At 40.9% G+C, this 142,352-nt stretch overlaps 11 protein-coding genes across 13 annotated transcripts; 6 read left to right on the forward strand and 5 right to left on the reverse strand.

Annotated features, from left to right (window-relative positions):
• Positions 1-3,464: 3,464 nt before the first annotated feature.
• slc25a43 (solute carrier family 25 member 43) lies at positions 3,465-9,562 on the forward strand. The gene is given in 6 exon segments (XM_087178068.1): positions 3,465-3,930; positions 5,686-5,927; positions 6,170-6,342; positions 8,107-8,119; positions 8,122-8,240; positions 8,786-9,562. Coding segments are annotated over 6 exon segments (1,032 nt in total). The 5' UTR covers positions 3,465-3,658; the 3' UTR covers positions 8,999-9,562.
• A 1,464-nt stretch (positions 9,563-11,026) lies between these two features.
• slc25a5 (solute carrier family 25 member 5) lies at positions 11,027-13,334 on the forward strand. Its single transcript, XM_023421669.2, has 4 exons — positions 11,027-11,212; positions 12,055-12,541; positions 12,654-12,794; positions 12,922-13,334. The coding sequence occupies exons 1-4, from the start codon at positions 11,102-11,104 to the stop codon at positions 13,077-13,079; spliced, it is 897 nt and encodes a 298-aa protein (XP_023277437.1). The 5' UTR covers positions 11,027-11,101; the 3' UTR covers positions 13,080-13,334.
• A 4,677-nt stretch (positions 13,335-18,011) lies between these two features.
• Positions 18,012-31,594, forward strand: LOC111666362 (uncharacterized). Its single transcript, XM_023421678.2, is given in 17 exon segments — positions 18,012-18,342; positions 18,859-18,955; positions 20,334-20,547; positions 20,884-21,026; positions 22,025-22,199; positions 22,327-22,382; positions 23,292-23,482; positions 23,579-23,698; positions 23,837-23,962; positions 25,708-25,806; positions 25,896-26,054; positions 28,480-29,122; positions 30,305-30,368; positions 30,464-30,581; positions 30,584-30,659; positions 30,757-30,845; positions 30,936-31,594. Coding segments are annotated over 17 exon segments (2,658 nt in total). The 5' UTR covers positions 18,012-18,153; the 3' UTR covers positions 31,035-31,594.
• A 2,531-nt stretch (positions 31,595-34,125) lies between these two features.
• mrpl11 (mitochondrial ribosomal protein L11) lies at positions 34,126-75,166 on the forward strand. The gene is made up of 6 exons (XM_023421671.2): positions 34,126-34,234; positions 46,632-46,818; positions 66,524-66,619; positions 71,799-71,892; positions 72,421-72,580; positions 74,923-75,166. Exons 2-6 carry the CDS (start codon positions 46,696-46,698, stop codon positions 75,035-75,037), a joined length of 588 nt encoding a protein of 195 aa, XP_023277439.1. The 5' UTR covers positions 34,126-34,234; positions 46,632-46,695; the 3' UTR covers positions 75,038-75,166.
• On the reverse strand, positions 53,544-59,896 carry tmem265 (transmembrane protein 265). The gene is made up of 2 exons (XM_023421670.2): positions 59,686-59,896; positions 53,544-56,673 (listed from the first exon to the last, which is right to left on the reverse strand). Exon 2 carries the CDS (start codon positions 56,669-56,671, stop codon positions 55,607-55,609), a length of 1,065 nt encoding a protein of 354 aa, XP_023277438.1. The 5' UTR covers positions 56,672-56,673; positions 59,686-59,896; the 3' UTR covers positions 53,544-55,606.
• Positions 75,167-77,485: 2,319 nt separating the features above from the next.
• Positions 77,486-83,473, reverse strand: npas4a (neuronal PAS domain protein 4a). The gene is made up of 8 exons (XM_023421641.2): positions 82,959-83,473; positions 82,361-82,524; positions 82,164-82,266; positions 81,750-82,059; positions 81,505-81,614; positions 81,211-81,346; positions 79,319-81,102; positions 77,486-79,199 (listed from the first exon to the last, which is right to left on the reverse strand). The coding sequence occupies exons 1-8, from the start codon at positions 83,131-83,133 to the stop codon at positions 79,171-79,173; spliced, it is 2,811 nt and encodes a 936-aa protein (XP_023277409.1). The 5' UTR covers positions 83,134-83,473; the 3' UTR covers positions 77,486-79,170.
• Positions 83,474-103,630: 20,157 nt separating this feature from the next.
• On the reverse strand, positions 103,631-113,629 carry efemp2a (EGF-like fibulin extracellular matrix protein 2a). The gene is made up of 11 exons (XM_023421679.2): positions 113,428-113,629; positions 109,559-109,831; positions 108,902-108,950; positions 108,562-108,750; positions 107,913-108,035; positions 107,648-107,764; positions 106,846-106,965; positions 106,640-106,759; positions 106,371-106,497; positions 105,479-105,674; positions 103,631-104,601 (listed from the first exon to the last, which is right to left on the reverse strand). The coding sequence occupies exons 2-11, from the start codon at positions 109,658-109,660 to the stop codon at positions 104,440-104,442; spliced, it is 1,305 nt and encodes a 434-aa protein (XP_023277447.1). The 5' UTR covers positions 109,661-109,831; positions 113,428-113,629; the 3' UTR covers positions 103,631-104,439.
• Positions 113,630-115,147: 1,518 nt separating this feature from the next.
• Positions 115,148-119,521, reverse strand: fibpa (fibroblast growth factor (acidic) intracellular binding protein a). The gene is made up of 11 exons (XM_023421633.2): positions 119,167-119,521; positions 118,972-119,056; positions 118,435-118,633; positions 118,032-118,158; positions 117,644-117,744; positions 117,289-117,422; positions 116,625-116,733; positions 116,432-116,495; positions 116,230-116,316; positions 115,977-116,074; positions 115,148-115,439 (listed from the first exon to the last, which is right to left on the reverse strand). The coding sequence occupies exons 2-11, from the start codon at positions 119,054-119,056 to the stop codon at positions 115,370-115,372; spliced, it is 1,074 nt and encodes a 357-aa protein (XP_023277401.1). The 5' UTR covers positions 119,167-119,521; the 3' UTR covers positions 115,148-115,369.
• A 2,496-nt stretch (positions 119,522-122,017) lies between these two features.
• ccdc85b (coiled-coil domain containing 85B) lies at positions 122,018-124,787 on the forward strand. The gene has a single exon (XM_023421626.2). The coding sequence runs from the start codon at positions 122,893-122,895 to the stop codon at positions 123,496-123,498; it is 606 nt and encodes a 201-aa protein (XP_023277394.1). The 5' UTR covers positions 122,018-122,892; the 3' UTR covers positions 123,499-124,787.
• A 1,019-nt stretch (positions 124,788-125,806) lies between these two features.
• On the reverse strand, positions 125,807-129,473 carry fosl1a (FOS like 1, AP-1 transcription factor subunit a). The gene is made up of 4 exons (XM_023421640.2): positions 129,044-129,473; positions 128,423-128,680; positions 127,234-127,341; positions 125,807-127,116 (listed from the first exon to the last, which is right to left on the reverse strand). The coding sequence occupies exons 1-4, from the start codon at positions 129,152-129,154 to the stop codon at positions 126,559-126,561; spliced, it is 1,035 nt and encodes a 344-aa protein (XP_023277408.1). The 5' UTR covers positions 129,155-129,473; the 3' UTR covers positions 125,807-126,558.
• A 4,029-nt stretch (positions 129,474-133,502) lies between these two features.
• On the forward strand, positions 133,503-140,131 carry yif1a (Yip1 interacting factor homolog A (S. cerevisiae)). Of its 3 annotated transcripts, none has more exons than XM_023421701.2 (9): positions 133,503-133,594; positions 133,963-134,013; positions 135,043-135,290; positions 136,176-136,280; positions 137,991-138,069; positions 138,159-138,216; positions 138,316-138,471; positions 138,746-138,839; positions 139,388-140,131. In XM_023421701.2, the coding sequence occupies exons 2-9, from the start codon at positions 133,983-133,985 to the stop codon at positions 139,544-139,546; spliced, it is 930 nt and encodes a 309-aa protein (XP_023277469.1). In that variant the 5' UTR covers positions 133,503-133,594; positions 133,963-133,982; the 3' UTR covers positions 139,547-140,131. The 3 variants fall into 3 exon arrangements, with proteins under 3 accessions (XP_023277469.1, XP_087034192.1, XP_087034193.1); XM_087178066.1 differs by having other exon boundaries at positions 133,569-133,590; XM_087178067.1 differs by lacking the exons at positions 133,503-133,594; positions 133,963-134,013 and adding an exon at positions 134,082-134,832.
• Positions 140,132-142,352: the final 2,221 nt, after the last annotated feature.

The raw sequence follows: 142,352 nt of genomic DNA on the forward strand, positions 1-142,352 counted from the left end.
ACGGATCAGTACTTTTATAATTATTACACAAATGAATTCCTTAAGGCTACACATTTATTGCTGCTTGCTTTACATTATACAATGTATTTTAACACATTTACTGGGCTGCAGGGCTGAGATAACAGTGGCTTCAATGTCTGTAATAAAGACTGTTCCCAGTAATGAGGTGCAAAATTGCATTTACTATTCCTAACAAACCCTGACAACCTTTCACAGTTTAACACATCATAGAAACCATTAATCCAAAATGAGGCTTCTATGCATAACAAGTCTCCCATTCCTGTTAAGTGAGCCGGGGAGTGCGGCAGTTTGGCCTGAGCCTTGTTGGGAGAGGTGTCGAAATGGTGTCACAGTGAATTGTAGGCCTACATATGCCTGATTTTTCTCACCAATACACCTCCGACCCTTTAAAAAAAAAAAAAAAAAAAAAAAGACACTCACATACAGACAGACTCTGGTGTCACCCACCCAGGCCTTGCTCCCCATCCCCCATCCCCCATCCCATCCCTTCCCTTTCTTCCCTTTTCCCCTCCCCTGCCAACACAAGCCTGTGATGTGACTGTCTCGAGATAATGAGGTGAGAATTTTATTGCAGCAGTGTGTACGCCTGGCACCAGTCTGTGAGGCAGAAACTCAAGCCTCCGTGCAGCCTCTCTGGTATCGGGCGCCCTCTGTTGACCACTGTGAGCTCGCACCAGCCACACAGAGTGCTCTCTCTCGAGTCCTGCAGCAATGCACTTCAAAGTGGGAGATCAAGGGTTGACTTGCGCATGACATCCAGAGAATGACAATGCCTCAGCCAGCCTACACCTACCGCTACGTGCCAGTCCCTGAGACACAAAGGCATGCAGGCTGCTCCCGCACTACTTTTGCTTCATGGAGGAAGCGCTCATTCAGGAGGGGGATATACATACAGGAAGAAGGCAGTGCTCTATCTGTATTCTATAGCAGCCGTGTGAGGGGCAGAGGAATGACAACAAGGAGACAGAGTGGCAGCAGATTCTTGGTGGTGTCCTGCTTGATTGCTGAAGCATTAATTGATAAGATGCAGCATGAGTCCACGTCACACCACTTATCTTTGAAGAAACCCATCCCATTATCTTGTGTATTACAAACTACACACATATGACAGTGAGATCAAAGAATTTTCAAAGTGGGCTCTTTTATCATTCTGGGGAGACAATTTATTCCTACTGTGACATTCTTCTGTTAAATGACTCTAGCTCGCCTTGCCAGCCTTATCGCCTTGGCTCTCAAAACTGTATTCATTTGCTTTATTCAAATACCCCTGAACCATAAACTAGTAGCTTGATACCCCAAATAGCTAATATGAAATACAACTTCAGTGTCCACACATTTCACAGAGCAGTAATTAGCTCTGCACTTGTTTTACCATCACTGCAATTACCTCCTCTGCATCAAAATTTGAGCTTGACTTTTGAAAAGAAAAAAGAAGCTAGAATCCCAAATAAGTTAGTATCCTATTCACACACACACAAACACATACACACACAGACACACCCTTTTCCACCCCCGGTAGGCAGCTAGAGGGGGAGTGAGGGGAACGTCTTGTGATCAGGCTGTCATTTCCTCTGGTTGGCTCTGTTATTCCAGAAAGCCTTTGTGGAGGAGCCAAGTGGTCCAGCCGCAGACAGAAGGTGGGCTCATCGCATGCATCTGAGGTTGTCAGCCCGGCAGGGGAGGGAGGCGCTCCTGGCAGGCCAAGACAAGGAGAAAACAAACATGGTGCACGAAACAAGACAGTGACAACAGATCCCCGCTGATAAATACAGTTATACAGTGAATCAAGCCTGATTTATCCTCTCCACAGGATGAATGAGAAATAATTTAGCTGATTGGTGCAAGAATGTGTCATAATTTCACTGCATATGACACCAGGACTTTGCATAGAAAATCAATTAAACATAAGTAAAATAGCTGTCAGTCAGCCAGCATTGAATGACTAGACTAGATTGGTAGTACACATGCATACTGAAGTGACTAATATACACATGATACTTTGTCGTGTAGCATAAATATATTGTCATTTTATCCATGAATGTCATGGAAACAGTTTTCACTTTTAAGAGAACATCCAGTTTAAATAAAGGTCAGCTTTTAAAGTTATTATTATTTTAATTAAAGAGAGAAAAAACTTTAAGGTTTTCATTGTGCATGAAACAAATACAAGTAAATGCAGCCTCCAAACTATCATAAACATAACAATCTTACTTTTACATGAGTGGGATATGCGGGGACTTATAGTTACTACTTCTTTCACCGCAGCACCATCAAATAAAGCCAATAAGTGGGACTACGGCGCCACCTATGGAGACAATGAAGCCCCACTAATCCCTGAAATACTTCCAGTACCAAAGTGGGACCTCAGGTTAAGGAGTCAGCTGACAATAAGGAATGGTTTAATTCAGCTACTACAACCAGTTCACTGTTTATTATTTACTGAAAAGCACATATGGCTGACTGCACTGACCACAAGTTTCACTTCCTCCCAGTTCCACCTCCTGTTGTGACCTTCACAATTTATTTATATGATGCTGATAGTCTCACTATTACTATGGCGTGCTCCCATGGCCACCAGATTTCCTGATTATACACTGAAGCAAGAAGTACAATATTTTTCTTAAAATGAGAAAATGGAAACACTGAAGTACTAGTGCTACAAATTTCTATTTTACTTGATGTTACAGCTTGTAAAATGCTTTTTGTAGCAGCAAAGAGTCTTTTACTCTTGATGCAGAAATTTTCATTAATTCTTATTGTTGATAACTTCAAGTATCTGAGATGTTTACACACTGTTTTGCACACACAGCATGTTTAAGATCTACCTACGGATGTTCAGGTCACAGGACTGTGAGGGCCATTTCAAAATATTCAGACTGTGTCTCCTGAAGTTGGTCATGGTTGACTTTGAGGTCTTCTGATCATTGTCGCTGAGAACAGCCTCTTTTCAGTGTCACTTTCTTGAATGACTGCAAGACATTGTCATCCAGAATTTGCTGATTTTACGAGAATTCATTCTTCCCTCTGTCTGTGCAATGTCTCCTGCGCCACTGGCTGCCACACAACCCCAAAGAAAAATATCTCCATCCAGCTTAACAGTTGGCAAAGAGAACTAAATTAGTCAGGTTCCCTTTTGCACATGCCACGATTACCATTTAATTCCTTTTTGTTTTATGTTGATGTAATCAAAAGTAACACTGCATTAACATTTGAGGAAAGGCTTTTATATTATGATATGTACTTTGTGTGCAACACTTTTACTTGTATGGGAGTATTTTTATATTGTAGCATGTCTACTTTTACTGAAAGAAAAGCTTTCACCAATGTTTATAAATCTGAAGACACGACTGGGCAAAGGACAGTGCACTGGACTGTGTCACAGAAGATTTGAAGGCTTCTCAAAGAGCGTCCTCTAGTGTTGCTGGGACGTCCCCTTCAGCTCAGCTCACCCCCGGCACTGCTCCATGTGACGTGGTTTGTCACATAACACCGCTGGCGAGGACAGGAGAAGGATACCGCTTCGCTTTCTATATTTAGATGTCTAATCTGTGTAAACAAACAAACCTTTCCTGTCCCTCGAAGAAATTTGAAAATAATCGCAGGAAAGCGCAGATCTCCGGCTGAAGGCTGAACAGTGATGGCCTCAGTTCAAAAGGACAACAGACTCACCGGTTCTCAAAGCTTTATGTGCGTCGGTTTCGCCGGGTTTTTCAGTAAAACTGTCACGTCGCCTCTGGAGGTGGTAAAAATTAAAAGTCAGGTGGGCACCTTTCACTGTAAGAGGGGTTTCTGTCAAAGTTTCCTCCTCATCTACCAGAATGAGGGACTTCGAGGATTTTGGAAAGGAAATCTCGCCTCTTGTCTCCGGTTGTTCCCCTACACCGCGGTTCATCTCACAACGTACAAAAAGTGAGTCAAGCTGAATCTAAATTTGGTATAAATTGTTCTTGTCTCATGTTGTATCTGCTTAATAACATGTCGTGTGGCTCGTATTTATGTTAAATTAGCTTGTTAGCCAGCTTGGTCAGCTGACTTAGCAAGTTTGTGTTGGTGTAAAGGAGTCGATAACACATGTGACATTCAGTAACTGAAAGTATGTACACACACGACAACTGTTTATTGTTCATCGCGATAAAATAACAGAAATGGTTAATTTAAATAGTTTGTTTATTTTCATTCGTGCTGCCAAATGTATACTTCCTGTTTTACCGTACGAGGCGCACCTCATCATTTCAGCCAATCACAAGGCTGGATTTGCTCAGTCGATTTTTAAGAATGAAAGGATTCATCGTGCCCTGAGTTTTGTCTCACAGGTAGTCTGTGTTGAATGTTGTTGTCTACCACCAACTATTGCTCCAGCTAACTGGAGCAGGAATAATTAAGGGATTAATCAATCATTTAATTGAAAAAAATCAATTGATAATTAGAAAAAGTAATAGTTGTAGGTGTAGGTGCAGCCCTGCAGCTAATCATTATTTTCATTACCATATGAACTGACTGTCATTTACTATGACTTATACGATTAAGAAAAGCCGCAGTAATGGAATTTAGCGTTAGTTGCAGGTCGCACATATGTCCATACATGAATTAGTTATGGTTGATTACTGGAGTATGACAGAACTGGGAAAGAGGACTGTTGTACTCGTCATGAGCGGAAGTGCTACCTGCGAGGCTGAACTCAGGGCTCACGACTACTCATGTTTTCTGTTGGGTTACTACAGGATAAAACAAACCGCAGAGCCGACAGCATGGCTGATAAGTAAACGTGCAGGGCAATGAAGAGCCGCAGCCATGACAACAGTAATGCAGCCTGGAGTCATAAATACAGTATTTCCTGTCTGTGGACTGTAGTGAAGCTGTCACAGTCAGTACCATCTCATGCTTCAGGACACGTTTGCATGTAAACACCACCCAACCCTGACTGGGCAAACCCCTGTCCTGTGCTGTACATGGTGCTCCAGGAAAGGAATCCCCTTCCTGCATGCCTTTGTCACACATGTTATTCATTTCCTATTTTGAGAAGTATACTGTTTCATGAATCATGGCCTTTAAAGTACATCATAGTAACAGTAAAGGTGAATCAAACGGACCTGTTTTCAGTCTAATAATAGTGTTTATTTATACATATAAAGCAATAAACCCCAAAAGAGAAAAGATGGGCATGATTCAAGAAACGTTGATAAACAAGGTTCTTATTATAAAATACACTGAACTAGTGTTGCAACTAACATTTTTTTCGGTTTTAAACTAAATATTAATATTTTAATTAATTTTTTTCGCAAATAATATTAATTCTGACCGAGGGCTGCAACTACCAGTTATTTTCATTATCAATTATCTAACAATTATTTTCTCAATTAATCATTTTGTCAATAAAGTGTCAGAAAATAGTGAGGAATTTCATTAGAATGTCTAACTTTTAATCTGTCATCAGATTTGCTGATGATAAATTTTCATCATTCAATTGGACTAATTGATTCCTACATGAAACCAATAGATGAACCTGCAGAGAGGGGTTCTCATTTCAAGACAGTCAGGTGCACAGTGGGGTTAGAGACCATAGATTTAAACTTACACCAATGCTAAATGAGAAAAGCATTGACTGTCTGATAAGTGCATACCCTTCTTCTAAGTGTTATTAATTTTGTCCTCCTCTGTGTGCAGGATAGTCCACCTTCATATGGATGAGCTGGGCTTCATCTCTCAGTGGAGGGCCATATTTGCTGGTGGACTGGCTGGCATTGCTGCTGCTCTGACCACGTACCCACTGGAGGTGGTGGAGACCAGGCTCATCGCTCAGAACTGCAGACAACCCACGTACATCGGCGTAGTTCACACTCTCTCAAAGATCTACAGGAGTGAAGGGCTTCTAGCTCTCTATAGGGGCTTCTCCCTCACTGTCTTAGGTGTGCATGCATATTCATACAAAGTCATTCATATTCTATGGGCAGTAAACCTGAATGCTTTTAGCTCTGCACTCAGTGCAATTGGCAATCATGTAGTTTTAGTGATCTAGTGACCAAAATATTTAATATCCACCCCTTATTAAAGGCATTTCTGTTCATCCTTAGAATTTACCTCATTTTCTGTACACATTCATGCATGATATGTTTTTCTGCAATTTACACTACATTTCCTTTGTCATCAGGTGCATTTCCCTTCTCTGTGGGATGCTATGCAGTCTACATGAACTTGGACAAGCTCTGGCAGGAGCCTCCATTTCGCTTCACTCCCCTACAGAACTTCATAAGTGGCTGTCTTGCAGCAGGAGTGTCTCAAACCCTCTCGTACCCTTTTGAAACAGTAAAAAGGAAGATGCAGGTTAGTCACCAGAACACTTTTGCATGTGACCTTTGGTTTTCAGGAGAAGTGAAACAGACCCATTAAAAGAAAACAAAAATAGACAAATACAAGTGACAAGTGTCAGTATTTAAAATAGGACATCATCAAAATGTGATAGAGTTGCGTCCCGAGGTAGTCAACTAATATTCATTAGACTCTTAATTAACTTATTTGGCAATTAGTTGTTGTTTTTTTGAAAAATTAAGACAAAAAATATTCATTGGCAAGTTCTCTCTTCTTGACTGCAGTCAACTGCACAGACATAGTGCTGGAAATAATTTGATAGATATTTCAATCAAATCAACTAGTTCTCCTCAAACTTGTCTATTAGAACTCATTATGAATTATTTTTCATTATTCTTAGATGCAATAATTAAGTAACAACTAACCTCAACAAGGCTGCAGTGTAGCGTGTCATGTGTATTGGTTGTATTACCACCGTTAGTCCATAAGGGGGCAGTGGGGGTTTCTAAATGCAGGCTGGCCTGACTTGGTCACTCAACATTTCTGAACATGGAAAGTTGTCATTCTTAAATCACGACAGTATTAGTAGGAGGTTTTTCAACTTTCCCTTCAAAATGAGTCAGTTTGTGGAACGTTAATGTCAGGACATTTTCTGAATGTGTTTTAAAACACCACAGTGATTTGAAAACATGTCTGTCTGCACCATGTTCCCTCTAAGTCAAGTCTGAGATGCCTTCGCCATGTTAGAAAGGACACATGGGGAACAATGGCGCTGCAAAGGGCAGAATACTACATCCGGTTTTATCAGCCTATTATTAGCTACCACAAGGTTCAACAGCAGCTGGGAATGTGAATGTGTCCTGGGTCTGCAGAAGCTATAGATAAGTTCTCTAAAGATAGCCAGTAACTATCAGACAGCGGGCAAGTTGTGTGTGTCTAGTTTATCAAACCATCACAAGCATGTCACCTTACAATAAAGAATAATGTTACTGAATCATTTAATTTTAGGGATTCAGCTCTTGTCTTGTCTCCTTAAAAGCCCAGAGTTAAACATTAAAAGTCAGTGAGAGAATAGATGATAAGAAGACAGCTGAAGATGTTTGCTGAAGCTTAGGGTAATGATTTGAGCTGAGTATTGTTTAACTCATCAGCTAGTTTGATGTTTCCCCTACAAATTAAACTGTTTGAACAGTCTAATACAATCATGGTTGCATGTTCACTTTGGGAACCTTGAAACTTTTAAAGATGCATTCCCCTGTCACATGACAGTCAGCCTGTAGAGTTGTCAGTGTGGTTAACAACCAAGCACAGGACACAGTGTGACTGCGGCAGACAGGAAGAGTCTTGTGAACTTTTGTACACTTTAATATACGAAGATAACACATGCACAGTTGTTCACTGAAGTTTTAACAGCACTTATCGGCTGTTATTTTTTCGTTTTATCCTTTTCTTGTCCTTGCACACTGTTTGCTTTATTATCTTAACAGATTAAGATATTTTAAATTTATCCAGTTGGTTCTGGTCGGTTGCTACTAAAAGTTGAAATGATAAGTTGATTAAATCAGCAGATGCTCTCCCCACAGAAAGACAGGCACACACCAGGTGACAGGTATCTGATCACGGACTCTACAGTAAACAGTGACAGGAAGGTCACTTCTCATTTACTGCACTGCTTTAAAGTCATGCTTCACCTGACCTTTCTCTTTATTACTTTATAGATACATTGTGACACTTTTCTGATTTATTGCTTTTCATTTTCACTTTCATTCCTTCTCTCAGGCGCAGAGTGCCCGTCTCCCCATTTTGGTGGAGTTGACGTCCATTTCAGTGGGATGATTGACTGTTTCATACAGGTTGTCAGAAACAAAGGCATCCTCTCATTGTGGACAGGCCTCACTGCCAACACAATAAAGGTACAGTTTCACTTCTATATTAGTAATAATTTTTTATTACCCTCCATCAATTATATGATCAAACTACCGGTCGACTTTATCCTGTGATACATACAGCTAATAGGAACTGAAATAACTGCACACGCTTATGAACATGAGTGTCTTTATGACGTATGAAGGATTGTAGCCTCTACAAAAGGGTAAGTGAGGACGGGGGTGGGGCATGGAAAGCAATGTTCAGTGTGTAAGTCACAGCAGAAATGTCACGAGCAAGGTGAGCAAGTCTGTCTCCCGAACGGCATGCTCCACTCTCCTATTTCAGCAGCAATGTCATGATAGCTGTGAGTTGTTTTACAAATGGAAAGCCTTGTCAGGAGCAGTTTTATTTACTTTTTAATTTTTTCAACCAAAATATCAATCAGAATACAGAAAAAAATCTTGATAAACATTAAAGGTTTTATTAATGCCTACACCAGACCACAGCCTTCTCTATGGTCAGAGTGTTTAATCACATGATTGAGGTCACTGATCTCTATCTCACAACTTCTCTCGTCACTTCTTCGCAGATTGTGCCCTGCTTCGGCCTTCTTTTTACCTGCTTTGAGATGTGTAAGCAAGTTTGCCTTTACCGCAACGGGTACATCATCTCGCCTCTGAGCTACAAGCTCGCGCCGGGGGTCGACCAGAGCCTCGGGCCGTACGAGCTGCAAGAGGTGAAGCGCTACTTGAAAAACAGGAACTTTGGCTCAGGGGAGTCGTCTTTTGGAAACCGTTGGTGAAACTTCACATGAGAAGATATGTTGTGAGAACTACTGACTGCTGACCACACTTGACCATCAAGGCTTTTGTCTGTAATAATTACATAACATTGTGTTTCAGGTTTCATCTTCATAAAAGCAAATAACATGCATTTACGTTACAGTATGTCCTGTCGGCAACGGTCTACCTCTTTCAGAACATTGTTATCCGTCATTTTATCTGGCAGTATTATTTGTCAATGAATTCTTCACTTACCCACTATGTTTTTAACTTAATATTATGTGCCTTGTGAGTTAATTATTTATTTTAGGGCTTATTTCAGTTATGGTCCCATCAACTTCAAATAGTGCCATAGTTTATTCACATAGGTTACAAATGCTCCTCTACTCTGTAAATTAATATTTGAGCATTATGACCATATGCTATGTCGTATAATAGGGCAGCTTGTGTGATAGATTATATTTTTACTGTACAATGAATGATAAATTTTGATACGTGTTTGTAGTTTATGGACAATCATGTACAAGTGCTAACATGGATTGTGACAGAAGAAATGTGCTTAGAACATTAAAATTTTTCACTGACACAGTTTTCATTCTTATGTTTTTTTTATATTCATGAAAGGCCTGATTATATAGATTACACATTAATGACAAAGTTATACCTAAACTCCAGACAGATAAAACTACCTGCTCATTGCTGCGTTTCACTTTCCACTGTCAAGGTTCAGCGTGACGAGTGTTATTTATCTATTTTTGTCTTTTACTTAGGTGAACTTTGCCCTGTAGTAAAAATACTAATGGTGTAACCTGTTTTCAGGGGTGGAGAGTAACTAACCACATTTACTGAAGCACTGTACTTAAGGACAGACTTCGTTGTTCCCTAGAGGAAACTCACAGGCTACCCAGCAGTTTATAAGTAATAAAATTACCCCACATTTATCAGCTGTAACGTTAAAGTCATGACACATTAATATCAATAATCATAATCCTAATGAAATAATACACATTATTCTGAAATGGGCCTTTCTGCATAATGAATACTGTTACTTTTGGAACTTTAAGTATATTTTGATGCTAATACTTTTACTTAAGTCAGATGAATGAATGTAGGAGTTTTACTCGTAACTTGAGTATTTCTACACCATGGTATTGATATTTCTACTTGCATAACAAAACTGAAAATATCTTCCACAACAGCTTGTTTCAAATAAACATTTTTATGCTAACTGACAATTAATGATAACAGGCAACAGGCCCTCTGGTAAGATTTAGATCAGGCTGACTTTGTATTTAGTTAATAAGGTTGGATCAGTCTTCTTCTTATTGTTTAGAAAATATAAACATACAGGCAAATAGGAGGATCAGCAAAGCAGTGTAGTGTCAGTATCACAGTTACAAAAATAATTAAATAATTACAGTTAAAGCAGTGAAAATTAGTAATAATGAGAAAAGTTAGAGGAACATATATAGGAGGTAAAATTCAGCAGTTTTATGGATTTCATATCTTTAAGTAGTTTAATAGAAGTGAGTGAGGTGTCTATTTGAGATAGAAAGCAAAGATCATCCCAAAATTTCAAAGGCTTGATCAGTCAGCTGATTGAATCACGTACTCCTGCTGCTCCATACTGTGGGAAACTGAGTGACAGCTACAAGACATTAACAGATGGGATGACCTTTCCCCGCCATAGCCTGTAGGCCTCAACTGCCTCAAACTGACCTCTGACACGACCTTGAGCCAATAAATCTGCCCTGAAACTTAATTTGACCGCATAATTTTACCTCTTGAGTTCTGCCGAGGTGTGACTGAATCTGAATATCTAAACAACTTTGAGGGAGATAGTTCAACTTTTCTTCTTGTTGAACAGATTTAAGGGGCTGGTCCTGCTTTGACTAACTTGAGCGATGAGGGAGAGAGCACCAAATCTGAATCAAAGGGCACCCATTAGCTCCGCCCACTGCCCCCCGGCATCTGACCAATGAGAAATGGGAGTCGAAGTTCACGTTTTTTCTCGCGTTCAGCCTTCTTAAATCCCCTCACTTCTAGATTGGATTCGGCCATTTCAACTCTACCGGCAAACCCCACCAACGGAGTAACTGGACGGCGGCTGATAACATCCGAAGATGAGTGAAACAGCTATTTCCTTCGCCAAGGACTTCTTGGCTGGTGGTATTGCCGCTGCCATCTCCAAAACAGCTGTAGCCCCCATCGAAAGAGTCAAACTTCTCCTCCAGGTGAGTGTTCATATAAAACACAGTTTCTAGCACCTGGCATCTAATGACACTTTAATCAACTGCAGCTGTTAATTAGAGGCTGCCTGCTTGTGTCTGCAACGCAAAACTGGTGTTGTCAGCTTGCAGCATTGTCTTGCAGAAGTTTCTAGTCATTTCTATTGCATGCAGGGCGAGTTTAACAAGATGTCCCGGCGAGGGAACTAATGTAAAGATGCTGCGTTGTTAAAAGTAGGAGCTTGCGTCTAAAAATAGTAAGTCAGAGCAGCTCTGGTGGAGTTTGGTGCAGACACACATATGAGGAATGAGGCGTATCAGACCTGTTACGTAATACGCCGGCCAGCAGGCTGCAGTGCTCCCAAGCAATAATACAGTCTCTTCCAAGAGGCAGACACCACCATCGACTGTGTCTATGGTGTTCAGTGGTGCTCATCTTCACTGGCAGGTATTAAGTTTGGCTTGTCAACAAACAGCCAAGGTCACAGCAAGGGTTGCGCCATGGGTGTCTGCTGCTGCAGTGGGCCTGGGCTCAGCAGCAGCACCAGCAGGAGGAGGAGGAGGAGGAGGAGGAGGAGGAGGTGGGGCTGTGAATTGTTGAATGGATGCCGAATCAAAAGTTGTACTCTGGCACATGGCTGCAAATGTGTCTGTCAGATAGACACATGAGAACCATGGGAATTTGCCCTCACCGATTTATACTAGTTGTAAGGTTGACAGGTGAAAGGTAAATGCACATTGATGTTTGTAACAATGCTGAAATAGGTTTTTGTCAAACTTGATCTGCTCTCCACTGCCTTAATCATTTTTGTCTCTAATGCTCTGCAGTATCTCTGGTTTGTTTACAGGTACAACATGCCAGCAAACAGATTTCAGTTGACAAGCAGTACAAGGGCATCATGGACTGCGTCGTCCGTATCCCCAAAGAGCAGGGCTTCCTCTCATTTTGGAGAGGGAATCTGGCCAACGTCATCCGCTACTTCCCCACTCAGGCCCTCAACTTTGCTTTCAAGGACAAGTACAAGAAGATTTTCCTTGACGGCGTGGACAAGCGTAAACAGTTCTGGAGATACTTCGCAGGTAACTTGGCGTCTGGTGGTGCTGCCGGAGCCACGTCTCTCTGTTTCGTCTACCCCCTTGACTTCGCCAGAACACGTCTGGCCGCTGATGTCGGTAAAGGCGGACAAGAGCGCGAGTTCAAAGGCCTGGGTGACTGCCTGGTGAAGATCTCCAAGTCCGATGGCATCAAGGGTCTGTACCAGGGCTTCAGTGTTTCAGTACAAGGCATTATCATCTACAGAGCTGCTTACTTTGGCGTCTACGACACTGCAAAGGGTAAGTTTTCATCATCAAACATCGCAAAGCTTGATGTCTCTGTTCTCGGTGCATGTCCGTGGCCTTTTTGTGACTTTTTAGATAATCTTACTGATTGACACTTCTCTTACAGGCATGCTTCCAGACCCCAAGAACACACACATTGTTGTCAGCTGGATGATTGCTCAGTCTGTGACTGCAGTCGCTGGTCTCGTGTCCTACCCCTTCGACACTGTCCGTCGTCGTATGATGATGCAGTCTGGACGCAAAGGAGGTAATAAACACAACATTTGAAAGTATAACTTTGATTTTGCAACTCTGTCACTAGAATAAAGGTGTGATGTTTTTTTTTTTGTTTTTTTTTTAAATTGTAATTTATTTATTTATTTATTTTTCCTCAGCTGACATCATGTACAGCGGCACCCTGGACTGCTGGAGGAAGATCGCACGTGATGAGGGCAGCAAGGCCTTCTTCAAGGGAGCCTGGTCTAATGTGCTCAGAGGCATGGGCGGCGCCTTTGTGCTTGTCTTATATGATGAGCTTAAGAAAGTCATCTAAGTTGTTTTGTATGTCCACTGTTCATGTTGTGAAGTTTAACTGTAACATATCTTGTACATTTGGAAGGACTTAAATGCAGCGCTATATTTATAGGGACCAACTAGTATTTTCTACTAGTTGTACCGGGGGAATCATTTATGCACTCTTCTCTTGGCCCATGCTTTTTTTCTTTTGTTCTGCCCCTCACCAGAATGTCATTCCCTCAACACAGGAACCTTGCAGAAAAAGAGAAATAAAGGCAACCTACTGAGCGAATCTCCTGCCTTGGTTTTGAAATGTAATGCCATGTGTGAAGGGTAACACTACAGACGGAGTGTTGACTGAGTGTCCTAGCAGCTCACGTCCTCAGTCGTGTTGCTTCAGGAAAGCATTTGGCAGCCTCTTGTGCGATATGTAAGCTTAGAGCTGCAGGTTGTATTTGGATGCAAACCAGAATCAGCTGAGAAAGTAAACTTGCTGACAACATTTCAACCAAGACACGCTTGCAGAAAAGTGATATGCAAAAAGTCAGGAGCTGTACTAGTCTACATATTTACATATTGATATTTCAGCACAATATTTGCACAACTCTCCTGTAAAGAAACAACTGGGATCACCTGTAGCGAGGTGGATTATTCCAATCTTCTAAATATACTTTTATCTCCTGCCAAGCCTCCTGACTCTAGCTGGTGTGATTGAGAACTTTAACCTTGAGCTGTTTGACCATTTACCAGTATAACACACCTGTTCCACTTATTTACTATCATGTTCAAGTGAGCTGTAGATCTGTTAAAGTGTGTAAAAACATAATTCCATATTCTGACAGTTCATGACGGCAAAGAAGCAAAAGAAAGTGTTATGTTGACAGGTTCATATTTAGGTTTTAGGCCCTTTTTAAATGTGTATTTTAAGAGCTGTCATAAATTGAATTCCTCCTGACATTTGATCTTACCGGCTGTAAAGGAGGACGTGTTTGTAGCCGACACAGGACAGGACATGGTGTACTTCTCGGGCCTCTTAAACCACGGTGTGTACCAACCTCTCTGAAATATCCAATTGTAATCTTTGTCCTCATGCTAACTGTCCACATGTGGGACAGTTGTAGTAAATGTTTAAGTTGTGTCAGAACAACTCGCCGCACGAAGCAGATTCTGTTTGACGTGGTAAGTGTCTACATTAGTGTCCATTTAAACTCTATGGGACTCATAATGCTGATATTTCAGCAATATACTGTCACTTTGTATTATGAACTGCACGCCGGTCACAGGGCCACTTGGCAGCTTTAATCAGTTTTCAGCCATTTTCATTGACCAATTAAAGAGCTGCCGCCCCCCTGGGACCCTTATCTCTCCATTTCAGGATATGAAAAAAAAAATAAGACAAGTGTTTCAATTAAGAGGCTGTTGGACATATGTGGTCTGAAATTCTCATTAGCAATGACTTGGAAAATTTTCTCTGTAACCCAGGTTACAGACTAATGATTGTACAGTGAAGTTCTCTGTTAAAAGCTCCAGGCTTTCTAACATCACAGAAATCCTCCATGAGTATTCAGTCACTGCAGCTGTAATTACTCTCATTGAAAGTGAGACCACATGATTGGAGTCTGAGAATAAGTTATATTAGGGTTTAAAATATCAGTCCAGCTTTGAACCATTATGATGCTCTCAAAGTTCATCAGAAGTTTAATTCTGTCACTGGAGATGTTTCTCTGTAGTTTTTTTTTTCCCCCACTTTTGGATCATATGAAATACCCTCAAACCAAATCATTAATGTGTCAGTGCTGGTACAAATTTAGCTGTGTGTTGCTAAATGTATTTAGAATTCCAGCTACTGCTCTTCCATTTATTTTAATAAGAGCAAAATGCCAGAAAAAATGAATCATCTACAGATAAAGTGCATGTCTGAAGCTGTAATATTGTAGTGAGATTAATGTGGTCATTGTGAACTTAAAGAACACACTGTTTGGTAAGTGGCATGTAGACACAATCACTATGCCTTGGACACTTAACCCAGACTGATCTTTAATGGAGGACATAGCCTCATTTTAGCAACACTATCAGATTACATGATTTACTCAGCTGGACACAGTCTAATCTTCCTCTCAGTGATTCAGAAAGTCTCGGACGTAACCCCTGACCCAGGGAAATCGGTTTTAATGGTGTTTTGACCACTCCACCCCCAAAAGCCCCCCTCAACAGGTAGCACATAGTTAATCCTTCATTTAGCGGGCCTCTCCACAGCTGCCCCATTACAATGTTAACAGGGATTAGTGAATCAGAAGCAACAGGGATCACAGCCATTTACACACTGTCTGTCTGTGTGGCTGTAGATACGCCGTGCCTACTTGAGGTCACATGATCAAGAAGTCAGACAAGTGCAGTCGACACGTTCTCAGTGTCAAACTGCATTTACTTTGCCTGTAGGAAGCCATGATTCTAAATGTATGCTTGACTTCAATGATATTTCTCAGTATTTACAGATAACAGCTTCTTGAAACCTGAATTTTATGCAGTTCAAGTGTCTGTATGATCTTTCTTCACTAGTTTGAAATGTATAAATAAGTCTGCTCAAGTTTCCACATGGAAAATTATGGATAACTGCAGACCAAAACAAAAAGTCTGATGCACACTGACTGAAAAGGACAGATTGAGGTCAGGGAAAGTTTAAGTCCTCATGGTGTAAAGCATTCAAGTTATTTTTAGTAAACGTTTCAGTGCTTCTGCTGTGCAAGTGTTTCCCCAACATTAAATTTCAAGTAGAAACACCTGCTGTCGCTCTGTTGTGTTTGAGGCTGAGGTGCTGCGGCCCAGTGATGGAGGAAGAACTTAGATCCTTTAATAAGTAAAAGTTGCACCACCACACTGTAAAAATACTCAGTAACAAGTAAAAGTCCTGTATTGAAAATATCACTTAGAAGTACATCAGTATTAGTAAAATGTACTTTCAGTCAATATTAAAGTCTAATACTATGTACGTAGCACTTCACCCGTTTAGTAGTTTACTCGTTTAGTTGGCTGTGGTGGCGCTGGTCTCAATTTAATTTTATACACTGCTGGGTAAAACAATACATCATAATTTATAGGCTCATATGTTTCATATGTGCGCCAGTGTTCTCTTGTATGATTGTGCTTTTGTGTCAAAGCACTTTGTAAACCCTTGTTTTTAAAGGTGCTATATAAATAAAGGAATTATTATTAATTATTATTATCATATGTAAAATGTCATTTGTCGAGTAACTATAACTGTTAAAATAATGTGGTCAAGTAAAACATGTACATGTGCTTAGTTACATCCCACCGCAGCTGTGGGCTACTCTTTAAAGGCACTTGATAGTCAGTGTGAGTACCCACATGCAGGTCCAGGATCACTGAAGCTAGCCTTCACACTGGGTGACTAAAAGCCTTCTGTCAGACAGGCTGTTGCGTAACTTCAGCTGTTAGACTGAATTACGTCATGGCTCCATCAGGTCGTGACCTCAGGGCTTTGGGGAAAAACACATGATTAGATCTGCTATCTATTACTCTGTCTATACATTAATAAACTCTTAAAATGTTCTTCTATATATATACTACCACATTATAGTGTTTTATAAACCAAGAGTTAAGTCTTAATATACAGCTTAATATATAGCTAAATGTTAAACAGTGAACTTCAAGTAAAGTGTTACCAATAAATAAATGATGCAGTTAAAGGCAACAGAATTTTTAAAGCGATAACATCTTCTTGGAAATGTTTGTTTCACGCTGCTCAGAGTATCTGCTGATTGTATCACAGCTTTATTACTTTAATATAGAGCATGGATCTTTTAATATCTGTATAAGGAGAATTTGCCCACTGAAGGCTTGTCTCTAGTTTGAAGGTTGTCTCCTCAGGCATGAATATAATCAAATTTATTTTGCAGCTTGTTTACTGCATTCCTACTGTGTGAATTCATCATTTTCCAGATGTACATTTTTTTGACAAATGTTTGCAATGGCCTTTTCTTATGTTGAATTCACACTCAAGAGTAAATAATAGGCCTATTCATCATATCTGTCTCCTGTGTTTTGATTGCTAGTGCAACATCCATTATATCCAGATCAAACCCTACATCACATTGTGTTACTTGTGAACATTTAAAGCTGTTTCTTCTCCAGTTCTGTTTTGTATTAGTTGTCGAGCAGTGTTAGCGCCACCTTGTGGCATCTGCCTCTCTTCAGTTATTTCAAACATGACAGTGTTAATAAGATTTAAAGCCAATGCATATTTTCCAGATTAGCCTAAGCAAGTGGTAACCCATTTCTGCTGTCACATACTGCTGTATTTTCATTACTATTACATCATAATCGGAGATTGTATAATCTAGAAAGTAGAGAACAGCCCAGTGCCAAAACAATTTCTCATTTAAAATGATTTAATATGATACACTAAATCTAGTATTTATTTATGTGCTGGTTTATTTATTATTTGATCTTAATTATTTGTCTTTTGGATAGATATGATGACGGTTATGGTTGATTAAATCTGACAGGGTAATCTGGAGGGAAACTTTTTACTCCACTCAACTATTTACTTTTCAGAGTAAGATTTTACACAAGAAATCATTGTGATGAGATTATAAAATACAACACTTTGCTAAAGATTAAACCAGTGGTTTTGGCTCTTGCCCCCATTGGAAAAAGAAGGGCCAGTTGGAGGCCACTTGCTTTGAGATATTTACCAAAGTGAGACATTTCTCCAATGAGCTTCATTTTACTTTTTTTCTTTAACTTAGCCTAAATATAGTTTTAAAGGCAGGATAGATAGATAGATAGATAGATAGATAGATAGATAGATAGATAGATAGATACTCACTCCTTGCTGTCAGATAAACCTGTAACCTACAGATGGCGTCCTGTTATAATCAACAGCAGGCACGCGGCTTTGCCCGCAGCCAATCACAGCTCTGCTTTCACCAGTTTGATAAACTTCGTTGTTTTCCTCTTCTCTGCTGAACGGCGTCCCCTTTCTCTCGCTGCTAAAGATGTGGCTGAACAAACTAACTCAGGTCATATGCAACACACACCGACGTGAAGTGCGAGAAAGAAGCGAAAGGAAGGTGTTGTAAGAAAAGAAGATGTATCTATGGCGCTTCTCCATCGCCATAATCCTCGCCTTGGTGTGGTATTTTTCAGACAGCGGCCGCGCAGTCACACAGTACTTTTTATGTTTCCTCTTCTGTTTTACAACTCAACTATCACTCGCAAACAGTGGACGAGAGAGCAGCACTCAAACCGATGAAGAAACCAAGGAACATCCTCTCGAGGTAAGAATGATCTGTAGGCTCTGTTTCATTTTGCTTTGCACATTGTGTTTTATTGCAGAAAAGAGTTGCTTTTACGAGCAGTGTCGCATGATCGACACGGGTTTGTGTTTTAAATTAAAGATGTTAAAAAAAATGTAATGCATTTGTACATCATCGTCAGTCTTTCTCCCCTATATATGTAAATAAGTGAGATAAGTCTGTGAATATTATAATATTGTCAGTGTGTTAGTAATGTCTGAAGTCCTTATCAAAGTGGAAGTCATTAATCTCTTTGCCATGTTTACAAGCCAAGCTACACAAATACTTGAGTTGTGAGATTAGTAAAACTAGACAAATATTGAAGTATTTTCACTCGTGGCCTGAGGTGCTTTTTATCCCCCCTTCTTTACAGACCTGGAAAAACTTGTTTTCACTCATCACATGGCCCAGTGTGACCTAAACTTCAGCATTAATCTATGTTACACATTTGACCATAAGAGCGAACCTGGAGATGATCCATTGCTTTCTGTTTTGTAGGAAACTGTTGAGGAAGACCTGTTGGATGGAGAAAGCAGTGAGCAGGCAGAACCACTGGAGTGTCAGTATCCACACGTGAAGAGGTCTCTGCAGCAAGGTGAGGCTTGTTTCTACAAGAAGACGGTGCGATTTTAAGGGGCGTCGACACATTTGTCATTGCAGGTTAGAAACACTTTGTTCAAGAGTGAGGTGCATGTTAAACGTCAAGGTTGTGCACTTGACTTAAGACTGTCCTGTTGTCTGCACACTGTAGCTGTGTTTGGACTGAACACAGCGAAGAGGGCAGTTTTGCACAGACACAGCTGCAGCTGGAGCTCATGTTACAGGAGGCGAGGAGGGGCTTTGAGGAAAGAAAGAAAAGATGAAGAACACAGCCTCAGCAGAGAGTTGATGTGTAAAACAGGAAATAAGCTATCTGGTTTCCATGCAGCTGCATTATCAGTTGTGTGTGCTTTGCTCCTGTTTTAGCGATAATTAACAAGGTTAGAGATGGGTTATGAGATTGATTTCACAACTCTCAATGAGCTCAATGTGTTGCAGAATAATAGTGAGTTTGCACATGTATTTTATGCTTTCTCTATTCAGACTGCTCAAGGTTCAAGTCAGACTTTGAAAACAGTAGGAAAAAAAACTGTCAGCTTTTTGCAACTATTTGGTGCTTAATATTTTCACTCTTAAATACAGCAGTCTCATTCAAATGTATGAGCTGAGGTTGAGAGTCTAGGTTGGTTCTGGTTCACGTTTCCAAACGGTCTATGCATTTTTTTTTTTTTGCCTTTTATTCAACACCTTTTAAACTGTCTCTACCCTATATGTATGGTGCCATTTTTTTTCAGCATAAACTCAGCTATAAAGTGATTTTATTCTGGCTTGTTTTTGTCTTCTTCATTGAAAGTCTATGCATGACAGAGATATCTTCCAAAAAATATTTTATCTATACATCAGCACTTTCAGCTGGTTTTCTCAGTTTGTCTCAGCGTGGTATATAAACACAGTTATGTTGCTGTAAATAAAAGATGCTCAGTGTATTCACTGAGACTCCCCAGAGGGATTTGTCTTCATCTCACCAAGAGCTTCTCGTGTTCAGAGGAAAATCCTGTCATGGATATTCGACTGAATAATTTTCACAGGATTTCTTTTTTTAGGTTTTTTTTTTTTTTTTTTTGGCATTTGTGCCTTTTATTTATTTTGACAGCAATAATGGCAAGTGACAGGAAAGGCAGGGGAGAGAGAGGGAATGACATGCAGCAAAGGTCCAGATATGGATTGGGACCCAGCTGCTGTAAGGCCTCAGCCCGTATAAATGGTCGCTCTTAACCCGGCGAGCTACCGGTGTGCCCATCCACAAGATTTCTAGATCTGACGATATCTGTAAAAGTAAAAAAGAGAGCTTGAAGTCCTTCAGTTTGATGCTCAGGAGATGATCATGGTAACTTGATGTTAATATGAATTTCCTTTGTGACTGCTCCCCTCAGTGTTTGAGTGCGCCTATGCTCAGCTGGTCCTGTCTTGGTACAAGGTTCCCGAGCCACGCGAGCACCAGCCTTTGCACCAGGTGCTCAGCAGGGAATTCGACTTTGTAATCGACCGCATCATTGAGAGAGCCAAAGACTTTGATGTCTGCCAGGCGGTCGTGGGCTCCATTCGTATTTTGACCCAGCACTTGCACAACGCAAAGCAGTCGGACAGGTGAGACTTGACACCTACTTTGTTTTAAAATGACAGCTGGGGCTGCTTCAGTTACTCTTTGCACTCAATAATGTGTCTGAACTCTATAAATGCTTCAATGTTTTTTATCACCTATGAATAATTTACCATACTTTTACTGGATCATACCTGCAGTGACATCCTAATGGGTGTTCTTATGGCAAATGGTGTTTCAAGGGGAATGCATCACTTTAGATTTAAGATTTACATCTAGTGATCATCAGTTGTGTGGTGATAAACATCTAGGACCTTTTTTAGTACTTATTAATGGTTGGATTCACTTCCCTTTTACTACGTGTGCTGTGTTTTCTGTCTCAGAGAGCTCTTGTTCCGCTCCAGAGCAGATGAGATTGCAGCTCTCAGAGAGTTTTCCGACACTCTTGTACGTAACCTTTTTCCCGAATCTCTCTGGGGCCAAGAAGTCAACCGCTGTGCCTTAAATGAGATTGTTGCCTTAAAGGGTAAGGAAGCATTAAATTATCTCTCTGCAGGAATGCAGCCTTACATAAGGGCTAAGCCTCCCATGATGACTTTTACAAGTGTGAATTGTATGTAATCCCTTATTGTCAGTGGTATTGTGGAGCTTAGGACATGAATTTTGGGTTACATAAAAGGAAGGCTGCTTCCACAGTGACTTTCCAGTTCCCTCACAGGGATTTTCTTTTTTTTTTAGTAACAGATAAAATGTTTTACCTTGTGGGAGCCTTGCTGTGCAGTAGGTTTTAGCAATTGTACATGTAGCTCAGTTACTATAAGTGATTTTCACAGCTGTAGTTTAAAAAAAATAACTGCTTTCCATTTAGGTGACTGGAAATGGCCGATTTCTGTGTTTTGGTCAAAGACACGTGAAAGTGTGTTTTTTCGGCAGTGTTATAGGGTTTCATTATTACAGTAAAAATTTTTCCTAATATTATGATTTCTCATACCAGTTAGAAGTTATTTATCTTGATGATTACATTAGTTGAGATTCGCATCATTCATTTTCAATTACACAAGGTATTTGGTCAAAAGAAATAATATAGTACTTTATAGTATAGTATGCTCTTATTCACATTCGTCATCAACATGTCACATTGAGGTAGACTCACAGTCACAAGTCACTTCTCCCAGCCAAGAAATAGTCTGGCACATTAACTCTCCATAAAAGCACAGCATGTTAATTATTGAGCGTTGAGGTGCTGGCGGGTGGATTTTCCTTTTGACAAGGCCGTACTACCTGTTTCCAGCTTATATACTAAACTAAGTGAACTGGCAAGAAAGCAAATAATCATATTTTGGAAAATGTTGAATTACTCTTTTTAAAAAATTAATTATGGAAGCTATTATTACAGACTGCGCAGATACATGACTCATTCCAATCCAAATAAATATATGAATATTTTACCTCCTGATCCCAGTGTGTGTTTCTGTCATGACAAACGGAGTTTGTAGAGTTAGTGTGTTGGCTGTTTTTCCTCAGGGTTGGGCCTGTTAGTGACGTGGCTGTCGGACCCGGACAACCTGAACCAGCTGGTGCTGAGCCAGCTCGAGAGTGCAACCCCTAAAGGCTCTGTGGAGGAGCTGTGTGGATCAGACCCGGACCAAGCCTCTCTGGCTTCGCAGGAGGGCAAATGCGAGGGCAAAGGCAGTGAAGTGTGAGTGGCTGTCATCTTTCACACACCGCTGGAATGACCTAGTCATAGTGAGCCTCAAAGCAGCGACCGTATCAGCTACCGTCTGTGTTAGAAATTGCAACTGACCTTTTTGTTTTGGGGTTTCTAGGAGTTTGGAGGGAGCAGGGATTTCAACAAGCTCCAGGATCAAGGACAAAAGGAAAGGTGTGTTATGTGACTCAGCTTATACATTTCAAAGCTCTGTGATACCTAAAGCTGTAGGAACAGCACATGAGATTCTTCACCTGGTTTTTAGTTATTTCTGAGGGAGAAAATCCGATGTGGATAATGTAGGCTTGAAAAAGATGGAGTAGTTTGTGGGTGTTTGCAGAACAGATGACTGTGCTCACATAACGTCATGTACAACAGTTTGATGAATAGCACTGGGTTGTCAGCTACGTGACATAATAATTTTCTTTACCAGCCTTCCTTTCAATGCATAATTTGTCCCCTGTTTCTTTTGTTTGTTGGTGCAAACTGTTAAGTACACAAACAGCAAGATGAATGGCAAATCATTTCTGCGCAGTCTTCAAGAAACTCCTATCTCTTTGTATCGAAAACAATCCAAAACAGTGATGATGACCGAATAAGAATGATTACGCCGTGATAATGAACAGTCTGATATGATGAATATGCATATTTCCTGTAAAGGTCCCCTCATAAATTCTGGAAAAGTACCAGTATTTGTCATAATCTGTAAGCATTATTTAACTCTGATGGTACATTTATTGTTCGCCCATCACATTTGATTACTTATCATGTTTACAGCACTTACAGGCCTAATGAAGTGTGACTTATATCCTGTGGATAGTTTTCTTGCATATTTTCCCACCATAGTGATGCTCCATAGTTGTTGCACTTCCTCACAGTACATAAAGTGTATGCAGCTAGTGTTGATTAGATCAAGATCAATGTCAAGGTAGAATTCATTATTATTCTCCCCATGCACAATACTCAGTACACGGGGGAAAGAAGTTCAGTACGACAGTGAACTCAATAAAGAAAACCGGTACAAAATTGATGACATAAGCTGTCAAATTGTCTGTGACTTTCACATGCGTTTTTAACATTCAGCCAACAAGTTGAAGGAAGGATGGTCAAAATTTGTGGACAAGATGAAGTCCAAGAAGGCCAAGAAGAAGAAGATGAAAATGATGGAGCAGGAGCTGATGATGAGGATCATGGTGGCCCATGATAACGTGTCCAACGAGGACGCTGTCAGCAGCAGGGAGGGCTCCATTCACAGCCTGCAGGACTCTGACAGGGTGAGGCCGCTGCAGATAACACAATATATTAAACTGAGGATGACAATTTGTGAAACATGACAGATTCATTGTTGCTTTTTGGCCAAACACCATAAGGAGGACAGTGATCTCAGTGATCTGGAGAGCTACTTGACAAGCGTACAAGAGGACATGATGGAATTCAAGCTGTCATATGAGATGTGGCGCGTTGGCCGCTGGGCTGTCAGCATCCCTCATGTGAGTTATAAATATCACTGACAGTGTGGAATGTCCTGGAGGCTTGTTATCTGTCTGCTGAGGCTCTGTAAAAGCTTGTCCTTGGATGGTATGTTAATGTTTGAGCTTGGGTTTGAGCACGAGTTAACTGTGTCGCAGGCCGACTGGGAGGATGAGGAGCTAATCTTCACCGTACATCTGGAGGAGAACGACAGCCCGGAGAACCTGCAGTGGGACATCAGGAAGACCTACATGGATGTGATATATTTTCGCAACCGATGGCAGGTAAAAGGCAGATGGAAAGCCTTGTTGTGTGAGTTTTTTTTTTTCTTTTAACAGATTTAATTACCTCACTTGCCAGTACACGTACCTAAGACTAATGCAACAGTACTGTAATAATAAACACTTATATCTCTGGGGGTATGCTAAATGATGGACCCACATCTCTGTATAATGGAATACAGTTCAACAGCAGCACAAACTGCAGCCTGCAAAATTATCATAAAGTTGAATCAACACCTCTCCAAAACACTTTGAACTGAACATTATGAAGGGAAGATTTATTGAAGGACTGTTAGACTACATTAACTTTAGATAAATGTTACTTATAATAAACTGTCAACTGATTGTAATGTCTGCATATTCTAAATAAATCACCCTGAGTTGAAAACCAGACCAGCTCCGCATCATGAAGGAAAAAAGCTTCAGCTCAACTTAAAACTTATTTTTATTTATTGAAGCATTTTCTCAGAGTGGAAAAGCAATACCATGCTTAATTAGGCCTGCATGTCATTGGCCTTGCATTGCCTGCTTTTACACAAACTGAGCTGTGCTTGTGAGATGAGGACTGCTGATTTTCTCACTGACATTAGAGGCCTTTGAATCACTGACTTGATGTCTGAAGCTAGCAAACCAAACAATCATGATACACAAAGGAGATGATGCTGATATCATTATAACTGTTAGCATAGTCTCTAACATGTTTGGTGAATAACCACACTTCCTGCACTGTTTGAGCTTCTATCTGTCTGGTGAACAGTTTTTTGGGGTGGGAAAAGTGTGAGTGTGTGAATGAATGATGAGAAGGCAGCGTATCTCCCCACATTTTTTAAAGCCGATCTTTAATCAATACTCAGATGTTCACATGTACATCGAAACAGACACTTTAATCATTTTCTGCTTTCCACACTGGAGAGAAGATTCTCTCCTAATTCAATTCCAAAACCATTTGCTAAAAAGACCGCAACTTTCAAAGATACCCAATTGATTTTTCTCAGTTAGAAAGCTGGCGCCTCATTATCTCCAGCTGAACTTGCGAGAGTATTTTTACACAGAACATGAGCTGTGGATTTTGCCACAGTCTTTGTATGAACAGGATGAACAATTTAAACCTAAAAATGCAAACCTTTCTTGAATGTCAGGATGGTGTGAGAGATGTTAGAGATTCGGACTCGGAGGAGACTAAGTGGGGCCAGTGTGGAGGTAAATGTAGATCGCAGGACAATGAGGCGGGGGTTTTCCCACGAACTGGAAGAGCTACTTATTGTTTGGGAATACCTTTCACACTCTTCCCGCCCATGTTTGCACCAAGGGTTTTCCTCTAGGTTTTCTACTGAATGAGGTTATTGTAGAAATGTCAACATATATGGCATGGGTGTATATGCTGTATTATATGGATGACATGTAGTGATATCTACAGGAAAATATCTGCAGAGCTAAGGATATAACTCCTAAATTATTTTGTCTGCAACGACAGTGCAAAGCAAATTCCACTTAAACTGTTGAGTGAAATACTGTAGCAGCAGTTGGAAATGACAAGTTCCCTTTGATTTCCCATCATCATATAGTTCAGTGTTATGAATTCCTATTGGTTAATTTATGATTTTGGTGTGTATTGAGTGAAAGAAAATCTTTTTTTCCTTTTAACTTCAGAGAAACTAGTTGTTCCTTATTATCTATTCAGCATGAGCCAGAGGGAAACACTGTTGTGGAAACAAAATACAAGGAATTCAGCTTTTTGCACTTTTCAGGACTCAACCAGTCTGTCCACAATCCTGGTACTGGAGGAGTCGGAGGTCAACGATGAGGTTAAAGAAGAAGTGAGAGTATCTGTGGAGCACTTTCTGCAGGTGAGAGAAACAAAGAAAAATCAGAGACGTGTTGACAGATAATCACTTGAAAGATTTATGGCTCAACATTTTGTTATTTTCTTTCCCAGGAATTACTTTCTGATAATCTGATTGGCCACACTCAGCCGGTTTTTCAGTTCCTCTGCCCTCTTGATAAATTGCTGAATGAGGAGGAACATTATGGAGGCGTGTGGGGCCTTCTCAGCGGCCTGGCCTACTTCCTGACTCCAGGACAGGAGGAAGAAGAGGTAAAGTTTCATGTGTCTGCTTTTCTTCATGTTGACATCTTAAAAGGATCCCCCCAGTTTATTAAAACATTGGACTTTATGGACCATTGACTATCATTCCTACCATCAATAATAAGATTGTCCTCAACAAGTGAATTACTGAAATCTGTGAATATGGCAACATTGCTACAAAAACATGAGCAGTCAGATGATCAGGAACTTATTTGGAGGTGAAAACAAAAGAGAATATTAAGATTATTACTCCAGCTATTTGCTGTGTTTTTAACATCAGTCACAGTTGAAAGACAAACGTCCTTCAGCCTGCCACAGATGCAAATCTTTTCCTGTGCAATGCACTTGCTTTTGGTTTCACCCCCAAATAAACTGGTCTAGATATTCTGGGTGAACTATTTCCTTGTTTACAACCTGTCTGAGAAATTCTCAGCACTTGTGTTTCTCAGTCAGTTGTTGCAGAATCACCATAATCCTAGATCTCAGCAATTACTCAGTAAATACAATATGACCAATAGAAATGATGCCCAAAGCTTAAAATAAATGTGTCCCAGGTTTTACTAAACTGGAATCGGTTTCAGTCAGGACACTCGTGTCATGGTTTTAACCATTTATTCCTAAAATAAGCTTTTTAGTTTGACAGTGTGGCTCTGCTCATGTGACGTCTGGAACAAATCTGAGCTGAAGTTTCACACAGATTAAACAACCTTTAATAAAAATTTCAGTTCACGCACTACGAAATGCTCAGATGCTCAGACAGGAGGAGACAGGGAGGTGGAGGGAGTTAGATTGGCAAAAATCCCCCTAATTAGACAGTTCTGACTAACTGACTCTTAGAGTTTTTTTTACTTTTGGTCAAACAAAAAGCTATTTGAAGAATCTCTCTCTCTCTCTCTCTCTCTCTCTCTCTCTCTCTGGGGAAATACGTTAATTTTTCATAATCTTACAGACTTAAAGACAAATCAATTAATCAAGAAAATAATCAACAGACTAACAGCTAATGAAAATAATTCTTAGTTTATCAAAAATATCAATATATTCTATTTTATAGAGGAAACAAGATATGCACCATATCGGCTAAGCAGGTTACCATCTATGTGCATTTTAAAATGACTGCGTTTGAAAGGTAAACAACTGTGCAATGGTCTCTCTCTCTCTCTCTCTCTCTCTCTCTCTCTCTCTTGCTCTCTCGCTCTCGCTCTAATTGGTCGACAGCGACATGCGTTGTGACCATGACATGTTACTGTAGCAATGTTCCCAGAGGCAAAAAATACCTCTGTGTCCCAGCTTTAAGTTTCCCTTCTTAAAGGATGTTTAGCACCAGTAGTAATATTGTGACATGCCACAGGGCGTCTCTGGACCAGACGCTGTTGACAGCCTCGTGTTCCTGTCACAAAACCTGCAGAGACTACAGAGGCACAGCGCACACCTTTCTTTATACTGCACACTGTTTCTGTTAAACTCAGTTTTGTTTATGTGCAGAAGCTACTTTTTATTCAAGGACAGAGTTTTTATGTTGACCTACTTTACAGCAAGATGTATGCTGTGTGTGCAATTGTCTTATGTGTGTAATTTCTTTTAAATACTACTTATCCAGTTAGATATTTAGCATCCCTACGACCCTAAAAGGATGAGCAGGATGGCTAATGAATTAATAAATATACAGGATTCTGTGTTTTTGGTGTTACAAATATATACTGATACTTTAATATTAAACTTACAATGAAAACCTTTTTGCTTTTGATCTTAATTGCCACTTCAATCAAGATATTAATTTTTTTTTTTTTAAGTCATGTTGCCAAGCCCTAAGTCCTAAATGTGACTAAAACATGACCTCAATGTCTGCCTGAATTATAGCATCCTCCGCAGCAGCTAATAGATGTAGAAATGGAGACAGTTAATCAAAAACCTGCAGTAAAGGGGCTCTCCAGTGATTTAGACTTGCACTTCCATTAAGTTGGGGAACTATGTTAAAATTGAAGCAGTCAGCATTGGAACATCCTTACTTTTATCCCCACTATGAGTAAAGCTTCTAAAACACTGGATCATTTACCATATTGCAACTTGATATCGTCTTTCATTAGACTCTCACTCCATAATAACATGATAACGTCACATCTTCTAAACTCCACATCCCCGGCTTTTTAAAGAAGGCTTTCTCTCATCAACGTGAAGTCTCACACTGAAATTGAGATCACCCTGACATCTCCATCTTCCCACAGAGCCACATTATCAAACTATTTTTCACATGCTTTATAATACAACCCATAATGAGTAAACTGAGCTTCATGTGTAAAATCCCTGCTCTTTTTTAAAAATGTGATCGTAAACTGATGTGGCTTTGTTCAGTCGCTGGTGTCTGCCATGCTGCACCATCGAGGCGCGAGCCACAGGGTCAGCTGTCACTACCTTAATGTTTTGTTTTTCTTTGCAGAGCTCTAGCCCTCAGACAGAGGCCTCTAAAGAAATCATAATGCCATCTCCACTCCCAGAATCCACAGCTCAGCCGTCAGAAAACTCAGGTGCCTTTACTCAGAATGGCAGTAATGTTGCCGGGGCTCCTCTCCCAACTATCGTTATCTCCCACTGTGATCCCCCTTCACAACCGCCGGAGGAAGCAGAAACAGAAAAGGAAACACAGTCTGCTGCTCACTCAGAGTTTTCAAGTGCTGAAAACTGTTCCCAGGACAAAATAGAGGACTCTGATAATCCCTTAACCTCTCACTTTAAAACCATCTTCAGAGGACTGACCCGGTCCAAGTCACAAGAGTCTCTGGCCTCAACAAAAACCAGCGGTGATGGAGACCCGCCTGATTCAGACTCCACTCCACACTGCAGACAAATAGGAAGCTCACAGGGGGAGGGCGCTGAGAGCCCGTCATGGCTTCATTTCAGCACAAGGTCGAATAAAAAGGAGAAAATATGTTTCAAGATGTCAGGTGGAGCGAACAAGACTAAAGGGAAGGAGCAGGGCGCTTTGCCAAGAGGGGAGGACTCCCAGGGTCAGAAGAGCCAAGTCAACTGGGAGCAGCTGGAGGCGACCAAAGCCATATTTGATCTGCTCAAAGAGATATCTGGTTTGTGCAGTTTTTTCAAAACTCAGATGGCGTTGTTCACAGCAAGTGTTTTGTTTTTTTTAAATTCTGTGGTCCATTTATTAGAAATGATGTGTACTTCACTTTACTGCGCTTAGATTAATGCATTTAGACAGCCAGTTATTTTAGTTCTTCACAGCACCATAAGCAAATTAACATGGAGAGACTTGATATTTGCCTGAGAAAGCTAATCCTTTACGTCTTTATTAATCATCATGTGGTATTTTAAAATGAACGTATGGCATGTTTTGATAACTCCCCTGGGTGGTGCATTCATGTGCTTCTGAGGAGCTCAGATAATGCAGGATTGACAGCAGGCAGCCAAACAGCATTATATACACCATCCATGTAGTCAACAAAGAAAATGAGATGATAGACAGTGAGCACACTGATGTGATGAAAAGGGTAATGTTAATTTGGTAACTTGATGCAATAGAAGGTTTGTCTGTGTAGTTTCAAAATCGTGGGTTGTCAAAGACGCTTCATCAAGAGCATTAATCAAATAATCTTTGAACTGAATTATCATGTAACAATAATACAGCCTCAACAAAGAAAGATAAATGTTCACTGTGATGAATTATCAACCTCAGGCAGGCTTCAAACCTATGATATTTCATTTACACCGTACTGAGATAAACTGAAAACAGTGACTTGCCCAAAGGTAGGAAAATGCATTTCAAAATCTTAACAGCTGTGGTAGGCTTTAGTAAATAATTGGCTGTCATATTAACCTTGCATTAAGCAATATTTTTGATGAATCAAAGCACACTGCATAATCTTATTGTGCCAAAATGACAAATATTTAACAAGTAAAGCTAATTTTATTTATATAGCCCGCACTTACAAGTCATTTGCCCCTGTGGGCTTTACAGACTGTCTGACACCGTCTGTCCTTTAGACCCATGATTTGGAAAAGGAAAAATTCAGGTGGATGAATTTGGAAAGTGTTAAGTGGTAAACATAGTTGAGCATCTCAAAAGCTAAAGACCTGTTTGAAAAAGTCTTTAGAATTTGGTTGTTGCTTTTTTGATGTAGAGGTAAACAGATGTTCACTGCATTGTCCTCGAGTGGTAAAAATGAAAGAACACATGCACAATTTGTGACAAATATGCTAAAACATGATTGGTGTCCTTCAAGACGAATCTAATACTTGTGTCTTGACAGGAAACTCCATCCTCATAAACATATTTGATGCCATTCTGAAACCCGTTATGCCCATCTTGAAAAAGTAAGTTGACTGATGATGCCTCTTCACAGTTCATGCATTTGTTGTATCACAGTCTGTGAGAATGACTTATGATTCTGAGTTGAATTCCTCCTCAGGAAAGTGAACTCCTTCTTAAACAAGATGAACCCAACAGAAGCGCAGATGGCTGCGTACATCGACACTCTGCGAGAAAAGCAGTGGCCGGAGTTTCAACCAGCAGCACCTCCTCCTCCTCCTCCTCCTCCTCCTCCTCCTCGGACGAGGACAAAAGCGAGACCAGGGAGCGAGCACATAACCTCATCAATGCCAGATGTAGGTGGACACCTTTCAGCACTTTAGAAAGAAGCGTCCAGTTATTTTTGGCAGTTGGTCATTCATCTAAAATGTATTTTTAATGTCCTCTCTGTAGATTCAAACTATCTTGTCCTGAAGAAGACGGACATGGAGTCTGTCTTTAACCTTTTCCAGGACAGCGAAGAAAACAAAACGCTGGTCTATGTGAGTATCCCAACATTCACTCTTCCACCATTTTATTTGCTATAGTACACAAATCTAGTTCTGACTTTGTTGCCTTGTCTTTTTCAACAGATGCTTCTGTCATTCCTTCTGAAGGAATTCTTTCCCAGTGAGCATTCCCTAAATGTGAGTGCTGCTGCCTTACTGAAAGTGACCAATTCTACCAACTGATCTGTGAATCTTTGATAGCTTTTTTTAATGGTACTTGTTTGACATTTTAGAATATCAAATTATTTATGAAATGTTTTAAAATGCCATAGAATATTTGAGAACACTTGTATATCAGTGTCAAACACCCTTTTTCTGCATTATTACCTCAAACATACTGTGAATTCTTCCTTTGGTTTTTATTTTGTGAAGTTGAAACGCTTTTGTACATGTTCACTTGTCAATGTGGTGAATCCCAGCTTTGCATATTGAACTTTTATTGTTAAGCTCAGAGAAAAATATAAAGTATATTTCATATTTACAGTTTGAATTTCACCCCACATGTTTTAATGTAACAGAATTAGAATATTTCTGAAATATTTTATGTCACTTTGAGCACTTTTGTATGGTGAGTGTTTGTATACTGAATGATTTCACCAAAGTTTTATAAAAATAGAATATCTCATCATCACTACTCACATTAATCTGTCAAAACATAGATTGCACCACTATCAAAGGAAAGCTGAAATAATGTTCATGTAAATAACTTGAATTAATTCCAAATAAAATATTTTAATAAATAACTTTTTGCAGTTATGTGTTTGGCTTTGTGAATTTTTAATTGACTTTAGACTCTGTACAAGATTCAGTGCAAATATAAGATGTAAATTAGTTGCTGATGCCAGCATCTTATTTGCTGTTCAGCAATATTTGTTTCAGATGAGTTACACAAGTTAATCCACTTGGGGGAATCTTGTAAGAGAACTGTGAGATGTATTGAAATGATTAATATAAATAAACTATAATATCTTAGTAATATGTATTTACCTTCACATTTTTCTAGTGGAATAAGATACAATAAAATACATTTGCAGAGGAATACAAACTCAACAGAACATTTCCAACAAAAGTTTGTTCTGTTAAAATAACGATTCATATTGAAGACTGAGCAACGTGACTTGAAGTTCAGCTGAAAAACAGTCCAAGCCAACAGCTCTGCTCATGTTTCTATAACCCTTAATGGAAATGCTTTCTCTAATGCTCATGCTATTTAATTATGGAAGTGTAACAGAATTAATTACAGGTTTATTTTGGTCCAGGTCACAGGAGGGAGATTATCTGGTGGTGCAACAACATGAATACATTTTTTATTGAGTTTTTTGAAGAAAGTGAAGTTCCTAGAGCCATGTAACAAAACTGGTCGTTCTCATTTGATTCTATTATCAATGATAATAGGATAGTGATTATAAATCAGAAAATGACTACGAAACAAAAACAGCAGTTAGACCAAAGGAACTGTAAAAAATGTTTGAGTATATGAAGAAGAAAACTGGATTCCAAAAAACATAGATTATAACTATCAAATGAGTCCCTAAAGCAGCACCAGTGGGAAAATAAACATTAACATTAAATCCCCATAAGAAGAAAAACTAATTAATCTAGAAAAATAAAAATATACATAGAAGAGTACAGAAGAGTGTAAAGAAGAGTAGAAAAACAACTCTTTTTCAAATTAATTAGCTAACAGTTACTTAAAATGTTTTATTAGCAACACAATAGCCTCAGACAGTTTGTCGGCTGGGTAGCAGTAGACTGATCACAGAAAACGAATCAGGAATTAAAGACAAAAGGAAAAAGAATCACAGAACAGCTGTAATAAAAAGGGCACCTACAGATAAGGCTCTGACAAGGGCATTTGGAGAGTAGATGAAAGATTATCAACATTTACTTGGTCACAGATGTGACAGAATGGTGAATGTAATAGTGTCAATTAAACTGCAAATGCTATGGAACTCTGCCAGTGGTTGCTATAGCAACAGAATTTTCAACTAAAGCCAACTGCTGCGGTATGATCATTTTCCCAACCCAAAATCTTTGATTTAAATCCTAGTGGAGATCCCACAGTCTATAAACGTATCAAATATGTAAGGCTGAAATTTGGAAAAATGTGTGTAAAGTGATGCACAAGACATCTAGAATACAAACGTCTGATGAAGTGGTTCGGCCATGACAATTATAAAGTCTTGGCTTTGAATATGTTACTCAATTTAAGAATCATATGAAGATAATGAAGAGTTGGAACAAGATAGTGTGAAATCATTAGCATGTGTATGAGTAGCAAGAAGAAAAAATTAAATATGAAATAAAACTATCAAAAATAAGAAAATAAAGTAGGCTACATGCATTGTAAAGAATAGAAACAGAAACAGTACAATACATGAACGTGAATTGGTCTTCAATTTAAATTAAAAGGTAGAACATTCAGGGTCAATTTATTTGAACAGCTTAGCACATTCCAGGAACCTTTTGCAATACATTTAGGGGTTTACAATGAAATCAAATTTTGTTATAAAAAGCATTAAATGTGTTTGTGTTAAGATGATGTGATACCAATGAAAATTCCAGAGCAGGTACTGGTTAGGACTTTGTCAGGGGCAGAAGAAGAACTCAGATCTTTTAAAAATAGCAAAACCACAGAGCAGAAATACTCTGTTACAAGCAAAAGTCCTATACATTTAAAATTTTCCATTAAGTAAAATATAATAAGTACCAAATGTAAAAGTTCTCATTATGCACAATGGCCCATTTCAGACTAATGTATTGTATTACTGGATTATATTGAGTGATTCATCACTTCTTTTATTGAAGCTGGTAAAGGTGAGGCTGATTTTAATTACATTATAAACTGCTGGGTAGCTTCTGAGCTTTTCGCCGGGATCAATCACGGGGTACCACGCAGGCCTCACCGCAGCAGCCCGGGTTCGAGTCCAACCTGTGGCACTTTGCGCCATATGGTCCTCTCTCTCTCCCCTGACTTTCCTGTCTCACTCTCACTATCGGAATTTGGGAAAAATTAACTTAAAAGAAAAAAGTAATGAACCTGGCAGGGACGCACTTGTTATTCAATGCTTTTAATTTCAAAAGTCACAGTTGGGCATTGAACAAGTCCCAGCCTGGTTCAACACCTTTTAATGTCCCCTGGACATTATTTATCTGTCATAACACATTATAAATCAATTTGTTGATTATATTTTGTGTTTTTTGTTAACTATCTGAATCAGCAAAGTAGTTTCCTATCAGTCGATGTTGCAGCTGGTCCTCCAGTCCAGCAGGTGGCAGGTCTGTGAATATCAGCAGCAAACAGTCTGCTGTGTTCAGTTATCCAACATGGCTGCGCCCTGAAGGATGCTGCAAACAGCGTGAGGGTACAGGACAAGTGTCAGGTATGCTAACTCTGAGGAGTATGTCGTTTTCTTTGGGGATTAACACGGTTTCTCTGATCTGTTATAGCTGGTGTGTTTGTGGAGTTAACGTGCCCGTGGCTTCTTTCAGCTCCGTGTGGCTGCGTGTGTGCTGTGGATACAAAGTGTCGCTGCTGCGTTTCGCGTTTAGTTTTGGAGTATCTCTGGTGTTGTAGAGACAGACGTATGCTGTTCCCTTATTCTATCATTCTTGTAATCGTTTTTCATCACGTGGTTTGATGTATTTAACAGCTCTTCGGGAGAAATGGTCAAAAGCAAAACCTCAAAGGCTCTGCATTCAGACTCAAAGTCAAAGCTCCCACTGATGCTTCACTTTGTTAATTATTGGGAAACGGTGCTGGCAATATCTTGTGTGTGGATGCACTAAATGTATGTATAGTTCCCAACTTTTACTGTTAGTTTTTACCAATAGGTAACACTACAGGTATGTGGTATTTGGTGTTTCAAGGAAAATAAGGGCTATCATAACTACTTAACTGAAAGCTTTTGAGGAATGTGTATTTTAAAAAGATCTGCTTAATTTTTAAAAAATAAAATTAAAAAGTGCAGCTTGACCTTTCATTTTACTCTCATTTGTTAACTCCTTTTCACATCTAAACATCTTTCTGTCCCTCCTCTAAACCACTCCCCCACTTTTCCCACTTAATTCTCAAAGTCTCGTCGCTCTCCTTTATGTGAAGCTGATTTACTGACTCAGGCCGCAATTATTGGCTCATGAGCATCACGTGACCAGTGCGGTAAAGGCTAGAAAAGCTGTGCCAGTTGTAATAGAAACACTCAACAATTGAATAATTCTCAATAATTTATAGCTTATATGTCCGGGTGTGTATACACCGCGGTCTGCCTCTTACTCTGCACTGACCTCTATGACCTCTGCACTACTTGAACAGAATCAGTAGAATTATACCATTAAATAGATCATGAACGGCGTGTTTCTTTTTATATTTGTCTCTGTTAAGCAAGTTAAAAGCCCTGAAAATCAAGTGAAGTTCTCAACCAAAGTAACAGGCACAGTTGTGGCCTTTCACTAATGAGAGATTTCTGTATTTGTGCTGTTGTCTGAGCTTCACGTGTTGTCCGTACATGCATTGAGTCAAAACCTGGTGACACTTCTGGGGTTGTACAACAATTTTATCAATCCATTGTTTATTTTGCTGATTATTTGTCTGGTCCATTAAATGTCAGAAAATAGTTATTTAAAAAAATGCTGATCACCAAAGTCCAAGTAGACATAGTAAATGGTTTACTTTGTCCCATCAGCTTCCAAACCATTTAGATATTTAGTTTTTACTTTGAAGATGGTGCAAACAGTGACTTGGTATTTTTTATTTAGAAAATGACTTCATGAGTCATCAGAATGATTTGCCAATTTACTTTATGAAGATCGACTCACTGATTAAAATATTTTTTTTTAAATATATTATCTTAATTTTTGCATTAATATTTAATGTGATGAAGAAGTACTTAGGATTTGAGTTTTTAGGACCGTCAAACTTTGTACAAACTGATACATTCTTATACACAAAAGACACGGCTGTCCATCTCTGCCAACAATGAACTCAAGAGCAAGAAAATTTTCTTCGTATTTTGGACAGACATGTTTACTTGATGAACAGCATCAGCCTGACTAAAAGTCTGTCCAGCTTGTACAGTACTTGTGTTTTACTTACTAACCTGAGGCTTGATAGTCTTACTATAGCGTCAGAGATTTCTCTCATCGCTTCTTAATCATTGCCAAATTAATCAGACTCACAGACATTTTTCACAGCAGACATTTTAACTTGTCATAGCAGGGAAAGCACAGCTGGAACTAATTACATTAACGATCATCAAGCAGTTGTTGCGGTTTAATGAAGCAGTGAATGGTGTTATCAGTTACACCAGTGTAAGGCTCTAACTATTACTTTCTTGATTAATAATTTTGACTTGAAAATGACCAAATATTGTGAAAAAAGTCCAAGGTGACTTATTTAAATGTATTGTTTTGTCTGATCGACAGTCCAAAAATATTCAGGTTACAATATAAAACAGAAAATCTTCACACTGGAGAAGCTGGAACCAGCAGATGTTGGGCAGTATTAGCTGAACAAATACTCTGGGGGTCGACTTATTGATTAATCAATTAATTGTTGCAGTGCTACACCTGTGTTTGACATGTCAGAATGTCTGCTGTGAAAAAGTTCTGTTTATCTTCATGTTCACTGTCCTCACTCACTCACTGGTCATATGCATCTTCCAACAGTGAGTCTGTGCTCTCCGATTTGGGATCTACTAATTTAAATTATATCCTTACTGGACAATTTTTACCTAATTAATCTTTGACGATGAAAGTGGAGATGATTTTCAGTTAATGATTATTAGATTATATTTTCCTTAAACATTTTTTAGGGCCACATCCAAAATATAATCATCAGTTAGTATGAAACATGACACTTGAATTTCTTGATTCTCACTGGCTGGTAGGTGTGGGTTAACTTTTAGTAACCTCATAGTTTAACCGGACGCCTGTGAAGCAGAAGTTTGTAGTTTTAAATCAATGTGCCCTTATTAAACTGCTGATAAAGACCGCAACAGTGAGGCTCAGCTAAACAGCTTGGCGCAAGGGTTTTGCATGAATCTGGACGTCCAGATCAACAGACTGTAGGACGAGGAAAGACAGAACTTTAAAAAAAAAAAAAAAAAAAAATGCTGCAGTGAAGCTGTTTGGTGTCGGGTGGTTCGTTGCCTCTGCGTTATTGATTACAATCATAGAACACACAGACCTGTTCAGATATGGCACTTAACCCATGAAAAGGCCATAACCTTTGTTTTCTGCTTGTGGCCACTCAACACATGGTTCACTGGAATAGTGTATTACTTCACAGAAACAAATGGTTTCATTTGAATAATCTTAATATAATAATAATAATAATAATATTGATAAAAATGATCAAGGGGAAAAGATTGAGAAAATGTGTAGCCAGGTTTAGTTTTTTGTCTTTTCCTACCGATCACTCGGGTTTGGAACCACAGGTCCAGATTAGAGATGCACCTACTCTGATATCTCAGCTCAGGGAATCTGCCGATACCAATTACTGACCTGAACTCTTTAAGATCGTTTTCTTATGTGAGGTTACAGGAGGCCAGGGATAGCTGGATGAGTGAAAACTGAGTAAACGGCTGTCTTTGACTAACGAATATAACTGATCAGGGAATCATTGAGTTTTATAATGACATTGACAAAGAAACTGTATTCTGTTTTCCGTCATGTAGACTGGTCAGGTGTGGTTGATACAGTGGATCAGATCTCTGCCTCCTCGGCCTGTGACCAGAGATTTCCAGCTCATAGTGTTGTAAAATAGCTGAGTCATTTCCTAACTGCACATCCTTTGCTGCAAAGACGAGATCTGATTTGTCGATTTCTTGCAGCTGGACTGATTCAGTTTTCACCCCTGTTAATTCTGGCGTCCATCTCCAGGTTCACTCACCCTTATCCACACCGCTATAAATTAATCATATACTTTCTCAATGTTCTGAATATGAGGGCCGGCTGCAGCAGCAGGAGGGGAGCAGATGGCTCCAAAGTTCAGTGTTTACTGTCACATTTTGGCTGCCGTCACACTTGGCTTGCCTTTTCTGAGCTGTAATTCTGAAGACTGAATTTTGTAATGTCAGATCCTTGTGCGTCCACATGTCTCCTCGAGATGGCTGCGAAGTTTCTCCTGTGTGTGTGTGTGTGTGTGTGTGTGTAATCTCCATCTGTGACTGCGTTGCTTTTTCCTCTCCTCCTATGCTTGTTGGGCGCATCGTGGCCGAATATCATCAACAACATTAATGTGTTAGATGATGTTATGACCTATGACAGTGTCTTTTTTTTTTCTCCTTTTTGTACATCAAGGCCGTATAAATCATGACTCCAGATTTAAAACTTAACACGTCCTGTTGTGAATCAGAAGATAAAAGTCACAGTTGAGCTTCTAATGTAACTTTAGCCTGTTTTCTGACACAACTGTCAGTGGTTTTTGATGTGCTTTGTGCTCTGATACTAGAAAAAAAATTGACATCTGCACAGCCACATCATATAAAAACACTGCCTAACTGCAAAATACATCGGAAAATGATCTGAATTTAGTTCTGCTTTCCCTTTTTTCGATTTCTCATTTACCTTCTCTGCTTGTGAAGCCTCATTGTTGCTGTTTGGTTTCTTTTTCAGATTTATTTAAAGCAGAAGCAGTTTATAACACATTCTGTCTTGCCATCAAAACATGATGGGGAGAGGGAAATGTAATTCAGGCGAGCCAGTAAAGAAAACGGCCTCCCTGGGATTTGATCACCGGCAAGCAGAGATAATGCATGCGGGGAATTTGGACTGGGAGTCATCACTATTCAAGTACAAGGTCCTGGTTTGAACCCAAGCTGCAGTGATTGGCACATGCTGCTTCAGTAGTCAAGTTTTTTCACACAACAGCAATAAAACAGTACGGGGGACGGCCGCCGCTCTTATTAACTGTCTTATTTTTGCACTGTGACCGCTTAACAACAGGGAGACAAGTAAACCGATACACTATGTGCTACAAGTATGAGGACACGCCAAACATTATAGCCATATGCGATTGTTGTTGAGCATCTCATTCCAAAACCGTAGACATGAATAAAACAGCCTCCTCTCTTCTGTGAAGACTTTCTGCAAGATTTTACAACCTGGCTGCAGAGATTTTCTTCCATTCAGCCACAGCAGCATTAGTGAGCTTGGGCAGTGATGTTTGGTAATAAGGCAGGGCTCACAGTTGGCCCTCGAGTTCATAACAAAAGTGGTGGGATGAGGTTTAGGTCAGGGCTCTGTGCAGGAAAACCAAGCAGCTGGAAGCACACTACATGATAATATCACTGTATGCTGCTGCATTCAGATTCCCCTTCAAGTAAGAAGCTTAAGCAAAACTTTAAAAACAGCCACACACACCATCAGTACGTTGACAGAAGAGTGTTCTGTAAGTGAAGACTGCAACAAGACGTTATATGATGATATGTTTTAGAGATGTAAGACATGCCGAGAATAGATGTTTAGTTTGGTAATCAATTAGTCCATTGACAGAAAATTAATAGTTGATTATTTTGATAGTTGATTAATTTTTTCAAGCAAAAATGCAAAAACATTTGATGTTTCCAGCTTTGTGAATGTGTGGATTTGCTGCTGCTTCTTTTCTCACATGATATCAAGTTAAATATCTTTTGGGGTTTGGACGGGTTGTTAAACAAAACAAGCAACTTGAAATCATCATCTGGGAAATTGTCACAGGGCCAGCCATGTTTCAATTAAGTTAATAATCCATAAAAGTAATTGATAGATTCGTCGCTGGAAGGTGTCATGAAAAATGAGCTACTGTAGAGATGGGGAGACGAGATGTTGTTGAAATATGGGAATAATGGCGCACATTGTCAGACAGTCACTGCTGGAAAGCACTGATATTGTTGCACTCCTGTCCACACCGCTGACCAATCACAACGCAGCAAAGTGGGTGTGAATGTTGAATTGTTGGATTCGGAAAGTGGCTCGTCCAAACCAGGAAGAGTAGCCCCAAACCAAAATACACAAGAAGGCTAGTTGGACAGGGGTGTCTACTTATTTCTGGTTGTTTAGTGTATGTTATACTGGTTGAACTTTAGTGCCTACAATATCATTTATTAAACAAGAGAGGCATTGTTGAGGGTCAGGATGTCTTTTTTCTTTTCCCCAACACCCTGTTTATATTCACACACTTACACACATTCAGGCCTAGGAGTTGCCCAGTACAACAGTTGTAATGATACAAAATGAAGAACTACAGACGTATCAATCACAAGCCCACTCCTTTAGCCTTCAGGCTGCTGCTGCAACATGTATGGTCAGATTAATGTCAGACATCTGTATTGCTGTATTTGTTGGCAATTAAGTTACAAGAACTGCAGCGCAGAAATCAATCCCAAAGACAGAAGTTTATTTTTTTTAACTGTAAAATATCCTTTTCAGTACATGTCTTCATCACAATTATTCTTCTTCAAATGAAAACCATTTACCAGAATTGTGAAAATGTTTCTCTATGGAAGGCTGTATGTAAAGTATGAGCTTGGCCACTTCAGACACCAGTATTGGCAGGTAGAGGTCATTTGAGTGTTCGGTGTGTGAAGCTTGAAGGTATGGTGTGATTATATTTTGGACTGCAAAACATGCTGAACGCTAGAAAAATCCACCCTCCGGTTTTGATTAATATTTTGGCACAGATCGAATGTCTGTCTGCGCAGGGAGAATATTTGCTAAATGTAAGATGAATTTAAAGTGGTAACGGCTTCATCAGAATACATTTTTCCAAGATAACTGCCCTCTGAATATTTCTCGCTGCTTTCGGCTTGTTTTGTAGTTTTAAACAAATGATATCTGGTGTTACATCAGACTGTTTGATGTAAAAATTCATTTGTTCCTGAAAGTGAGGTGATGATGAGTTGTTTATTTCTGAAATGCACAGATTAGCTGAGAGCATGGAGAGATGGGACCTGTAGGTTCATATCAGAGTTGAGCCCGCATGATGCAGGTTGTGCAAGTTCCCTCTTTCTGTCTTGTGGGATCATTCAGACTCTTCTTGAGTTCTGCGTTTTATTTGACTGGCCTTTAGCACTTGGCATTCAGCAATCAATAGCTCCAGGGCCAGAGTTTGATGGGATGAATACTAATGCGGTGGAACAGCATCGGTGTATAACTGGCTCTCTATAACTTTATATCTGACGTTATCTCTTAATCTTATTGAGAGCGTTTCTCGTGTGGCTCAGTGAATGATCACAGCCCAGTGCTGTTGTTCTGTTTGGTCACTGCATTAGGGCTCATCGATTACAGTTAATCTGCAGCTCCTAATTCATAACATGGTGCCATGTAAACAAATACTTCATCCCAGAGTTCCCTGCTGCGACTGACGGTCCGTCCTGTCTGGTTTATTGTGCCGTTAACAGACATTTGTTCGTATTATGTATTCAAGGACAGCAGTCATTTGTTGTGGCTCTAATGGTATTCAAGCTTTTCTGGAAACATGAGCAGAAACATGAAATTGCAATTACAGTTTTAATATGCATGTTCTCCTTTTCTATGAGTGTCCAGGGACTTCAGCTTTCTCCAGGGGCCTTTTCCTCATGTTATTCTTAAATTTGTTTGGCAGCAGGGTCGTGTATTGGTCACGGAGACCCTCTTAGAAATCACACACTGAAGTGAACTGCTAACTTATTGTGTATTAGTCTCTCATCTTAATGTCTTATGTCAAATGCAAAGGTGAATGCTACCACTGGATGGGCTGTCAAACTAAGACTTGAATAAAAAACCAATTGTCAGAACTGTTTTAAGTGTCAAAGAAAGATAAGAATGAATTCAGTCCCTTTCCTTGCAATTTCAAAGAATACTAATCATGGTTTCAGTTTGGAAATGGATTCTGACGGGTCTTATCTCTATAAGGAGATGGAAACCGAATGGTTTTTACTGTTAAGACTGAGTGATGAGACTAGAATAAGAATGTTAGTTCTTATCAGATTATCACAAAATTAAACCTTCTGGAGAAGACATGCGTATCAAGTAATGGATCACACATTTCGAACCTAACCTATGATAGAAGCTCGCCTGAGTAAATTTACTATCTCAACTAAAATCGTCCTAATTAGGGCTGGCAATTATCAGCTAAGATGTAAATACCATGTCATCACAACACATGGAGAAAAAAATTTAGAGGACTAGAGAGGAGTGCAGCACCGAAAATCCTCTATCACAGGGCGTTGTGTTGGTGTAGTGGTGAAGACACATACCGTGTATTGTGATTGCAACATGATTTTAGAGAGGGACCTTTTTTGTAAGTTATTCTCACACACACACACACACACACACACACACACACACACACACACACACACACACACACACACACACACCCCTCATTCCCTGTCACCTCACTACTGTCAAATCTCTGTCAAAAGGCAGAAATACCCCAAAAAAATATATGTTAAAAATCGTATCTCTGCATTCGTTTGAGTTGTGACATTGCCCACTATGGCCTTGCACCCAGGAAATAAAAAGATAACTGGCATAAATAGTATGAGAACATCTCAGAAGGTTGAAAAATTTGTGTTATGTCATTATTTATATTGTCATGTTGTCCTCTTTTGTCAAAAAGTTAAAACAAGCCTGAGAGTCGATGATAACAGCTGTGTGGTACCATAGTTACAGCAGTGCTTTGAGCTAAATACCAACACCAGCGTGTTAAGCATACTCACAATGACAATGCTGAAATGCTGATATTTAGCAGATGTCATCTTCGTCATTAACATTTGCTAATTAACACTAAACAAGTTGAGCTGAGGATGATGGCAATGTCATTAGTTTTGTGTAAATGATCATAAACCAATGTATTAGAAGTATTAAAGGAATCACCCAAATTATTATAGTTCATTGTGTGGAGAGGATGAATGTCTGTATCAGTTCATGACACTATATTCAGAAGTCAAGACATTTCACTCAAAACTGCAAACGTCAGCCTCATGGTGGCGCTAGATGTAAAGTCAGGGGATCGCTGGAGTCTTTAGGATTTGTCATCAGGGAACATTGAATGTCTTTTGCGCCAGCCCATTCCAGAGATGTTCTGTACAGTTCTGACCTGTTCATGGCCTTAAATGAAAAGTCAGGAGATCACCGAAGTCATTAAGATTTATCCCGTGGGTGTTATTGATGCATCTGCCAGGTTTTACTGATATTCATTCAACAGCTGTTAAGACATTTCACTCAAACCAAATCAACCCCAGGAAAAGTCAGGGGGGGGTCATCGGCCAAGTTTATATCCAAGTGTCCTATAATTTGACATTGCCGATTTGTTTTTGTTTTTTAATGTGCTATGGCAACTTTTTCCAATGCCTGACATCCTAGAACCTAAAATAGGCCGACAAGTATTTATGTTAGTATTAAAACAGGGCAAGCACGAGTCAGCAATACTAGCTGTAGTCTGGTGGGTGTGAGCTCCCTCAGCCCTTTATGAAGGTGGTTTAGGATTGGAAAAGCGAATAACGGTGGAGAAACATAAACCTACCACAGAAAGCTTCCCTGATAGAAATGAAATGAGGGGGAAAAGGCTTTTACTGAAGCACAGTTAACATGTTAGCACTGCATTTACACTCAAATGAATCTTTGTCAGTGTTTCATAGATAAGATAATAATGTTTGAGCTTTTATTTCATGCAACACAGAATCTGTATCAGAAAATATTTGACATCATTCTCTTCACTTACTCAGCTTTAATTTAGCAGAGATATGTAGACGAGAGGACAGATAACGTGCAACAAAGGTTATTTAATCAGACTTGACTCTGTGTTGTTGCAGGTACAAAGCCTGATCCCACTGAGAAATCAATTAGTATTCAGCTTTTATTTCAACACACTGCAGTAAAAAAAAAAAAAAAAAGATATGAAAGACACAAAGAGAAGAAGATCTGATTTCCTGTGGGCTGATGCAATGTCAGTATCATTTATATTGAGGAAGGTCTGGGACTTTCAAACCAAAGCGACCTCTTAAAGACCATTTCTTCCATTTTTCAAGACTGTCATTTTACACCGGGTCAATATCTGTGACGTTGACTTATAAGTCAAGCAGTTTATAACACATAGAGATTTAGAAGCTCCATTGATGTTGGCTACTGTTTGGCTCTGTAATAAAGACTATAGAGAAACTAACAGGCTAAACAACAAACAGCAGTGGGCTTCACCAGGGCAATTAAGCCCACGTTTTTAATAGCAAACTGATTCATTTCTTTAATCAAAGTCGGCTTTATCCTTGAAGTGCAGTCAATTTTAATTAAGCTGAAACACACTACAGAAGCTGCCGTTCCTGTTCTGTGAAAACCCTCAGAAATTTCACATTTATATTGAACAGGTGATAAGAAATGTAATGGGTTTGTACAAGGGGAGTCTAATTTCAGATTGTGTGTTCCACAGTAGTTTATGTAGACCTGCACATTATCGTGACAGGTGAGATTTTCCTCCAGTTTTTCTCCTGTGTGCTCAGCTTTATTGACATGTTTACCTCTGTCAAAGGCCTTGTGTTTCCACCCCTGATGGTTTGTTTGACAGGCAGCAGGAGAGCTTGAAAAAACTTCCAGATTTTCTGGACAGGTTTAGAAACAGTCGCTTGGATTCAGAGTTTGGGTTTCGGGAGTGATGGCGACTTATAAACCAAAACTGCACGAGCTGATAACCCGAAACCAGGTGCTAAATCCTGAGGGAATAATTGTAAGGACAAGAATCATTTTTAACTTGAAATGTTGGTAATAGGGATAAAATTGTTTGCTGCAACAGCAATTTGGAGAATTTGGGGAATTGTCACCATTTGCAGTGGTTTTCGCTCTGTTATACCTCCCCTTACCTTCCCTTATTAAGTAGTAATTTAAATGCTGGCTTTGTGGCATGTCATTTATCAAGCATGTTTTAACAAAGTGCTTTTACGCTGTAACTCTACACGGCCCAAACAAATTGCTCTTTCTGTGTGCTCCTTGTTATCGACAACACTGTTGCCAGTAATTGCCGCAGGAATGTAATATTCAGCCTAAAGAGCAGCTCAAAATTGTCTCTGTTCCTTCCAAATTACTGCAGCTTTGATTTGATTATTCGCAGCAAAACATTAACCCAGCTCTGATTGAGGCTTATTGTACAGCCTTTAACCATGTTTTCGCCGCTGCACAGTTAATGCTGCTTCATTCCTTGAATCTAATGTAAATTCAGCTGCGTGAAACGTACCGTCAGCGCAGTTATGATGCCTTATGTAGGTCAATTCTTCTTCAGCATTCACTGCTTGGCCTTGTGATGAGTGATTTCATTTTGCGAGGGAAATGCGGTTTTATTATTCATGCTCCAACAGAGATTGGAGTTGCGGTGCATTAAAGCATGACGTTGTCATTTCCCCACTCTCAGAACTGTTATTCCCCTTGCCCCAAATTGGAATTAAACCCACCACTTGATGCCTGCCCTAATTGTTTCTCTCTCGCTGTCACAAACGCTCTCTGGACTTACAGTATGTCATTTTAATGTTTGATATTCTTTTGTAGGGACCTCCCACCCCCATAAAAAAAAAAAACGGCACTCTTAGTAGTTATTATTCTGCAGCTTGCCTGTTGAGGATTCATGAGTCTTTCTGTCATTGTTTGATAACAGAAGTGGATTTTCTCACTTCAGATTTAATGCATACTGGTCTCTGCATTTTCTAACTCCAAAATTGATCTGAACTGCAACACGATTTTTCTACAATGAAGTAGCTAAACACATTAGGTGAGTAGCGTGAAATTGACCTCTGAGAAGTAGCAGTGTATGTGAGTTACATTGTAAAGGCAGCTATTGAGGTAACTCACACGAAATGGATTCTATTTGGGGCTCTTTGCAGTATGCATATCACCTTAATGCCCTTACAAATATTGCCTCATGGTGGTTGCACTTTAACGGCTGCTGGATAATCAGCGGCCCAGATAGAATCACAACTTTTCTTGGGAGCAGTTTCTCCCTGTTTGTTGCTGTAAAGCAGCATGAGGTCCCATATATCTTTTTGGTACTGTCTCCTCTGTTGATCTAATTGGATACCCTCTGTTGCCTACAATGAATCATTGCTGGACCTCTTCTCTCCCCTGAAGTACTTATTTTTATTGAATGCAGGGTTCCCCTGAATCACAAGGCTCAACCTTAAAACTTGTATTTGTCCCTTGGCTCCAGTCATTGATCTTTTTTTTCTTCTTCTGTTTTTTTTAGAGCTGCGTCAGTATCACTTTTAATCCAGCAGAGGATTATAGTACTGCTTTTATGTGTCCTGCCTCCCTAGAGAAAGGCCAGGAGTTCAGGCCATCGTCCCCACTCCACTAATTGACTCTTAATTTGTTAATGCATTTTAAGGTGGAGTGAAAAAGCTAACTCCTCTTTGTGTTCACATGTGGAGATGACACTTCCATCCATCCTCTGTGTATCCTCCTCTGCCCTTGACTCTTGACCTCTACTGATGCAGAGGAAGCTTAGAGGTGACACGATGGAGCCGTTTTGACGTGCACCCCACGATTTCTCAGAAGTTTAAATCCTGCCAGTTGTTAGGCTCCTCAACGCTGCGAGCATCTCGCTCGGTTGCTGATCCACACTTTGAGCACCTCCGGGAAAGTGGCTCTCGCTGAGCCAATCGAAGGCAAAGATTTTTTTAATTACTCGCCCGTTGCAGAATGGAAAGCCACAGATTTAGCCTGTGGGTATCATTATCGACTTGAGTGTATGATGTTTTAATGAGCCCGGTGTTTAAATGATTTGTTGCAGTAGTGTATGCTTGAAAAGCTAATTTGTTTGTTTTTCTGCTGGGTTTTCAGTGAATGGATTCTCGGTTGACTCGGGGGCAGATTTAAGGCTTTCCAGACAGACAGACAGACCAGGATGTCAAAGATCACCAAGGCAGCTAAGGCTGTGAAGAAACTGGATGCAGGCGGTGTAATCCGGGCTATAGTGAGGTCAGGACAAGCAGCCCCTGGACCCCCACTAGGCCCCATTCTGGGACAGGTAAAATTACTTACGGTTTCACTTCGTGTTCCTTCTGTTCGCTCTGAGTAATCGGGAGTATTAACTTAATTGCAGGAGCAAGGCTTCATTTTAACAAGTCACCTTCTGCACACAGTTTTCATTAACCGTGAGACAACCTGATCCTTCCTCACTTTGTGAATCGCATAGTTGCCTCACTCCCCTCAGTCACCTCATCGTACATCTGCACCAGCACCTTCATCTCCTCCCATAGCCCTATTCATATTCCCATTCTTATTCTAGTCGCACAGCTCCATTGTGCAGGTGGGTGCCACACTCTGCCTCAGTCTGCAACTGTTTTCTCAGTTTCCAGGCCAGAGACACTAACACCTCCATCTGCAGCAGCTGTCCATATACATTAGCCTCACACTTTACAAGCCAGCTGATGAAATGGGATTGAACCTGTGAAGGTTTTGTCTTTAATTCTTGTATACTTCTCTCTGCTTCATTGTTCCATAGAGACAGCGGAGGTTGTCTTGTTTTTTATTGCTCAGGGATGCACCACTACAAGTTTTTCCACCACCGATGCCAATTCCAACCAGAGAAATTTATGTATTGGCAGTACAATAATAAAACAAGTTAGCAGTTCTCGAGCACTGAGCAGTGAAAAAAGACGGTTCGGAGTAAGCGGATAAAAATAACTGAGGCTGAATTATTTTGTGCAGTGAAGAAAATCATCCATTTGTGTTTGAAAACAGTTAAATGCCAACTTAACTATCTGTTCATTAACCTCATCTTCGTTTCTAATCACACAAGTGCATTCCTTTAAATTTATATTTTATTTTACACCATAAAGGCACAATCTTCTCCCGCTTTAATGTTCATTCAGCTATTTAAATTTGATTGTCCTTTGCAGGATTGAAAGAACGCAACCCTGTGGCTCATTCTGTACATACTAATCATCCAGTTAGCCTCTTTAATGGACAGTACTCATCAGCCTAGGATGCTGTTGCTCACTTGGAATCCAGATCAATTCTCACTGTGAATCCATCTTTGTGACTTAATGACGACAATGGGAAAGTGAACACAACTGGCAAGGAAAGGAGCCACACATGATTAATAATATCAGGAAAAACCAAATGTTTCGATGTCAGAAAGGAGTTAAATGATGTGAAAATATCATATATTCTCTTATCTGACATCGACAGTAACAGTGCCAGTGCTGTTACTTTATGTTTCTGTCCAAAATGAACTACTCTGCTGTCACCAGCTGCACTATTACAACTATAACACAAAATCAGTCCATAAATGGAAACCTCATCTCCCTGCCACACTGGGACTTAGACTTAGTGCTTGGAATTGCTAATATTAGTTTCAAGTCATTTTAAACTCATTTGTCTTCTGTTTTGCTGAACATTTCCCAAATTCGTCAGTTAATGTTTTGGTCTAGAAACTGAGAAAAAAATGTTCCAATTTCCCAGAGTCCAAGGAGGCGCCTTTCAAATAGTTTTTTTTCTTTTTGTCTTTTGACAAACTCTCCAAAACCCAAAAAGAGTCAGTTTACGAATAATGTAACAGAAAACTTGTTCTCACATTTGAGAAACTGGAACATGTTTTGCATTTTGCTTTAAAAATGGCAAACCATTAATCAGTCGTCAATTATTTTTTGTCCGTTGGCTATTTGATTGTTTGACAGATAATTTCAGCTCTATCACTCTATTTTGATTTAGTCGGTCCTGTCATCTTCTCTCTCTAATGGTTTCCTCCCACCTAGTTTTACTTATGAAATAATTCAACCTCACACAATCCGACAGTTCTATAACTCTGTTCTGTTCCTCGGCCCTACTGAGTGTTTCACTGTCTTTTAACTCACCGTTTTGGTTTTATGGGCGACAACTTTACTGTGTCGGTTCACTCTTACCACCACATCCAGATTTGTTTTCGCTCTCAGCAGGCAGCTGTTTTCAGCAAATAAAAGCTCTAAATCCCACTTTACACTGTCTGCCCAATGCCGAACAGCTGACAAAAAAATGGTAACTAGCTGGTGAACATAGTGGAACATTTAGCTGCTAAAAAGCCAGATGTTTTTTCTCGTGAGTTGGAGAGAAAATGGAGGTGACAGAGTGAATGCTGGACTCCAAACATGACTCCAAATGAATGCTATACAGGGCGTTCAGGCCTCTTCAGTTATTTTCACATGTTGTCATGTTGCAGACTTATGCTGGAAAAAAACCATCCTTCATTAATCTCCACTCATTACCCCAGAACCCCAAATCTGAATTTTAGAATTTTTTGTATTTTAAGTATTCAGACCCTTTGCTATGACACTTAAAATTTAGTACAGGTGCCTCCAATTTCTCTTTATCATCTTTCTACATCTTGATTGGAGTCTTCCTGCGGTAACTTCAGATGATTTGGAAAAGCAGACACCTGTGTGTATAAAGTCTCACAGACGACAATGTATATCAGAGCAAAAAACCGACCATGAGTAGGAAGGAAGTGCCTGCAGAGCGCAGAGACAGGACCGTGTTGAGGCACAGATCTAGGGAAGGCTACAAAAAACAAAAAGATTTCTTCTGCACTGAAAGTTTCCAAGAGCACAGTGGCCTCCATGATTCTTAAATGGAAGAAGTTTGGAACAACTGGGACTCCTGGGATTCCTAGAACTGGCCGCCTGGCCAAACTGAGCAATCGGGGGAGAAAGGCCGTGGTATAAGAGACGTGACCAAGAACCCGATGGTCAGTCTGGCCCAGCTCCACAGATCCTGTGTGTAAGAATTACACTTGGGAACCTTCATGGCAGCAGAAATCTTTTTGTAGCCTTCCCCAGATCTGTGCCTCAACACAGTCCTGTCTCTGAGCTCTGCAGGAAGTTCCTTCCTCTTCATGGTTTGTTTTCTTCTCTGATGTACATTGTCAGTGGTGAGACCTTATGTAACTCCAGTCAAGGTGTAGAAACATCTCAAAGATCAAGAGAAATGGGCGGCACCTGAGCTAAATTTCAAGTGTCCTAGTATCTGAATATGTCTAAGTGATATTTCAGTTTTTCCTTTTTAATAAATTTGCAGAAATTTCTGAAATTCTCTTTTCACATTACCGTTGAGTATTGAATTTAGATTGAGGAGAGAAAATTTTTTTTTTTTTTTGCGCAAGGCTGCAACACAACTGTGCAAAAACTGAAGGGGTCTGAACACTTTCCAAAAGCACTGTACATCAGTTTCTGCCGGATGTGTAAATATGCACCTGTTTGCTAACAAGTTCGCTTCATCAGATTAAAAGCTGGCGATGTGTCTTGTTCTTGAGAACCTTACAGAAGTCATAAGCTTCAGATTAATGTGTGACAGTGACTTCACTGCTGAGGGGAAAAACACAGCGAGTGGTACAGTCATGTTTCCAACAGCTCAAATACACCCAGACATTTTTTATCCAATAATAAAGAGGAGGATCTCTGCTTGAATCTCATCCCATTTCAGCATCTTTTATTCCTGCTCAGAAATACAGTAGCCAGGATTTAGATGCTGCCAAGTAAAGAGAGCGTAATAACCTAATTTCACCGTCTCTCCACTGTTTACCACTTAGATATATAATTGATTTTAAGATTTTTACTGATCACATTTAAGGCTCAGCTAAATCTTCCTTCCCCTCAGTGATGCTGGAGGCCTCTGGGTTCCCTCTGAGCTGAGGAAGAAAGAAACTCACTCAAGGTCATTGAGTTTTTCGACTTGGCACTTTTGTAGCCATTCGTGCATAAGGTTCTTTAAAATATAACTGACAATTCACTTTTATACCTTGTTACCTAATTTTAACATTGTATGCCAAAACATGTATTTTTTATGCAGTAAAGTCATTGATCTCGGCTGACAGAGGGAATGTTTTTAATGGCAGCTACCAATAGGCATATATAAAAAAACTCCAAACAATCATACATTTTTGAACAACCCGTCGTCTCTCCCATGTCATATAAAACATGTCGGAGCGACATGAGTGCTGGTATGTCAGCATCAATGGGTGTGTGTTGTATTTTTGGATGTTCTTCCCTCCAAAAGAAACCAACACTGTTTCCTTCCCCAAAGAGGCTCTGGCTGGAATTTGATCGTTTTGAAGAATGTGAAATGTACGACAGCTCAAGATAACACTCAAACTAAGAATAGTGTCTCCTTACCAACTTCAAGAGGCCTGGTCTTTGCTGCCTGTGTCTGTTTGTGTGGTCCTTTTCACCTTCTACCATCTGTTCCCTGCTCTGTCCTGCCCAGATATTCTGTTTCAGCCAAGAAGGAGCCTATGTTAAATTATGGATGAAAGACTCTGTAGAAATTACTTTTAATGTAATTGGTTTAGATTTTTCTCGCTAAAACATCCCACTCAGTTTCATGTCTCTGTTCTTTGGAACTATTTTCTTTTATTTTTTCCTTTTCTTTCTCCACATCTTATGTGCTTTACTGCTCTTGTTTCTGATTTCATCACCTTCTACCTTGGCATTATATAAAGGCAAATGTATGCCTGTAAAGGGCTGCAGCTCACAATTGTCAGCCCACTCACACTTATAAGTACTCTACTCTTAGTCTAGTTCTGTACTTTATTTGAGCAATTCTATTTTATACTACTTTGCATTTCTATTTCACAACATTTCAAAGGTTTATATGGTACTTTTTTTAGCAACATTGACGAATACTTGCACATTGGTGCAGCTCTAAATATAATATGTTATTCTGAAATGCATTCTGAATTACTTATATTTGATATATTTTGATGCTAATACTCTTATGTTTTATGCATGTCACTTATATATTTCTACACTGGTAAAATATCTGAATACTTCGCCTCTGTTCAGAAAAGCAGCGAATCCTCAGGTTTGATGAGCTGGAATCAGCAAACGTGTGGGAGGTGTTTTTTGTTAATTGACTTAAACGGTTCCACCCTGATTCTTTTTCGTCTAATTTCGCTTAATTTCAGCAGCAGGTGTTACCCTAACATCTGAGACCTGCATTAGTATGCGTTTGTCTCCAGTATTGCATATCATATGATGAGTCTCAGGCTCTTTTGCATCATTTCTGTCTCATAGAATATACTTTGAAGTTCTCTCCAAGCGCTGTGGTGCTGATGGAGTGTGCTATGATGAATCATTTAGACATCTGTCTGTTAAATGTGGCTCTTGCTGCCAGACTAGGTGGGTGTGAGCTCACAGGCAGACTGTAGCTGTCGCTGCGTCAGGGGCAATGAGGTGAGATGGGTTGCAACCAAGTGCTCAACCAAGCAGAGCAAAGCCATATGTTTGTCTAGAGGTGCCTCCTTTTGGACTGTTTGGGATGTCATTGTTGTCGGGGCAGCGTGTTGTGCGCGCTCGTCTCTCTCGGCTCCAGTGTGCCATCAAGCACACACTGTGTGTAGCAAACAGTAAATAAATGGCAGGCGGCAGCCGCCCCGCTCTAGGCAATGGCCCCGGCCCTTTAATCTTAGCCAACCTCTCCTCCTCAGTTTTTTTTCCTCTGTCTCTGACTAACCACCCTTGACAGAGGAAGTGCAGAGAGGTAGGCTGCCTGTCGGCTGCGGGGCAAATTTAAACAAACGAGAGAAATAAAAGAAGGAGCGAAAGACAAAAAAGGGGAAAGTGACAGCTTTGGTACAGGAGAATAATTACAGGCTAGAGTGAAATTAGCACAACTGAACGGAGGGGAAGAATAGAGAGAGAGAGAGAGAGAGAGAGAGAGCAGTAAAAGAAGAAAGAAAATAGGAGAGTGGCTCGACTTTTCTTCAGGAGCAGACTATGAGAGTCGGTGGGAGCTGAGGGAATACGCTGAGCATTGTTTCCAGAACTTAACAGGTATAACAAATTCTAAGAGGTAGTCATTTACCGAGGCTGCTGCCTATGCAGTCGCTGCTTTAGTATAATCGAAATATGAGAAGTTGCCCAACAGTGAGTGCAACCAGAATGCGTGTGTTTGAAATGTAGAGTGAGCGAGGGAGGAGGAGATGAAAGAGCCAGGGTAGATGAGAGTTGGATGCTGTCTACTACACTGGTTATCCCTCTGTGGTTTTTTCCTTAAAAGTCTCTCTGAACCGGAGAGAAATTCCCCACTGAAAGTATAAACGAATTTCTTTTTGTGGCTGAGTGTGTACATTAGTCTTAATACATCCTGTAAAAACAGCCTGTAAATCAAGCAGAGAGCAGTGAGAATAAACGCTTGCATTTTGACAAATAGCCTCAATTTCAATTAATAGGACCATTAAAGCTCAGAGGAGAGGCCGACGGGTGCATTCACAGCCGCTGCGAGCGGAGAGCCCGTCCACTCTTGAGAAACATCACACACACTTACCACAAGTCTTGACATGCACACCCCATCGCATCAAGACTTCTCCTCTTTCAGCATTAAAGGCAGACAACACGACAGCACACTCAAGGATTACTGCGAGGGGATCCGGGCTGATGGGGCCGCTGGCGTAATTGTGATAAATGACGGCCTCTCGTCAGTGTGCCGCTCTCTGAAGCAAAGAGCACGCTCCTCTGCCTTGAATAAATGGGGAGCTTCCATTCACTTCACCAGTTCAGCATGAGGAAAACATAAAAACATGCAATTTTCTTTGACTGCAGAAAGAGAGCTGATTGACTTTAATGTAACGGAGGTTTTGCGAGTATGAGGCAGTTATTTGTTTCAAAAGCCTGTTGGCTATGAATAATTTGGACGGACTCCTCCTGTTTTTTCCCTATGTGCGGGCGACAGGCTGCCAATAATGCTCCTACATAATAGCCAATGAACTGTCAACACTAGGCAAGTATGAAACACTTTATTAGTTTGCACTCTGTCCTGGAGGTGTAGCTGACAACAGCTGTGGAATAACTTCACAGTATACACATGGCATATGTCCAAGTTCCACATGGTACACATAACGTGTTCGCCTCGTAACAACCCAGAGGCTCGTAGCTCCATGAGGAAACAAGGCACTTGACTGTACTGTACATCCTCTACACCTGCTGCTCTGACCCATAATCCCACGACACCCACATACTACAACACCCACATCATAACAAGGTTGTGAATGAAAAGGCTCCATTCATAATTCATATGGGATTAAAAAGTGAACTCTCTCATCTAAAGTGAAAAAAGGGATTTGATGGCGGGACAGGCAGCTGTCCCGAGGAGACTGTGAGACTAGTACAGATGACAAAAGATGGCAAAACATGAATTTTGAATATGTTTTGAAACTGTAAAGGGATTACTTACATTGGTATTCTGTCTTTGTAAACAGTGCAGTAAAATAGACCTGTAGTTTGTGTTACAATAGGATTCAGATAATGCAAAAATGCTTATTGCCTATCTCTTAGCCCTACCATTAAAAGACTTACTTCATGGAAACTCTCATTAACAGTTGGTATCTTGAATTATGCACATTTTGTTGTGTTAAAGTCTCTATTGGATGGTTTTAACAGCAATAGTTGAACACATATGAAACAGACACGAGGACACAGTATGCATCTCTGAAATCTCCACCCAGTTAACTGATGTTTAAATTCTGCATTTAAATCAAATAAAAGATGTCATAGGACCAAAAACACAGCTTGGCAGGGATGGTCAACCACGAGGCCCGTGAGTCTGCAGCTTTTCACTCCAACCAAACAGCACGGCGACTGCTTCCTCTGTTTAACGCTTTCTGCCTGACAAGAGGAAGTAATAAGTGAAATCTGTCAGTGTTACCTTTGGTGGGAATGAAAATCTGGCGCCGCTGCACTCGTGGTGGACAAACTTGACCCTCACAGGGGTCGCAAGATAAATCTGGGAGGTCATGAGGTTATGAAAAGAAAAATGCTGTGTATGTGGAAAAATAACATCTATATGCCACACAAATTGGTTATTTTTCTGATTATTCTGTAACCTCTCTATTTTTATATTGTGAAAAACAAGATGACACCTTCAGGCCTCTAAAAAGATTTTAAAAAATCGAAGAAAGGAACATAACTCAGGGTCACCAGAAGACTTTGATTTAAAGGTTCACAAGCCAAAGAGGTTGGGAACCACTGGGTTAGACTCTACATTGAAATACTGGAGCACAGTGTAGAGTGAGTTTTACTGCTAGATGGCTTTTAAATCTCATCTCTGTGCTGCTGAAGAAAAATAAATAAATCATCCCTCCACTGTATTAAAATTATCTCTGTGAAAGTTCCCTGTGAAGTACCAGAGAAAATATACACTGAAGTGTCACAGTTAATTTTTTTGGCATCTGATGGCAGAAGAGTTGCGATGTAATTTTTTTTTTTCCCCCACAAACCACATGAACTAAACTCAAATAGCAAATGTGTGTTTTCCTCACCTCTACTCAAATTCAGTATCTTCAGATTTTTATAGAGAAATAAAGCTTAAGTTTTAAATGTCAAAAAAAAAAAAGAACTCAAACTACAACGTCAAGATGTTTTGTGAAGGACAGAATTCAGCAAAATCGTGGCAGTTGAGGCAGTTGTGCCCAGATTGAAGAACAATAAACATTACTAGACTTCAGCTTACATTTCTGGAATATTCTTTACACACTGATAGATGTGTTCACAGTGTTCAATTTAAAAATACACTCCCACAAATCACAGCAATGCATTTTTAGTTATTCTTAGCACAACAAAATGTGCAGAAAGCCGAGCTTGCCAAATGCATTTCCACAGCTCTGCATCATAGCCATCACTGTTGTACTGAAATTCAATACAAGTTATCTGTTTGGATGTGATACTGGCTTGGCTGGTTTTCTGTGTGTGTGTGTGTGTGTGTGTGTGTGTGTGTGTGTGTGTGTGTGTGTGTGTGTGTGTACATGCGTTTGTGCATGCGTGCATGTTCAGACTGTGTGAGACTCTCTAGAGTTCATGGGAGATGAAAGAGGGTCCTAAGGGCGTCTCTGCGGGCTCCAGGCTGACATGGGAGAGAGTGTGGCTTTGGGAGCGAGACAGTGTGTGATAATGAGAGGGAGGAGCTTTCCCCTGGGCTTGTCCGTCTCCCTGCTCCGAGCTCTGGCTTGGCAGGGTGGACTCTCCTGGTTCTGTTCCAGCCACAGTCCCAGCTCCTGCAGCAGCACGCTCCTGCTTGTGTCTCTCCCAGGCTGAGCTCAGCTTCACAGCCAGAGCCAGCAGGTTCTTCCCCAGGAACACAGTGGACACGCGAGGGTCCCTGTACCACAGCATGCCTGTGCCCCTCAGGGCCAGGGTGAAGATATTGATAGTGACCAAGCTGAGCCAAGGGTACAAAGCCTCCTTACGGGGCCCCCTCTGTCCTGGCAGGCCGGTGGCCCCCAGCTCTGTGAGGGCCACACACGGCAGCAGCAGCAGGAGGGCGTAGCAGTAAAAGAAGACCAGGCCCTCGGCCCAGATGGGCAGCTTCTGCTCAACGATCCCTCCGGTCCCCGCTGTGACCCCTCCTTGGACTTCCCACAGCCCCGCCTGCAGGTCCAGCACGTCCAGCAGGTCCACGACCACCCACAGCAGCCGGCCCCGCACCTCCTGCTTCCTGCGCTGAGGGGTCATGTGGTCAGCTCCCGTCAGGATTAGGAACAGGGAGGGCAGGCAGATGGACAGCAGCAGCGTCAGGGTCTTCCTGGCCAGCGGGTCGGGCGGCCGGTGTTCCTGCCTGTAGTTGTGGCAGACGAAGAAGAGCTTGAGCTGGAGCAGGGACAGGAACAGGAACCAGAGGGCGTTGGCAAAACCGCGGCGTGGCGACCGCACCTCTGACACCACGCCGGCCGACACGAAGCGCAGAGCGAGCAGAAAGCCCACATCGCCTAGCAACACCACCGCACACTGCCAGACGCTCGGTCCGGGAAGACCATGAGCCCCCAGCATGCTCTGCTCCAGCAGGTAGAGGTCCACCACTGCCATCGTGCTCACCGTGACCAGGGTTGATACGCACACCTGGGGCGTGGGCACCATGCCTGAAAGAGACACAGAGGCACAGTGGGAAATCTGTTACATGAACAGAATTCAAACTCTGCTCACATCATCCACACGCTGCCATCTGTTCCCACTAACACTGACAAATTTGCAGGATAAGAAGATGTTGGTTTTTTTTTTTTTTTTTTCCTCCAGCACAAATTTAAAAGGGAAAAAAAAAAAAAAAAACCTAATGTAAAATAGTTTGACGCTTGTTGCTATGGTTGGAGACAGTAGCTGCCGAGTAAGCACTGAGCGCCCTTCATCTTTGGCCAGCGCTACATCTGCCCTGGCTGCTCAAGCTGAGAAGCCTGTTAAATTGTTTGTTTGTTTTTTTGTTTTTTTTTTAACTCTGCAGCGCTTTGAATTAAATACTTTTCATTTTCCATAAAGGTCTTGAACAAATGCTCCTTTTTGATTCTGAGATTTCCGCCAAATTCTCTGCTGTTACTTTTTTCTCTTCATTTTTGTTGTTTCTGCTCTTTTTTTTTTTTTTTCCTTTTTTCTCTCAGCTCATTCATTATTAATTAATTGTGTTCAGGCGCAGCTAGGTGCCCTGTCAAAGGCTTTTCTTTGCCTCTATAGTCTGCCATGTTTATTCTCATACTGTGCTGCAGACTTTAATCACTGCAAATTCCCCTCTCATTTCAGATGAATATTGATAACTTGCTATTTGTTTAGAGATGTGTTCGACTCGTGTCTTTGTGTACACACTGTGTGCAAATGGCTGAGTGCATGCAGGCAATGCTAATTTGGCTTCCTCTTTTTTTTTTTTTTTTGTTGCGGCTCATATCTCAGCCACAGACAATATAAACCTTAGTATTGATTTTCAGCATGACAAATGATCATTGACTGTACAGTGTAATCGAACCACCAACATCTCTTTGTCGTATTTAGCTGAAAGGCACAGCACAGACCCGCTGGACTGTCTGTTGTCTGTTCAGCGCCCCTCGGGGGTGTCAACCCTTCAACTGGATCGATGACATTATAATATAAAATCATTACCAGCTCAGATGTGTCGTAACGGCAACAGTTGAGCGTGATCGAGCGAGAGATTGTCAGCATGATTGCGGCCTCTGAGAAAAGTCTGCAAGTGAAAAATGTATATTGATATCTTGCTGATGGAAGACACATCACTTCCTTCACTGTAAGACTAACAGGAGCTCTGCCATCTCCTCGGTGCTGTGAAGAGGGCTGAGTAACTCCACTGGGTAAAAAAGGGGTTCTGGGATTGTGTGTGTGTGTGTGTGTGTGTGTGTGTGTGTGTGGAGAAGGAGAATGAGCATAAGACTGCAACTGAAAGATTAATAGGCCTTTTGGCTGCCTACATGCCTAATAAAGTGTTACTGTATGATGGTAATAGTTCATAAATAAGCTCAGGGGGAGAGAGGGTGAAAGTGATGAAGAGAAAAAGACTCAAATGCAGATAGAAAGTGACTTCCACCCACTTATAGAAAGACATGCATTTCATGAGCCAGCTTGGCCTGGATGAATCCAAATGTATTCATCACCGTGGGTATTGAAATATCACAGACATTAGGGTTTGTTCTGAAACAGATGAATCAAAGAGATGAGGAAAGGAAAGATCTCGACTGATTAATCCGCTCGGAGGCATGGTGGGAGGACAGGCATGGATCATGCCAGCATTCGTAATATCTGGTTGTCTACGAAGCCTTTTGTCTCACCGCACACTGCAACTTGATTATCATTCCCTGAAAAATTGAACGAATTTCTCCGAGCTGCAGATTGAGAGGATATTGGAATTTAAATTTGGTTTTTCTTTCTCTGGGAACAAACCCACTGTGCGGGGGAGGGAGGAGATGGAGAAGTTTGCAAGCCACAGTTGCAGCTGGCTTTTTTTTTTTTTTTTTTTTTCTTTTTTTTTTTTTTTTTCTTTTCCCCCAAGGAGGTCGCGCCTCTTAAGTTATTCCACCTGCGCCTTAAATTTCACCCTGGAAATCTCCCTTGTCAGCCGGTGTTTGTGTTTTGACTCCCTGTCAGCACAGTGTAATTTATTCTGTTCTGAGTGAGGGACGGGGATGACAGGCCGCGTGTCCACTCAGCTCATCAATAATGACTAAATTCATCATTCCCCTGTCTGGCAAGTGACACTGCTGTTGACAAGGTGAGGCAACCTATTTCTCTGTAAAGCATGAGTAATGGCATGTAATAGTGTGCAGGTGACAGATTTGTCCGTTTTTATTTTTATTACTGCCTTGAGCCTGTGTCCTGCTTTGCAATGAAATACCCCCCCCATAAATAAATAAATATCTTTTTACCCCACTAGTGCACATGGCTTCCCTCCCATGTGCACTACTGTCCAAGTAATCATCCAAAAAAGCTGCCCATTTCTGTGCAACACTGACAAAGATAAAGCAAGGGGTGGGGTTTGCCACTTGGATTTGTTTTCTATAAATACTGGGTGATTTCCAGGTGGACAGAAATCCATGCAGAGCCCAGATTAATTTGTCTACACCCAGTCCATCTCCACAAACAGCCCTCACGGAGCTGCACATAACATCAAAGAAGGAGCTCCTTCTCAAGTTGTCACAGGTGGCTGTGGAGCACCAAGGGCATCAGGACGAGGTCTGTGCCATTATGTGCAAACTAATTAATTAATGGAGAAGCGGGCAGTGTGCAATCCCTGATAATGCGCCGCTGAATAAATCCCCTCTCCAGACTTAAAGCCACATGACTCAAACATCTGTTGATTTATCAGGTCGCAGCCCAAGTGTTGCCCGAGGATCTCGTTGATGCAGTTATCATGAGTTTGAATTATCACGTTTTATTTTATTTTATTTTTATTTTTTGTATTATTGCCTTAAATGTGGTTATCATTAGCTGCCCCAGCATGCAGTGCTGTTGTGCGACGTCTGTGCATCCTCTGGCAATTTAAAAATCTCTACTAAACTGCTTCTCTGCAACACCTGTTTCATAACTGCCCTATTAGCCTAACAGCAGGTATTGTAGGGTTTATCCGTGCATGGCCGCTAGTAAAGTGAAGCTTTAGTTACCCAAACCATTCGTCTTGCACTTGGGCTCGATCCTCCTGGCTTGATTTACAGCAGGTAATGTGTTTATCTTCCCAAGTAGAAGCGCCGTCGGTGGCCAATAAAGTCTGTTTTATAGTCGCTGATGAGCCGGACTCGGTGATAAAGTCTGATTCTTACAGTCCGGGTGTTTGGATACAGTCAGGCTCCAGGGGAAGGCTCATCGAGAGGAAAGTCATCGCCACTGCCACACCAAGCAGCCCCGAGTTTGTTGGAACAAAAAAAATAAATAAATAACCCCCGGCTCATACTTATCAAGATTTGCTCCTCCGTGCAGATCTGGCATGGCTGATACCTCCGTCCCTCGGCTGGTCGTCGCAGAGGTTCGATCTGGATCTGGATCTGGATCCGGATCCGTCACCTCCCCGCAGTGTCGGGGTCTGCCGTTGTCGGTTTTTTATCTTTTAACACAGCAGCGGGGGCAGAGAGCTGTGCAGGGCTGCTGCTGCTGCCGCTGCTGCTACTGATGCTGCTGCTCCTGCTGCTCGGTCAGGCTCCGGCTGTGTGCGGGAGATGCCGGGGAAGTCGTTCAAGAAGTGGGAGCAGAAGCGGCATCAACGCGGCGGGGACGCGGAACCGTTGAAAGTGGAGACCGCAGACCGATCCGAGCGAGGAGATGGCACATGAGACGAGGGGGGGAGGCAGAGCGGTGCGACGGAGAGATGAGGACGAGGAGGAACTCACTCACGCTGTCCGAGTTTGGTTGTGGTGTTAATTTGTAAGCAGGCTACGTGCTCCAGTCCAGACTTCCCACCCTCTTCAGTTTCTCCTCCTCTCCTCCAACACTAGCTGTGGAAGTTTAGCTGGAAGAAGATGCTATGAATATTTTAGAGCACCGAGCTACAGTATACTCATTGGTTATGGTAATCATGATGATGCCACTTGCTGAAGATTAGTTGCATTGTTTGGGAGCAGGCGGATACCTTATTTATCCTTCCTCCTTTGAAATAGGAGCGGGGGAAGTGGAGCGAAAGATGCTTGTAGCCTGTAGACACATTTAGAGCTCAGAAGGCAGATGTTACAACTTTAATTAGCCCTCCTTCTGTCTACTTACTGTCTTAGTCACACAAGGAAATCATCCCTCTGTTGTAGATTAACTCATTACAGCTGGCTTACTGCATACTAAAACAGAAAGATTGGGAACAGGATTCTGAGTCAGATTTGGTCGAACATGAATCTTTTGGAAACAGTTTCAAAAAAGAGCTGGCTGCTTTCCTCATTCCAAAATTCAATTTCTGCTCCTTTGTCAACCACAGATGCAATTTTGAGGAATTTCACAGCATCACCTTGTCCTCAAGGTCCTGCTCCTCCAAGTGAATCTGTAGGCATCCCACTCTGCACCTTTACCACAGGCTCCGAGTCCTCAACTGCCTCGTTTCTGTGGCTCTCAGTGTGCCGGGTTCATTTTAAAGTGAGAGGTTTAATCAGGCTGGTGAGAGAGGGGATGGAGAGCCATCTTTCTTGTCAGATTCAGCTCTGCGCTCCGCTGACTTCCAAGAGAAGAGAGATTTTCCATTTTCCTCACTTCAGCATGGGTTTTTTTTTTTCTTTTTTTTTTCCTTCTTCTTTTTTTTCTCCCCTGTTCTTCTTCACCCCTCGGCTTCTTTCTACTCCCTTTTTGTCACCTCTCTCCACATGTTTATCCCATTCACTCTTCCATCCTGCTATTATCCCCCTATTTTCTTTTCTTTTTTTTTTTTGTTCCCTGTGGGTGTGGTTGAAGGTCACTCTGCACACTGGCTCACTTTCAGAGAGAGAGAGAGAGAGAGAGGAGAGAGGGGGAGCGATGCAGGAAAAAGGACAGAGGGGGAACGGTGACAATAGCAGAGGAGGGCGAGGGGCAGCCAGTTGGGCAGGCTGTCCACAGTAATGTGCAGTCATCACTTTTTGCCTCATGACATGATTGGGGAAGTTTGGAAGGACACATGGGGCTACTGTCCAAGAATGCTAACGGCGTCAACAGCGAGCCCGATCCACAACAGACCTGAGGCTGACCTCTGCAAACATGGTGGACTCGGTCCCTCCACCTTCTTCCTCTTGGCTCTTACTGTGTCATCAGAGTGTGAGGCATGAACTAAAATAGTATTCCACTGTTTAAGCATTGAGCGACTGAAACACTGTCTGACTCATGACGGACAAAAAAAGATTTAAAAATGCTCATTCTTCTTTGTTGTCGAATCATGGCACCTACATTACCCACAATGCAGCTCAACTGCTGAGAGTTGGGTATTTAGATTCAGGTTTGTTGTGCTAGTATCAGCTAATGTAGCTTCGCGTCACTGTAGCCTCGAGCGAGGCTGAGGAGGAGGCTGCAGAGGTCTGGTCAGATCCACACCCCAAAATCTGTAGTTGTCAGACCCAACCAAGGCCTCAAGTGACATCACACAAGGCAGTTTATCAGACTTTGTGCAGACACAAAAGGCTCCCCAACACCTGTAAACACACTTTGATGTGTAAAACTGGTGGAGTATCCCTTTTAAATAGAAAAGCGCCTTTAGTGTTTAACATTCACTCTGAACACTTCACAAACCTAAGCTTTGTTAAAACATCGCTACCAGTTGTTGTTGGAGTCTGACTTTGTTCCAGCTCCTGATTCTCTTTCTTTGTGCATCCCTCCTTCACTTGTCAGCGTATCTTGTGATTTTTCAGTCATCTCCGTGGAGCGTGGAGCCTCAGCTGCCTGCTGTTCGGGCTCCTGTGTTTCTGTTGCAGGCTCCACACGTGATTAATCATGTGAAGTGGCAAAAAGCACAACTGTCAGGGCTGTGAGGGGGGCCTAATGGAGTTGAAAATGGGATGTTTTGTCGCGATGCTATCCATTTTGCTTCACCGTGGCCCGCTTGGTCGTTTGCTTTCACCTTGTCCTCAAACAGCAAATTCTTCCTCCTGTGCCACGTACAAGCAAGTGAAGGCTGTGTCTGTTTTTAAGCAAAAAACCCCAGTCAGCAAAAACACTGCTGAGAAGTTTTGGTTTGTTGTGGTTGTTATAAAGACAAGTCCCTGAATTTGGTTCATGCTGTCAGATCTGCACTCATGCTCGTTTGAGCCGCGCTCCTCACTTCTTTTATGCAGGGCTGTATATTGCCCTCATCACAGTTCGCTGGAGACCAGGGGTGAAAGTAGTTTTCATTTTCCACTTTTAAGACTAATCCACTGATTCCAGGGTGGAAAATCAAGTAAAATGTATGTCCAGCGTGAACTCAGTTTATTTTGTGGCGTATGCTGTGTGTAGCTGATTCTGTTAGACCCAAACTGACTCTCACTCTCACTTACCCCCTGTGCAGCTCAGGGGTTCAACATGAAACCTAATCAGCTGTATGACGCTACAATGGGGCTGGATGTGATAAAATGCCAACACCGGAGCAGATTAAATGAACAGGGTAATGAAGGTAATGAATGAGAATGTTTCACACTGAAGAGTTTAATTAACCTCGCCTCCCGCCAGCCTCTCTCCACTGTAACACCTTTGTCACCGTGTCGCAGTCCTCCTCCGTGTCGACCACCCAGGGCAATTTGTCCAGTGGCCTAATGTGCCAGGGGCAATTAATTCTGCCTCCTGCCCCAAGGCCTTATCCTGCGTCTGTGTCCTTTATCTCCATGTTTGTCACGCTTCCATAAGCACAGTACCTCTCTTGACCTACTCTCCCTCTCTTTCTCATCTCCTCCCATCTCTTCCTTGCTCTCCTCCTCCTCGCTCTTCTCCTCCTCCTCATCCTCCTCTCCCTTTCTTTTCTTCTCTCCCTATTTTCTTTCTTTTTCTTCCCCCTGTTCTCTCAGATGCAGAAACACCTGCGACCAAACAGTGAACACTTCCTCACCGTCAGCAGTCCCTGGCAGCTTAATATGCACACATATCCACTCTTCAACTGATGGTCTTGTAGTCTTGTCAGAATGAAATGAGGCCGAAGTATTCATACATAAACATACACACACACACACTCTCACCCATATTCATGAGGACCTCCTGCGGCCTTCTCTGCACTTCTCTCCTCTCCTGTTGTTCACCTTGGTCAAACAAACCTGCTGTCATTGTGACCAAGATCACTGGCCACATTCTGACAACCTTAATACACCTCTTCCCCATCCCTGTCTCTCCTCTCTCTCTCTCTCTCTATCTCTCTCTCTCTCACACACACACACACCATTGCCATCCTGCCACACCAGTGCTACATCTTGTTAAAAAGAGTTAGTGAAGCTGAAAGGCCAATCACATTAGCACGGAGGGAGTGTCAAAAAAGACTGCAGAGAATATGGTGGAAGGGTCAAATAAATGGACATTTCTCAGATTTTAATTGCAAATGCCTAATTGCTCTCATAATTACGAGTAATAAGACTCTGCCATGCTGAACTCGAATGGATCATATAGCAATTACTCACCACTGTCGCTGCTGGATTTGACGGCGAGAAATATCTTCGTAGATTAGCGTTTAATCCTGGTGCCCAGGATCTCAGAAGTCTTTGAAGATGTGCGGCTGAATGTCCTCGTCCACAGCCGGCGTGGAAGGCCCCGCCTTGGGTGATGGGCTGCAGCCATTTTATACTGGAGAGCACCCGGCTCTAATCAGTCATGGTGGAAGAGAGAGGATTTATCCAGCAGCTCGGACTCGAGGATGATTAGATGCTCAGATGCAGTGAGCGGGGTTAGCGATTTGACCAAGGCATGAATGTTACTGTTCTAGTTCTCTCTGTCTGATAAATGTCATAGGAAGTTGGGGGAGCAAACCTTGAACTTTGCTTTCACGGCACGCCAGCCCTCTGCCACAGTTAGAGACTGCGATTGCAATTACCAACATGGTCCAATCACCACAATTACTGCAGTTAAACCATTAAATAGCCCGAGGCCAAAATAAAACTCGCTCACGCTGTCATCTTCAGAGGCTGAGATGTCTGGACTCTTGTGGAACATCTTAATTAAAATATGATTACCTGTCTCTGGTGCATATTTAATTGTTTGCAGAGCTCAGGGCAAATTGTCTGCTCTCCCCAAGTGGGTCATGTCTCTGGTCCTCGGGCCAATCTTCTGTCTTATTTGCCCCTCTTTAGCCTTTTTTTTTTTTTTTAAAATGTTTATCTAAGCCCTTTTAGCATTGAAGGACTGTCTGGTAAGGAAATGCCGTGTGAAGTCTTTTCCTCTGTCTATCTTTAGCACAGTCGCTCCTCTGTCCGCATAATGTCTCGCTGTTCGTGCTTAAGCACATTTTAGAAGCATCAGGCATTATCTCTGGCTGGTCAGCGAGTCCCTTTCATGGCATTGTGTGGCATGAAAGGGCCGTCTGAGTCGGTGGGAGAGATCATTATCCGACATTGACTGAACAGAAGGAAACGAACGGGAGCTGAATGTGTGAGGCAGGGCCCCAGGGTTTGCTTTGACTCATACCCAACATCATAGCCTTTATATTAATCCATATTTAATTAGAATTTCCTCAGTGCTCCCTCCCCGCTTGTTTACCCTCGCTGTGTTGTTTTATGGGAGGCGGAGTGGGAGGGAAAGGCGTGGATAGAAGGTGGTGAGGTTGACATGGGATTACTATTAATAAGTATGGGAGGGGAGGGAAGGTAAAGCCTAGCGACGGCTCTGGGGACGTAACTGCGTTTCATTTCATTAGTGGGATATTGTAATTCAAACAGCACCCATCAGCTGTGAAACAATAACCTCCCTCAACTCATGTGATAGGTTGAAATTTCAATGAGTTTGTTATTGTGTTAGCGGGTGCACAGAAATACCAGTGAGTAATGAGCAGTGCTTTAGACGCTAATGAAGTGATGGGGTTGTGTAGATTGAGCAACTCATCAGCATTCATCAGGTTCTTTTGAGTCCTTTAGAGGAGATGATGTTCAGGGAACTTACTGCTCCGTTAAGTTCAAATAAATGTCTTTCCTTTTGTGTCATTGGAGAATGTCTCAGGATGAGTGACTTTTCATCAGATGCATTATTAGAATCTGAAAGCCCTGCGCTGTCGTGGAGCAATACAAGCTCACGAGTCCATTAAACTGTGTATAAAAATCCTTTTTTTTTTTTTTTTTCTTCCCCTCATTTCTGAAATGAACATTTCAATCAGAGTGTTGCCTTTGGGAAGGATGGCGGGTGAAGGTCAGTTTAAATTTCAGCAGTAATAATTAGATTCTTTATTAGTTTTTGCCACTGAATTCATCTCCAAAGAGGAATGGTGCAAAGGAGCCGCGCTGGCCGGGTGTTGACTTAATGTCACCCATCCATTTTGCTTTCGCTCTGGTTGGCCTCGCAGGAGCTGGAAAATGGGAGCCTCATTCATCACTGGGTTTCTCTGGCTCTAGGCACCAACATGCATTCAGTCATAGCTCGAGTGACAGACACACACACACACACACACACACACACACAGAAACAAACACTCTGTCTGGAACAACAGAGCACACACACGTACATACACACACACACATACATCTCAGTGTGAATATAACGAGAATAACTGGTATGAATTGTAAAAATGACTCCATCAAAACATTGTAGCACAAACACACACAGTAGTCACATATATATATATATATATATAATATATATGTGTGTGTGTGTGTGTGTATATGAACCATCACACACCGGCACCCTGAGTCACTCGTGTGTGTGAATACAGTTAGACCTCTGTGAAGCTCAGATTGACTGACAGTTGCTCAGGCATCTGTATTCTTGCAGCAGAGTCTGACATGAGTGACGTTTGAGTGAATGTTTGTGAGCACAGACCCCTCACACATTTTAAAGCAACCCTCCGCCATTTTACCATGTTTATTTTTTGCCTCTCTTTTTCCCTCCCTTGTTCCTATCCAGAGAGGAATCCCCATCGGCCAGTTTTGCAAGGACTTCAATGAGAAAACCAAAGAGCTGAAGGAGGGCATTCCTCTCCCAGTCAAGGTCCATGTGAAGGTGCGTCTCTTTGTGGGTCTCTCTAACCCATCCCTGACCCTTTACGCTTAGCAGCCCTCCCTCCCACAATTGTGGTTAATTCCACTAGCTGCATAACATTACCAGAGCACTTCCATTATTCATACTCTACCACCGAAGTAAGCTTTTCCATTTGCATTCATTAATGAAGCAATACCCAGAGGAACTTGGAGTCAAGAAGCATTAAGTGCATGCAAGAGATGTGAATTACTCAGAAAAAAGGTGTTGTGAGCTTGTAGTTTTTATTTTACACAACCGCATATTGATTGCCCCCCCCCCCCCTTTGTGTGTCACTTCAGGTCAGGAGTTGTGTCCTTTCAGATGAATAAATGTGTCTTGTAATTAAGGTTTGTGATGTATGGAAGGGGAAGCCTAATCCTTTTAAAAGCGTGAATTTATTTTGACATGCAATATCCCGCAACAGCTCTTGCCATCACATCTGGGGCCTCTCTGCTGCCGATCAGTGCCATCTGCTGGTGGTTTTTAGTGGTGTGCTTGCTCTGCTCACACTGTACTGTGTAGCTATAATCTGTATGTAATGTTTAATGTTTGCATGCAACATGTTTCAGCCTTTGAGACGAATGTTTCTCAGCTTGCCTTCACCCCGGGCTTGTTGGTAGCCTTGAGCACATCTCACAGTTCCCTTCATCTTACTTTAAAGGAACCGTTTGACATTTTGTGAAATCTACTTATTCACGTTTGAGCACAAAGTCGGATGAGAAGATCGATATCGTGTCTTTGTCTTAAGCAAGGAGCTAGAGCCGGGAGGCAATTAGATTAGCATAAACTCTGGAAACATGGGGAAACAGCTATACTGGCTCTGTCCAAAGTTTACAGATCAGCCCACTAGCACCTCAGCAATTAGCATTATTACATCAGTTTAATCCGTACACAAATAGACATGTAGCGAGAGCTGACCTCAGCTAAATGCTAACTTTAAATGTTTGACGTTTAATTAGCACCTTACATAAATTACAGCTGAGATTACAGATGATGGGAATGTCGTTCATTTGCAGGGTGTGTGATCATAAACCAAAATTAAATATTTGATCTGATGATGGGACTTGGGGGGAAAGCCAAGGATCACCAATGTTATTACTGAGGAGGGGAGCAGGAATGTGTTTTTCAAATTTCATGGCGCTAAGCTAAATGTCACTCGTCAAGCATATTTTCCAAAAAGTATTCTTTTAATATTTTTTGGCGGCAGGGGTTTCACTCCCTCTGTCTTTTGGTTTTGTATTTTCCTCCTGTGAGAAAAAGGCCGGTGCAATAGATGTTTTTGTTTAATCTTATGAAATTGAGGAGGAGGAAAGAGCAATTTATTGGACCTTTGCAACCAATAGCCTTTTCATAGATAGAGAAAAATCCTGTTCCCTCTGTCGAAAGGTCACCACTGTTAGATAACACGAGTCTGAGTGATGACAAATCACCTGCTCTGTGGTATCCTCTCAGCTCAGCCTACAGTTTATTGCCCGGCATTTGCTTGTTTGTTTGTTTGTTTTTATGTGACAGATAACAGATGATCCAAAGTAAACTTTCCTCAGATGATTTATTGATTGGATCTATATGTCACATTTTGGTTTATAAAGGTCTCCGGCTAGGGAATCTGGATCTGAATGAAAAGAAAAGGGTCAGAAGAAGTCAGTCAGGCTGAAGGGATTATTTTTGCCCTGAGGGGAGGATGGAAAGGACGAGGGAATCGGGCTGGAGAGCATATGTGCAGCAGCACACAGCTGAAAACACACAGGGGTAGACAAATTAAGACCTCATGCAAATGACCTAAGTTACTCTGAAGTTAAAGTAATTTTGTATGAGTGTTTGTTGATTATCTATTAACGAATCAGTATTACTGGTCAATATTTTTACATGTATAATGTGAATGTAAAAAAACAAGGAATAATAATAATGATAACCAGAACAAAAACAATAGGGACCCCACACAGTAGCAGCTAGCTGGTGAACATAGCGGAGCATTGAGCTGCTAAAGAGCCAGAAATCTCATGCAGGAGCAGGAAGAGATTAAAACGGAGCTAAAAGGAGAATAAATATTGGACTTAAATTCACTAGGTGATCAGAAACCCGACTGGAAATGAATGGTTATGTTGTTTTGCATCTGCCAGATGTGTAAGTAAGTGACAAATTCACATATGAATTTAACAGGATACGTCATTGTCGATGCACTGACCACAAATGGCCAAAAAGAAAAATCAAATAGGGTGGCTTTAAATTGTTGTCTTATATCAATATGAACAACAAAAGCTCATAAGTCGTAACAGGAAAAGAAAGTTTAATCTATTAACCCTGAATAAAAAAATTCATATTGCTGATAGTATGACTTTGGTTTCTATTACAATCCTGAATGCAACATTTGACAAGGTATGAAAAACAGTGCAGGAAGTCTGATGAAAGAAAAAGCAGGTTCTCTTGATGTACAGGGGGGCGGGCTTAATACTATCCCACAAGAAAGGGAAGGAATTCTGCAAAAACCTCAAGGCGCACTGCTTCATTAAAGACCCTGAGGAAGACCAGTGAGCAGTTGAAATGTGTTCATCTTAGCTTTAATCATGTAGCCTCGACAATAAAGGCCTTTTAACTTTTTGCAGTAACGAAGAAACGCTCCTTGAATTTTCAATGGGGGAATTCAGAAAAGTTGGTTCAAACGTTGATATGTCGGTTTTGAATATCAATTAGTATCTGCTGAAAATGTGTTAAGAGTGTCAGCCAAAGGCAACAATACAGGAAAACTTGATGAAACATGTCTGTGCCTTTACTCAGACAAAACGTGTTCGAAGATCTTCATCAAATTTCAGTTATGATCAAGTGCCAGAAACAGAGGTACAGAACTTTTATGGTGAAGCCTTAACTACGACTGAGGACACCACGGTCACATTTACAGTGTTGTCTCCGTGGTTTAATCACTTATTCTGCTGCTTTTTGTATTAATTTTAATTCATTGAGACCAAGTGGATTAATCTACTATCCCTCCATCAGAGTTATATTCCTGGCAGTGTGGTAATGGCTTCACATCAGCCTTTAAACCACCAGTTTGAAGGTAAAATCGTCCAATTATAGCTTAATAACTCTTACCACACATGACAAGCCTGTCAATCTCTAGATTTCATCTCATGGTGAATGGGTGTGCACGGGGCTGTAGCAGAATAATAAAAGGCATTTAAAGAGTTTAGAGGGTTTTTTCCTTTCAAAGCTAAAAACATAAGTGCAAAAGTGTGTGAAAGTCATTAAATATTGTTTTGTTTTTTTTGTCTGCTCTAACGTGAGCTGCAATCATTAGCATGTCAACTAGCTACAAACATAACCTGGGGCAGCTTTACTTCCAAGGATTTGGTTTCACAACAATTTCATAATTAATTTCCGAGGACAGGGCCAACATTAGCGGCTCTTTCCTATTCTTTATTGGTTTTAAATACGTTTTGTGACTCAAGCCGAACTGTGTTGCATGTCCAACCCTGACTGTCTACTGAAGAAGAAAATGCCAAAAAGGTCTTTAAAGGAAAACAAACAAAATGTATCCGTCCATTTTTTTATTATTATTTATTTATTTATTTTTTCATCAGTTTTCCGTTGGAGGTTGAGTCGCTGCGGCAGCAGGTCAAGCAGAGTAGTCCAGACATCCCTCTCCCTAGCAACGTTTTCCAGCTCTTCCTTGTGCGCTCCGAGGCCAAATTAGATATATAATCTCTCCAGTGTGTTCTCGACCTCACATGGAAGGCTCCCGGGAGGCATCCAGATGCCCGAACGCCCTCAACTGGATCCATTCAGCGCAAAGGAGCAGCATCTCTACTCTGAGCTCACCCTGGATGTCAGAGCTTCTTACCCTATCTCTGAGGCTGAGCCCTGCCACCCTGCGGAAGAAACTCATTTCAGCTGCTTGTATCTCCGCCCTCATTCTTTCAGTCACTACCCAAAGCTCATGACGATAGGTGAGGGTAACTGGTAAATCAATAGCTTTGCCTTCCGGCTCAGCTACCTCATCACTGGACACTTTAGTGCTTACACTGCAGCAATCCACCTGTCAGTCTCCCGCTCCGCCCTACCCTCCCTCATGAACAAGACCCTGAGATAGAAACTCCTTCACTCGCTCCATCCCAACCCGAAGAGAGCAGTCCAATGTTTTCCAGCAGAGAACCCTGGCCTCACACTTCACACCTCATCCCATCTGCTTCACACTGCCCCAGTGCATGCTGAAGGTCACGGTCTGATGCGGCTAACAGAATCACATCATCTGCAAATAGCTCAGAGGAAACACTGAGACCCCCAAACTGGACACACTCCTCCCCCCCGGCTGTCCATGAAAATCACAAACAAGGTAGTCGACAAGGGTGTGTTTGACTTACTTCCTGTGGGCCCACCGCCTGCAGGGGACAGGCATCGGGTCGGGGTTGAATGTAGGCCGGGCTCGGCGTGCTGATCCCTGGTGTCATAGACATACAATTTTTTAAATGTTTTCCTTAAATTCCTCATCACACATAATATTGGATAAACTAGCTCTACACAGCAATATAAGAACATACTCTTTATGTATTCAATGTCATGTCCTCTGGACGGTGAGGATGCTGACTTTTTGCCTGGAAAATTTAGTCTGTCTTTAACCATGATATCTTATAGTGCATATTTATGGCTCCTTTGACAAGACTCTCGTTATAAATCAAGCCAGTTGGAAACATTAAAAAGTCACTAGTGATGGCGTTTTCGCACTCATGGAGCTACAGCAACAGCTGATTAAATTTGCTAGCGACAGTTGTCATTTGCCGGGTAGAAATTTTGAGCCTGTTTTTGTTTACCTCTGTCTAAAATCAAAGACCCCATTATGCCAGCAATTACTATGAATTTCCATGATAAATCAGCCACTGTTATCACTGTAAACTGCACGCATGCCCTGCAAGAACAGACCGTTTGATAGGCGTAGCAACAGTAACTAATAAATATGAAGGAAAAAAAAAAGATAATCTTACAGACTTCTTCTGGTGCTTAAGGATAAGGACACATTTCTTAGGGGCGGTGTTGAGCAGAGGGAATCGTGACCTCAGTGTCTTTTAAAATCCCGGCTACAATGAGAATATATTTCCATGAAAACCTCCATAAGTTGGCGTGCCCACTTTTGATCAAAGGTTTTAATTTTATTTCCTTTCTGTCTCCTCAGCCTGACAGAACTTATGACCTGAAGATCGGCCAGCCCACGGTGGCTTACTTCCTCAAGCAGGCGGCGGGCATAGCGAAAGGGGCCAATAAGACAGGTGAGACGTGCTGCTGCTCTCATGTATTTGCTCGCACTCAAATGTTCACCTGCTGTAACCCACCCTGTAACGGACACACGACTCTCCATGGGCTCAGTTTGGAGCGTTGCTGTGATTGATGTTATATTCATGACATGCGGGGGAACTGCAGCAGAGGGAGCAAGTGGCACAGGTGGTGTGTTTAAAAAAAGAAAAGAGAAAAAAGAAAGAGAATTATGGATTTCCACCTTTTTATGCTCTGAGCTCTCCTCAGACTCGTTTCAGCTGTTAACTCCTAATATCACCCCATCACCCTCTCCAGCTACCTTCACCTGCACACACACACACACACACACACACACACACACACACACACACACACACACACACCCGCTTCATCTTCTTGTGCTGATCATTACCTTGTGCGTTTAGTAAATGTTTAATTCTTTCATTATTCACACTTTTGCCTTCCCGTGTGTGTGTGTGTGTGTGTGTGTGTGTGTGTGTGTGTGTGTGTGTGTGTGTGTGTGTATCTGTGTGTGTGTGTAGGCCACGAGACAGCAGGGATGGTGTCAGTAAGGGCAGTGTATGAGATAGCCCAGGTGAAAGCTGAGGATGAATGCTTCAAAATGAGGAACACCTCCCTCGAGACCATCGTCAAAAGCATCGTTGGCTCGGCCCGTTCGCTTGGCATCAAAGTGGTCAATGAGTGAGTCCTGATTCTTTGCTCGGTGCATAATGTCGTTGTATACCATAAATCTGACCTGTGGGCTCACAAGCTGTGCTATCAGGTCCTTGAGCTTGTCAGTTGGTCCTAGCAGATTGTTGCTCCCTTTTTGTGTAAAGTTCTTTACATCAACGAGGATACACGGTGTCACAAACATAAAGCTGCACACACATTCCTGCAGAGCTGCAAAGAAGCAGCCACTTTATGAGCCTTGTCGTATACAAAGGCTGCAGTACCTCCTAACTGCCACTAGAGGTCAGATAAGATAACAGTAAAGAAACCACCATGGCCACAATAACAAACACTTACAGTATCTTCAGTGTGTAATCAAATCCAATTAAGTAAAAAAAATTAAAAATAAAAAAAGTCCTGCAGCAAAAACTGTTGTAAGGTGAAAGGGCTCATAACGAGTCAAGAATTAGGATGTCCCCTTCTGTAATTCTCCTGTTCTGATTCCTTTATATAGAGTATGACGTTTGATACCTTAACAAGTGGATCCTTAAAGACTCACTGTCCTCCAATATTGAGATGCAGGTATATACACCTGTATTTGTTGTGTTTATGTTAATGTTTTTCTATGTAATACAGCTGCACAATGCATATTTATATTACAATACGCCATTAAATAAGACAAGAAGAAGAATTTCTTTATCCGTCTTTATCATACAAATACTTAACATCATTCTACAGCGTCTACTTTTCTTCTTCTGCCTCTGTGCTTCATATCACCAGGCATTGTTGCACAGTATTTGCTCAGTGTGTAAATTCAGATTTGAATTATGCTTCTACTTTTAGTTTTTGTAACTGATTTGGCCGCAGTAATGATGTCATTTGCCGCTGGTAGTGTATTAATATTTTCATCTATCTGTGGTTAAGGCTGTAGTTCATAGTGTTTTTCAAAAAAGTGACATCATGTTGTATGATGCACTTCCTGGTCTGACTCGCTGTACACAAAATAACGTGAATAATAATGTGAGCGTCTGACAAACACAAACAGCTCAATACAAAACCAGAAATTACAGTCTCCAAACTCGCTGTAGAGTTCAATCAACAACTCCCTCCAGGCATCCGGCTGGACTTTGTGGTTTAATACTAATTACAACAATGTCACGCACATCACCTCTCGCCTCTCTCTCTCTCTCTGTTTCCTGTCTGTACGTCTACTGTGATTTATCCGAGGGAAAAATGCCAAAAAGCTTTAGAAAATAAACACTATTCTCCCACAATGCATTGCACAAAGTCATCAGAGGCGCTGATCACAGCTGAAAAAGTTTAAAACAAATGGTGGACGATGGTTAGACAACTTTGTGAACACATAACAGAAAATAACCACAACATCCTTGAAAAAAATGTTTTGTCTCTTTGTGATGTTGAATTAGAGATTTTCCAGAACAGTTAAGTAGGTTGGTTTTTTATTTTTTTAAGAGCTGCAACAAGTAGTGGATCAACAGAAAATTCACTGGAAATTATTTTCATAATCAATTCAGTCATTTTGTAGGCCTACTATATCAAGGACTGACCATTAATTGAGATAATCATTGGTAGATTAATCAATAGAAATAATCATTAGTTGCAGCCCTGTATAGCATTTACTGTATACAGTCAACTAGAACACGTTTGTATGTGATTGCTTTAGATTTTACAGGTGTGGCACCTCCTCACCCACTCCTGCAAACTTACCTGTGAAGAGCTTCGCATGTGAAGATCCACCTGTGTTCACTCTTCCACAGATGTTTATCATTCAGGCCGCGCACAGCATTATATTTATCTTGCTGCAGTCTCTTTTAGTCCAATGCTCAAGCAGAATCTCACTCAACTTCAACCTGCTGCTTCTGTCTCTACTTCAGTTAATGACTTCGTGCTCTTCCCACAATCCCTTTCTTCCCCTCACTTAAAACTTAACATGTCTTGCGGCTGCGGTGCATTATGATTTATTGAGAGTACTGTCAGTGGAGAAATTTCTCCCTGGATGGTTGTTGAACACTGTTGCACTGTGTTGAGACCAGAGTGAAGCTATTCCTCTTTGACTCTGGCGCCAAGTCAAGTCAATGTTGCAGATAGCTGACAGATTGTCTGCTATCAAGTAAAATTTAATTTTGTTATTAAGTATCACTGCATCTCCACTGGAAACCTGCTGATGTGTTGTTTGTACAGTGATATTAAATTTTAAATCATGATGCCATCCTCAACATTTTGTCTTTCAGCCTTTTAACAGTGTTTATATTTTACTCAGGCTTCACTTCCTGTACTTATAAATCACACATTTAGGGTAACTGAGTATCATGTTTCTCTCTCTCTCTCTCTCTCCCCCTCCTCTTCCTCAGTCTCTCAGCTGATGAATACAGAGTCTTCTTGGAGCAGAGGGAGGAGAAGTTGAAAGCTGATGCAGCAGCAGCTGCAGCCGCTGCAGCCGAAGCTTTGTCGAGTAAAAAGAAATGACGACCTTTACGTCCAAAACTGACCCTCATTCCTGTTTATATTGACTTTATACATGATGTACCACATTCAAACAAAAACACTGTTCATGTTGTTTGCGTCAGATCTTAATAAACAGTAAGTTATGTGATATATTTTTTTCTGTGTCCTTATTTGCAGCTGATATTAAGATATATTTTAGAATGATTTAGAAGAATTTACATCAGATACATTTTAGCAACAAAAAGATCCACTCAAATTTTGGAAATATTTATGACGCTGAGTGTCTGATTTCCTCTGAGCTGAGCTAATGAAAGTGTAATTGCTCTGTCGTGGAAGGGTTTGTACATTCAGTCTCTTTGATGTTATTATCTTTTATTAACACTTCCGGAAGCGATTTGGCTTTTTGTCAGGTTGTGCAGATGGTTTCCTGCACATTTTACACACATCAGTCAGAGACCTAAAGGCTTCATCTCATGTATAATTGCAAAATTCACATGGACTAAGGGCGGGAGTATAACTCAATATTGTTATTTATTGAGTTTAACTGTAATTATAACGTAATGTCATTAAGTTTGTGCAAGCACATACATGATTTTGTCAATATTTCTCCTCAAATTCTGAGATTATTCCAAGTTTTTACACATGTAAAGTCTTTGGTTTCATCTAATGAAACAATTAATCAATCGTCAGTTGACAGAGAAGTAATTGTCAACCATTTGTAGAACCAATTATGTCTTTTATCAAGTAAAAATACCAACTATTAACTGGTTACAGCTTCTCAAATGAGGATTTTCTGTGTTTCTGTTCCCTGTAAGTTTTGTGTTTTCTATTGTTGGTCTGACAAAACGTAGTTTAAAGAGAGAGAGACTTTGGACTCTGAGATCTTGTGTTGAGCAATTTTCACACTGTTGTGACATTTGTGACTATAATTATTAGCTGCGGCCCAAAATAGAATACAGTTAATTTCTTAGAAAAAGAGTTTTTGACAATTTTATATGTGAGTTTTCCTGCATTTACCATGACATAATATACTGTATTGTACCATGGTACAGTTGTATCATGGCAGCTCACTGGTATCAGTATATGAGTGTGTGTGAAAATTTTAAAACACTTCGAATTAAAGCGATTTATAAATGTGGCCATTTGTTTTCCACCTTTGTGTTACTTTCCCTCCACCACAGCTCAGCAAGGAGAAGCTGTCTGAAATACAAAGCGGGAACAGGTGTCTTCAATCCACTGTGGACTGAACTACATACATATAAGCACGTGAGTATTGTTTCAGGTCAGATTTTTAGAAATGTGAGCCTTTCCTTTAATATCCTAATATATAATTTCTACCACATCACTCAGCTGTACATGGACCCTACACTTATCTGTAAATAGTGCCATTTGGATCTTTATTACACCTGTAATGTTTTATTGGTTAAATGAAGCTGAGATATAAAACTGTGTCCTTACACCTGCCCTCTTCATAACCTTTTCCTAACATGGCCTCTTACACAACACACAATATGCTCCTTTCTGGTGCAGTACTTATCTTTGCCAGAGGATAGCAGCAGTCAGCTGTGCAGCGCCGCCTCCTCTGCTCATCTTCACTCCGTCAGAGACACTGCAGCAGCTTGTGATGGAACAAAATGTTCGCTTGCCGAGAGAAAATATAATGTTCAGGGCTTTGCCTCATTACATATAATCGATTCTGTATCATCTATTTTGTAGCAGAGATGATGAGATCTGGCAGAAATGATATTGTAGGCCTCAGTCCATAAAACCCATCCACTATATTTTGTCTGTCATGATTTACAGAAAACAGGTAACTTATGTGTGTTTTTGTTCTGTGATTTTGGTTATGTTCACCTATTCATCCTGTGGCGACAGAGTATCAGTTTGTCCCACATCCCTTTTTACTGTACCTCTAATTTTAGCCTCCCCTTACTCTTTCTTTGTCTCCCCTCTCTCTCCCGCCCTCCCCTCTCTGATCCTTCTGAATGGAGGCTGAGAATAGATGGGAGGCTGTTTCAGTCAGAGCTCTTGAGCAGGAATGCCTATATATGGAGTCTTACACCACGCAGAGCGCTGATAGAGTTGCAGGTACATCGAGTGAATGTGGGCTACTGTGATTTGTAGAGGGAGGGGGGGGGTTCATATGCCTACTACTATGTGTGTGTGTGCATCATCATAAGTGGGAGGCCATCTGTGTGAGCCTGTGTGCACGTCCTTGCACGCAAAAACCTCGATGCCAAGTGTGTGCGTCAGTCTGAGTCAGATAGTGTCTCATTCTGTCTCGTCATGTGTGTGCGTCAGTGCTGTTGCTGAGCGAAACTCGCTCCAGGGGAAGAAATAGAGGAGAGTGTACGGGAGGGAGCGAAAAGAGGCAGGGATGGTGGGATGATGATGGTGATGGTGATGGTGATGATGATGAGGCTGAGGGAGGAACGGGGGGTTTGACTGTGACGACACAAATGCATCAGCTGCATTAAGTGCACTTTAATATAAATGCATTTGTATGGCAACCAAATACACTTATAAGCATCACATAAGAACACTGGTCCACAATGTCCATTCTGCAGTAAGTAAGATGTTTAGAATATATTCCATCTTAGGCAATAAAAATCTCTTTCTCATATATACAGACCAATAACTGTTTCATACAAATGTACAAATGTGTACAACCTTTCTGAAAAGAACATATGCCTATATCCACAGACATAATGCATATGCTTTAACATCTTTTTCAAATATCACACATACAATAATATAATTTTACACATGTATATTAACTTAGCCTTTAATAGCTAGAACGTAGGAATCAATCCTTTACTTGACCGTAGACAACTCTACGTGAGCATGTCGACACCATGGGAATAGTACCATTCTCAACCCGTGTCGCTTGGTAACTGAATAGAAATAGCACCCCATCCCTATTTTCATTTTTTAAAACAAAACTTTTGTATTCTAACCCCTCTCAAAAAAGAAGAATCACTCATTCACATAGTCAATTGTGCCTCACTACACCGCGCTCCAGTGGAGCAACGATGTAACTGTCCATGTTGAATGGACATGATAAAGAGTTCAGCAGGTCAGGGCCGTTTCAGGCACACAGGAGCCGCTATAAGCTGCCAGCATTGCAAATATTGATGCTGCAAGAATATCCAGCCGACTGCCCTCAGGCCAAGAGGGACCTGAAGAGCCCACATTCAGAGTCTAATGTACAGTACAACGTAGCAGTGGATTTGTGGCATGATCAGAGCTCCGGCAAACTTCCAGACGATCTCTTGTTTGGTGTTACATCTCATTAAGCAATGGACACCTTCAACATTCTTGAGATCTTCACATGCCAGGATCTCTTCACATGTTCTCTTTTTTTGTTTGCACATCACATTGATACACAAGATTTTAGATGGAGAGATAAATATGAAATGTTAAAGGTCTGAAGCCGCAAACTCAAAGCTCAAAGTATCTCAAGTTTTAAGTTGAATACTATTGTGAGTTTTGATGTAGCCTTTAAGGCTTTGAGGACTGAGTGCTATCAAACCAGAGCTGCACCAGCTCTGAAGACTGAACAGAAGATTTCACAGCAAGAAATCTTTCCTCTTTTGATCTAGTGATAGTGGTTGGTCATTTTAAGTATGTAAACAATTTGTAAACATTTGACTTCCAGTACATTTGAGGTTTGGGTTTGCGTTGCTGCATGTCAAGCAAAAAGTGCTATAATTCATCTCCCTATTAAAATAGCAAGAAATGTATTATTTTTTGTTCACAACAGAGTTTTCACTACGAGTGAATACAAGTGCGCGTCTGGAAGTTAAACAGCGCTTACAAGTTCAGAGATGTTTCTCTGTCTGATCATATCTGAAGCTCGTGTTACAGAGAAGCTGAAAGATACCACATGGACTCAAAACCCAGTCAGTTATGAGTCCATGTGGTTGCACCATCATGTAAATGTTGCACCAGGTTTGTAGTAGTATACAGATTAATGAGTGAACAAAAATATAAAGCCAATCTTTGTTCTGAGGAGACATGTAGGAGTTAAAGTCCTTAAGTTGTATATACATTATGTATATTTATACACTTAATTATTTTTTACTTTTCAGTAAAAGGGGCTCCACAAAATATGACAATATGCCATACTTAATGAAGTAAGTCACAGACTTATTTTAGAACGGAGGAACACTTCCACTCCCATCTGAAAGACAAAAAAGGAAAAGAGAGAAAGAAGAAGTTAGTGGTGCATTTTCAGAGAATGGTTTTTCATCCCATTTAACAAGACTGAGCTAAAATGAGAAAAACAAGACAGATTCTTACCTTTGTGGAAGCACTGTGGCGATGGATGACATTGGAGTTGATACAACTCAGGTTGTTGCCCTAAGCCAGGGGCGATCGAGGCACCTGCCCCAAACATGGGTTCCAGGACGGCCAGTTCCTCCAGGAGGGACTGAGTGCAAGACACGGCGGGCGTGGGCGAGCCAATGGGCATGGAGGTGGCAGGGCTGGGGGAGGCAGTGAGGATGAGGGGAGGGGAAGCTGGGATGGAGGAGCAAGAGGACACTGGAGATGACACCACCTCGATCTCCATTGCTTCCTCCGCTAGCCCCTCCCCTTCCGCCATCACCCCAGCCTCAGCAGCCACAGTCGCCCCGCACCCAGCCATGGAGTTACATTGCGCCGATTGGACGCTACAGAAGTGGCCCACTCCCTCAAACTGGGAGGGTTGGCGCCAGCACACTGGGGTTTGAGGAGAGGTTGGGCTGGAGGGATTGGGCATAGGGGAGGTGCAGGGAGACGGGGAGGAGATGCCAGGGGACTGGGGAGGAGCGAAGTCGTCTTGGAGGAGGGTTTCTAGGATGCTCTCTTCAAACAGAGAGTCATCATCGTCTAGGAAGATGGGAATGTCCAGACCTCTCCATGCTTTGATGGGATAAAACTCCCTAAGCATATGGACTGAATCAACATCAGCAGTTTCTACAGTGGGAGACAGGAAGGGGGAGGGAGGAGAGGATGAGGGTGACATGGAGGGAGGAGAGAGTTTGGACAAGAGTGGATCCAGGTAGAATCCCTCTGCCAGTGAGCTGATATGCTGAGCTAAGAGAGAGATTTCTTTCCTCTCCTTCTCCCTCTCTCTCTCCAGGGAGAAGAAGGAGAGGCAGGGCTGTTTACCAGGTGATGCCTCAGGGGTGAGGAGGCCCTCAGGTGGACACTGGAGGGGCCCCAGTGGTACATCTACATACAGTGGACCCCGTACCTCGGGCAGGGTCATTACTGTGCAGTCGCCGTCTCCGGGGCTGTCAGGTGTGGGGGGCAGTTTCTCATAAAGGGAGCCGCTGCAGGGCTCGACAGGGAAGAGGAGATCAGTGGATGGGGTAGGTAGAGCGAGGGGAAGTTTGGTAGAGAGGGTGGTGGGGGGAGTAGGGCTGGAGGTGGTAGTTGGTGGGGCAGAGGCGGGCACTGAGGGGGCCACAGAGGTGGTGGCGGTGGCTGTTGTAGCAGAGGGCGGAGGTGTGGTAGTGCCAGTGGGGTCAAAGCTGAAGAGGGGTTCACCGAATGGGAAGCTAGCCCCACTAACCTGGGGAGTGTAGGGTGGCGTGCACACAAACTCTTTGGTCTGCTGAGCTTGTGAGGTGGGGACAGGTGGGAGAGGCAGGGGGAGAGCTGGCAGTGGAGGGTCGAGCTGGAAGGAAGGTGGCAGGAGAATGTTCTGGGTTAAAAAGTCTAAGTCTGCTACTGTTTCAACAGTGACTGGGGTGGGGGAGGAGGCAGCTGAGGGGCTCTCAGTAGGTTGCTGCTGAAAGAAGCTTTCTTCCTCCAGAGAGGAGATACTGGAACGAGGGTCGCCCTCCAGCTGCATGGCCTCAGCAGCAGAGCTCCCTGGTTCATCAGAGGAGCCCACGCTGCAGCCAGCAGTGCTGAAGTCAAAGGACTGGGCAGACAGGCCGCTGCTGCCTGGGGTGAAGACCTGGTCCGGGCTGGACAGGGTTTCTGGGGACTGGAGGCTCAGACTCTCTTGCTGAGAGGTACCAGCAGTCAGGATCAGGGTCAGCTGGGTCTGCTCTGAGCTGAGCTGCTGACGCACAGACCAGGCCTCAGACTCACTGAGAAAGAGAAGACACATGGAGTTAGTAAGGTGTGTTTGGCTGTATTCATCTGTCTCCTGCCTCCATATTGATGAGTGGTGTGTGATTTAAAACGTCAGTAAATACCTGATGATGTAGTTGTTGCTGCTGATGGGGATTTCTCCAGGCTGCAGCTGAAGCACCATGTAAAGCCAAACCCACGACTGATCCTGAGCTTGCACACGCACCACCATTTCAGCTCTGCCCTCTCCTCCTTCTCTCACTGTTGAACAACAGTCACAACACAAGTTGGCATCGTTTGTAATCCTATTAATCATCATAGTGTATTTCAATGTGTGGATGTGCCAATAGGCACAGTGTTTGTAACTGTGTGGGTACGGATGGTTGTAACTGTTAGGTATGTGTGAAGAGTACACTTACATAGGCTGCGGTGCTGAGCGGAGGCATGTGACAGATCCTGTGGGTGGAGGAGGCTGTACCAAGAGCGAGAGCGTAAAGCTGTCACATCAAAGCCAAGATAGGCGCTCACACTGCAGGGGAGAGTGGGTGGTGATGTGTTAGAAGGATAATGTTTTACCGCCTTAGTTATCTCATAAACAGATTAATATACCACTTCATATTAAAGCAACAGGTGGAGAGATGGGATGTTATTTGTGTGAACTCACCTGTCCTGTGCTGCCTGTAGCCTCATGTCCCGGCCATGCTGGGAGTAGAAGCAGGCCAGGAACAAGTTGCTCTCAGCAAGGGGAGAGGCGGAAGTCAACTCCCTCTCTGCCCCGGGGCCGGAGCGGCTCGGGTGGGGCTCCAGGGGGGAGCAGAAACACACCCAGACAGGGTTGGAGGTCCAGTAGGACCCAGCGGCAGGAGAGGTTGAGGGGGGAGAGAGGCAGCGAGCCCGGATCAGAACCAGCTTGTTCCCGGCACTCTGCCTCCGCACGGACTTGGAGGTGTTGAAGCGACAGCGGAAGAGACGATCTATAGAGAAAAGATGAGAGGAGGTTCATTTAAAAAATCGTATTTGTTGGTCATTAGGTGGAGAACCAAAAAAATTGTACTTTAATGTGTACATTTTGTCTTACCCATCTCAAGTGATGTAGAGGTTGACAGGTTGGTCCTCATGATGAAGTGGTCTGAGGCGTCGATGATGTCGTACACACTGTCCCCCTGTGCCACAAGATCCACCTGAAAAAATACAAACAGAAACGTTATTTATGAAGCCCAAGGTAGAGCTCGATCATCCCTTCACTAAGCAGCGAATTAATCTGTGTGGACTCACCATGGAGTGTCCGAGGTGCTCAGAGACGCTGTCTGACAGGTACAGGAGCTTCCCCTCCCCGGTCAGCAGCATCAGAAAGCCTGGCAGCGCCTGCATCAACTCCGACAGTTCGTGGAAAGACAGAAACCGCGCGCTCTCTTCAAGACTAGCGGCAGTTCCTGCTTCTAGAGAGGAAAAAGGGTGGAAAGGGACAGAACAGAGAGGTGTCAGATTTGTTCATGAATCTGAAGCTAATAAGAACGAACACAGCATATGTGATCTCCGCAATAGGAAAAACAGTGACCGCAGTGTATTTCAGCACCATGGACAGCGGTGCGGCTGTTCTTATGGTGCTAAAGCATTTCAGTACCACGGACAGCTACAGATTCACATTTAAACGCTTTTATCAGCTTCTTGCCTATATCGATTATTAAAGATCAATTAATGACCCACAGCTCTACAGATAATCCGAAAATCAGATTTATATCAAGGCACCTGCCTCTGGTGTCACTAAAACACTTGTTGATTCCACTCCTGAGAGATTGCCGTCTGTCAATGCAGCAGTGCTACACGAGATTCATCAACAGGTCGTTTTTACTCAGAGTAAATTCATTCTTACCTTGAGTGAAGAAGACGGATTTCCTGGTGTACATGCAGGCAAGTGACATGATGTGCAGGTATGAGAGTCGCGCTTTATCTGCATCGGATATGGGCAACAAGTCCTTCAGGTTCCGGATCTCGGCGTTGATCTGGTCCCGTCGAGCCTTGGAAGCTCCTTTGGTTGAGCGGTACATTGTGGCCGGTTGTTGCGGTGAACTATCGAAATTCCTCCAGATGCGAGTTGGAGAGTTGTGCTCGGAGTGTTGTTTCACGTCGTGCCTCGGCTGAAGTGCCCTGTCTCCGTGATGTGTTAAGAGACAGGTTGTAAGAGTGGAGAACCTCTGAGGTGTGTTATTGGACTTTCATCTCAGCGATTTTTTTTTTTTCCAGAGAAAGGTTTCAAAACCTTCTCTTGTCCTGTCTCCGTCTGCTTTAGCTCCGCCACAGCGTCCAGCTCGGATGCTGGTCGGCTGCTGGATGTCTATCCCCCTTTCGGAGTGCAGGTTAATCAGCGGCTGTAGTAGCCGTCTCTCGCACAGAAGTCCGGACCCCTAAATCTGGTTGAGGGACTCTGCTCGCCGGTCACTTATATAGCCTGGGACTCCGCCGGAGTAGGGGGGCTCCCAACGCACCAACACCGACGTAAAACGGAGGGAGGGGGGTTGAGAAGAAAGGGGGGGCCGAGGGGGATAGATATGTCTCATATCAGTGTTAGCAATGGTGGAACTCTCCCCCCTCCCTCTCCCGTGCCCTCTCCTTTCGGTGACTCTGCCTCGACGTCAGCACTTCCCTCTACTCGGTGATGACGTCGGACTGAAATCGGGAGCTCCGGCGACGCAAAAAGCCCGATTTGGACAAAACCGAATAAGGGGCGGAGCAAGCGTAAAACGTAAACGGAGTCACCGGACTCCGGTGTATTGGAGGGGGAGTGGGGGGCAGAGGGAGGGGGGAAAGTGGAAGACTGGGTTGCATACGAAAGAGGTCTGTGTGTTTATATGTCTGGCACCAGAGGCGGACTCCGCAACACCGCCCGTTTGCCCGGACCTGTCGTGAAACACTGCAGGTGCTCGTTCGGCGCGATTCACCGCTTAATTTTGACCACATTTAGCCTGCTGCCAACATTTGAAACATGTCGGCTGCTCAGATAAAGGCTACACCGCAGAGCTGGACAGGCACCGTTAAGCTGCCGTTACAAGAGGCGGACATGGATGCTGAGGCTTTTTCACATCGCTCCGTCTCTCCGTTGTCCTTTATGAATGGAAATCATTCCTGGGCAGCCGTGAATGCATAAACCTTCACATAAACCGCCTTTAGCCTCCAATTTCTTTAGTTTATTAGACATGAATGCTGCGCATGTCCCGTGGCTTCACAGCAATTTCATATTTTCTTGTTAAGAGGGAAGGCTTGGCATTGAAACGCTGTGTAGCAGCAGTATATGTTTTTATTCTATGTGCACAAAACAATAGTTCTTCTATTCTGACTCTGAGATAACAATTAACGGACAAACTGATATTAATACAGATTCTGAGGGGATTTGTTCGGAAATGTTGATTTAGATAGTAGGACATTCTATAAATAAAAAACATGGACTAACAATCATAGGAAACAATCAGAGCATGAGCAGCTGCTCATACTGAAAGAAGCAGCACAAACACCAGCAAGACACTAGCAACTACCTTCACAATTATTTTATCCCTATAAATTGTCATTTAACTGTTTAACAGACAACGTGGGAGTCGGAGTCTTTCTCTCTGTCGTAAAACTCACAAGTGACTGTCTTCAAAAGCTTAATGAAAAGTCGTTTTAGTGAATGACGTTCATTAATGATTTTTGACTCGCGCGCAAAACATCAGCCGGCATACCTACAAAAACCTGTCACCAGTCTCACGTGAGGCAAGCCGTGCTTTTTCTAAAAATAGATCTCACCGGTGACCTGCACAAGGACTGAGAGCCGCGCGCCCGCATCCAGCTCCGATCGTCCTATTTATAGGGAGGAGATTTCACTTTCAGCCCCCGAAATAGATCTGTAGTATGTGCTTCACATGTGGAGCCGAGCATACAGACGCACCTGAATGTGTGCCGCTGTACACACACACACACACACGCATACACACACACATACACATAACCCTACACATGTTTCATTTAGATGAATTACGATCACATTTGTCACACCGTCTTTATCCCTTTAATTATTTCTATTCTTTGTGTGAAGAGACGGGAGGGTCTCGGCATGGTGGTAAATATGGTGCGTTGAAAGCTGAATGGAGAGAATGTTCTGGCACATTTTCTGTATTTCAGTACTAGGACTTGATTTTAAAGGCACACTTGGTAAATAATGGTCGGTAATATCCAGTCAGTTGGCAGCGTACTAATACAGTCTAATACAACAGTCCTCTAATAAATCCTCCCTCATGAAGGTGACAGTCCAGTTTTTGTTGAAACTGTTGTAGAGGTGTGCTTAATGGTCATTTTAGAGGCTGCAGTTTGTGCTGAATTATTGTGTTGTGTTGTGTTTGTCCACCCTATTTAAGCTATATCAATGAGTTTAGGGTAAATAACGAAAACACCCCTCTGTATAATGCAATACAGTTGAATCAGCACCTCTCTGAAACAGGTTCAATAAAAAAAAAAAACTCGTGTTGTGGGGACCTGTCATACTTTGGTGGCTCGCCTCCATTTTCATTGACAAAATCCTACAACATAAGTCATTAAATTTCAGAGTCAAGACTTGATGTAATGTTTAAAGTTCAGGGTTTAGGTTTGGGGTCAGGAAGGACGTGAACGCAGTGTCCCCGTTCATTATGGGACATGTTTGTGGGCACTTGTCTCAGTTTTTGAAGTTGACAAAATATTTCTGAAGCGATAAAAAATCTGATCTATTATCTACTTCATCTAGATGAATGAGGACGAATGACCAGTCAATAGGACAGGGCCCATTTGTTAGATAAATATTGATTAGGCAACTGCGATCCACTATTTACCTACTTTGACACTTTTCAGTATGCAGAGTATAATCTCAATGATGAATCATCCTGCTTCTTGTTGGGGACCTTCGGCTTTACTTGTTTCAGTCCCTCTGTCTGTCTGGGTTTTGTTCTGTATTTCTTGCCCAGGCGCTTGCGGGTCTGCCTCTGTTTCTCCTCCTTTGAGGTCTGTTTTTGTCTCATTTCTTTTTGGTTTCTTATCCGATGACTCAGCCATCTCCCCGCTTTCTCCTTCCATCACTGGTTCCTGTTTGGTAATGACCCAAAGGTAGCAGATTGTTACCAGATCATCAAAGAAAAATTGTGTATTTGCACCTAAACCCATTGTTAAATTGACTCTTTTTCCACTAAAAACAACCTATAATCCTCATATTAAATGTCTACAGTACTAATTTACTTTACCAGAGGTCATTGAAGCCGTAGAAATGAGAGATATAATTTTGTCATCTCTGCTGCACATCACTGGGACGGGCAGCGCCCCTAGAGCGGAGAGAAATACATCACACATCAGTCTGTGACATCAGTTTTCCTTTTGGCTATTCTGGATGCAGCGTCACACTCATTCATTAGTGCAGTCCACTCAGAGAAGACGTTATTGTTCAGAGGTCGCGCAAATCTCTTTTTATTTTTTCAAAGCGGCTCTGAAAGGACTAAAGTTGAGTCATGCTCTTTGTTTCAGGTGCATCAAATAACCTTTTGTTCGGTTTGACGTGAACCCTGTTGCATCAGTGCGGTGTCAAAGATCATCCAGCTCCTGTCTAAGAGAGCTGAGGGGCAACATCAAGGTGCCACAGGTGGGTTTAACTAAGAAGTCCGAGGGGCAGAAAGGAAAACTGCAACGTGTGTAGCAATTGTGAGATATCATGAGTTTAGAGTTATAATTTCTGCCTGTGGTCAGGACAGATTTAGCCATGATGAGTATCTGTTGAGTTGAGTCAGAAACTACACACTCAAAATTGTTCTTTTTAGACTAATTACATCCATACAACAGGTTTATTTGGTTAACTCAAGTTTTGACATTAAAGTTAAACAAAGCCATATAATCCCAGCTCCACAATATTTACTGATTATGATTATTCATAGAGGGCAAGGAAAATGTTTGTTTTTTTTTCCCCATAAATCACCTTAAAATCTACATTAGAGCTGAAACTATTGATTAATCAATTTGTCAGTTGGCATAAAAAAAATTCATTTCAATTCCTCTCTCTTGCAAAAATGCCAAACACTCTCTGGTTCCTGGCCTTCAGTTGTGATGATTTGGTGCTTTTCTTTGTCTTCCATGATTGCAAACTGAATATCTTTGCGTCTTCAAGCCATTAGTCAGACAAATTTAGCAATATGAAGATGTCACCCTGGGCTCATGGAAACCACGACAGAAATTTGTACATTTTTCTGACATTTTACAGACTAAATGATGTATTGATTTATCAAGAAAATAATTGGCAGATTAAACAATAATGAAAATAGTTTTTAATTGCAATCTTCATCTCCAAATGCCCCAACTTTGACAGCTTGGTCTAAGTAAACTGCTACATTTGCACAAATCTGGAAGATGGCGGCTTTGTGTTGTGTTGGCTCATGTCTGAAATATGATGTGTTCAGTTTGGTCTGATAGAAATGGTTCACATGGCGTACGTCATCATAACTGTAGATTAGCAGTGTCTAGTTGCGCCGGTGTTCTTCCTTTCGGGGAACTGTGGTCTCCAAACAGGTGCCTGAACACATTCCTTTGGTTTCCCTTCATGTTACAATGATTTTCATCACTGAGTGATTTCTTTCTTGCAAGTTGAGGAAACCTGGCCACTTGTGCCACAGTTGTGACAGTCTTAGTTCTTATTTACACTGATTTCATGTCTTATTGGTTTGTTGTTACATTCATGCACGCACAGGGCAGTGATGATGCTGGATTCAATTTTATATTTGCCACAGTAATGCTTTATATTGCAGCCCTCAACGTTTACTCATTTGGCAGACACTTTTATCCAAAGCAACTTACAAGTGAGGGAAAACACTCATTATTGATTAGTTCCTTTTAATAGCTTTAGGATACTTTTTAGATAATGGCACATTTGTGTATTGACATTGGAAGACGCAGAGGTCCAGGGAAAAGAGTATAACCAGGAACATACTGCAGGCCTGTAGCCTACATGTCACTGCCTGCTTACATCACTGTACTTACAGCAGACTTCTGAGGTGGTACAGGTTTACATTGACTGTGGAACTTCAAACAACTTCAACTTGCATTCAAAACTGATGCAAGTTTTGGGACCAAATGCCAGAACTACAGGCGGCAGCTGTAGGAAATATCTCAATAGTGTCCCTTAACAGTCACACTACTATTCATTTCACCACCATCGTCAATAGTGGACACTCTGTAATAATCTGTGTGTGACTGTCAAGGATGGTCATGCTCATGCACCTGTAATAATAGAACAGGTGCACCTTAGTTACGAAAGATTTATTGTATTAATTGTTTTGTGAGCCTCCCATCCCCTAACTTGACATCGTGCTCCACTGGTCCACTGCTAGTACAAACACTGACACTGTAAATTGGGAAGAATTATGCCGTATGTTGCAGGCCATCATCTAAAGTGTTCCCCTTGCTGCTGTAAAAAGGTTGTTTATTATATCAGCTCACACTACCTCTGTCTCTCAGAGCCGCTATCAGTGAAGCACCAAACTCTCAGGTTCTTGACATTTTCCTCAGGAACAGCTTCATCCTGCATTATGGCATTTCCTTCATCCTGATTTCCTTTAAAAATCTTCCTGGCTTCACTGGTAGTTTGGCTGTGTGTACCCAAAGTGCTTGTCGTCATGTTTCAGTTTCATCAGCTGCCACAAAGTAATGAAATGTCCTCCGCAAGTTGCATTTTGAGTGACGATGTGGTCGTCTGCATCTTGGTGTCATTAGCCATGGTAAACTGTTCAGATTCTTCAACATGACTACCGCAGCATTCTTGTTTCTTGTAAAAAAAAAAAAAAAAGAAAAGAAGAACACATAACACATTTAAATCTGCTGCATCATTAACTAGCCTAAAAGCAAATCTGTGACCTAGTCTCATATTGGCCATCATTAGAGTAATTAATGACAATCTCTAACTACAGAAAAGTCCCTCTAGACTGTCACCCTCAACCACAAATTGATTTGATAGTGAATCACTTACATTCCAACCTTTAACCCGTTATACTGTACTTTAAGGATCATGCCAGTGTTTGTACATGATTTGTTTCATTTACTAAACCACATTTAAATTACTGATGACCATCCACTAAAACCTTTTTTCCTAATTTATGTCGACTTTCAGACTCTCTGGTATATGTGCTGGATGTTGTTGTACTCGTACTCTGTGTGGCTCTCCAATGATGTTTTAGCTTTTAAAATATCATCTTGGAAAAGACATTTTTTCTTTATGGGCATCAAAGCTGCCAATAATTGTTTGTTTTATGTAGGAAATCTCTGCACACGATTACCAAAGCCCAACAGAACATCTCCTTGAGATAATTAATTTTGGAGCTTGGACACAAAGATGTATGGTGCCAGGGAGGAAACAGTTCCAGTCTGGCAGTGTTGTTATTGTCATCATCTTCATCTGTGCATCTTTTTAGCTTTTAGCTCTGATATTGAATTTTGGTTCGTTTGGTTCTGCAGGTTTTAACATGAGGTGTCACCACTGCGGTTAAAATTATGTATGTAAATTATTATTTTTTTTTTTTCGGTCATGCAGTATTTGAATTGAAGATACCTGATATTCTCCAGTCATGACCTATGAGTTACAGGCTATTCAATAAGTAAGAAAAAAATTATACAACACTTTTCAAAAGTACAACACAAAGTGATTTGCAATTGCAAAAAAGACGCTAAACAGCAAAACAAGCAAAAGCTGTGAAAGAATGAGAAAAAATCAGGGCAAGTAATCTTTAGTAAAATGCTTCTGAGTATAAATATGATTTGAGATGATTTTTCACCTGAGATTCCTGAGAGGCCTATTGCACCTGTATGAGATCAGCAACTCATTATGGTGGAGCCAAATTAATGGAATCAGAAGGAAATATTTTTGAAATATCACTATGGTCAAGTGCAAATCTCTGCAATTTGTTTGATAAAGGTCAAATGTGTCACAACAACAATAATTGAAGCATTGTGGTTCTGTAGAGATGCTACAAATCATATTCTCCAGATGTAAGGGGACAAAAATTACATCATCATCATTTTTAAAAATTTTTTCAATGAAAATAAAATGGAAAAATTATGATGATGCCGAATTATTTTATTTCTGCATATTGTTCCGCCCTAGTGGACACAGTCATGGTTCTCAGAGGATGAAACATAATGACTTTGGTCTGACTTTTCCTTTATTGTCAATAGCCGGTTTACACTTATGGTTCTGAGTGAAATGTCTCAAATACTATTTGCTGGATTGCCATGAAGTGTGGAACAGATACAGCATGGTTGTGGACACAGCTGAGTCTTGTTTGATTAAAACTAACAGGGCTGAATAACTGATTAAAGGTGTTTCACAAAGTCCAACTGGGAATCAAAACCGAACCCTCGGTTTCTGGAAACCACTGTTGAGTTAGAAGCCAGGGAACCTGAAGAGCTGTCATGTAATTTAAGATCTGATCTGAGGCAAAGACCAGAACTTCACTTTTGTTGTGATTTAAGTGCAGGAAACCATGATACACTCAGGCACTAATCTCCTTAAAACAATTATGTAATATGATTGCAAGTTCCCCAGGTTTCACAAATACATAAATATAAATTAAATATGTCATATGTTACGAAACCCAGTGTATGCACAGTATAACAGAATAAAATAACAATAATCCTCTGTTCTCCTCTCCCTAATATGAGTCTATTCAAGCAAATCATTGATTAGCCAAGTAAAGGAGCCGCTGATTCCCTGTTGTTTGAAAAGACCACAACTCCGAGTCTACTGCTCCGCATGTGAATCTCATTTTCACTGGATTTGTGACTAAGCACACATCACTTTCTTCAAGATGTAGTGTTTTCAGAGATTGCCTTAAAAAAAAAAAAAAAAAGCACTCCAGACTTTCTCTGGGCAAAAATAGCACACATCTTTATGCAGGAGCTCCCAGAACAAAAACACTCAAAGTTGTTTGTTTTTTTTCCACCCAGCAGTCTCGTAGGTACTTAAGCTGTCCCGGTGTCCCACACACTCTGTTGTCTCAAGCGCTGCCATTGTTGCGGTTGTCATTATAATCCCTGCCATTATGAGACGAGGCTGTGTTGGTATCATAGGTGGGTGGCGGAGAAGAACATGGCTGTGGAGAGGCGGATGGATGAAGAGCGAGGGGTCGGAGGGATGAGTGCCTCGTCTCCCTGACAGCAAATGGACTCAAATGAATCCAATTAGCGGGCCTTCTTTGTGCCAGAATCTCCTGTTTGTGTCAATATTCATGTGGAGGCTCAATTAGTCTTATAACCCTCTTAAGCACAATCGCTCATCCAGGCATATTAACTCAGGCTCTCACTTATTCACTCACTCATTTTTCCCGCTCATGGATCCATTGCTTTCCATGCAGCAGCTCCTTCATTCACTTGCTCACTCATTAATTTGTTTACTCAGTCACTCTTTCACAGCGGCACGTCTGGTACATTTTGAACGGTATGATCTGTGTGTGGTTTGGTTATTTTCAAGTGTAATTTATTAAGAAAATTTTGTATTCTTTCTCTCTTACTGTGACAATTATCTCTGTCTATTTGTGTTATGTTGCAAGTAGATACATAAAACCCATGAGAGGAGGCCAAGAGACAGAGTGAGGGTAACATGTTGCAATAGCATGGAAAACTAACGCTGAGTAATGGAGGAAAAAGGGCATAAATGTATTCCTGGGTCAGGTTCTGGTCTTAGATTTGGCATAGTGGTGGAGTCGAGACTTATACCTGCTTTAATTGAATGAATGATTGATTGATTGATTGATTGATGGAAACAAACTGCGAACATGTCAACAAAGAGCTGCTAATTTACTCACCCTGCAGATAAAGAGCAACATTATCGTTAATTTGAAGTTGAGTTTCTGGTCATGTGAAAGCCAGTCTAGTATTCACTCTCCTTTCGCTCTGTTTTGGTCTCTACCAACTGTTTTTAACAGGTTTACAGGTGCAGCTCCTCAGCTATCATCATCTCGAAACACATTTACATCGCAAAAGGGCGAAACAGTGTATTACATAGGTACCACAGTTACTGGACATGGAGCAGGCAGGGATCAAAGAGGGACAATTTACAGAGGAGAAGATGTAGAAATAGAAGTAAAAGTCGTGGTATGAGGGAGAGCTGGACACAGATGAGGAGACAAAAGGAGGACAGAGGCAACATGCTTCTGTGAGAACATCATGGCAAAGATGAAGATTTTTTGTGTGTTAAAAAGCCAAATATCAGATGAAATACTGTGACCAGATAGAAGTGTTTGGATAGCCAAAAAGATTTTGGAGCAGATTTTAATTTAGTTTTTCAGCTCTAAATAGTTTCTTATATTCAAATAGTTTTTCTGTAGAGACCAAACACAGAGCGAACAAAAAGATTGAATTTTGGAATTAAAGTTGTGAGGTGGACAGAAACACGACTCCAGATGAATGATATTGTTGCCTCATAACTGCTGAATGTTTAAATAAGAAACTTAATAGGCGATGATGTGTCAAAGTTATTTTCACCACTTGTTCCCTCTCTCCCAAAGTGCCCAAAAAAACCCAAACTGTTAATTTTTTTAATCAATTTTAGTGACAGTGATGATCTCACTGGTGAAGTTCTCAGGACTGAGTCAGTGATAGTCTTTTGTAGGACAAACACAGTGTTGTGCTGCTCAATCTGACGTGACGAGGTGATTGCTCCTAGAGTTTTGAGTATTGTAGCAGAGTTTCAGAAAATGTGCCTAAGCAGTTTGAGAAAAAGTACTAATTTAAAAACTAGTAATATGCTCACTCATTTACTCTAACTCGCATTCGGTCTGTCACTCACCCACATATTACCTTGCTTACTGTCTCAAATTTGCTCATTCAGTCAAATTTCACTCACTCACTCATTCACCAACACTTACTCTCTGTCACTATCCTACACACACACACACACACACACTCACTCACTCACTCAGATTTACAGTCGCTAACAGGTGTGACTTTCACAGCTTCGGCCGTTGGCAGCGACTGAAACTGCGGATGAGGAACGAGCAGCATGTTCCTCCACAACCTTAGTCATCACATCACAGGGAACAGAGAGAATAGATCATCAGTCTCTGCAACAGCTCCATCATACTGTAGTGTGAGTTATTGAAGTTTATTACCGTTAAAATGTCAAGGGTTTAACTGATGAAGAGAGATACATTGTGTTTATTTCTAATGTAAATGTGGCCATAAATAATACGGTTATTTGTGGACCACTTCAGGGTGAAGAGTTCAGGGGATGATGGAGGGGGATAAAGGAGGCTGAGGAGGGCTTGGGTTATGTAGGAAATCATTTCAGGGTAAACAAACTGTGGTTCTCATGCCAGAGGTGAAAGATACTTGTCCTAAGCCTGTCTTTTCTTTTTTTTCAGTTTATTTTTACACCCAGAGAGTCAAGGTTGCGCTCTGCTTCTTGAAAGGAAGGAGCTAATCTGTCGCCTAGCAACACCTCCCACTCCTGCATCGAAGCGGGAGTGAGAGAGAGAGAGGGAGGATGTGGAGTAAAGAGAGGAGTTGAGGAAAAAAGATAGAAATTTAGGTACACAGAGAGGAAGAGAGGGACGACCGGGAACATGGTGAACTGACTGGGGAACTGGATGATGTACATTTGTGTGTAAGATCTGAATAATTATGTTCTTAAAGCTGAAACTAGGAGACTAATTATCCCATGTATGAAACAGTCCTATATAATACATACATATACAAACACATACACACTCTGTTTTATCTGCTCTTTAGTTTTTATCCTGAATTTCAAACTCTGATCAGGAACAGGGGCTTCAGCTATAGACACCCTGAACATCTGTTGCATCTGTTCTCCCTGTATAACAATTTACCTGTACTGTTCCTATTAAACAAAAAACTCACATAGAAAATGAGATTTCAATCACCAATTCAATAATCCCTACATTATCAAAATTAGGGTTTGTGTCTGTGAAACTGGTTTCACAAATGTAGGAGCTGAAACTCCATAAAGATAAATTCATATTATCTCACAGTCTGCTTCATTGACCGTGAATGCAGAAGATTTTAGAAGATTTCTTTTCCAGGGCGTTTTCCTTCAGTATTATTATTATTGTTATTTTTATTATTATTATCATTATCATTATCATTATCATTATCATTATCATTATTATTATTATTATTATTATTATTACAGTGATCATGCACATACAGGAGTGGAGGAAGGGGTATGGCATTTAAAGACCCTCGGCTGGATTTGAATCAGCAATACTGTTATATAGTTCCTATCTCAGCCACTAGGTCAATAGGGCACTCGCCTAGACTGGTTGTTATGTATGAACTGTATCTGTTGCTTTATTTATTTTAACATAATTACATCTGCAAGACAAATGGTTACCACTCTCAATAGGACAAGGGCAATATCCAGGAAGAATGGATGAAATGAAATGATGAAAAATAACACGGTTAATAAAACATAATCAGGTACAGTGTGAGATGGAGTCCATGTAGGTAAAGGTACTTGACATTGACATTGTCTGCATGTATTTTTATATCATAATGAGTCAGTCACACTACACAAAGAAAAACAATTCAAGGGTGCCCCGGTGGACTAGGGGTTCAGATGCTGACCATGAACCACCTCTGTCCCCACTCTGGATCTGGGCGGCACCTACAGTACGTTACATGTCATTGTTCTTCTCCTCATCTCTCTTTAAATCATTCAGGAGGCGTTAACAGCTTCTCTGCCTTTTTTAAAGAACATTTTTCAGATAGAGAGATATGGACAGGACATATGGAAAAAGGGTGGAGGGTGACATTAAACAAAAGTCCTGGGCTTGAATCAAACAGGAGATGTTGCATTTATGTGGTAGATTTCTCCGACCACTGTGACTGTTTTCTGTCTTTTTCTAGGAACTCTTGATGGAACTCAAAATCATCTCTCTCTCCAAAATCAATATTGACCCTCCAGGTTGGGAACACTGATCTAGGTGAATCCTCTTACTGATTGCATGCTGGGACAGACTCAACCCCCCTCACGCCACCCCCATGGGTAAGCAATTTTGTGTCTCTAAATATATCAGCAGCACCACAAACACTCATAAAACAAAAGCAATGACAATTACTCTTAAACAAAACTGAAAACACAATATATACACATACATACATACACACACACACACGAACACACACACACACACACACACACACACACACATATAAAACTGGTAAATGTTCAAATGTTTAATGATAACACCTCAGTACACACTCCAACACCTTCACTGCCCGTCACTCTGACTTGAAGTCTGTCGGATCCATCGACAAACAGACGCAACTTGTGAATATAAACCATACAAACACCCACGCACACAGCTCCACCCACACTCCTGCTCCTCACCTCCTGCCTTTATCCATCACTCCCTGCCTCCTTCTCTTGGTTTGGCTTTGTGAGCCAGTAGCCTTGTGCCTTTTCTCTCCGCTTTTCAATATGTAGTTTATTTTTAGCAGCCACGGCACAGAACAGGAGGGCAGAAGTTTTTCACTAGTGCTCTTTGGTTGTGTTCGAGTTCTCTGTCTCCTCAAGGTCCCTCTGGATTATACTTAGACTCACAGGAGAACATGCGGACAATAACTCGGTAAATAGCCTGGATATTTCTTTTGAGGATGGAGCCTGCCACGAGAGGCTTTATTGTACTGTGTGAGACTGGACGTGCGTCTGTGCTCAAGGATAAGATCTGTATCAAAGTACATTTCAGATGCACTTTTTAAAGTAAAACACATGTCACACTAACATTTGAATACAAGAAGTACTTGCAAGTCTTTGTTTCATTTGGAAATTGGTACTAGAAAGTATTTATTTAACATGCAATATTTATATTTCTGTATTTGTACATAGCATTTGTGTTCTTATTATCTAGATATTTGAAACATTATGGCTTTTTTATGGTGGACACAAGCATTTTTCTTCTCCCAGAGTACTGTACTGTAACATACCAGAACAGACACTGACTCTTTCTCCCCACAGTAAGTTGGTGCTGATGCGGGGTTGCCATGGTGACGTGATGTAGATGTGTTACATCATGAGAGACCTCCTAGCAGCAGATCTTTCATTGAGACTCCCTCTGTTTTTCGCTCTGTGTGTCTCGCTCCCCTTGATTAACTCTCATTTTCAGACAAGAGGTCAAGCACAGAAATCAAATCGGGCCAAAGACAAAGACATAATATGTGGATGATTTTGCATTTGCTGTTAGCTTAAGTGTTCATTTTGGTTTGTATCATCCAGACATACAGTATGTTCAAGATGAACACATAGTTCGAGGTGTTGCATAACAAAAGCAGAGAGTGGGTTGATGAGAGTGAGGGAGGAACAGATGTGCTGAATGGGCTTCATATCAGCCAATAACCCACAATTGTACCTTCTTCTTTTCTTCTTTTCTTCCATTTGTCCTCTTTTTCCTTCACTGTCCTTGTGCACCGTGGCTCAAAATACATCTCTACTGACCTGACCTGGGGTTTTGATACCAATCACATGACTACACCCACATAACCATCAGAGTTGTCTTCATTATGTTCTCCCCCTCTGTGTCATCTACTGTCCCGAGCAATTTACTGATTCATTCATTCTGGGCTGATTCATGAATGGATGGGGTCAATTACTTGTCAGCTGTGGCTCGTTCATTTCTTCCCATTGATGCCTGATTTCTATCTGGAGTGCTCCAAAAATACATTAACACACAAACAAGTACGGTGTCAATAAGCTGGAAAACAGGTAACAGGTTACAGATGAGCCTTTTTCCAGGAAAGCAGCTTTTTATTGGATATTCTTATTGTATTGAGTCATTAATAAAACACAAAATTAGAAACACTTATAAAAAGCCAAATGTACTGAATGAATGAATTCAGATGTGCGATTGTTGCCAATATTAGTGGTTTTTTACTGTCTGGAGAGATTTTATCTATTTTGAGAGGTTTTACAGTAATTGGGCAGATATGACGGGTCCAGTGATGAAATATAACTATGTACATTTACTCAACTACTGTACGTAGGTACACTTCCACTACACTGCATTTATTTAACAGCTTAACTTATTATCTACTTTACAGATTAAGATTTTACATGAAATATATGAAAAGAAAGTTTATTTTAATTAACCATTTTAATTAACCATTCAATTAACCAAAAAGGGGAAATTACCTAAATTTCATCCCAAAAAAATGATCTAAAAAATGATGATGAATATAACAGAACTTTGTTTTTTCTTCTGTTTCTCTGCCGTGTTTATCATCATATGATCCACAAGATTTATTATGTGACCCTTGGCGAGTGACCCAAAAAAGTACTTTTACTGTTGATACTTTACCTACATTTTGCTGATAATACATCTGTACTTCATTAAGATTTTAAATGCAGGATTTTACTTGTGACAGAGTATTTTTACATTGGTGTATTGGTACTTTTACTTAAGGAAAAGATATGAAAATCTCTTCCACCAATGGTGGTCCCATGTGGTGGAAACATTCAGACCTTTTCCTTTATTAATGTCAAATGTACTTAATGCACCAAAAATAAAAGTACTCATTATGCAGAATATCCTGCTTCTAAATCATGAGTACTATAACCGGATTATAATTGTTGATGCATTCACGTGTACATCACTGTAATGTTGCAGCTGCTAAAGGCAGAGCACTTTATATACTGCTGGATAGTTGAATCTATCATTTTGAATCAGAAGTTATCCATTATATATTTAAATAATCTGATTCTGCAAAGTAATTGTAACTGAAATAGTCAAATAAATTTAGTAGAAGCAAGAATTGGAAATAGTGGAGTAGAATACCTCTAAACTGTTCTTAACTACGGCACCTGAGTGAATGTTCTTAGTTACATTTCACCGCTGGTTAAGCCACAGTGAGCTGTTCTTCTTTATCTGCCTCAGCAACTAAAAGTCACAGCCCAAATATCTGTTTCACAATCAGTTTGTGTTCTCTGATTCACAAAGTTCCTCTCCAGCTCCTGCTCCCCGGCGTTCACATACCTTTCACTTTCTTCATTTCTGTTATTTTTCTCAGGGCTGAATGTCTTTTCAGCATAGGTCCCTTTTGCCGCCATACACCCACACACCCATAGCAACACGTTGTCGTTTCTTGGTAACCACATTTACGCAATGAGTAAAGAAATTGAAGGTAGAGCAGGCATGGATAAGGTCTAGCTTATAGCCTTATATAAATCTATCCAAGGCCCCTGAAAGAGGAGAGAGGTGTTGGGGTGGGGAGGATGGGGTGGGGGGGGGTCTCAGCATCTGGACCTGAAGTCTCAACAGCCCTCATGTAATTCAGCATCTCAGCTTAAGTTTCCTTTTATGTGAATAACAAAGATAGATAAATATGTTGTTCAAGTGTTTTTTGGGGGCCTCTGTGTTTGTATTTGCTCCTGAATCTGAACGTGGGCTTCAGTCATGCTGCAGTCCATGCTGTATGTGCAGTCATCCTCTCAGTGCAGTCATATTTTTAATTACACTGTTGTTAATCACTGACATGCGACCCATTATCCTGCTCGCTGCGATACCCTGCACTAAATTCCCAGGGTGTTCGTAGGAGATTACACTGACCCGAGGTGATGAACATACCCAGCAATTGAACCTGTAATTGGACCAGACTGATAAGCTAATTATTTCCAGAGCTAACAAGAAACGACTGCTGTTGTATCACAGGGTGACAATTTAGAGAGCATTTCACACGTAAGCTCCTGGATGATATGTGCAGGTCACTTCTGGTCTGACAAATGTTCATACTAAAAAGAAGAAGAAAATCCCACCGGATTTATTTCTAAATAATAGAAAATCCAATCAAAACTCATTGCGTTTGCAAATATATTCAACCTTTATTCAGCTCCGGTTAAGCAGCTCTTGGTAGTTAATTAGATACAACCAGCTGAAACCAGTCGAATGCAACAGTCCTGCAATACGTCCTTACCTCCATGACATTTATACTGTTCAGTTTTTGTTTACACTGATTCAAAGGTTCAACTTTACGATCATTTTATGACAGGGCTGCTGTTGGCAGTGCTGTTGAATCATATTGTGTGATATGCACAGGTGTTTCTATTATTTTGTCCACCCCATTTATATCAGTGAGGGTGTAGGAACCACCTCTGTACATAACGAAGTGCAGCTCAACATCAACACAAACTACATCCACAAATAAAATCTGAAACTATTTATTGGTTATTGGGGCAGTGAATAGAATAAACATCAACCTCACTTCACAAACACAAACATCTGGACACATGTATGTATCTATATTCACATTAGCTGATCTAATCCTCTATCTTTCCAATTATCCCGACAACTGGAAACACTTGGGTTCAAGAGGACCTCATGATCAAAAGATTATTAGTAATCCAAAGAAAAATGATTCACCACCAAATTAGTGATTAGTTACTTTGAAACACAAATTGTATGTAATAATTTGTCTCTAAAAACACCTGAAACAAACCTCAGATGTGTCACTGTTGTTCTTTAAATGGACACTGCTGTGATTGTTTATGTGGTATTGTGTAACTGTCCTGCCCCTCTGATCTCTCTCTCTCTCCATATATCTATATATACTGTATGCAAATTCCCAGAGGAGAGAGCCATTTCCTGCCTAATGCCCTCACTAATTTACACTCCCTGATCACTGGGCCCTCTTTGTATTGTGCAGCCTGTTTTTGATGTCCCACAGATCCCACTGCCCGCTCTTTTCATTAATGAACTAATCTCAGTGTGGTGGTGGGTGCTGGGGGGCTGAGGGGCGTGGGTGGAGGGAAATGACACTCAACCTTGCTCTTTCATTCATAAATATAATACCTGCATTGTGGTGTAGTGGAGGGGGGAGGCATGGAGAGCCTTTTGTAATGCAATAGGAGATCAAAGGGGAACAGACTGCTCCTCTATCATTGCACCATGTCAAACCGAGGGACAGAAGAGGACCGGACAAACCTGGAAAGGTGTCTCTTCTGTCCACCATGTTTGTTCTGTCGCACTGGAGTTGTTGGTGGAGTCTGCCCCGCGTGAGCCTTCGTTTCTCCTCTTCCGGTCCCACGCCATCCCCCACTGCGGCCTACAGGGCACGGCTTGCCCAGATATGAGATCATTCTTGGGCGAAGGTGCCAAAAAATGAGGCCCTGGCGTTCCAGCACTCCCCTCTGCCACCCCAAACACTCCTCCCACTCGTCTGTGTGGGCACTGCCGCTCTCAAACACATGCTCCCCTATGTCAACACCCACACCCTCCGAACACAGACACACCAACCTGAAGACACACAAACACAGAGACACATAAACACGAGCAGAGGCATGCAGATTCTGGGTACAAACACAGGCCTACAGCACAAATGCAAACATTTTAAATGCTTTATCTTATTCTTCCAATTACATTACAAGACTCAGACACATCTACAGACACACGTTTACACATTCTCCTCTGGGCCCGCTGTGCTGATACAGTAGTTGTTTTGCATCTCATTGTAGTCGTTTTGCGTCTCTTTGTGGATGTTTTGTGTCTATTTTTAGAAATTTTGCATCTTTTTGAATCTCTTTGTGGTCGTTTTATGTCTATTTTAGTTGTTTTTCATGTATTTTTAGTCATTTTGCATCTATCTTAAGTCATGTTTTATCTCTTTGTGGTTATTTTGCATGTGTTTGTGGTCGTTTTGTGTCTCTTTGTACTAATTTTATGTCTATTCTTAGTTGTTTTGTATCTATTTTAAGTCATGTTTTATCTCTTTGTGGTCATTTTACATCTCTTTGTACTTATTTTGTGTTTGTTTTGTGTCTTTCTAGCTGTTTAGCAGCTCATTCTGGTTGCTTTGCTTCTATCATAGATAGATAGATAGATAGATAGATAGATAGATTTGCAACATTTCTTTCAGTAATTTTGTGTCACGTTGTGGTCTTTTGTGATTTTTTTTTGTCTCATTTTGGTTGTTTTGTGTCTATTTAAATCAATTTGCTTCTCTTTGTGGTCAATTTGTGTTTCAGTGACATTTTGCAGGTGAAGCAAGGGGACCCCTTGACTGCTTGGCCCCCTGTATCCTGGTAGGCCAGTTCAGTAATCCATCCATGAGTGTCATCCTGTTTCAGTCAGGTTTTCTCTCTGTCTGAATGCCAACAGGAAATGCCAGGGGACCCGTAAACTACTCTCCCCTAATGCGCGCACACACACACACACACACACACACACACACACACACACACACACACACACACACACACCTCCTACCATACTGCACTCTTTAACACTATCACCAGATTCTGTCATCTTTGTTCTCCATCATCACAAGATGCCAAGTTATGTAACAACAAAAATCTATTCTACAACATATTTCAAAGTAGTTGTACGTCGCAGTCGCTGTATTGCACATTATTTGTGAGAGGTAGAAAAAGTTGTCATCACTTTTTCCTCCCACAGGTGCATGAGTTCATGAAAACGGGCGAAAATGTAGGCTCACTATTCGCTTAGGTTATAAAACCAACCTTCTCTCCTCAGGTTGTGGCTATTCCTGGACTGCTGCTGTGAGAGGAGATCTGTGTGGTCTGCTGCCCCCTGGTGGCTGAACGCTGTCTGCTCCAGTTACATAAAACAGCACTGTGTGTGTGAGTCATCACCCCCCACCCCCCCAGTGAGGACAGATGGGAGGTGTGTGTGGTGTGTTTGTGTGTGTTTGTGTGTAGGACTGGGCGGAGCAGACAGCAGTGGACTGTAAAATAAGGGCTTTCCCCTCTCTCTTTTTTCTCCCTCTCTCTCTTTTTCCTTAGTTTTTTTTTTTCTTTTTTGTGTGGGTCAGTAGAATCAGTTAACACACAAGTGAAGTGCTGTGACAGTAAAAATAGAACAGAAGGCTGCAGAGCTTCGTTCCTGTTCAGTTTATACTGCAGCCATTTGCTGCCTTTCCTCCTGATTTAAGGGATGTTAGGAAGTGGATACAAGATCTAATCCCCTTCTTCCTCACACAGAAATCAAACATTTTTAGATCATGTGTGAAGATGGGAGAGATATTTCCTGTCTTTTCTGTATGACTGGAGAGTATTTTAGCATGGATCTTGTTTAGGACAGGACAGAAGTCACGAGGATGTTAGCTGGTGATGTTTAGACAGAAGTGAATATATCTTGTTGAGTGTGTGGGTGCAGGTAAAGAGGGAGGTAGTTCTGGGATATTTGAACACACTGGTGACCCTCCTCTGTGTCGTGGGCCCAGCTCAGTGAATTATTGATAGGGTGCCCACCTGATGACCCCATAGACTTGCCTGCACTCTTACATACGCACGCTTCATATTAAAACCAGGTTCTTTCCTTAAAACTCCTCATACCAGTGTGGCTACTTACTTGTGGCTATTGGTAATACAATGAAACTAGATAAAACACAGTTTAAAGTTGCAATACATCAGAGATTCATGTAGAAACATTTCTTGTACAACTGGTGGCTATTTTAAGACTAGTGGAGCTGGACAAGCAGGGATGATGGCTGCGACTACTGAGTGAGCCGTGTGTCAAGCCAGGCGCCGGCTATTTGCCTGAATAAATATGGTGTAGCACTAAGGGCCAGGACAAACCTTTGTTTGCGTTAAAGTTTTAAAGGCACATTAGAAAAGATTTAAAGGCACATTAGAAAATGGTGTCAGAGCCTGTCAGAGGATTCAGTATGATGGTTTAGTTCAGGACTCAGAGGACAGTCCTGGATGATCGTCTGGAAGAGATCAGGGCAGCAGCTGACATCGGGCAGTTAACCAGACATATATTTGCCAAACCTGCCAGTCAAGTCTTCATCTTTTTAGTCTTTTCTCCTGTTAAAACAAAATATATGGTTTGAAAACACTTCTGATAAAGCATAAATCTCACCTTTGTTTCACTTGTTCAACTACGTTTTCTAGTGCGGCGTCTTCGCGTCATAGTGGAGGGCCAAGTCTCAATGGCCTCACTACTGCCCCCTGAGGCTGAGTGTGGAAAACACACAATGGTACTTGGCAGTTAGAGTGGCTGTTTTTCCCCCAACAACCACAAGGGGCAACTTTGAGCCCATCCTACACTTGACAACAAACTTGAACAAGCGACAAAACTCATACGTACGGAGCAACAACACAGCCCGATACTGCAAGGCCTAATGATGTAACAATAATGCTGGGCTTCAAATAGGAACACTCACCCAACTTTGTCAATAAAGATTATTAGAGCCATAACTAATGACTATTTCCATTATCGATTAATCATTTTGTCTATAAAATGTTCATATTTCAGTTTCCTACAGCCCGAGGTGATGTAGTCAAAAAGCTTTCTGAATGCAATCAACAGTCTAAAATCAAAAGATATTCAGTTACATTAATATATAAAACAGAGGAAAGCAGCAAATCCTCACACCAGAGAAACTGAAAGTAGAAAATGTTAAATCGTTGGCGATCTGTCTGTTTATCGACTGATCGACAAATTGTTTTGGCTAAATAATATTAGAAGTTTCAGAGGGATGGTGCGTCAGAATAAAAAGACCAAAAAGAAAGAAACTGATCAGTTTCACTGTGACGCAGAGATGTAAAGGTATATTGTTTTACTTGGGTTCAAATCTTTGACAAACAAAATAAAAACAAAGTACAACACGATCAGCAACGTGACAATCCGACAAATGGCAGTTACAGAGAGCTCGAACATAGGAATGAACAGTGGAGGGTGAAGGAGGAGAGTGGATGCTGAGGTCTGATCTGAGTGGTTGCTGAATCACGTCTGTCAACAGGAAACAGGGCTGACAAGAATAAAGTGACAAACAGAGTGGAACTGAAAATAAGGATGTAAACTGGTGAAAACAGATTAATCTACTGACGCTGGGCGTGAATCTCTCCACCTGACGGCAGACGGCACAGATTTGTTATCACCCTGAACACGTGTGAAGAGAAGAAATCCCTTTGATACACACTGACCACAGAATGATGCTTTCAGGCAAAATAACATTAAACATGATTCATCCTAGAGAACAGGAAAACCGACAGATTAAACTCAAAGGAACAATTTGACAGGATTAATTATTGTAAGGCTGCTGTTTATCTGTGAGACTTTACTGCTACATGTATTTGTATACTGTACTGTATGTATATTCTTACACGCAGTATGGTGGGCGGACCGATGTGTGGCTTTTCTTTGGACAACTAAGTACAAAACGTTAAGAGTGTAACATCACAGTGATTGGTTGAACTGCATTGACCACTTCTTTTTACAGCTTCTTTTTCCTTTGTTTGCATCCATGTTTCTCCCCAGCTCTTTCTCTCCATCTTTTCTGTTTCCCTCAGGTCCTCTTCTTCTTCTTCTTCTTCTTCTTCTTCTTCTACTTCTTCTTCTTCTTCTTCCTCTTTAAAAGCTGTAAGGCCCGACGTAGATGGAGAGTCTGAGAGCGGAGCTGCCATGGTAGCTCAGCAGAGGGTTAACTGACACCATCTCCAGGTCCAACGTGTACTCTCTGGGCCCCGACACGGCGCGGGCCAGCACCAGCATGGCACTGATATTATTGATTTGCTGGAGAAGAAAAAAAATATATGACTGAGTTAATTTCTACTGCAGAGGGAACTGTTGTCAGTGTGTGGGTGAGTTTTTGAATTTCTATACCAACAATACATGTAAAGCATGTTTGAGCATCCAGAAACGCCCTTCATAAGTAAAATGTATTATTATTAACAATATTGTTTTAGAATAAAGGAGAGTTTACAAGGTATACCTACCCAAAACTGATACGACAGCCCTGCAATAAAGAGGTGTTGATTCAACTATATGATCATTTTGAAGGCAGTGTTGCCAGATTTGACTGAAAACAGGTCAGACACCCAATCACCATACAAGCAGCCCAATTTTCAATGTTCACTTTGGCCATCTTATATTATATAAATTTAACTACACATATTGAATATGAGCTTAAATATCAGTATATTTAAATACATTTTTGTCTACAAAGCTTTTTGGATAATGTTATATGTTATATTGGCTGTACTGATAATTATCAGTGAATTACTTTGATACTGAGGAAAACTTAAAACCCTGCTGAGTCTCAGGTAAGTTCTGGAGGGATTAGGCGGCTGTTTTGTTTCTGATTTTATAAGCAGGTTTATCGGCGTTTATTTGTGATGGACATCAAAGATAACTGTATCCCCAGAAAATGTAAGTCATACTGAATTTAAAATATTTTGCAACTGTTGATAATTGGGCCACACTATTAACTATTCACCAACTTCCTGTTGACAAGTGTTCAATGTTAAAATAAAATGTTTGTCCTGTCCCAATATATCCATGTAACCCAGACTGTCTGATCACAGGTTGTGTTGCAGAGATCAACCGAAACAATAACCAATCAAGTCAGTGCCACATCGTGCTCTTCATCATGCTCTGCTCTGTAACTCACCCTGATGTAGAAGTCTCCGTTTTCATCACCGGAGCGGATGCGGAAAGTGTTGTAAGCCCCCGGAGAGACGCTGGTGGCTTGAATCTGGAAGATGTCGGAGGGGACGGTGCGCTCCGAGGTGATGGTCATGTAGCGGTGGACGATGGAGAAAGGCTGATCTCGACAGGCGGGCTTGCTGACGGGACACACACAGCGGCTGGACGCACACAATGGAAGAAAAAAAAAAAGGTCAGTGATTTGGGTCTCTTTGTGCTCAGTTTGCATCTGTTTAGCTGCAGTTTTGCTTGTTTTTGTGGCGAATCTGTGTCCGTGCCTGCCATCGTTTTGCATCTTTTAGTAGTCATTGTGCAACATTGTTTAAATGACTTTACAATAAGAAATGTTCCACTACAGAGGCTCTGACCCAGGGGCCCTGAGCTCTTTTGGCCCCTTCAGTCCATCCACCACGGTAAGAGCAGAGAAACAGCAACAGTAATTCATAAATCAGCCAGCAGAGGGAGTAATATGACTAAGAGTAAAGATCTCTTAAAATCTAAACAAATATTGAACAGTAGCCATTTTTTCCCTCATGTTTTTCTAAAATGAATTTTATACTAACAAATCTTCAGGGATATGTTAATAGTGACCCACACCTGTTACCAATCCAACACTTGTTCACAACTGTAATAGTTTTCTTATTGCACTGGACCGTGTTCAAAAGAAAAGGTTGCAAAGTTGGACTCATATGTGGAAAAAGTAATTGGGGTAATCTTGCACTTTGCGCCATACTCAATACAGGGACTGATTATATTCTCAGTCGAGGGCCAGCACATATTTGAGTAATTGGGAAAAGGTGTGTGAAAGTGTGTGTTTGTGTATGGGCACACTCAAGCTTTCATGAGGTGTCACTCACTTTTCAGACACCTGGATGTATGGTTCTTGGCATCGGTTGGTGTCCACACACTGGTATCCTCCGTGGATATTCACACACGTCTGAGACTCAGTACACTGATGTTCACCTGTTTCACATTCATTTATATCTGCAGAGGAAAGACAGCTTGTGATGTTTGACCGAACAGAACAAGTGTACAGGAACAGAGTTGCTGTCAAAGAATGAATTAGTATTGACTCACAGAGAGGAAGGTGTTAGTTTTGAGAGGAAATGGGGGCAGGTGTGCTTACCCTGACATAGTCTGGTTCCCAGCAGCTGATATCCTTCAGGGCACACGCAGGAGAACTTGCCTGGCTCATTGACACACTGGTACTGGCATAGGTAACTGGAGTAGCTGCACTCATCAATGTCTGTCAAGTTACAAGTTCGGGTTTTATTAACTGTTCACCATCAAAGACAGATTTACACAGAAGGACAGACAGGGAGGGTCTCTTACCGTTACAAGCAAAGCCATCAGGCCCCAGCTCGTAGCCCTGGTCACAGCGACAGAGGAAGGTGCCATATGTGTTGTAACACCTCTGAGAGCAGGGGGCACCCATGTCACATTCATTCACATCTGAACGGAGGTAATGGAGATTTTATTGTACACTGTAGAGGTAACATTTAAATGTTGTATAAAGTCGTCGTAATTTTTGTGGGACAACAGACTGGAAAGCGAAACACATTCCAAAACCTTTTATAGGTTCTGGATCAAAAACTCAGAAAGAAATCAGAATTAAAGCTCCAAATATATTTAAAGTCCCTGAAAACACATTTCCTCAGTCAGATTATTACTACAAATGAACCGGTCCAACATGAACTATTTTACTGCCAGAGTTGAAACACTTCTGGTTTCACCAAGGGATTTCTATCAATGCTGTTTTTCTCACTGGTTTAAAGTGAGTTGATGTCACACCCTTTACGCCTGCACCAATGAGAATTTATAAATTATAAATCAATATGTAATGACAGTTGTAGGGTTGTTGTTACTGTTGCCAGGCCACTGTCAATCAAATGTGATCAAACCGCAACAAATTAAACAGATTAATTCAGCCATGAATATTTAATGTTACAGATTTTCAGAGGGCTTTCATTTATTCGTCAGGCACATGACCAAGCCTGACGAAGATCTTTGTAAGATAGTACATATAGGAATAAAATATTAAAATGAAATAACTTTCATTATAAAGAGATGATTGAAAGAAAAGAGTGTCCTAAATGATCTTAATACTTCTTCCGTTATTGGTTGCATCACTCACCAATGCAAGAGCGGTTGTTTCCTGCCAGCTGGAAACCAGGTTCACACTGACAAGAGAAAGAACCGGGGACGTTGACACAGCGATGTTGGCAGTATCTGTACCTGCACTCGTCGATGTCTGACACAGAGAAATAAGAGGTTATTTAGCTCAACCATGCAGCTATAACTAACTTCACCACAGGCCTTGCAGTAAAACATTTCTCTGAGTTTCCATATTCAAACCTACTTCGCTACACCAGTGGAAGGACAAATTCACATTATCTCACCAATACACTCTGTGCCAACCTTGCGGTAACCATCCGGACACTGGCAGGTGAAGGCACCCAGGGTGTTGATACACTGCTGGCTGGGCTGGCAGTCATGTTCATCTCGCTCACACTCATCGACATCTGTGTTTGTGGGTGAAGTGAAACAGGGGGCACACATGTCAAAGCTGTAGTTATTGTGAGCAAACACGGCATCATTCAGCCTGACTGACCGATAGACTGTGATTGTTAGAGGGCAGACAGTGGCCGTTCTGCTCCCCTCGTTTGCACCCGACAGCTGAGAGTAACACATCATGTTGAGTCATATTTGCTGTCTCATGCAGACCCTGATGACCGCCTCGCCGTCCTCCGGCACAAGAAGGTTTCTTGGTTCTTAAAACACAGCAGCTGTCCTCGTGTGAAATCTTCCACATTCCTACACTGTCTGTCTGCCCCCCCGTGGACTCATACTAACTCACACCCACACAGATTGCAGCAACACGCTGCCTCCAGTCACAACACCTGCTACGGCCACCTGTCCCTCACAATCTGTGGCCGTCGACAATAAATTTACACAATCACACACACACACACAAACATGCTTAATGATCACTCATCCTGTTGCCACCTGTCCACCCCTAACCCCCAGACCTACAAACCAGACACCCACCCACACAGCTGTCTCCCTGCGGCTCGTAGCCCAGAGGGCAGGGGTTAAAGGGCTCGGTGGGCGTGATTTGGGGCTCTGGAGCTGGGATGACTGACGCAGAGCGAGGGAGGCACAGGTACCCTCCATAGTGGTTGAAACACTTCATTTCCCCTTTGCAGGCATCTGGAATGGTCTCACACTCGTTTATGTCTGACAGGAGAGGCAGAGACAGATATTTAATTACTGAAATCAATCAAAAAGACAGGACAGGCCTTGGAGAAGAAGAAGAAAACCAAAGCTGTTACTGTACAAAATAATTGGGCGTTGAGGTGCAATAACCGCAGGTAAAAGAGAGCTTTACCTTTGCAGTGCTCAGTCTGAGGGTCCCAGTGATACCCATCTGTGCATTCCTACAAAAAGCAGAGAGAAGAGGAGTGTGAGAAAATGGTGGAAAGAAAGATGTGAATAGTCCCTCTGAGAAAAAGTTGCATAATATATTCATAATACATAATAAATTCCCCAGTAGTGGGACATAAAAAAAGAGAGAAACTAGTTTCCTCTGTATTCATGTAGGAGCGCTGGGCCAAAAAGACAAGAAGTCTGCTGCTGTTAAAGGAAGTATGACATTTTAAACTGTTTTCCTCAAGCCAAATGTCACTTCAAAAACAAAGACTGGGAGGCCACAGTTTGGAAAAAGGGTCATTATCATTCTGGGAAGAAAGTATATTGCTGTGAGCAGCATGGAAAGAAAAAGGGAGGCCTAAAGAAACATGGAATTAAAACTAAAATTACCCCCAGTTAGGACTACTATAAAATGTTGGAAGTGGTGGAAAAAGGCTGTGGAATATTAAAGGAGAAGAAGAGGTAATAAAGAGGATTTGAGGACAACATTTCAACACAAAAAAAAGATGTAACATCACCTGACAGGTGTGATATCTAATAAAAGAGAAGATGCAAAGAAAAAGAAAGGAGTAAGAGAGGAGAAGAGGAGGAGGGAGAGAGATTCATCCATCCTTACCGTGTAGGTGTCACTTTCTGTAGGTGGCTGTGAAATAGCACTGCGGAGGAGCACAGACACACATATGCACACGCACAAGTTTGACACACAAACACCCTGCATACTAATGCATTAATTGGTGGGAGACGGGACAGGAACACACGTACAACATGCACACAAACAAACACACTCACGCACACACACACGCACACACACGCTCACACGACTATCAGACAGGTAGCAGTGCCTTGAAGATGAGACTTTGTGATCTACAGAGCAGCCAGGAGGTGGTATCTGTATTTCAGAGAGAGAAAGAGAGGAAGAGAGGTGGAAAAAGACAAAAATAGACTACATTAGAAATCACAAAATGGTTCAATTCAGTCTCAAAACACACGGGCGCTGTAAGCTGTTCCCACAGCTGAAATGGATAAATCAACTCAGTCAATTTTTAAGTAGTCAGTCAAAACACAAACAGTTAGGTTCTTGGCCTTGGTTCACTGTTTGTCAACCAAACAGTTCCCCCTTGATCGCAGCAAGAATAAATGGAATAAATCAGTCTGCCAGGTGAAAACATAAACACTGTGACGTACTCCATCCTTCAGCTGAAAATAACAAAGTCAACATCACAGAAATACTTTCATATTAGCTGCTCACAGAAAGCCCTCTGTGTCTGCAGACTGGCACAACTACAACTCAGTGGAATGATAGTCTCGCTGCAGCGCTGCCTCCACAGGTTGGGTTTACTGTGTATGAGAGCAGCGTCGGTGGGAGCTCATAAATCCTGGCAATTCCCTGAATATTTCACAACAGCATCTCTTGCTCAGTCTCTGTGATAAACCTAACATAACATAAAGTTAATTTGTCTCTGTGAAAGGGAATCTCCTTCTCCGTAGAGTCTGTGTTGTCTCTCTGTAATGTAAGAGGGCATCAGCCTTTGTCAGTGGTGGAACGTCACTAAATACATTTACTCAAGTACAATTTTAGATACTTTAATTGAGTGCTTCCATTTATGGTACTTTAAACAGCTAAAGTTATTAGTTACTCTGATTTTTACAAATAAAACATATGATTCACTTATGAAATATGATGTATTATTATAGATTAAAGGCCCTGCATTCCCACAGAGGTGTTTCCAGTTATGAGGCTGATTAGAGCTGCTCAGTAAAGCTAAGATGGTAGTTACATGAGGTCCTGCAACAAAACTAATAAAAGAAAAAGTAGTATTCAAATCGTAATTTACGCAACCCAAGACCCAACCCAACCCAACCCAAGACTAAAATGTTCTAATCTCTCAGGACCCTGGGATCTGCATAATTTAACAATCAGAAAGAGGACATTAGCCATAAAAAGTACTTTTAATTTGAATAATTTAAGTACATTTTGACTAATGTACTTTTACTAAACAGAATTTTAAAGGCAGGACCGAGTATTTTGACATTGAGGCATTGCTACTTTTCCTTAAAGGTCTGAGTCCTTCCACCACCACTGGTCTTTTCTGCAATGTTCTGTAGAGTGTAGTGTATTTTTGAGGTAGATTTATAGTGTATTATGTATGTGTATTTGCTCTGTGCTCTGAAGGACTTGGCTTTTCTCCCAGCAGAGACACAACCATCCCTCAGTTAATGTTCCTGGAGAGAAGCTATAAGTGTTTCAGCTGACTCTTAGCGTAAACAAATCACTTATTCCAGCTCCCATAGACAAAAAGACCCAGAAAAAAACAGGCCAAGTGAAGGAATTAAAAAAAATATTCTAAGCAAGTGATGTTTGCAAAGTCAGTGAGCTCTAGTTAAACTACATGACAGGAAAGTTGTAATTACTGCCTGTCTACGTGCATAGACACACGCTCTGATATAAACTCCAGAGGCCACATTTACAGGCTCTGCTTATTGTTGTATTTCTCATTGAAACAAATAGAAGTCCGCAGGGTGACGTGGACACCCGCAAATGCCCAGTGGATGACATCACGGGCCATTTGTGACCGTTGTGTGGTGAAAAGCAGCAAAACATGCCTTCACCCTGTAAGCACAGACGGTAACACATACCACTGTGCAATCAGTCTGCCGCAGTACGTGACCTCTCTGAACTGGCCGAGCAGCCACTTACAACCAGTAAGAATGCAACCCAAAACCACCCAAAAACAAACTGACCATCAGTCCAGGGTCCAGTCACTCACTGGCTACTGAGTCTGGGCAGCAGGGATGCATGGGTGTTGCCCTGCTGCCGCTGGAGATCAAGTGGCGGTGGACCTCTGGAATGCCCGTGGCAAGGATGCGGGCGCCAGTTCTCAGCTGGGATGCCCTGCCACGGCAGTGGTTCCCAGAGTATCAGGTTCTGGGAAACCCCCCATGGTTCACAAAAGACAGCTGGTGCCAGATCTCCAGCTACTGCTCCCCCAACCTCTCATCTCTCCTCATTGTGTAGGAGGATGTCAAAGAATGTGGCCGTGGTGCAGAAGTTCACCGTGTGGGTTTGGACGACCGCTGACAGAGACACAGGTTCACTGTTCACAGGTTCACTGTAACACCACCTCGCTAACGCTGCTGCTACCGCACAACACCTGTTGTGTGCTTTATTCACATTACATCATGATACTCATGATAAAATAATTCCAATCGAATATAATTGCCATTTGGAGGTTGTCTTGGCCTCAGTAACAGAAGGCTGACCCATTTTTAAATTCACACAGTCAGCACAGTTTAACAAGCAAAATGTCAGGGGGCTTATAACAGTGACCACATAGAGACCAGGAAAAACACACAGTTAGACCACACACACACACACACACACACACACACACACACACACAGAAGGATGGTCATGTCTTGTAGTGTATACATAGCTAGCTTTGTGTTGCTATGCTCGGTTGTGCGTGGAGCAGCCTGAGAACATGGTGGCCCAGCACACTCCAGCTGTGCTCTGTTACCATTGTGGCAGTGAACCTTTACAATCAGGGAGTCTCCGTCTCACACACGGGCTAACTGCTGCTCTGAGAATCTCCACAGTTAGTGACGGATAGCGGCCGGCAGGAGAAATTCACACACTGTAACTAACAAATCCCAGTGTCCATGCTGCTGTGACTCCCTCTGGAAAGACTGTTAAAGGGCTGGGATGTATCAGTACATGCAGACAATGTAGCATGAGGTGATGGGCTTAGGGGAACTGAGCTCCTTCCTGTTGCCTTTCGTGTCCCACTTGAGTCATTACAAAAGTGGTGGAGCTGTCATGTGTTAGCTATTAGGAGTAACTGTATAAACTGTGATAAAATACACTGTCAAACAGTCAGCATGCAGGCAGCATGCTACACTGCCTGAGATGTCATCCAGGTTTTAAGATTGTTTCTGTGTGTGTTGGATGCTGGCACCTGTTCCTCTTGTTCAACAGAAATGGCTGCTTTTTTTCAGAAAATTCAACTTAGAACTTATTATCTTACTCTAGTTTCCACTGAATGACTAACAAAACTGAGATCGTGACACTGACTTTAAAAGTTGTACAAGAGGGATGAGGTGGAGGAATTTTGCAATATACTGTACAATAATACATGCCGTGTGACTCATTGCCTCTCTTCCTGTCTACCCCCCTATTACAGTCTCAAACACAGAGCCAAGAAGCGAACTACACAGACTGTGTGCCACATTATCTTGACTCTTGTGAGGAGCCAAGTGTAGCTGGGAGAGCAGAGCAGACAGCAGACAGCAGAGCAGACAGCAGAGCAGCGGTGCAACTGTGACGTGTATGGCCTGTACCAGAAAAGTGGGTAAGAGGTACATCTCACCTCCGTTACTTCTCCCTACAACTCTCGCAAACATGATAAGTCGTCCGCCAGTTCACTGTTTGACACAAATCTTGTCTCTCGTTTGATTAAGACATTAAAAGAACACAGGAAAACTCACGGAGGAATCTTTTCCGGTGGCTCTACTGTCTCCCAGTCTCCCTCTGACCAGTGTGTCCTTCTGCTGGCTGCTGTCGTCCCGGCTGAGTTGGCGTACAGAAGTGGTCCCTTAAACTCCTGCCTGTATGACCCTGAGAGAGTGAGTGGGGAGACCGACAGCTGGAGCAGCTGAACACATGCAAAGGGAGGGAGAGAGAGAGAGAGAGAGCGAGCGAGAGCAAGAGACGGAGAGGAGAGAGAGAGTGAGAGAGAGACAGCCCATTCTTACCCCCCCTCTGGCCCCCTGCACTGCCATCCTCCACTCTCCAAACCCCCTCTCCCTGACCCCCCAGGATGCAAATTCCTGGTCTGCGGCCCAAATTCCAAAATTCCAAATCCGTCCAAATCGCAGGCGGAACAACAACTCACAGATTCACACACATATGCCCCCCCATCTTCCTAACCAATGCCCCTCTTACGGGTCCCACAACACACCTGGTTTCATTTAAACTAAACCCTCGCAAAAGCCCCAAGCTCTCCTACCCTTTCCTCCTTCCCTTTTCCCATTTACCCCCCATCTATCTATACTTACCTCCCCCATCTTGTCCTCTTTTTTTTTTTTTTCCATAAAGCGTCTAAAGCCCTTGCTCTCGTCCAATCTGACATGCAGGATATTTATAGCCGGGGAGAGAGAAGTTAATGGAATGTGGACAAAAATTAGAGAGTGGAGAGGAGAGAGAGTGTGTGGAGACCTACTCGGAAAATTTGTCAGCTTATTTCACAGAATAAACGGGTGGCGCTTTTGGGATAAAATACTGAAAATAAACTGCTATAATTATTCCAAACCAATGTTCTAACTTTGCTGCTCTGTGTTTGCATATGACTAATCCATTACTGCACTTGGAATCATTTCCGGCAGTAATTTTTTTTCTTGCAAAAGTTGCCGTCTGTTATGTCGCAAACTGTTTAAGATGTTGCTTAACCCACGTTAGTCATGTTAGTCTTGACTCAAATTAAAGTCAAACTTAAAGGTCACCCCTGTGCTTCCCACAAAATAAAAGCCCTTTCAAAATTAAATGAGCAGCATCAACATTAGTATAATTGCAGGCTTCTTTCCAAGACACATAAGAAATGTAACACCCATTACAAAATGATTGCCCACATTAAAGTTTATAACCAAATATTTTTTAATAGACATACTTTATATTTTTAGTAAGCACAATCACACCATTTTTTAAATTATGGGAGTCATTACTGTATTTACTTATATTCATCCAGCTCTATTAAAGTAACCCTCCAGTGTGTAGGTTTAAAGACCTTTACTTAGGTTCTGATTGTTTATCTGTCCTGTGTTTCTGGGTGGTGGTAGAGATGGCAGCTGTCAATACAAGGGATGTTGTTAAAAGTCACACTGACAACCCCCTAAATGGACCAACTGTGCCCCCCTGGCTGGTCCCTTATTCCAATGGCCACACACAGACACCCCAAACACTGGCAGAGCTGTCAATTCATGACACACGTAGTCTGCTGATCACATTTTATATCTAAAACACTAATACCACTGCATACTGGGTGCATACTGCTGACAAATCTTCCATCTTCACTTTTGCGATTTATCTCTCCCTCTCTTTGTCTGTGTCTAATCTCCATCCAACACTCACAAGATCAGTAAACCTCTGATCTCTGGAATATAACTTCCATATAACACAGTAGATAAAATGATAACATAAAACAAAATGACATTTTGATGTAAATACGTTAATTTTATTTACAAACCAAATTTACAGACAATGTATGGAAACTAGGGGAGTAAATGGGGAGCAATAATGGAGCTCGAGAAGAAAAATTCATCAGCAAACAAAGAAAGCACAAACTAAAGGGCTAAGATAACGGCTTCAGCGGGGGGAAAACAAACCAGAGGAGGAGTTGGGAGAAGAGAGCGGTGAGCTGCAACGAAACACACTTCAGTCATGATACATTTTGAAGATACAGCTTTTGATGACACCCATGTATCTGTCCCACACAACCTGGTGTCTGAGGGGCAGAAAACAGAGAGAGAAAGAGAGTACACTGTAAATAAATGGAGCAAAGAGGTACTGTAAGTCTCGTGACAAACTGTAATTGTGAAATCTGGGTGAAGAGAGTAAATGTGGCAATCTTTGTCCACTCGGTGTAATGGGGAGGGTGGGGGGTCAACGTTTCTTTTTATGAATATCTCTTTGTTAAGCATGTAGTGGTGCAGGCCTGTGTAAACCCTTAACTACATTCCTGAGTGTTTGCATGAGAAACAAGGTAACTACAGTTTAAGAAATCAGGGCTAGATAGGGTGACACCCACTGGTAGAACGTCAATATTAGAGGATTTTAACATACCAACTTTATGCTTGAGCAGTGTTTAATGACTGCCAAAATGCATACCCTTATTCGGTTATTGGTAAGTTCTCCAAAGCTCTCTACAAAATCATGACTGTATTTTCAGCTTTGGTCGCCCCCTCGGGAATTGATTACCCTGGCAGGGTTGGTGCCATGCTCTGCCTGATAGATTTTACAGAATAAAAGCACATTAACTCACTTGAATGTGTCAAGTATGTGTGCAGAGTTGGTGTAGTGAGTGAGGTAGAGTCTCATGTCCGCAGCTGTCCATCGGTCTGAACGGCACGGCTCAATAAACTGGAGGAGAAAAGGAGGGGAGGAGACGTTACATCACACCGTCTCAAAAGCAGACTTTAAAGTTGGCACAGGCCTAAGAAAAATCTGGGCTGGATGGTCTGTCTTTGCTTACAACACTTGAGAAAAAAGAGACTGCATTTTGATAAAGCACAAACCTTCTCCACAAGATCAATGAAGAAATCTCTGACATCTTTTGTGTTAGTTAACTTTGCAGCAATGTTGACAAGGCCTCTGGAAAGATTCTACAAAAAGAAAAAAAAGAAAAAGAGATTAAAATTCAAAAACAATCATCTCTTTCATTGCAGAGGTGACGAACTGATTATATTTAGGATATGATGAAGGTGTAATGTTTCTCACCTTGAAATTAGCCTCCATCTCATTAAAAGCTTTAGTCTTTCCTCTGAGAGCTGTACAGACCAGACTGAACAGAGTGAACAGAAACAGTGGAGTTAGAAATAAAAAAGAGACTGTGGATAAAAACATTTTAGAAAAATGGCACATTTTTTGTAGTCAGCAAAAAAGTGTAGATCTTTTTGTGTGTTTATGTTACCTTTTGTGTTGATCCAGCAGATCTTTGTCCGTGATTAAAATCTTCAGCTCCTTCAACTCTTGTAAAAACTCTTTATCAAGATCGACATCCATGTCTTCCACCATGTTATCTACAAAGAAAACTCAGAAAGTCAGACACTGTCAAATCAACTTAAAGGATGTTTTTTTTTTCTTGTGACTATTATGAGTAGATACTCTTTTTCTTACAATTATTCAATTACGTCATTACTCAGACTCTGCCTAATCTGGTTTCTCTTTCTCACTTTCTTCATTGGTAACTTACAAATTTAAAATTCACCCTTATTTTAATGAGGACCAGCAAAACCTGCAGGACCTCTGGTGGTCAGTGGGCCTCACTGACAGAGGCACTCCTCTAAAAAATGTTCCTTATTCGTAATACTTAACCAGCATATACAGCGTACCTCTTGTTCTCAAGTGCTATATTTACCTGAAGCCCTTTTTAAATTCTTTCGTAAAGGTTCAAAATGTCTTTTGTTCTTCTCGGATTTACCACTAATGTTTTATTGCTCTGCAACCCTCAAACTAAGACACATTGAAACAGCTCAATAAGATTAATGTGTTACATAACTGTTAAAAAATGGTATACGTGCGTCTCACATTGAATGTCAGCAAAATGGCCAAAGAAAACAGAAGAAATCACTCACCAATGGCCCCAACGGTCCAGTTGTTGATAAGCAGACCAGCACAGAAAGCAAAGTCCTGGAAAGTGAGATATTGTAGCTTTCTTTTCCCCGTCTCAAAGCGATTGTTGGCAAAGAAAACAATGGCGGCATAATCCCTGAAACAAGCAGAGCATTATAGGAGATAAAAAACAGGACAAGACAATTAAATAGCACTTAGTTGTTTTGGATATCCTGAATACCAGCCTTTTCATGTGAGATTTTGTCAGAATTAGTAAACAATACAAAACCACAACAAAACATATCTAAAGCAATAACAATTTTTCGAAAAATTAACCTGAGTTTGGAAGGCTTGAACTCTGCTCCTCTCATTGATTACCTTGCAAGCTTGTCAGAGAGAAGAAAATGCTGACGTATGTTCTCCACCAGGGGTCCCTTCAGCTCTTCCACAACTTTAAAAACACGTTTGAAGTTGTCAAACTGAAATTAAACACATGACGCAGGAGATTTACTTAAATTACAACAACATGACTTGTATAAAACCAGCACAGTTCTTGTACTGCAGACATTCAGCTGCCCCATCACCCGACTGATAAACTGTGCAAAAGGCTTGAAACGTTGAAACCTGCTATTCACAGAAGAAACGCAGAGCAACCACAACAAAATTAATGTTTCAGAGGTGAAATGTATCAACACAGCAACAGACTCCTTATTTTAAAACTGATAATACATATGAACAGTCATTGTGGAGCACAGAATGTATTTACTTGTCGTCTGCAGCTTTTCAGTGTCACACTTGTCTTGGCACTGATATCATCTAAGTCTTTCTTGGTTCCTTTAGAGAGTTTCTTTCCCAGGACCTCACGGACAAATGCATCATCAAAAGCATAGTATCTAAACAAAGAAACACAGAGGCAAAAGGGGAAGTTTGTGACAATATATTCTCATCTACAATGTCAGCCAACAAGAACAAAGTAGTGTGTTTAATAACAATTATATACCATAATAGCATCTGCCTTGGGAAGAGAATAAGCTAGTTCAAGAAAGATGCTCATTCCAAAGAAAGAAAAGATAGAAATATACATAAATCCTTGATCCAAAGTTGTCAGCCAGACACCAGAAACACATCAGATAATTCAATGCAAATAAATGAGAACATCATTACTGCACCTCTCTATGAGGATGGCTTGTCGATGAGGTGGAATCTGAAACAGGAGCTGGTTGGCTAGTTTGGCTGGACTGTGCAGCAGACGCTCACACATCTGGAAAGTCCGGTACTGGTCCATGGTGTCACTCAGCAGGACATCTGCGCTGGCCTCAAATTCCTCCAGCACTCCACCCTCCATTCGTACTTTCACTGCATCATTCACTGGTGGAAAAAAAAAATCGAACAAGCACTGTTCAGAGATTATATGTAATAGCCTGAACTAACATAGCTACTGGTGTGGGGTGAATATACAGCAGGACTAACTGACTACTGCAACTTCATGATTCACACTGGTTGCTACTAGTGTGCAGGATGTGGAGGTAGATGCTGCAATAACTGAGCAGGTAATTATATGTTTCGTTTTTACCAATTTGTTTCCCAAATCTGATGCTTTAGTTAACTGTTGCTTAACATTTGGATTGTGATACTTACAGCTGCTTTTTTTTTTAATACACAGATTGATATGTTGCTACCCCATACATCTATGGTGTGACCCATACCTGTGTGTCCGTCCAGCCAGAGCTGATAAACCTCCTCATCCATGATGGTGGTGTTTCCCACGAACACATCCAGCTCCACTGCCATCTGCGTGAGGACAACGAAGCAAGAGAGTCGCGAGGTGATTAACATGAAGTGTTTAGCTCAACAATCACCTGCCAAACACAGAAACCAGAGTGACATGGGGGACATTTTACCTTGTTTGGAGTGTTGTTCAAATAAGTTTTAAGCACCAAGCAAAATAAACCCGCAAAGTATATCGTTAGATTACATTAGCTGAATTTAAATTGACTATCCATGTTTTACTAATTAGCTAACTTCCTCCATTGAAACTTAGCCTCCTGTGCTAGCTGCGTCGCAAAGTTATCAGCGGAGACTAAACTGACAACCAGGCAACAAAACGGTCAGTTAAGAGCAATTTAACATGGAGGTATAGTCGGGAGATTGGCGCAGGTTTTAACGTTTGTATTCAAAGCACGAACATCTACTAAAGCTGTTTTCACTGTACTGCCGTGAGTCCGCAGTGTCAACAACAGAAGTCATCTAACATGAACTTCCGGTTTTGTGGCGTCACAGGAAATGCTGTACGTCTTTACGTGGTGGTGGAAAATAACTGAGTACATTTACTGAAGTACTGTGCTTGGGCTCCTAAATACAGTTTTGAGGAGATTGTACTTTACTTGAGCATTTCTATTTTCTGCTGCTTTATACTTCACTATTAGTCAGTGGCAAGTATTGTACTTTTTATTCCACTACAATTATTATTACTTAGCAGTACATAAAGTAATTATAAATCCTCACCTACCATCTGCAGCATAAACGTGATGACATCACTGTACACATTAATGCATCAATAATTATAATCCAATAGTATTTGGAAATGGGCAATTGAGCTTTATGAGTACTTTGATTTTTGGTACGTGTATACATTACAATGCCGATAATTTAAAACTTTATTAAAACGTTGGATGCAGATATTCAATTTATAACAGAATATTATTGCTACTTTTACTTTAGTAAAAAATCCGAGTACTTCTTCCACCACTGCTCTTACATCGTCGTTGCCTCTTATTCGCTACATTGTAACAACGAACGTTTGCGTTACAAAAATGTATCCGTGTGTAAGGCTGAGGCTTGTTCGTAGTTGCTATAGTTACAGTAGAGCCATTAAAGATGACGTCACCTGCATCGATTTTTGGGTAGCTACAGCCTGGCACAATTCCAAAATGAGTAGCGATTTTTAATTAAATCTACTCATAATATGTTTTTTAGGCTTATTTTATCCTTCAGGATTAAGGTCCTGATTGGATAAACTGAACATAACCTGTGAGGCCTAATAGTGACTTTTATGATTGAATTTACGGATGCAGACAATACCATTAATCTCATATAAAGTACAGGACAGTGCTTTTTAGGTCTCAGTGAAACAAAATCTGATATTAATTAGGGTTAGTGTTTTGACAGCAGTTTGTATTATTACGGAAAGCATGATTTATAATATGATAGATCCCTTGTTTTAGGTTGTTCTCTAGCTATATTTGTTTGTTATTGATGTTAATTTTATGTTTAAGTTGTAGTTGATGGTGACAGAAAACTGGTAGCCTATACTAGTAAAACTAACAGACTCCATAATTGGGATCTATCACTTTGAGTCGATCCAAGTCTTATCTCTCAAACGCCCCATTCATTTGAAGTAAGAAAGTCATCAAATGACAATGGATAATCATGTCAGGACTCAAATTACAACAGCGCTTGTGGCCTCAGGCAGTAGCCTATTGTTGATTTCTGCCTTTTCATTTCTCTGCTCTTGGTTATTTTAAAATGTGTCAGATCAGAGATAGGACTCTGTGAGAGCACCGGGCCCCATCAGTGGATATGCGCTTTGCCTGCTGCCTGCGTGTACACAATCTGCTCTCTTTTCCTCTAGCGATTAATCTAAATAAATCCCTGTAAATCCCTCCCCTCACCCTCCCTTTCTGTGTTTCTGCATGTGTCCTTCAAAATCACAACATGGGGGAAAAACGACTCAGTCAACATGTCTTTTTGTCGGATCTCTCGGTGCACATCACCACTCATTTCTAACCTCACATGACACCCTGATTCCATCCCCGGCTCCCCCTTGCACGGTTAACACCCTATATTGTTATGGCCTCAGTGAAACAATGGAGGTGGGACAGAGGGCGGAAGGATGTGGCTGAATGCCTCAGCATAAACCCGTGGAAAAAAGCCTGCAGTCACACTTTCCGCCAGTGTTCTTTGAAAAGAAACGAATAGGCCTACAACCAGGAGTCACTCATGGTACAACTAGGCCTACATTATGCTGTATCTTTCTCTGTGGTGAACTCCAAAGGCATGTAGGACGTTGTTGTGTTTCTCGTGTTTTGAAAAGATCTGGGGTCTGGTTATCTGGTTATAGCCCATGTCTTTAGTTTTTTAGATCAGTCTTATCAACAGAAAATCCCACAGGAAGTGGCTTCACATAGGCATTTCCTACTGATTTCCTTTGTAAATTGTGCTTATCCGCGTTGTTTCGTTTTCAGAGTATCATAGAGGTAAAATAAATAAATAAATATGATTTTTAATCCAAATGGGGGCGCACAAGTTCTTAACTGGGCGATCGCATGGAACAGATCTTCATCCTCACATCTTGCTGTTTTTCATAATGTAACTGTGATGGCCAGAGTAAGTTCAGCGGGATCACAGAGCTGCTCGATTGTATTTTGCCATTCACGACCATGCCATAAGTATGGTGTGTCGAAAAGCCACTGGAAACCTCCGAGGAAACCACAAATATTTCTGATTACCATCTAACCGACGTGTCAAAATAGCGGTCATCGTAATAATTACAACTTCCGGAAGAATCACACAAAATAAAACCAACGTTGTTGAGGAACATGATCGGATTGAAACAAGAGTAACACGCCATCAATGTAAGTAAATGCTGCAATAAGTAAGAAATGTACTTCGTAGTTTAATTCGTTCCCAAATTTTATTTTGTAATATTTCCTCACTTATCTCATTAAAAGTTCACAAGTCGGTGCCTTTATTTTGAAGGTTGCAGAGATTGTTTTCCGTCAGTGCTTCAGCTTGACACGCAGCTCGCTGCTTAGCGGAGTCACAGCCGTGAAAGTGGTGGAGGCGGACATTGTTGTGGTAACAGTCCAGCTCCAGAGGATGAGCAAAGATGGTGCATTTATTATGAGCGGATAATGGGCGACACTGGATTGTGATTCATTTTTGTTTTTATACGGCAAGCGTAATTAATCGTTTGTAAAATAATATTAATAATAAGCCTCTGCACCGTACGGACACTTCGTCCAGCCATCGGGGAAGTGAGTTCATTCAGCCGAGGCGAGTGGAGCACAGCCTGATGAGACGATGCCAGCGCCGTAAAAATCACAACATCTGCGGGGTGTGCACCCGAGGCTGCTGGATTAAGCCTCCGTGGATCGACCGGGCCTTTATACAGACAGTACAGAAAAGCCCACGGGGCGACTGTTGCCTTCAAAATACTGCAAGAAGAGGTAAAATAAGGACAGTTGTATTCCTGGAGGCCTTTGGAGAACACAGCCTTCTGTTGAGAGGATGACAGATTGACATTAATTAGGGTTTGCGGTGCATTTTCACACACGACCTCATTAAGGCATTATCCACAGAGAACAGACATTGGCTTCAGCATAAGATCTGCTGTGGGACTGAAGTCGCAGGGCCTTGAAGAAAGCCATCTAAATAAAGATATCACATGTTTCTGCCTTGATTTGGCCTCCGGTGTTGTGGTGATTGCATACATGACATCTGGCAGACACTGAATAAAGATGAAGATGAGGATGTGACGACTCTGTGTTGGGCATTGAAGTATCGACACCTCGCCGTTTATAAAAAATATTCTCAGGTACCCTGTAGGTGTTACGTTTTAATAGAAAATGAGTAACGAAGGTGAAATAATAAATAGTAGAGAACTGTCAAAAATGTCTGACGAGGATTTGCTGGCGTGCTCCAAAGAGGAGCTGGTGAGCCGGCTGCGTAAAGAGGAATCAGAGAAAATATCAGCCCTCATCCAGCGAGGACGGCTGATAAAAGAGGTAAATAAACAACTACAGGGACACCTCCTCGAAATCAGGGAACTGAAAGTCATCAATCAGCGCCTGCAGGAGGAAAACGTGGAGCTGCGGGACCTGTGCTGCTTCCTGGACGACGACCGGCTCAAAGTGAAGAAGCTGGCCAGGGAATGGCAACTATTCGGTCACCACGCGGCCAAAGTGATGCGGGAGGATCTGGGCGGGTACTTGAAAAAGCTCGCCGACCTGGAGCGCATGCAGGACGGGCTGGTGAAGGAGAATTTGGACCTGAAGGAGCTGTGCCTGGTCCTGGAGGAGGAATGTGTCAGCAGGAGTGACTCCAGCCCCGGCGGGTCCACCGAGCTCAACCTGCCCTGCATGGTGGCCCGGGACCTGGGGGACGGAAGCTCCAGCACAGGCAGCGTGGGAAGTCCAGACCAACTTCACCTGGTGTGCTCACCTGATGACTGATGGCAGGTTTATGTCAACTGTCAGGGCTTCTCCGACCTGAATAAGGAAGCTGTAGACTACAGGGGTGATGTGATTGACAGAATGGAGACACAGAAACTTTGTCAGACCATACAAATTAAATTGGAGCAAAAGCATTAGGGCCTTCTGAATGCTGCAAAGATTTATGTGCCACTAGGTTTGGCTTGACAAAGACTCTTCACTGTAGACATTTTCAGGACTTTACAAAGACATTTAATAAATGTTTGCCAGATGATAATGTATCTAAATTTTACAGTGTTTTTCTAAAGACTCGTCTGTTTTTGGGAAATTCCTTTTTCATTGGTCTGTTGTTGAAAAAAAAAATGGGACCAAAAAGTGGGTCACATATATAAATTTATCTCATGCACTGGACTAGCCTACACTGATAGAAGCCTTTTTTCTATTGCACTGGACAGCATTATCATGGATCTTTAAATCACAGATCTAAAGATTCATTTCAATCCAGTTTTGAGCCATATTTAGTCCACTGAATTCAAATAGCACTGAAATAGATGAGTTGTGATAAAAAAAAAAGAGAAAAGAAAATATGAAATTATTTGATATTTGCTTTTGCTAGATGCCCAATAACGTGTAATATTTTATGCACTCTTCCTCAGGACAGGATTGGAGTGCCATATGTGCATGATGATTGTCACAATTTGTACAGGCCTGTGAACCAGTCTGATGTGAAGGCCCTTCAGGTTTACTGCGGGTGGGGCTGCTGTGCATAATGTAACGTGCTAGAGCCTGGGCAGAGCCAGCACACTTGTTAAGGTTTTGGATCGTGATACATGATAAATGTCCTTGGACCTCACTCAGAGCTGAACTGAATAAGTTCTGTCACTTTTTTAAATCCAACTGGAAACTCTTTATATCAAACTGGAAGGTCTACAAGTTTGAATGATTTCTATTCTATTCTATTCAAGCCAAGCTGTTTAAATTCACTTGTCGGACATTTTTCTTTATTACATTGTTGTTGATGATGTTCAATTAGCATATCACAGAGTTTGTTTAAGTTGGACAATGGTCAGCTTTCTCTTCTGTAACTCATGCTTTGTATTTACCCAGTGACATTAGGGATCTTAACTTTCTTAACTTTGACCCTTCTTTATCTTGGTTTATCTGTATTAACTAGCATTACTAACCGATTTCAGTTTAAATCATAGATAATGCACATGGATTAGAAAAGATTTATTTTGTCGTTAGCTGTTTATTGGTGGGCTATGCTCGTAGTGCATTGAAGAGCTTTAAATACAGTGGCTATGACACTTTTTTGTTGTCCTGACCTTTCTTTGTGTGTTTGACTTTGCAGAAACAAGCATTTGCATTTACATGACACAGAATGAAGGATTGATTTCTGTACTTGTTGTTTTGACCTTCACGTCTGAACCAGCTGTGCCTGATTGATGCTCCCTCTCTGTCATACAGTCTGACTTTATGGATGTTCATCAGTTTTATTTTTGGATCTGTATTTGCACAGTTGGAGAGCTGGAGAGGGCAGTAATGCTTTCACCCACTTAGTGATGCACAGACGTCCTTCGACAGCAGAATCATACAGTGAGTTTTTTCTCCCTCGTGCTCTCTAGCTCTCAATGTGACTCTTTTTCCATCTCTATATCTCTCTCTAACCCCATTTTCACAGAGTGATCCAATGCCCTCTGAGCCATGTATGTATTAGCAAGAGATTCGCTTCATTTTTGGGAAATGGAGTAACAGAGAACACAGTGTTCACAGTTGAGGGGCATAGAGCGGTCATTAGTGTGTCAGTATTTTATTTTTCAAAAATAGGTTATTATTTTCTCAATTAATCATTTAATCCATAAAATGTCACAAAATAATGAAATATGCCCATTATAATTTCTAAGAGTCAAAGGTAAAGTGTTCAAATTGCTTTTTTTTTTTTTTTTTTTTTTTTTTTTTTATGACCAAAGGTCCAAAACTCAAAGATATTCAATTTACATGGATACAAAACACAGAATAGCAGCAAATCCTCACTTTGGAAAAGCAGCAACCAGAGAATATTTTGCTTGATTAAATGCATGAAACAATTAATCAACTATGAAAACCAATCAGTTGATCGCCTCCGTGTTTCATGCCTAGAGTATTTATATTCCAGTTTGGGTTAATCTGTTGTCTCAGCATTCAGTTTACAAAAATCTTTTTTGCACACTTTAAATGATCCGTTCTCAACAGAATCTGATGAATCTGTTGTTTTTAAGTTGTTTACTCATCCTCTTTTTTCTTTCTTTTTTTTTTACGAATAATATTACATCATTACAATTTCCACACATTTTTGAACATTTGTTCTTTATTATCTGTGAAGTAGTACAGCTTTGACAAAAGTTAAAAGTAAGGCACTGCCCACCATAACAGTTCAATTGCCACAGAAAATTAAAACATTATCAAAAATATATTACACTCTTAAAAAATAAATATGTGATCATGTAATCTATATCAACTCCTATGGCCCAGCCTTAGTGGTCAATGATTTGCATAGACTATATTAGAATTCTTAAGATTCATATAGAAAAAAAACCAATAAGTTCTCTATATGCCTTGGTGAGGACATTTATAAAGTGTTACATAACATGACATAAAAATGTAACAAGTCATTAAATGCAACATAATGTAAAGTATAATTATTATAAATATTATTTTTATCTATCATTAGATGGTGTTATCAGTTATTTGTAAAAGGCTTTTGTTGAGAATATATTGTGCATGCAATTCTTCACCTCAAACATACCCATTCTACCTCATAGCTTTTAAAATATAAAGTCTATATTTATATCAAATCTAAAAAGAGTGTAACATTCATATCCTGATAATGCCACTAATTTGTGTGTTATCTATTAATAAAAAGAATACATTTTCTAAAGATATTAAATGAAGCAGATGCACATAGTTCATTTTGAAATGGTTATTACAATCATCGTTTTCATTTAGGTCAGGTTTCCCAGAGATCCTTTTTGTCACACACACACAGACATGGACTACGTTGAAATGAACATTAGTGTTTTGCCAGGATCACAGGGCCGTCAGTCACAATGTGAGGATAGTCGGGGAGTGCAGGGAGTGATCTGATTGGTCACCACTGCTGCTGCTGCGGCGATGAGCTATCCCACAGGGCTGTGGGGCATGAGACTGTTGGACATTTCCCTGATGTGATGTAGCATGGGACGTGATGGAGGCGCTGGTGTCTAAAGAGGCAGAGGGATAAGTGAAAACCATACCGGCTGTGAATGCCATTAGCGAGGGAGTGGATGTGAGAATCGGGGTGTGGAGCGACTCTGATTCAGTGGCAACAGCAGAGGCCGATGATGTCACAGGCTTGGTGGGGAGAGTTATCTTTGGTTTGGGTTTCTCCATCTTTGTTGGAAGTTTGGTTGAGGTTCCAGGTCTGCTGGAGTCCTCTTGCTCCATTTTGACGCCTCCCAAAGAGGAAATTGATGGATTTGGGTCAGAATCTGAATCGGAATCCTCTATTTTACAGATGGGACGGTGAGCTTCCAGGACAAGCTCAAGCTTGTCTCTCTCCTTTTGCAATTCAGCTATTTCCTTCTGTAAACGGGATTTTTCATCCTCCAGCTGGTCAGTCTCCTACACCAGGGGGGAAGCAGAAAGAGACAGACACATAAATTCTCTCATGCCTGACTGAAACCACTACATTGTCTTTCAAGCATTAATGTTATGACATTTCCTATAATGTTCACTCACATTTTGCAGTGAGTCTGTGAGCTCCCGTCGGCGATTGCGACATTTTGCTGCAGCCAATTTATTCCGCTCCCTTCTTACTCTGCGTCTTTCCATCTCTTCATGGGATAACTGATGGGAAAAAGTGGAAAAAAATATTGAAATACATAAAATAGGTTATCCTGACTGAATGAAATGAAAGTCAAACTCAAAGCTTTGGGCAAACATGAAATTTCCAAATATACAGGGAGGCTTGGAGACTCCACCATAGGCAACGTGACACAGGAGAAATACTACCACCATGTGTGTGCTCTGAGTCATCACAGTCGTGGCGGTTGAAAGATTTTGAAATGTCTGAGCTTTTGTGCCTTTGTAACACCCTAACTCTGACCTCATCCAGCACACTACTGAATAATTACCGTTCATCCCATATTTCCCGCCCTTTCAGGAGGATGAGTCACACTCAGACCCCAGCGGTGACTCGGGTGTGAGTCAGAGAAAGTGACTTGCCCCTATGAGTCACATGACAGTCCACTTCCTGTACCATGAAATTACATCTCTAAGAACAAAACTGGGGCAGGGATATGTGCCATTGTGGGACTGATAAAACCAAAAAAGGATCCTACAGAGGCAACATAAATGATAAAGGTTCTTGGATTAAAGTTGTGTTGGATTGGGTCATTTTAATGTGTATCCTATCTTGCTTTGACATCTAACATCGCTCTACTAGTAAAAAGCAGATCATTGCAAACAGTGTGTCACAGGTGATAATTTTACTGAGTCAACATCGAGTAAAAGTAAACACAGAAAAGAACACAAACAGAGTGCATTTGCCTCTGGAGCTGACATTTTTCTTTTTTACTTAGAAAAATTAAAAAAAATTAAGTAATATTAAGTAATGTTTCAAAATAATCTTCACATTCCTAAATGGATTCATCTGATGTGCAAGTCTAATGGAAATTAAACAGTTGTGTCACTGGGTAACAGGATATTACACACCAGTTACACAGAAATGACTGTGACACTCTCCACACCTCACTATCTGCATCCCCTCTGGGGAAACTATGAATCCCAAGAGGCCTCCTTTTATTTTCTGTCATTGACAACTGTCATTGTTCAAACAGTAGAAATACAACAAATCAACAGTCACCAGTGTCTCTTTAAAATATGTTTTCAGCACTATGATTCTATTATTTAAGTATTACTCTCTTACATGTTCATCGTTTCTGCGCCTTGTTGAAGCTGTAGTATTTGCAGCTGCTCTTATGACCCCTGGTCTGAGAAGATGGGACTGGGAAGGTGGTGGACCCATCGCCCGGGCCCCTGAGAGGGTTGGGTAAGGAGGTACTGGTGATCTTGAAGGGCCCGGTGAATGCATAAGGGAGGGTTGGACCAGCCACTGGAGGTCCTGGCTGGATGTGATGGCATTGAGGCTTGGTACAAACTGGCTGCTGCCTGCTATGGCAAATTTCTATAAAACACAGATTTCAAAAAAGGGAGGGGTAAAGTTAGTGGACAAGGTAAAAATACTGTAACAGAAGGCTTAACTTCAAAATGTCATCAGTAACAAAACACATTGTGTCAGAGGTATAAATAAAAGTTTATCAAAGTGAAAGATGACTGATGTATAAGTTAATGTTTAAGTTAAACACTATAATGATATATATAATACAAAAGAAATACACAAAGTGAATAGTGTAGCAATATTACATGTTTACTACATCATTCACAACTTTTAAACAAGTGTTACAGTTTAATTCATATTCTATTACACTGATTTGACTCTTGACTGTCAGGGATAGCCTGTAGTCTCGTTCAATGAAGGTACTCCTACCTGCTCCTGTTGTGTAGTTGTGGTGCTGGTGTGTGATCCGGTGTTTGACCCAGAGCTGCTGCCTGAGTAGGCCGGGTTGCCTCGTCCTTGATTCCCAAAGTTTCGATACATCCTTTCTTTTCAAATGAAGAGAAAATTTGTCCCAGCTGTGGCTATAAAGTCCTCTAGCCTCACGAAGTTACTTTCGGGTTGAGACTCGTGTGTCAATTCAAACTTGGGGTAAGCCCACCTTATTGCGGTAAGTCGGTAGAGTCCAAACTGGTCCGTCTTGAAGGGGGGATAAGGAAGAAAATACCGCTTCGCCTTTTTTTCAAATCGCACTAAAACGTCCGAAACTGACTTTCAGTACATTCTCTAGTCTTTAGTCACACACGTAGAATCCGGAGTCTGGGAATGATTGTGAGGTTGTAAACTCTTAAAGCGAGACTGTATGTTTACCACGCCCCTCTGTCATTACGGGAAATAGTGTTGCCTGGAATCTCGCACGAATCTTACCACGTGCCGTGACGTCGTTGACCATATTTGGCGAGAGTTTCCTCCTGAGCTCGGGATTCCTCAGACAGCTTCATCTCATGAGCTGATACCAATAGTTCTGCTCCGTGTTTTCTGGTTTCTTTTCTTTTGTGGGAACACTATTACTACTACTACTACTACTACTACTACTACTACTACTACTTCCTGCTCCAGTGGAAGCACTGTTACTTATATAATATTGTGTTTAAAAAATCTACTTGAGCAAAAAAAAAGAAAAAGAAAGGTATAGTTATTTATATTGCACTCTACTGTTATTTTTGTATTTGCTGTAGTTTTAAGAGATAAGCAAACTATTGGATGTGATCATTACCATTTGCTAGCTAAGAAGACGGGAATCATACAAGAGTAGTTTTAAAAATCTGACTTTTTTCCATTTCTAATGCTTATGGAGAGTTAACAACATAAACTGTGGTATACCACTTAGTATAGCCATGTATCAAACTTGGCTTTACATTAACTTAATGTAAATGTACATTTACTTATAATGTTAATCAATACAATAGTTTTAAGTAAACTTAAAATGTATACTTTTCATGTTCATATTGATGTCAGATCTTATCTTGAAATAATGAAAGTATTTGTATTCAGTAATGGATGTTATTTTAACTGAAGTTTAAAGTATACTACTCTACTAACAACTTAAATTAACATGAAATTATGGACTTTAAAGTGTTTTCCAAAAATTACAAATACTTTTACATAACAAGAGGAATTTCCACCACTTCTTTCATCATATAAGCCTACAGTAACTGTCAGGAACAGCAGGGAGACAAAAAAAAAGGGCTACTCTGATAGCTTTCTCTTATATCTTCAATATGAATCAATTTCAAGGTTACTACAGTTATGAAGTAGATTATAAAGTGCAGGGAAGTTGGGTGCTTGTGCCTAATTGTGTTGAGGTTTTTGGCAGCCACTCTCACTTTACAAACCACATCAATGTGCAAGCATGCCTGTGGAGATGAGTCAATCAATTGACAAAGCTGTTCGTTCATTTCACCATCCGTTTCAACGACTGTTTTCTACTTGCAAGCACAATATAGCACCTAGTAAAGATTCAAAAAATGCATGCTGTAGATTCGGTAAGCTTAGTCTGTCACAACAGCTGCTGACCTTGCAGTCCCTGAGGACAGAGTTCCCGGCAAAGGCTGGTTTCTCCTAGCTGCTGACTGTTGCACCAGTCTCTCATGTTACTGCTAATACCACTCCTGGGAATAAGGATTGTCATTAAAAAAAAAAAAATCCCTAAATTAATTGAAAAGAAAGTTACTAGTTCACTCAGAAAAGTCTCCTTCTGGGAGTTAAATGACAAGAATACTGCAGATTAATGATCACATCTATATAGGAACTGAGACATCGTTGTTCACTCGTAACCTTATGAATGAGAATAGAGACAGTGAAGGGAATCAGAAGCTGCCAGGAGCATGTCATTTTACAAGGCCTATACCTGCTGCTCATTGACCCATTTAACTGCTGAGTCTCATATTTCAGATTTCAACAATATTGCACCCTGTAATAATGAAAGAACACATGCAGGATAGTTTTTATTTCAGAGTGGTCAGTGGTATCACGTGAAGGGAATATGGGTTAAAGTTGATTGCCAGAAGACTAAAGCTTCAGGAATGCAATGATGAGATACTTGCTATGTCTGTGATCGTGACATGTCACAACATGTTGGCCACCATTTTTTTTGTCTGATTACACCTATACGCACCCACCTGTTGTTTCATTTCTCTTTTATATGACGAGGAAAAGTCTGCTCAATACATACTCGCACTTTGCTGAATAAAAATTATTTTGTCTTTATCTATAGCCACATCTGAGGGTGTAGGTAAGTTATGTTTTTCTCTTTTACTCCACATTTTCCCTCCAAAAGCTTTTGGATGCATTTTGTAGGGGGATGAAAGAAGTTTAGATTCCATTACAATTTACTCACCCAAAAAATCTCCACATGTATTCATATAACTCATCCACACCCACACACTCATCCCACCCACACATGCTTATAACAACATCCTCATGCTACACTTGAATTTTACTTGGTTTAGTGGGTGTTGCAGTACATGCCTTGTTTGTTCATGTTTAAGAACAACAGGTAGATTATTTTACTATGACTGTACAGTGTAGTTTTAAACATCACTGTACAGAGACTGCACTGATTGTCTCAGTCATGGTTTACACTGTATATGTCATGTCTATTATGCTAAATTAACAGTGTGTACAAGTAATAAAATTGAATGATATTAAATGCTACTATAATCCAAATACAGTGTTTTAATAATATAATGAAATATAATATAATGTAATACAATATGATACAATATAATATAATATAATATAATATAATATCATATAATATAATATCATATAATATAATATAATGTTTTAGCAGTAAAATGTACTGAGGTACTGATCCTGAAGCACTGTCTCTTACAACAGAGGTAGGAAAAGTACAGAGCCTTAAACTTATCAATCAATATGAATAAGTCCTGAATTCAAATAGTAAAGTAAAACCGTTTTTGAAGTATTAGCAACCAAATGTTCTCAAGTACTGAACCCATATTGTCCCTGATGGCAGTTCCATCAGTGTATGACTGTGTGAATGTATGTGATGTATGAATGTGTGAGTGAATGGGTGAATGTGGCAAGTATTGTAAAGCGTTATGAGTGGTCAGTAAGACTAGAAAAGCGTCATATGAGTGCAGGTGCATTTAAGTAGTAAAAGTTAAAGTAGCAGCATTGCAGCTACTCCAGATGGAGCTATATTTAACTGTATTATATAGGCTACAATTTAGTAGTTTAAAATTTTATGAACCCACCATATATTGTTATATTTAAAGTTTTAATCTACAAAGTGTGTAGTAACCATTCAACCACATGGGACACACAGAGAGGAGTAAAAAGTATAATAATTCCCTAAAATGTAGTGAAATATAAATTTGCTCAAAATGAAAATGCTCAAAGTACGAGTATAAAGTAAATGACTTTTTCCCTTGAAGTGTTATATTTCTGATCTATCTAATTGTGGGTGTTTTATGTTGTACAGACTGTAAAACACTCTGAGGCAAACTTGTGATTTGTGACTATATGTTAGATAAAACTGATTGACTTGATACATTAATCTGTAATGAGTAGCCTATAACAATGTCATAGGTGGTCTAGCAATGCAAAAGTAAGGCTGGATTACAAACCGGGCAAAGCAGATGTCAGAAAAATGTAGAATCACAAGTAGTCATTATGCAGCATGGCCAGCCTGTCATTGTTATGTATTATACAATTGTATCATCATTATTGCTGTATTAACATCTGAGCTGAATTTTAATGTCATAGCAGTTTGAGGTGAGGCCAGTTCTACCTTTTTATATAGCTAGGCCTACTATCAAGTGATTTTATCAGTAAAAAAATATTTTATTTTACAAGCTCATCATTTGTGTGTAAAATTTGAATCTGCAAAGTAACAGTGGCTACTAAAATTGTTAAACAAATAAAGTGATTTAAAGATTGCAATATTTTCCTCTGTTGTGAAGTTTAAGTAAGCTATAAACTAGCTTAAGTAAAGTATAAGTGACCTAAAAAGTGTAGTACTTGAGTTAATGTACATTTATGTAATTTTCCCCACACCACTGAGGATCAATTGTAGCTAAGTCGTGTTTTATGAGTTTACTGTGTGTTGCATGTAATATTATATCCTGCACAACAGCAATTATTTACTTGAGTAGAAGAGCTGAGTTCTTGTTCCACTACTGTTGTCCAGAAATGTATAGTTTGTGGCTCCTTAATGTTGAAATGTAACCTACCAGGCTGTCTCCACAAAACACAAAAGTCAGACATGACAGGTAACACATGGCAGTGCTAGTATTAGCTCTTACTGTGTGTATTGGTGTAACTGTGTACTCTCTGAAGTACTTACATGTTTTCTGCCACGCAGGCACAGCGAAGTCAGCCAACCGCTGTGGATGGGTGGGATCAGCACTAACATTCTGATAGCCACGTAGCTAGCTACCAACGTTAGCTGTGTAGGTAAGTGCTCTCACTCTCGGTATTTTCTTCATAATTGTAATATTATTCCTCAGACAAGCTGTGTGAGCATTTACTAGGATACGGATTAAAGCAATTATATCGCCTCTCCTGATACGCAGATTAGCAAATGAATATATGATGTTATTAATTTAGCTTATCCGGCTAGGTAGCTAGCATTAACCGACAGCAACAGTGGTTCCATTAAATAAGTTTATACGAAGGTTAGCTGGGTAGCTAGCATAAAGTGTTGTGAGCTAGACTGTTATTGGTATCAAGTCAGTGTTAGCTTCGTTTAGTTAGCTGACCAAGACAAACAGAGCGTTCAATAAATTGAAATGTTGCTAACGTGTCATTGTTTTTATTTTAAGCTGACGTCAGCAACGTTACAATGGACTTGCAACACCATGGGTACCGAGCAAGTAAGTGTAAAGATGAATCACCATCAGTTACCATTTTTGAAAAGTTTTGCAAAATATCCACCCATAGTAGCTACTTCCTATTTTCTTACAAACTCCACTGGTGATGTCACCTGGCTGGTGATGTGCCCTAAAAGATGACCGTTTATTAGGCACAACTAAAACTAAATCTGATGAAGTATAATACAGCAGTGCTAAGGTAAATCCTACCTCCATAAAAGTTAGAATGTGTGCCCCCACTGATACACAGTACTGTGCAAACGGTTTAGGCACTTAAAGTAAACAGCAACATAAAGTTAAAGTAAGATGCAGTAAAGAGAAAAGAATCTAAATCAAATCAATATTTAGTGTGATCACACTTTGCCTCTAAAACAGAATCAATTTTTCAAGGTAGGTTTTGCAGGTAGGTTGTTCCAAGCATCTTAGAGAACTTGCCACAGTTCTTCTGTCAGTGTTTTCTGTCTGTTCATGTGATCCCAGACTGAGTCCATGATGTTGAGATCGGCGCTCTGTGAGGGCCAGACCAATCTGTTGCAGGACGTGTTGTTCCTCTTGTCACTGAAGTTACTTCTTTATGACTCTTGCTTTATGTTTGGGGTTGTTGTCCTGCTACAGAATGAATCCGGGACCATCGAGACACTTCCTTGATGCTTTTGCATGATGGATGAGAATTGAAAAGATTAAAGTGCCTAAAACTTTTGTATGGCACTGTACTGTACTGTACATGCAATACTATTCAACAGCAGCACAAAACGAAATCCTCAAAATGTCCGTGAATACTTTTCTACAGCATTTTGGCCAAAAAAATATTTCTTTGTGAAGGTAAGATCTAATGCAGAGTTGCATTATTTACTTTTTACACTACATTCGGTTTAGCTAAGGTTACCTAACAAACTGAGTGTAAACTTTGGATGACTTAAAGGGTCAATCATATAGTAATTGAACAATCGACATGGGCACATTTTTGGAGTAACTGTAGTGAAATGAAATAATCATCCTCCATTTTCTCTATTGTGTCCATCTTTTCCATAGCTAAACAGAGAGCTCGTGCAACTCCCCCCACTGCTGATTCTGTCCTGTTTGAAGACACCAGCTCTGCAGCACCAGCAATGAACAGTCAGGGATACTACAATCCTGGGTACAATATGGGAGGACCATCAAATGACATACAAGGAGGTGGTGCTGGAGTGAACAACCTGTTTACTGACCCAATGGCCAATGCTGCAGTGATGTACGGTTCCTCCTTAGCCAACCAAGGAAAGGATATGGTAAACAAAGAGGTGAGGAAAAGTGGGATATTCATAGGGTTCCTCTCAATATGATATACAGTGCTGTATGTATTTGAATGGGGTTGGGGGTGTTAATCCATGAACCTATAAATAAGGTCAAGGCCAATATTGAGTAATTGACACCAATTTACACAAAATATGCCTTGGCTGATTCAAATTACAAGTCACCAATTGTAATTACAAGTTTAAATATACCCTAAACGCATTCTGAACAATTTTCACATGGTTTTGAAATTTCTCTGAAGCCTTATAACCTCTTTCTTATTTGATAAGATATTAGGTCCAAACATCTGAAATATGCCAATTTGCTTTACAGCAGTGAAATTTTTTTTTTTTATCCATGCAAGTGGTTATTTTTGTGCCATTGTATATAATTTTTGTCTGATAAACTGACTCGCTTTCACAAGTACATAATTTGAGGTTTTTCAACACAAAGAAACGCACAGATGTGTTCTTTAAATGACACAGTCCTTTCCAGGAGCAGACTGATACTTTGTGCAGTTCAGCTCCTCTCTAATGATCCCCTTCACAGTTCAAATTTTTACATCTTATATGTGTCATTTTTAATGGACAGTTTTTCAGACAAGCAGACCTTCTGATCTGCTTTCTTCACCCAGTAATAAGGAGAAAATCATTTAAATAAATGCATCACTCATTGATGGCAGATAAATGGTACTGATGTTGTTTAGCTGGTTTGGTAACTTTGTTACGCAGGTGGTTCAAAATACATGTATTGTGCGTCAAGGGTGACGCACAATCCTGGGGGCAGCCACAGCCTTCTTTAAAAATGACGATGACTCAACTGTATTTATTAACTTTGGCAGATTGTTGATCCTCATTCATGAAATTAATGTTTGCACTTGCTCTCCCTTTCAGATCAGCAGATTCATGTCTGTGAACAAGCTGAAATACTTCTTTGCCGTCGACACCAGATATGTACTGAAGAAACTTATGATCCTTATGTTCCCTTATACACATCAGGTAATCAAAAACCATTTATTCTGTCAGACTTTGTGCCAACGTCAACGTACAGGACAACACAAAACATTTAATAGTTAAAGTCTGCATGATACGTTTCTCTGGTATCATATTCTTAACCACTTATCACATTTAAACTGTGCAAACAAGATAATCAGCCACTTTATCACTAATCCAACTTTATTTATGAACATCATAAAGCTGTGATTGCCATTGAGGATATAAACACACACTGAGCTCAGTTAATTCCCACACACTCTAACTTATTCTGATTGTAAATTAAGTCATTCTGTGCTCTGATACTGTACAGAGTGCAAACTCTCCTTACAAGAACAGGATCACATAGATTTTACTGTTTGACCCTAAATACTATTTGCTACTACATAGTATTTACAACTTTTACAGTGTGGTTGTAATGTTAATTTAGTACTTCATGGTTTGGGTTTATTTAAAGCAGTAAGTCTGGTGATATTCTATATTTATACTGTTGTCAACGAAGCCTATGAAATGAAAAAAACCAGCAATGAATTGATCCTGATAACAAATATCATCTGTGTAGCCAAAGCCTGATATACCATATTCCTTTGTGCCATGGACCTTATCCTCCTCATCCATGTGCCATGCTGCTGCAGTGGGTGACGTGTTCCTTCGAAACCATCAACATGGCCACAGTAGATGTGGTAGTTTGAGTCGATCCCACATACACAATCCTGCTGCTGATCCACAGCTGAAATTAGTCCCAAACAAGCAATGTACTCTAGTTTTAGTAACAATTGCTAAAAACTGATTTGGGAAATTATTCCAAATTATTCCAAATGTATATCTGCATATATACATTTATGACCCGTTTTTACATCTTCAGTTGTAACAAAGGGGCTTGGATCTGAGTACCACAGGGAGTATTGAGAGTAAGACTAATACATTGTTGGTTTTGTCTTTTTTAATGGAATTTCATGACTAACAAAAATATAGAATATTGCTAAACTCATCCTCTGAAGGGGAGGACGTTCTTACAAACACATGACATAGAATAATCCGATCTTAATATCTTATATCATGGCCTTTCCTTTTAAATTACATTAACTCCAGACTTTAGTATCTTTGAAATGTCCAAGATGCAATGAAGACGATACAGATTTGTTTTGTGTGCTGTGGAACTGTGAAAGATTCTAGATCTTCTAAACATCAATACATCAACAGCTCAGTAACATACTTAAAAAGAGACATTAATGACATCAAGTGTGGCTTTTTTTTGCAGGATTTTTGATGTGTTGTCCCGCAGTGGTTGAGATCTTTTGCAGTGTAAAATGGTCTTTCTTGCTATGTCATCCACAATAAACTGTTAAACAAAAAAGGCATACTAATGACAGCACTTGTTGTAATCGTAAAATGTTATTTTGCTGTAATGTAATATTGTTTATCTATTTACTCTATTCTTGCTTATGCAAGAATGGATCAGCTGCCACTGTGGTTTGCCTTAATTTATTATCAAGCTTTTGTTTTAATTGCCTTTTTATATAGTTTCTCACATTATTCTCTTTGTTATGGATTGCAGGCCAAAATAAGTTCAATGTAGCTTTCACATTGTGATTGATTGAAGTTGTTCCATCTTGTAGACCCTTAAGGTGGGGGAAAAAAGGGACAGAGCATCATTTGCATGTAACTGTTAGACTCTGTTGGCTGATTCATACTCTGCTTGTGTGTACTTGGTAGGACTGGGAGGTTCGTTACCATCGGGACACTCCACTGACTCCAAGACAGGATGTGAATGCACCTGATCTTTACATACCAAGTAAGTTTTCTATACAAAAATCAATAGCAAAGTATTTTGAGATTCCTGTATAATGTATGAACTCTCTTTTTGTCTTTTTTGTCTTTTAGCAATGGCTTTCATTACCTACATTTTACTTGCTGGAATGGCCCTGGGTATTCAGAAAAGGTGAGTAATTCCTCCTCATATAATTTATTTTATGTCTCACAATAAATATCTTTGTATTAAATAAGTTAAATAAGGATTGTGTGTTGTCCTTGTGTGAAGGTTCAGTCCTGAGGTTCTTGGACTGTGTGCCAGCACTGCCCTTGTGTGGGTCATCATTGAGGTGTTGGTGATGCTGTTGAGTTTGTACCTGTTGACTGTTCACAGCGACCTCTCAACCTTTGATCTCATTGCCTACAGTGGATACAAATATGTTGGGTAAATAGACCTTTGATGCAAATATTTTGAAATTCATTCATTCATTCATTCATTCATTCATTCATTCATTATTGACAAAGCAAATGAGTTTGATGATTAGTTTCCTCATTCTGTATTGTAACTGAAGAAATCAAATACTAAATAAACAATTTAGACAACTTGATTACGATTCAGCTCGGTGCTTGAAATGTAGTTTTGTAAATAAGGATATTTTAAAATGTAGTTTGGTCCATGTCAACATTGTGAATGTTTTTCTTTATGTCTTTTCCTCCAGGATGATCTTCACAGTGTTGTGTGGCTTATTGTTTGGCAGTGATGGGTATTTTGTGGCCCTTGCCTGGTCCTCTTGCGCCCTTATGTTCTTCATTGTGAGTATTTTGAGTCCTTATTGACATCATCAGCCACATTTATAAACTTATGTATTAATTAAACACAAAAAACCAAATCCACTGATTAATTGCTGCTCAATCTGACACAGTAAATGTGAGTATTACACTACTATGAACTGGACATTTATGAGCTTTAAATAGTCAAAATATTCAACATACTATCTCTTTTATTATTTAACTCCACACAAGCATATTTCTATGCACAACAACTGGGGGAAATTATTAATATGAAGTCTTGCTTTTAAGGTGATGGTGCCAGGCGATGAGCATAGACTCTCAGAAATTACTGGTCCTGACCAAGAAATAGTTTGCCACAAAAACCTTTGTAAAACCACAACATGTTATTTAAACTATTTAGTTTTTGCACATTAGACATGAGAGTGGTATCAGTCTTCTCATCTAACTCTTGACAAGAAAGAGAATAAGCATATTTCCCCAAATCTTGAATGTTTCTTTCAATGAAGTCAACTCTGTCTGTATTTATGTTAGTCTGAATTGCAAATTTAAAGATGTTACTATCTCCTCAGGTTCGATCTCTAAAAATGAAGATCCTTACCTCTCTCTCCTCGGACTCCATGGGAACTGGTTCAAGTGCCAAACCTCAACTGCGCCTTTATATCACTGTGGCCACTGCAGTCTTTCAGCCAATCATTATATACTGGTTAACCTCTCACTTGGTCAGGTGACCTTGAGGCATTTACTAACCTGAAGTCCATGTGTGTTGGACCCAAAAAATGTGGTTGTTGAGTGTTTGTACAACTACCTTTATACGCTCTTTTGTCAGTAAACTCAAAACATGTGTAGACGGTGTTGAGCTGCAGCGAGTGTACAGCTTGTCAGATGGACATGTTCATTATGTAGTTGTTTCATTGATATAACAAGAAAGTGTGACACAGTGTCTCAATGGAAGACTTGTTTTCTGTTGTGTATGGTAACACTGACAAATGCTTATTTTTGGCCACCTAACTTTGACCACAAGGGCTTTCATTGACATTTCTTTATCCTAACTTGGATTCAGTTTCATTCAGTTTTAATTTTATATAATGTCACTGGACATGCTTTCCAGTATTACACCTCACAGCCAGACTACACACCACACAGACACACAGACACAAATGATCCTAATACCGTTTTTTTCTGGTATGTTAAAGTTGCTGCATTTCCTCTCTCCTCTTGTTAATCCTGGATTTTATTTATCTACATTTCACAAAGCATGACAATGTTTGGATTTTTGTAGAAAAAAATAAATTTATTTAGCTTTGTGTATTCAATTTGACCAGTTTCTGATACTTTATTGTTTTCAGTACCAAAAAGCTACATCTATACGCATCGTAATCCTGCATGAGTCTTATCTGACTTATTTACTTCTGAAGAATATTTGTTTCATTTAATAAGGTTCGAGTTCTAAAGAAGGAAGAAGTTATACTCAGAGGTGGAAATGAACTGAAATTAATTTAGTTAGTGTACAATTTTGAGGTACTGGTGTTTTACATGAGAATTGCCATTTTGTGGGAATGAATGTTACATTTCAGAGAAAAATTGTGCCATTTTTATGCCTATGTGCGGTGACAGCCGTGGCTAGAGGCATTATGGTTTCAGTGTGTCCATCAGTACTATTCTCATGAATGCGATATCTTAGTAGCACCTTAACTGAATTTCTTCAAATGTAAGTAATGATAATACAATTGTGTAATAAACACTGACAGAGGTCATTATGCTGCATAATGACTACTTGTAACACAACATTGTTCTGAAACTACCAGTGGTGGGAGTAAAAGAAGCAGTAGCATATAGTGTAGAAGTAATGCATTCAAAATTGCTATTAAGTAAAAGTGCTAAAATATTGGCATCAAAGTAAAGTAATGCAAAAATGCAATGCAGAATGGCCAGTTTCAGAATAATGTATATTTTATTATTGGATTACAAATATTGATCAGTTAATATGTACAGTGCTGGGTAGCTTAATCTGTAATAATACATAATAATGTATTATATTTTATATTAATAATCTGAATTCAGAGTAACAATAGCTGTCAAATAAATGTAGGGCAATAAAAAGTACAATATTTGCCTCTGAAATGCAGTGGAGAAGTATAAAGTGTTACAAAATAGAAATACTGAAGTCAAGTACAAAGTACAAAATTGTATTTAATTACAGCACTTAAGCATTTGAGTAAATGTATTTAGTTACTCTCCACCCCTGCCCCTCACAAACATTACTTTATAAATGCAGGACTTTTACACAGTGGACATGCTTTTACTTGATTAAAAAATCCAAATACTCTCTCCACTGGCAACCATCCATTTTTACCACTGATACTACTTCTTTACTTAATATTTAATGAGGTACTTTACATTGATGTTACTCACTGTCTTACTGCTGATTGGTCTGAGACTGTGCACTCGGAGCGGGAACGCGCCTGGGAACGCGCACACTGCAGAGCGTCTTTTTCGTTTCCATGGAAACCGCGGACGGCAACACAGCACGGAGCGAGAGCTGTCCGACTCTGACTCTACTTTCAAACGCCAGAATCTCACCTTTAACTTTTCAACGACGTATTCTGGACATTCAAGGAGCTCTCACTTCTGCCACAATTACCGCTTTGGTAATTTGGTGAGTAACTAGTTAATATTTTTGCGTTTGAAGCTCTAGCTAATACCACCGAGTGGGTTACCTGTGAGGGGAAAAGGCGGCTTTCTTGACTAAATGAAACTTTATATTGTTCCGCCATTTGCCTACTGAATTGCTTTGTAAAGCCATGTGGTATCTCATGCAAACTTTCTGAGCGTTATGAATTTACTTTCACGTGCAGTAAGTCGATTAGTTTAAGCATGTAATCGATGCCAGCTCACCATCGATACAGCTACGAGCAACAATGACTTTTTAAAAGACCTGCACCTGTGCTCCTGGACACGTTTGGCGTTTAATAAAACGGGAGATGGTGCTGTGAGAGTGTACACATAGTGGACTTTGATTGCTAGTGGATGCACAGGCGAACGGAAAGCTAACATTTAACTGAATCAAGCTGTTGAGCTATTTCTACTCTACACCTCTTTTTAGTGTAAAACTCCGTAGTTGGAATGAGCTTGGAGTAATTACCCTGCATGTTTGAATTACTGTTTTTGTTTTAAAAGGTAGTTTTTAAAGTTTCGTTTAAAAAAATTGTTAAGGGAGAAAACAATAAAAATACTTTCAGCTTAATTTCACTATATTTAGTTCTGTCTACTCTGTGCAAAACACAGGTATTGAACATATGGAAGTGGGTTCTTTTGGGGGGTTTACTTCGGATGTTGTGTACTACATATATCATTAAGCCATACAAGGCAAATTTGTGATATTAGGCTATACAAATAAAATAGATTTGACTTAAGTCCTTTGTGCAAAGTTGCTCACTTATAATTCTAATTTGCATGAATCATTCCTTGCAACAGTCACTAAATTTATTTCTGTCATATATTTCAGCAGTGGTACAGCTGAATGACCCTGGAAGT

The sequence above is a fragment of the Seriola lalandi genome, unplaced genomic scaffold, assembly GCF_002814215.2.
Source record: "Seriola lalandi dorsalis isolate HSWRI2012SDOR001 ecotype SW California unplaced genomic scaffold, Sedor1 jcf7180002054673, whole genome shotgun sequence".
Classification (NCBI taxonomy): Eukaryota; Metazoa; Chordata; class Actinopteri; order Carangiformes; family Carangidae; genus Seriola; species Seriola lalandi.

Coding starts and splice junctions, on each gene's coding strand:
- slc25a5 (XM_023421669.2), top strand. CDS start 11,102: ATGAGTGAAACAGCTATTTCCTTCGCCAAGGACTTCTTGGCTGGTGGT. Junction 11,213..12,054: donor GAGTCAAACTTCTCCTCCAG/GTGAGTGTTCAT, acceptor GTTTGTTTACAG/GTACAACATGCCAGCAAACA. Junction 12,795..12,921: donor GCAGTCTGGACGCAAAGGAG/GTAATAAACACA, acceptor ATTTTTCCTCAG/CTGACATCATGTACAGCGGC.
- mrpl11 (XM_023421671.2), top strand. CDS start 46,696: ATGTCAAAGATCACCAAGGCAGCTAAGGCTGTGAAGAAACTGGATGCA. Junction 71,893..72,420: donor GAAAGGGGCCAATAAGACAG/GTGAGACGTGCT, acceptor GTGTGTGTGTAG/GCCACGAGACAGCAGGGATG. Junction 72,581..74,922: donor GGCATCAAAGTGGTCAATGA/GTGAGTCCTGAT, acceptor CCTCTTCCTCAG/TCTCTCAGCTGATGAATACA.
- tmem265 (XM_023421670.2), bottom strand. CDS start 56,671: ATGGTGCCCACGCCCCAGGTGTGCGTATCAACCCTGGTCACGGTGAGC.
- npas4a (XM_023421641.2), bottom strand. CDS start 83,133: ATGTACCGCTCAACCAAAGGAGCTTCCAAGGCTCGACGGGACCAGATC. Junction 82,267..82,360: donor AGCACCTCGGACACTCCATG/GTGAGTCCACAC, acceptor GTATTTTTTCAG/GTGGATCTTGTGGCACAGGG. Junction 79,200..79,318: donor GCCACAGTGCTTCCACAAAG/GTAAGAATCTGT, acceptor TTTGTCTTTCAG/ATGGGAGTGGAAGTGTTCCT.
- efemp2a (XM_023421679.2), bottom strand. CDS start 109,660: ATGCAGGGTGTTTGTGTGTCAAACTTGTGCGTGTGCATATGTGTGTCT. Junction 108,751..108,901: donor TCAGACTGAGCACTGCAAAG/GTAAAGCTCTCT, acceptor CTCTCCTGTCAG/ACATAAACGAGTGTGAGACC. Junction 106,498..106,639: donor GGGAACCAGACTATGTCAGG/GTAAGCACACCT, acceptor TTTCCTCTGCAG/ATATAAATGAATGTGAAACA.
- fibpa (XM_023421633.2), bottom strand. CDS start 119,056: ATGGCAGTGGAGCTGGATGTGTTCGTGGGAAACACCACCATCATGGAT. Junction 116,496..116,624: donor CTGCTGGATCAACACAAAAG/GTAACATAAACA, acceptor CACTCTGTTCAG/TCTGGTCTGTACAGCTCTCA. Junction 116,075..116,229: donor TCATTGATCTTGTGGAGAAG/GTTTGTGCTTTA, acceptor TTTCTCCTCCAG/TTTATTGAGCCGTGCCGTTC.
- ccdc85b (XM_023421626.2), top strand. CDS start 122,893: ATGAGTAACGAAGGTGAAATAATAAATAGTAGAGAACTGTCAAAAATG.
- fosl1a (XM_023421640.2), bottom strand. CDS start 129,154: ATGTATCGAAACTTTGGGAATCAAGGACGAGGCAACCCGGCCTACTCA. Junction 127,342..128,422: donor GGCGCAGAAACGATGAACAT/GTAAGAGAGTAA, acceptor TTTTCCCATCAG/TTATCCCATGAAGAGATGGA. Junction 127,117..127,233: donor TCACAGACTCACTGCAAAAT/GTGAGTGAACAT, acceptor CCCCTGGTGTAG/GAGACTGACCAGCTGGAGGA.
- yif1a (XM_023421701.2), top strand. CDS start 133,983: ATGGACTTGCAACACCATGGGTACCGAGCAA. Junction 134,014..135,042: donor ACACCATGGGTACCGAGCAA/GTAAGTGTAAAG, acceptor TCTTTTCCATAG/CTAAACAGAGAGCTCGTGCA. Junction 138,070..138,158: donor ACCTGATCTTTACATACCAA/GTAAGTTTTCTA, acceptor TTTGTCTTTTAG/CAATGGCTTTCATTACCTAC.